The 144,179-nt window shown below is 45.2% G+C and overlaps 2 protein-coding genes and 1 long non-coding RNA gene across 3 annotated transcripts; all 3 read right to left on the bottom strand.

Annotated features, from left to right (window-relative positions):
* Positions 1 to 45,082: 45,082 nt before the first annotated feature.
* Positions 45,083 to 45,967, bottom strand: LOC121048210. The gene is made up of 3 exons (XR_005798855.2): positions 45,906 to 45,967; positions 45,458 to 45,541; positions 45,083 to 45,109 (listed from the first exon to the last, which is right to left on the bottom strand). It is a non-coding gene; the product is annotated as an uncharacterized LOC121048210 (long non-coding RNA).
* Positions 45,968 to 65,004: 19,037 nt separating this feature from the next.
* LOC121048213 lies at positions 65,005 to 85,954 on the bottom strand. Its single transcript, XM_040504275.2, has 4 exons — positions 85,855 to 85,954; positions 69,414 to 69,457; positions 66,243 to 66,428; positions 65,005 to 65,247 (listed from the first exon to the last, which is right to left on the bottom strand). Exons 1-4 carry the CDS (start codon positions 85,877 to 85,879, stop codon positions 65,005 to 65,007), a joined length of 498 nt encoding a protein of 165 aa, XP_040360209.1. The 5' UTR covers positions 85,880 to 85,954.
* A 46,881-nt stretch (positions 85,955 to 132,835) lies between these two features.
* On the bottom strand, positions 132,836 to 135,930 carry LOC121048209 (neprilysin-1-like). The gene is made up of 2 exons (XM_040504274.1): positions 135,568 to 135,930; positions 132,836 to 134,719 (listed from the first exon to the last, which is right to left on the bottom strand). The coding sequence occupies exons 1-2, from the start codon at positions 135,928 to 135,930 to the stop codon at positions 132,836 to 132,838; spliced, it is 2,247 nt and encodes a 748-aa protein (XP_040360208.1).
* Positions 135,931 to 144,179: the final 8,249 nt, after the last annotated feature.

Here is a 144,179-nt window from a genome sequence, read left to right as displayed (position 1 = left end):
ACCTCAACTAACTATATTTTCTGACTCCCTGGCCTTTACTCTCTCCGGTATGCTATTCAGAATCGCGAAATTCATAATAGTTATTGCGAAATCGGCAAATGAAAATGATGCAAAAACCAACATTCAAATATACGCGCGCTTTTCAGGGCCGTGACGTCAGTGGCAGGCAGGCTTGCCAGTCGAGCAAGCAGCCAAAAAATAGAATATGCCGATCATTTGCTCCGTGCTGGAGCGCGGGTATTGCAGCGAGCTTCCCAAGCATTCATTTGACACAATGAAACTGCTTCGAATCAGTTTAAAACAAAATCTACAGCCCAAAGAGTGAACCCCTGCCTTCCACTGACGTCACTTTTTCACTGTTGCCAGTAGAGACTTCGAGCTTGAAAAACACGGTGAGGACCAAAACTGTAAATTCAATAACTTCGCGAAAAAACAATATTTTGACCTAATATTTGGGATACTATTTTCGCGATGTTTGTTGGTTAGTTTAGCAAAATTTCAAGCAAATCGGAGACAATGAAAAAATCGGTGGAGTAGCCCTTTAAAGAGGCATGATTTGGGCCACACGGTAGGATCAGAAAGCCTTTCGAAGTCTTTTGCAGCCACAGACACGTGGAAGGAGGCGTAGGAGTCGTAGCGCGTCTTCAGTTTCCGGCACTCCACTTCCTCAACTCCGACGGAAGAGAGATGAGAACTGATGTCTTCGCAGCTGGTGTCCGGGTTCAGCTTGGTGACGAACAGGGCTCTTCGTCGAGTTGATGGAGGGGCAACGATCAACTTGCAGGTTTCCGACGCCCCGATAAGCGCCGGGGTCCTAGCTTTTGGTCGTGCAGAGTTGATGCCACTGGGAGGGATGTCGTCTTTCGGCGGAGCATTATTCTGGCCATCCGAAGGGAGGGTTGCCGCCACAATTTTCGTAGGAGAAGCTTGGGGGAGAGAGCTGTGTAGAGCGGCAGCGTAAGAGTCTTTTCCCAAAGACCCCCCCGCAGCCCCATCTACGGGCTGCCGCCGGCGATCGGGCGCGTCCGGCTTTCGTCGCTGGCCGAGTGCGTCACGCAGACCCCGGACCTCAGTCCGTAGTAAGGCCATGGCACCCGCCTGTAGCTCGGCGTCGCGCTTTTGCTCGTGTCGGAGGCGTGCGTTTTCGTCCCTGAGGGCGGCGACCTCGTCAGTCAGGAACGAAATTCCCTCCATAGCATCGAGGAGCAGGCTCCGCAGGGACTCGACGCCGGCTCCAAGGTCAACGGGAGGAGAGGAGGCGGGTGGCCCCGCGGGAAGTTGTCGAGCCGGAGAGAGGGCCGGAAGGGTACGGGAAAAGTCCGCAGCGTCGCTGTCGTGATTGCCGACGACGCCATCGCTGTTAAGCCTCGCAGCACCGCCGACAATCGCACAGCTCTCACAGAGAAAGGAGCTTACCCCAGACTGAAGAAAGGTGTCGACGTTGTCCGGCCAGCATACACACTTTGTGTGCGCACGAAGTTTGCAATCTGAACATCGAAGAAACTTTTGTCTTCCGTAGAAGACACGGGAGCAGATAGTGCATGCGTCCGTACTAGGCGGCATCTCCGCAGCGAATAATAATAATAATAATAATAATAATAATAATAATAATAATAATAATAATATTTTTGTTTCAAAAGACTAGCATATTCACGTCACAAGTCATGTTCGTCAAAGCCATCCAGGCCTTGTGTGACAACCTAATGTTCAGTGGCGTCATGAAAATAACTATGCCAAGTAATGAAAAGATTTGAGTCACTTTTAATGACATTTGTGACACTTAAAAAAAAGTCAAATGAAAACACGTAGACATACACCTGCACATATGCACAAACACGCAAACCGGTCATTGTCACGGCTGAAGAAGGTCTTGATAGGTGTTGTATTCCTGGTGTTGTTAATTTTGGTGCAGGAAAGCTGGGTGGTGTAAATCGGGGTGATTTATCCGAACAAAAACAAAACCAAATCAAAGTAATAACATCTGGTGTTGAACATTCTTTAAAAAATACGAAGAATTGTGAAATAAAACTTTGAAGGATTACAGGGCCTCGTCGATAAATGAAAGGTGATGAAGCGCTTTTTTAAGTTTCTTTTTGGATGTCAAGATAGAAGTTGGAAGGTAAGGAACTGAATATTTGAGGGACATAAATAAACCGCAGGTTGTTGCCATAGCGGGTGTTACATATTGAAAAAAAAAAAGCGTGAAACCGTTTTCAGTTCTCTTGAATTCCGTCGAAGTGTTTTCATTTCATTTCATTTGTTTATTTTCCGTGCTCATGAATGGCGAGTAGCCTAAATAATGATGTACAGAGTAAAAAAAAGCAGATTCAAGAGATGTGCGGCACGTGCAACAGCGAATATCTATTATGGGGCAACGGGAAATAGGTAAAAGTTAGCTATCAGCCATTGAACGCCTAAGCGCTTGAACACTTGACTTGAAAATGTCGATGCTGGTTGTACTGAACGTGTTATAAAAATGTTGGATGCGGTTCATGGAACTGGAAAGTTTGATAATATAACTGAGGAAGTGGGATTTACTTTCAAAAGCCCTCGCGGTACATAGATATTAATAGCTGATGTGAGGGTTAAACAACCAATGCGACCACAAATTCAGTTATACAAAAAACATTAGATCGCGCCCAAGTCTTTTCGAGCTTAGTGTAGAAAAAACAAGTCGTCGTAAAAGCCTGCTATACTCATAATAAACACTGCGGTCATTGTAGCGATCATAAATATTACGAAAGAAACGTCTCTGCGCATTTTCGATTTTTTCCTGGTTTGCGCTACCAACACAATTCCAAACAACATAACTAAATTGAAGCTTGCTACGTACTAATAAAAATACAAAACGAAAATAAAAGGTGACGAAGGGAATTCACGCGTTATTCTCGAAATAATACCTAGCGTCCAAAAAGCAGCATTTGTGATGTTGGAAACACGTTCATTGAATGACAACGATGAATTAATTTATACTGCTAAATCTCTTATGCATTAAAACCTACTAAAACTAGAAGAAGCGTTGGATTGCTGATAGCTAGTCGAGTGTTTCCAGGCCGCACTGATGATGTCTCGCGCATAGGAGACGAAACGTCTGATAAATTGTTTTTATTGTTATGCAAGTCGGATGTATTTGTTTTTAACCTACTGAGAGGTAGGTTCTCAAGATAAAAGCAAAAACGTATGAGTTCCAATTTCTTGGAAAAAAAACGTAAGTACAGTTTTTTTTTTTAAATTTAGGGTTAACAGATTGCGACAACACCAATGGTGCACAAGATTAACATCCTCGAGTAGCATTTCACAGTCAGATGGATGACACCTGCTTAAACAATTATATGTCGTCAGCATATTGCAAAATATGTGAATTGCGGACACATTTATAAAAACATTGAATAATATTGGCCCTAGAATGGACCCTTGTGGTACACCAGAAAAAGACATATAAGGTCTAGAATGATGTCCCAATATTCGAATGAAATTTTTTCTTTCCATCAGATAGTTTGAAAAGAAATTGCAAATCTGGTTATTTACTTTTGAAATCGTTTGTCTAATAGTGAATTTGACTGTATTTAAAAACAGTGATTAAAAGTTGGGTGTAGACAAGATCTGAAAAAATTCACGTTAGAGGACGTATATTTGTTATTAACATCACGTAGAATGCTCCTTAGGATATTATTTACTTTCTTATGCCATACTCTAGAATCTTGGCCGAAAACTCTAATACCATACCGGTAGTATACTATATCCAAAACCGTAGGCTAGGGGCTTGCGAATGACAAACGGTAAAAACGTCTTAATCTTGTATCGTAAGCATAGGATGCTTCTTAGCTTTGAGCATACTCTTGTCAGATGTGAATTCTAAGAAAGGTTCGAATCAAAATGGATGCCTATGTACTTCACCGTCTCTGAGTAAGGAATCGGACTGCAATGACATCCTACACAGTGTGGAGTGTGGAGAAAAAAGAGATTATTTTGGAACCTCAACTTGTAAAGGATTTTGAAAGCAGACCAGTTTTGTTTTGAAGATATTTATTTTCATAAGATTGACTTCAAACCATTCCATGAGTTTATGTGTACATTCCTGAAGCAGTTGTATTGCTGTATGATAAGATAGATGGCTCGTTAGTAGGAGAGTATCATCAGCATATTGAACGAGGGTACAGTTTGATGCCATGGTAGACCTATAATTCACATGTACATAAAATAGAAGGGCAGAAAAAACGGAACCTTGAGGAACACCCGCTTTTAAGAAAACTTTGGTGCTGTAGACACCTTTGATCGAAACCACTTGGGATCGATCTTGCAAAACATTTTTTTAATAGACACAAGAACGGTCCCCGACACTAGCAGAAGAAAGTCTTTGTATCAAATGAATGGCTCACAATATTGAACGCCTTCGCTACGTCGAGGAAGCATGCAGAAATAAACAGGTGGTGTTTAAAGCCTAAACGTAAGTTGCCAGAGAATGTTTCGAGCAAGGATTGTGTACCTTGTCCTAGAATGAAACCGTATTGAGAAGAAGATATTATGTTGTAATTATCAACAAAAGAAGCCAAGGTTTTATGTATAATTTTTTTTTAAATATTTTAACGATGCATGATAAAGGTATCGGTCGAGAGTTTTAAACTTTTTATCGTTACTCTCCCTTGAAAAGTGCTTTTACGATGGCAGTTTTGATTTCATCCGGAATAGAGACAGTCTCGATCATTCCGTTAAACAAAAGAAGTGTGACTTGTATGTACCTTAAATTTCTGCGAAGATCGATAAGTCATATATTATCCTAACCTGGAGCTTTATTATGTTTGAGCACTGAAATGATTGACTCCAAGTCATTAATAGATATATGAGACAGAAATGCGGAAGCTGAGTTCGAGTTTGAAAAGGAAGACAATGTGGCATTTGAGCATGCTCTCCAAGAATGAGGCGAAGAAGTTGTTGCAGATATTGGTCGTAACATGCGCACTATGTCCAAGAACACAATTGAAATTGTTTGCTTTTAAATCAAGCGATGTAGCTCCGCGCAACTCGTTAATTAGCGAACAAGTTTTAACTGACTTGGTTCGAGATTCAGTCAACTGCTTCTGAAAGTAGAGCCGCTTCGCAGATCAAATAAGAGCGCTTACTCTGTTTCGTAATGTTTTAAAGTCATCACGTAGGCAGGTATTATGAGGCGAGCGGCGACGTATTGAAAATTCCAAGTGGCAGGCTAAAAAGTAAGGGTCCGCTAGTTTGTTTGATATAACTGCTGCATCTGTCGTAGTGCATGAAGATCTTACATTGATATGGTCAATTGCCGAAATCACTAGTTTATAACCTAAAATGTTTTCTCTTGAGGGTGCAAGAATCAGAGGTTCAACGGCGTGATTGTCCAAAAGAGAACGATATTCACAAACCGAAAAATTGGACGATTTCAATAAGTCGATGTAAAAATCACCCGCAGAACAGAACGATGCATGATTGCGCAACGTTTTTAGGCCGTCATGCAGGTCGGAAATACATTCAGAAGCTTTTTCAGTACGTGGTCTATAAAAGGCAAGTAGGTATATTTCAAAGATACGCAGTGCTATTGACGCTGATGAGTTGAACAGTAAATGCACATCGGAAGACAACGCGTTTTTTAAGATACCGCAATTCTACCACCGCGCTTCTTGTCTCGTGTGCAGAATATGCGAATATGCTTTGAAAACCAGGCAAGGGGAATTGGTTTACAAGTTTGCTGTGAATATTAACTTTCGTAAGGACGAAGACGTCAGCCATGGGAAGTACAGACTTAATGCGTCCCAGTGCTTATTGCTTCGGATATAAACATGTAATACATTGAATAAACAACTTGTTGGGGTTGAAGATCTCTAAGCAAGATTGTTGGTCTTTTAGATGAAAAAAGAACTAGTCATCAAAGTCATCATCATTTTTGATTAAGAGCGTAAATTTCGAAAGTGTGTTGAGACTATTGTTTTGTCCTAACATTTCGCTTTTATCCTGTTTAAAAGTTTTCTACTAACTGACTTATTGATATGTGCACCACTAAGGAGGCGTTAAGCTGTTGGTGGGTCACTCAATATAAAAACAAGAAAGAAAAGAAAGAAAGCTTAGTTGAGAAGTTCCAATGCATCTCTGTCAGTGATGCGAAGGACTGTTCAGTTTTGACTTCGTGTTGCATAAATTTTGGCATGCTGAGCCCATGTGTATTTGAAGTCTTCTTGTTTCCTCTTGGGCGTGCCATCCAGAAGAGATAACTACTAGCGTCCGTAAGACTGTCGTTGTAGTATATTCGGGATGGGAATATTCAAGGGGGATAGATCTTAGGTTTCCCTAAGTGGACATCCAAGTTCTTTGTAATGGGACTGAGGAAAAACGAATCAGGAGGGGAGGTTTGCCTCCTGTATTTGTCCGGCAGACGCTGAGCGGCCATGATATGGGCAGGTTTAAAGTCGATCCTCAACTTTCCTGCCGGGTCAGTCCTGATATCTGCAACTTTTTAATTCGAATTGAATGCAATCACATGTATCTCCAAGTTCGGGAGGCGATTGGTTTGATCTGTGTCGTTCTGGTTGGATTTGAGCTGTTGAATTGTCTTTTTTTTGACAGGACAGAACGCAATGTAGTCGTCTCGGTTTAAAGTTCCTTAATGACGTTGTCGTGAGATTTGTAAGACTCAACAAGAGAGTCGTATTCTGAGGAAAATAAATTCAGTGACTTGTGCATCTCACTCAGGCTAACTCTCAAATTATCTAGAGTCTGCGTCAAGAGCAGCAGAGTATCGACCATTGGGAGCAGTTCATGAAGGACACCAATTGAGTCCTTAAGAAAAAGTAAGTCTAATTTATCATTGACTTCTGTGAGCTGTTCTGAGATGGCACTAGATTTGGTTGGAGTGGATGCAATATTAAGGCTTTCCAAGTTAGCCTTTAAATGCTTTCCGCTGCATGCAGGACAGCGCCATTTGTCTTCCTACGAAGCGCTCATTCCCTTAAATGTCCTTTCAGAGATACCTGAGCATTTCTTTTGTAAATGACCTTGGTGCAATCATTGCACTTCAGGTAGCGGCCGTCATTTGGCATGCAGTCGGACCATAAAGCACAGAGCTCAAATGTAGCCATGATAGGCGATTCTAGTCGTGGAAAGAAAGGGAGGTTAATACCACTAAGGTTATGACTAAAAAAAAAAAAAAGCAAAATGTACAGATTTAGGCTTACTTGTGAAAATAAAAGGTGTCAGTTGGAAAATGCTGCGTTAGTTAGGTGAGGCATGGTGGTGATTGATCAAGATTAAATGATGTCGGAGTGAGGCAAGTAAAAGCCACAGAAGGGACCCTCACCTCGGGCTCGCGAAGAAACGCCGCTTAGGGCAGCCCTCATGGGTCAAATTAGGGTTTGTGAGTCGTGGGCTTCTTGTTTAAATTCTCGGAGTGACGCAAAGGAACATCTGAACCCCGCGGTTTATTCTTCTTATATATATGCCAGGAATAATATTAATAACAAAAATAATAATATTAATAAAATAATATTTATTGTCAAAGGAAGTGTGACAGAATAAGAAACAGGCTTGTTGAACTCTAGAATACGTGTAGGACTGTGCCTGGAAAATTCGGTAGAAGCGACAATAATTAGACTATGAATAACATAAATTGATTACCAACACTGAAAGTATCCAAACGTAATGGGATAAACGCAGGGTACATCACAAGGCAACATCAGTACTGCACATATACTTGTCAGTAAAATAAACACAAGCATAAGCACTTGCTATACCTTATTTTCAGTCTTGAAAGCACAACGGTTAGCAATGTATGCAAATGGTCAAAGCAGCCTCACCGTATTGTTTTAATTCCATTTTCGAATGAAGAGAAAATATTTCTTCCGGTAAATTATTAAACATGATCGGGACATAAACTCGGCGTCTCGCCTCACCATATCGGGTTGAAGACCAAGAAACTATAAGGGTAACGCCTTTTTTAAGAACTCTTGGCTCACCATAAGTTTTTTTTTTAATTCTGGATTAAAAAAGTGCGGCATCACTAGTGTCTCCTCAAAGCGAGGGTGAAAAAAAGGAAGACGAAAGATCGTAAAAAATATTTGAACCGCGTACAAAGGAAGAGTTATATGCAACATTTTTTGTATGTCTTCTGGTAAGCTATCTACTCGGGGTTGCCAGCTTATCGAACAATAAGCATATACTGTTATACCATATCTCAGTATGCTGCAGGCGAGAGTGTGAGAAATAGTTTTTGTTTTATCGTAAAAGGGACAATGCCTTTAATATTGCACAGTGAACAGGCGGCACTTCTCAACTTGCTGCAGACATATGCTGAGTGGCTTTTCAAGGACAGGTCACTGTCAAAAGCATGCCAAGGTATTTAATAGAGTTCACATATTCAGCAGGCGAGCAGGTGCAAGATAGAGTCATTGCAGTGCAAAAAAAGAAAGTGGAATTCCATCATTGTGCCTTTAAAGGATTTCTAACGCAAACCAATTTCGTTCTCTCTGAATTTACCGCAACACAATTTGCAGGATATCATTCTATCGTTCCACCACTCCCTTTGCATGGCGTTACGAGTAATAGTGGTGGTGGTGGTTATTTTCCTTCAAAAAGTCTGACAGTAGGGGACCGGGGAAAAAAGCTGCGACATGCAGCATTTTCCCAGGTCTTTACGCGATTTCTGCTCTTGTCGTGTGTCTTCAGTGATTGCATGTTTTGGCGGCTGGCGCGATTGCAGCCGTAGAAAAGCGAGGGAGGTTGCATTGGCTTGGTTGAAAGTAAGGAAGACGGCAGAAAAAAAGACGGTAGCAAGGACAGGGCTACATAAAAAACGATGGCTCACAATTGCCTAAGGAATTCAATGTGCCTTGCATTGCTTCCAATGTTGTGTAGGGCGGACAGTTGTCCAGGTGACTCGGTCGTTACCCTCGTATCAACGTGTTGTCAAGGTCGCTCGAAACACAGCCTACGCAACCGCGTGACCCCAATATTGTGCGTTTATAAAAGTTCATCAGTGTGATAGGACAGAAGGTAGTCCCACCATCACTTCCCCTAAGGTGGCCAAGCCTGTGGAAGCTCGCTTACGCCAGCACACCTCCGCCGGTTTGGAACGTAATAGATAAAAATCGGGTCAAACCATTTTGTGCTGACCCGAACTCGAGCGTTTTACTTTGATCTGGGACATGGCGCAGCGCGTCCTGTTTTCCAGCGCCATATTGGTCGATAGTGGCGACCCCTATAGATTGCTGGTAGAGCCCTGCATATCCACGGATACCCACAGTCAAGTGGCGGATATGCGGATAAAAATAATCAGATTTGGAGAATTGCGGAGCAGATGCCGATAGGGGCTGCGGATGCGGATATTCGCGAGTCCTGATCTACATTTTTGCTGAGGCGGCCCGCAAACGTATGCTACCTCAGAGTGTAGAGTGAGTACATAACCAATACTATAAATTGCGTTATCAAATGTTTCGCGTAAGCATATTACTGTAAGGGAAAAAGAGCCAATCGGGGAGAAAATTGTTTTTTACGCCAAGAAAAACCTGATTGTTACCGAAGATCGCTTTAGATCATGCTAAATCGCCAAAAAGGCTGTCCATAGAAAACGTAATAAATATATAAAGGGGCATAAATAGTTCTAGGAATGCGTGATCTTTTTTGGACAGGAAAAGGAAAGCCGTCATTGCAAAGGAAACCACGTAGAAGAAGCTTCATGGACAAGAAAAAGGTTGTTTGTGTCTTTTTTCTTTTTGCGACAGTTGGCTAGTTGTTGATAAGTATAAGTACGCGATTTTTAACACGCAGTTCGATGTCGTGTTTAGCATTGAAACCGATAGTACTTTTCTGCGGTGAGTGACCGCCTTTAATTTTCCACTTTTTGGTTGTTTGGCTTAAATAAAGTGGTACATTGCAATTAGTGTGTCATTTAATAATTTTTATCTTTAGAAAATATTCGCTTGCTGAATTGCGTGTTCAAAAAATTATGATTTTTTTTTTAGTTTGAGCGCATTTCTTGGGCAGAATGACGCAGACTCCCAGGACGATCTAGCAATTTGATCATCTTTCCAGCGACACGACGTGTCTCTGGAAGGATGATAATTTAGGATGCAAATGCGATAAAATGACTTTCACCGTATTTTGACTAGAAGAGTTATTGTATAAAAATAAGCAAACGGCGTATGAAGTAGCATATGCCAACTTTTTAAACTCACACTTTATGTAGTCATGTAACATGGATGCGCGGATTGCGAGTCGCATGCGGTTTTGAATTTTGCGGATACCATTCCGATGCAGATACATAGTCTGCAGATGCAGATTGAATGCGGGCGATCAAACGGGTATCCGCGAGGGGCTCTAGTCACTGGTATTAAGAATACTTCAGTCCCACTGGTGCCAGTAAGCAGGCAGCCCACCAGTGTTAGCCCAACTTTGACAAAATATTATATTGATCGGATTCCAATATTAGAGCCAATATTGAAGCGCAACCCGCTCCAACGTTGGGCCAATGAACTTTTCGATATTGGGCCCATGACAATCCAGGGTTACTGCCTTTATTATTCGAATAATGATATTTAGATTTACCCATTTGTCCAATATTAAGTCATAATGTCCAATATTAAATACCAAGAACACTCCAAGAGTTTCAATGTTGGTGTATAATGATAGGCCAAGATTTCCGATATTGCTATCGAATGATACACCAGGATTTTCGATATGGGTATCCAACATCATTCTACGACTTTATATAGTCTCATTAAATATTATGCAACAATTTCTGATATTCGCATTCAATTATAGGCTATTTTAGTGCAAGAATGTTTACAAAATATATTCCGGCTTTTTCAATATTCTAATCCAATGACAGATTTCTCCATTGTGGTTATCCAGTTAAAAACCAGTTTTTCCGAAAAATTGGTAACCATTGATAGATCATTTTTTTAAATGTTGTTATTTATTATTAGCCTATATTTTCTAATCTTGTAACTTATAATTAGCCCCGATTTTTTAATTATGATAAGCAGGATAAACTGAAACTGCGCCAATAATGGCCACATTTTTCAGCAGAGTTTTGAAGTCTTTGGCAGAAACTTTCTTTATTGATGGCTAATATGACTAATGACAAACGAACATTTATTGTATCAAATGTATGTGTTTTAAATAGAGTTGATGCCAGATAAAATAAAAGTGAAGTAACCTATGCTCGCGTTACCTTAAAAGACAACAAACACATCAAATGTTTAATGATTCTCATTCATTTCATCATTGACATCCCCAGTAGCAGAACTACTGAACGTCGGCCCCTTTTTACAATTTCAAATCAGCCAAAGTAAAAGGAAAGACATAGTAATGCCCTTTTGAAGCATCAACCTCCAACTGAGCCACAAATTAACACTGTTTTTTAGAAATCTTGCTGCCTTGGATATCTTCATTCTCAAAACGGACGGTTTTTCAGCATGATTCCCAGCTTGATTATGGCTCCCAGAGAGCAAAGTTAAATGAGTTACGAAAAACAATACAAACCTTAGCTTGTGCAATAATTTATCAAAAACATGTTATACGTTCAAAAAAAAAAAATGCGACACGATGAGAGAAGGTGATTACCTGCTAAAACCGCAAAGGCGTTTTCTTTCTAAACATTTCATATCGCGCAGATCGTTGACGCACAGCGAACGTCGTGTCCTGTGAACGCAGAAAACAACAAACAATCAATTGAATGAGATAAAACAGCGCCAAAAGGTACAAAAGGAAGCTTTTTGGCTACCTCGATATTTGATATCAAGGTCTACCTTGATATTTGAGAACCCCTTCATTTGAGATGTGCAGTGCGAAGGACAAGTTGTCGGATTTTGATGAAACCTTTGAGCAAGTCTGAGCCATTTTTGGGGAGCCGAAAATACCACTAGAACAACGTAACTATTTTTCACTCTTTTTAAATTATGCGAAAAAAATGTGCATGCTTGTGACTACCACTGGTCGTTTTTGTTGACTATTGCATCTACTTTTTTGGCTGCCTTTGATCTTAAAGGCCAAAGCTCTTACCACCCATTTAAGATATGCAGTGTAAAGTGAAAGTTGTCTTTACAGGTTCTTATACTTCATGATATTATGTAATTAAGAATTTAATGGGCAAGGAAAGCCATAAGCTAGGATTATAATTGAATTTTATTACTAATTATTGCCATGGCAGCAAATGCTTAAATAGCAGAACTCTTTAGAACTAAAGGTTACAGGAAAGGCAGCTGCACGACGGCATGACTACAAAAGCTGTCGCTCCTGTGGAATCTGGTGCACCCTGATTAATAGATGCAGCACTAAATTCGAAGTGTGGTCTAGTGTTGCGAATATTCACACCAGATCTCGCCACCTGTTCACCTCAATTCGATTGTGAATGTTCTTTTGCTTCTGAGTAGCGTCACGTCGGGGCGCTATAATGCGCTTATAAATCGCGCTCAAATTCAAATTTCCTCTTTTGAATTCCGGATCTGAATGGACATGCTGGTTTCACACCTGTCTTGTTTGTCATCATTGAACAACTTACAAATAGGATGAATGTCACGAAATCAATCTACGGCGGTAATCCTGTACCTCCATGCACAAACGTGTGTGCAATTTGATCAGACTCATCACTGCAACCGGCACTTTTAGTAGCGACGCATCTGTAATGATAGCGAGTGACTCTGCAATATTTATTACCTACGCTACAGTTTCTGTTGTGTCGCATTCTCACCACTAAAACTCTTATTCTTAATAAGTAAAGGCTTGAGACAGACAACCGCCACATATTGTTTATGCTCCAGAGCTATCTATGATGGCCAGATGGGTGCAGATTACCGTCCTATTCCACTGCGGGTCAAAAACATGTAGTCTGGCTTGGATCGAGCGTCAAAAGCGCAAACACCAAGGACACACACAAAAAAAAAGCAAGTGAGGGAAAGAGAACAGTAAAGGAGAGGGACAGTATATTAATACCAGGTTTGAAGTTATGTTCATTATTTGTAGGCGCTAAACATTTCTAAGATCTAAAAAAACAAAAAAACATTCTTGGTATCGGACTAACCCCCCAATCGGCGTCTTCTCTAGCCGACGGGTCCGACTTTACTCGATGTGAGAGCAAGAGCTTTCTCGGCCGCTGATTGTGCGTGGCGCCAAAGATTTTTGCTGGGCGCCCATTACTGAACAATGACAAATGTTCGTCCCGCTCGCAGGTCCACGATCGCGAAATATTGCGGTCAGAACGTCTCACCAACTTACAAATTACGGGGGATGTCTTGTGGCTTTTATTGCGTTTTCCTTGAGCCTTTCTATAGCCACCGGTTAATTTCAGACTCTATGCGGCAGGCGGACAACCTTAGATTTGCGAGGCGCAGGTTGTCGATCGATTGAAACGTGAAAGAGCAGACAATTAGAATTTCATCCCGCGTCGGACCTCATTTCGCTGCGGCACTCTGTTCGTAGAAGACGGTCAACTTTATTTTTTCAACTTGTTAGGAAACAATGCATGATATTTTCTTGTTTTTTTTTGTTTGTTTTTTTGTCTGCGAATGACACTTCGTTTAGAACACGAATCCCGTTCTTCGCGCGCGCTGGCAGACGATTTCTTGCGAACACTATATATTTTCGCCCGCTTCGTGAGAGGAAGTAATTATTTTGCCGAATTACCCAAACATCAAAGAGAATGTCGGGAACGCATGTACACGCACTACTAGTGCTGGCAAATACAGCAGTAACTGTTTGAAAATAAAAAAGTGAAAATAATGGGCCCTCTGCATGTGTGTTTTACAAAAGCCTCGTTCCGGCTCTTTCCTTCGAATCTTTTATATAGGAACGGCAAGCGCGCGCAGGGCCCGTGTAGCCACGTTCCCAGCATTCTCCTCAATGTCCGTGTAATTTAGCGAAAGGTGCATTAGGCCTCGCTCTCTGTCTCGCAGTGAGTGAACTCGATCCCCCAGGAGGCGGCGGCACCCTTGCCCGGTGGGGGGTCACGACGACCGTGACAAAGCTCGCCGGCACTCTGGGGAGGAAGATCTTATCTTCTGAGCGTGCTCGCTCGCGCCGATTACCGCACGATCGAGTTTCCGGAAGCGGGAAGCCCCTGTTCCGCCGCATTGTTCAATAATGTATCGGGGTTTAGGCAATTTATATAGTAAATGGGTGTTGGATACGCAGTGGGTCAAGTACCTTATTATTATTTTTTTTTAGGTTCTACGTTTTATTTGTTGTTCGTTATACAAGCTAAATACAACATCTTTTATTTCAAAGATCAGAATGTTTGGTTTTAAATAAATAAAATCCTGGAGGAGTGGCGAAGGACGGCGGTGTGTTTGTCGATTGTATTTTGTGTCTTCTTTGATTGACGCTCGATCTCAAATTATTAGTGAACGCCCTTCTCCTCTTCCCCGGAATGAATTTGAAATTTTCTGTGCTTGCCAGTCTGCCAGCAAGATCAAGCTTGTATATGTTTTTCTTTTTCTAAACGTGTTTTTTGTTTTTGCTTTTTAGTATTTCTTCGTTATTTTCGGTTTCATTTTTTATTTGTTTGTTAACTAATATTTCGAAATACCTCTTTATAAAACCTCCAGCTACATTTTGATAATTTCACATTTCAAATATTTCGTCTTTTTCAGTTTTAGTTTGTAATCTTTGCATTTTCTTTCTCAATTATTTCGTTGTAACGTCAGTTGAAGGTAGCGCTTGTCCTGTCCAGGGGCATCGTTGGCCGAGTGGGCTAGCGCACGCTAGTTCGGAGCACACTGCCCGCTTCGATCTGGAACAGCACAGTACGGGCGTACGGTCGTGTATCACTACAGCGTGATGCACGTTGAAGATCCCAGGCCAGCAGTCCTGCTGCACTCGCTAAAATTTCTCATCTACAGTGTTTAACGAAGTCTCCATATTTGGCAGACTAAACTGCCACTCTATAAACAACTAAAGACATATTTTTGTCCTGAACAGTCCTCTACAAATCCCTGTTTTACGGGTCAACTCTTTTTTGAGATGCTTCACCAACTAAGCCATCAACTTACATTCCTTAAGTCAATAAGGGAGGGGGGGGGGCTTTGGTGCTGTATGTCTAATTAAATAATGGAAATGAGTGGAGTAGAATTCACAATCCTAGAAAAGTCATTGGAACAATGGATCGTGTTACTTTCTCGATAGTGGGGATTGAACTATAGTAGGCTTTATTTTCGGTTATTTTCAGTGTTTTTACCAAAGTTTGTGTACGTTCAGTAGTACCTCTTTATCTAGACCATAGCCTCGTTTATACTGATAATGCCTGCCCACTAGTTGGCTGCCAGGTATCAACAGGAGAATGCGCCACTTCCCCATACAAGACAGAAAACGTAAACGACGTGAACAAAGTGACTCAGCCTCTCTCCTGCGTTCTTGCATTTTTGCTGGTATTTTGGGCATTTAACTTCATAGATGTGGGTCACATTTAGGTGTTTTTTTCACACTTTTTTTCCGCGTTTTATGTAAACTCGCAAAAGGGGGTGCCGAGACTCTCATGTCCCGAGACCCCAAGCAACATCCGGAACCATAAAAAGTGACTTTAGCCCATTTTGAGAAAAGACTGCGTCCCAAATTCTAAATTTTGCTACTCCAATTGGTTTTGAGCAGTCACCTTTTTGTAACGAACATTAAGAAAGGCCTATATAAACAGGCCTCTCTTGAAGCTCGTTTGAGCTTTTCTCAAAGCCCAGGTCGGTTCGGGCCTTCTTGTCGTCAAAGCTGGATCAGACCTTATACTTGGATAGAACAGCGCGGATGAACAGTCACACTCACATGCACAGAAGAAGCAAACAGACTCGCAACGCTGACTTTCAACTGTTCATCCGCGCTGTTCCATCCAAGCATGAATTACCAACTTGCCCAAGCATCCACATTATGAGACCTTATACCCTTTCACGGCATATTTCGGTAACGTTAGAGTGGCTGACTTCCCCAGGACTCTCTCAGCTCGAGGTAGTGGCGGGTGTCTGACTACAGGCGCAATACGTCATTACGAAACGTGAGCCCTCTCGGAGCCAACACTGTCCACACTGCTTTGGGGACTTTGAAGCGATTGTAACCACAGAGGACCCGGACCGTTCCGCTTGCTCTTCACCTGCTCTTAGCCTGGTCCTTGACCGCAGCAATAAAAACTGTCTGCGTTCGCTGTTTCGACATTGTGAAAGTTCACCCCCTGCTCGTCCGTCGGGTTTTTGATTCGTGTTGGGCAATACGTACTGTCCCTTACGTTTATTCACTTTTGTAAACAACATAATGTTATGGCAGAAGGTAATTTGAAGGCCAGGTTTCGTCAGGTTCCGTCGTCAAGCTCTAATGGCGTCCATTCCTTCACACACCCACTGTTTGCACGGCACTCTTTGCGGCGTGAGCCTTCGTCCTGCACAACAGTCTTTACGGCGCGAGCGTTCATGTTCTACAATATGTTGCTGCTCACCCGCTATAAAATATGCGTTCCTAAGTATTGGAATTACGTACGTTGGCGGTAGTAGCACTGCGTAACAGATAATCATCGTCTTCATTGTATAGGGAGTTTGCGGCCCTGGCGGTGATTATGTAAAGCAGGCCTATGGCGCCAAAGCATGAAGAGGCCAGAAATTGGGCAGGCATTTGTAGTATAAAGGAAGCTATGTCTAGAAGGGTATTCAGTTTATAAATATGAAACAGGTACGTCCACAAGGGGAACGTTGGTGATCGCTGGTCGTTCCTCCGGGGCTTGCTGAGATGTGCCGGGACCTTTGCGTTCGTAGCGGTCGGGCACGGATTGGCCTGCAGGGTCATCATCTGTGCAGCCATCAATTTGGTGTTTGTCGCGGCAGAAATGATCCTCTCGTCCATCGCCAACTGTGCCCAATTCAAGAAGTGTCAGGTAGGGGTGTACTCATACCAAGGTAGCAAATGAGCCAGTTGGTAAACACTGTACATCACAGGAAGAAACAGCCCCGTCAACGCAGTCAAATCCCAAGACACAATCACGGCAGGATACTGCCCCTAAAAAAGAAATATTATTTTTATAAAATATCTTTAGTCCATTAAGCGCATGTGATCAAATACGATCATACAAAAACCGTATAATAACGTATAAAACAATATAAAATTGTATAAAAAGTTATGAGAAACTTCTTATATGCTTCTATTATATGTATAAAAGTGTGCCAAATTAATCTTCAGAAATTCGGTTTAAACCGAAGAAGGCCAGTATTTTAGACAAGTGTGGCGCGCCAAAAGCAGGGGATCTGTCATTGCACGTGACCGAGTAGTCAACTACCTGAAATACGCGACCGCGAAGGGTACTGTTAGCGGAGGGCTTTACGGGACAGCACTGTTTAGGGGGTATTTGGGTTTGCTGTGGATGCTATCTGCGTTCCCCTTCGTGGCTAAGTCTTTGTGTGTCAAGTTCGCTGCTGTCGTCCTCGAAAGGTCGAGTTTGAAGCGTTTTCAATGCTTAACAAGCCGTTTGATTTCACTTTTTTTTTTCGGGGGGGGGGGGGGGGGGGCGCCATTTTGTTTTAATTGCCGGGAAAAGCCCAAAGCTGTTTTAACACCCTCTGTCAAGCTTCTCTCTGGTTAGTTCAAAGAAGCTTTATAATCCTATAAACGTGAAGGACGAAAAATGCCGAGCGTTATGCCTTCGAATTTCTCAATTTAGAATCTCCTGACAGAAGTGGAAACCAAGGTTATGTATGTGACATCTGTAAGGGCTGCAGCGGGACGATTAATAAAGATCTGGGCCGAATGTGCTGCGTTTCGGACAAACCTGATTGAAAAGAGTGCAAATAGTTAGTACATACTCACCGAAAATATAGGCAAGCTTTCGTCTAAAAAAATATACACCGATAAAAATTGAAAATTCAATTTCCAAATGGAAACAAAACAAAAAAGTATACCGAATTTGAAAAAAATAGAAACCGAAAACGTGGAACCTTATAACAATAGGCATGTCACATTTTTGGTGGCACAAATGCAACCTACACTTCTGCCAGCTCCTGCATATTGTTGTGTGATCTGGCCATAAGGAAACTTCGTTGTTTCTTCTTAGAAAAGCAGCATCGACATTCGTCCCAGACTTCACACAATACAAGTTGATCGACTTGGAAGTGGAGAAGCTACATTTATTGCCTGCGTCTCATTTGAAGGACATCCTTGCATATGTTCCCTACGGGTTCCTGAACTACTTTGTCAACAGGTTACTGACTTCGCACTTGTCCGAGAATTTTCAAGGTACGATACTGATGGTTTATGTAAAAATTAACCTGAATCTCACGTCCAAGCAAACTTCCAAACAAACCTTTCATATTCAAGCACCTCAAACTATAAATGACGAATCAAAAAAACGTATGTAAACCTTTTTGGCCTTTTCAGGAATGTGTTTTTATGTAGTGCCTTCTTTTATACCTTTATGGCCCAAAGTGATTGACTTTGCATGTACCCTAAACAACTAGCGCCGGGAACCAGGCAAGAATTATTTTCACAGCAACACCAACAAATGTACCCATCTTCAGGTATTTTTGTTCCGTGCCTGAACATTTTGCTTATACTAAGAATAATAGGAATAAGCATGAAATTATTATTATAATACATAAGTCACAAAGCACTTGAAGACAGGAACGTTCGGAGATTAACGTGGACACTACCGTCTTCACATTCCAGCTCTTTCTGTCGGGTAGTCTGTGGCTGTGCCCTTATTCTTTTTTTTCAGTTGCAGTTATTAATTTGTGTGCCTATGCCCTCTGTAATTCTGATGATTGTCAAGATACGGAACTGTGACAGGAAGATCAAGAAGCTTGCGGCGGTTATAAACTTTGATGCTTCTAAAAAGAAGGCAGTGGAGTTTGGTGTGTGCCGCAGAGGAGACATAAAGGTATGTAAATTAAACCTTAATTGACATAAACACTTTTATGCACTGAATTGAAATTTTAATATAAGCAGCGCGCGTACAGGTGGATGCCATTCTTAATCTGAAAGGCAATGCAAATGATGCTGTTAATTCCCGGAATTTCGGTAATGCCTAGCTGAGCAGCAACCGCTTTGAATACTAAGCCTTGAAGTCCTCTTCCCCATGCCACAATATTCTCTCCTGAGTTTGGTTACCTTGTGGTGACGTCGATGAAAACAAAGAACAGTCTGCTGTTTGGCGTGTGGTCGGAATTCAGTGAAGGTTCATTTACCCGACTCTTGGCACGTTGGCCATTTTTTGTGTTGCTTGTAATGTGTGTCTTGCTACCATAAAGGTTGTAATAAAAAAAAATTGACCGTTCTTCCGGGAAGAAGTTAACAGGCACGTAGCGGTACCGAAGATATATATATATATTTTTTTTTTGGGGGGGGGGGGGGGGAGAGAACAGAGGGTGAGAAGGAGCGGTTTTGTACCCAGGCGACGACGCGAAATATCCTGCGAAAGGAGGGTAAAGGAAGAGGGTTTGTAGCCAGACGGCGACACGAAAGATCCAGGCGTGGTTTGCATTTACCGCTTCGCGCTAAAAAATAAGAATTCCGGGCACACTTAATTATCATGAAGGGTTGACAATGCGTTAGGATTAGATCTTCCATATACTGGTCATTAAGCAGGTGGGAGAGGGAGGCGAGCGGTGGGGGAGAGGAAGTGGAGGAGAGGAGGGGACTAATGTGATTCCTCGCCGTCCAACAGGCAGCGCCACCGCCTCGGTGTAGCGTCATGACCTGGAGTTACCAGGTGTACCTGCTAGATGGAACAGAGGTGGATGAAGAAGCATTCGTTGGTCTGGCCAAGTCGCCCGAAGGCGCTACCCATCCATCCATTGTGACAACAGATTCTTGGGTGTCAGGCAAGTCCAAACATCGCAGTTATGTAATGTATGTTCATGCTTGGCAGCTTCCATAGTTGGTGACAGGTTAATAGTGTAGTGCAAGCTACGTCTCCAGTGTGGGCTTTCTAGCCTTGATGGCAGAAGTGCGCAGTGGCGTCGGAAATGTACGGCAGGTGGAGGGGTGGCAAAATGTACTGAGCTAACCCCCCCCCCCCCCCCTCTTTCCTGCATTGTCTGAGAGTGCCGAAGCCCCCATGCCGCACTCTTCTGACACCACTGCTAGTGGCACATGTGGACACTGATTCCTGAGCGTTATCACTATTGTGACGACCTGGCCTCCGGCCCGTCGAAAACAGGACAGGCATCTGGTAAAAACTCAACAACTGCCAGATCTATAACGGGACATTTGTTTGTATACAGTGCAATGGGTGATAAACCATGTGTAAATAAAATAATAACCATGATAAATGATGTAACAATACGCGAGAAACAACGACCTGACATTGCAGAAATTTCAAGCTCTGAAATAGTTTTAAAATATGGTCGAATATAGTATAATTTAAGGTATCATTATGACATTATTAGTTAGAAAATGAAATAGAGTATGATTCGCGGTACACACATAGCCTGTGATGTTTAACCGATTAAGACTTCAATTTATTTTGCTATGGTTTCATTATCTTCAATATTTAAGCTTTGAATATTCATATTCAAAGGGCAGGGGCAGGGTAGCACGGCAATGAGACGGACGTGCCTGAACCCGCTTCTTTTCCTGCTTCAGGTGCTTGCCTGCGGCTTCGCCCCAGAGTCGGATCGTGGCTCTTGGTACGTGCCAGCGCGTGTGAACTACACTGACTACGAGGAAAGATTTCTTGTGCCTGGCTCTGTCTACAGCGCTACCGGATTCGTCAGCGACCAGTGGTTTGCGGCGACGATGACTGCTCCTCGGGCTTTGCCAGCCGCCTTATCGTCATCGACATCACCTGAGATACGAACCCACGCCCCCCGCCGGCTTTTCGTCAGTGGGCAGGGTAGCACGGCAATGAGACGGACGTGCCTGAACCCGCTTCTTTTCCTGCTTTAGGTTGGTGAGCCTTATTGCACTCCCACATTCAAGAGCAATCGTCTATGTCTTGTTGTGCTGCCCTGCCCAAAAGTGTTGTGTGCGAGTGTTACGGGTTGCTTTGACACATTCTGTCTCTTAGTCTTACTCCTAAGTGGTGATGTCGAACTAAACCCCGGTCCCTCAATGCAAGAACAGCTCGCTGCAATTCTGGAGAACCAAAAAGGCATTTCCGATGATATAAGCTCAATGCAAGCAAAGCTTGAGACGCACATGGCCGATTCCAACAGGCAATTCGAGGTGATTGAATCCAGATTGAACGCGTTAACGGCGACTTCCCAAAAGGCAGAGCAGTGTGATAAGAACGTAAGGCAACTCCAGGATATTGTAGCGGCATTAACGGAAAAAGTTGACGACCTGGAAAACAGAGGAAGGCGAAATAATATAATCATCCACGGAATTGAAGAGTCTCAAGATGAAAATACAGAATCGCTGAAAGGACTGGTGCTTACCGAAATTTTTGACAACAAGCTAGGACCTAAGGTTACCAGCGTCGAGCGTATTCACAGGATTGGGAGAGCTGATGATCGCAGGCCACGACCTGTGATCTTGCGACTCTATGACTTTAATGAAAAACTAAACCTGCTCCGCAATTCACGTAGGCTGAAGGGTACGAGAATATTCCTATCCGAGGATTTTTCCCGTAGGGTTCAGCTTGTGCGTAGGCAACTCTGGGACAGTATAAAGGGCACACGTACATCAGATGATAAAGTCTTCTTACGGTACGACAAGTTATTTATAAATGGTGAAGCATTTACGTGGGATGAAACAACACAACGCCGAATTAAATTACAAAACTCTGCACCCGCACTACAGGGAAGCGCATAACTAGTTCCGCGGAAAAGGCTAAAGTTAAGAGCTAACCAGTCGAACCTCGATGTACTTCTAATCAACTGTCGGAGCATAAAAAACAAAATCGATGAGTTTGCAGAACTTGTATCAACAGCAGAACCGTCCATTGTAATAGGTACCGAATCTTGGTTATCAGAGGCTATAAGTGACGCTGAGATCTTCCCTGAGCAGTATGTTGCCTATCGCAAAGATAGAAATACGCATGGAGGCGGCGTCTTTGTTCTGGTCTCCAGTGCCCTTCAGAGCTCGGAATTAAATGTATCCCGCCCAACTTGTGAATCTGTCTGGTGTAAAATTTATCTGTCCTCTGGAGAGACTCTAGCTGTTGGTTCATATTACCGGCCATCTGGATCAAACAATGAGTCACTAATGTACTTATCTGAAATACTATCCTCTATTGCAAGTTATTACCTAGTATTGGGGGGCGATTTTAACCTCCCTGATGTTACCTGGCGTGATGGCCAAGTTAGTAACTGCAACTCTTCAGTATTGTACTCCACATTTTCCCATCTTGTTTCAAGTTTTGGACTGATTCAACACGTTACGGAACCGACCCGAGCTGACTCGAGGCGCTCGAGCACGCTTGACCTTCTTTTTTGTAATTCCCAGACAGCTATATCCTCAGTCACCCACCTTCCAGGAATCAGTGATCATGACATAGTAACTGCAAGAGTGAGGTGCAAGCGTGTTATGGCGGTACGACCATGCCCACGGAAAGTACATTTTTATAACCAGGGAAACTATGCTGATCTTGCAGATGAATTGTTCGACTTTTTTGCCGAATTTGAAATGAGCTCCTACGAGATGGATGTTGACAATTTGTGGAAACTCTTTAGGTTTAAGCTCATAGCTCTAATGGACACTTATATTCCGAACAAAGTAATTAGACCCAAGAAGCGAAACCACAAACCATGGATAGATAAAAATCTGCGCCGTTTATTACGTAAGAAGCAACGTGCATATCTAACACATCGCAGAACGTCTAATGCAGCATCACTGGCAAGGTTACGTAACCTAGGGAAACTATTTAAAGTCAAACTAAAAATCGCTAAGAGGATTTTTCATAGCACTCTAAGTGACCGCCTAAAGAGAAGTCCCAAGGAATTCTGGAAGTTGGTAAAGAGCAACAAGAAGGACCAAGTTGGTATCCCGCCGATTGATGTATCTGGTCAGACCCTGCACGATGGCCAGGAGAAGGCAACTTGTTTCAGTAGTTACTTCCAGTCGGTATTTTCTCCATCTCCTGGCTCAAATGATTGTCCCGCTATGACCCCTACCGCCATCCCGTTACACAATATGAAGGAACTTGTGCTTAACTCTGATGGTCTAGTTAAACTTCTACAATCACTTAACCCCAATAAATCAACTGGTCCTGATGGCATACCAAATAGGGTTCTCAGAGAATGTTCAGGTGTGATTGCAATGTTTTTATATGTCTTGTTCACTAAATCACTCTCTGATTGTACTTTGCCTAGCGCTTGGAAAGATGCATATGTAGTGCCCGTACATAAAAATAGTCCCAGAAACAAAGTAGAAAATTATAGGCCTATCTCGCTCCTTAGCACGTCCTCCAAACTGATAGAGCACGTCATTTACACCAGCATTGTACAGCATTTAAACGCTAACAATTTCTTCAGCCCTTTCCAACATGGATTTCGCCCGGGATTGTCTTGCACAACCCAGATGGTAGAATTTTTTCACGAATTGGCACAAGCATATGACAAGGGCCTTCAGACAGACTGTATTTTTCTTGACTTTCGGAAGGCCTTTGATCTTGTACCACACAAATTTATTCTCCATGACTCAAGCAGTGGTAATTAACGGGAAATTGTCCGATTCTACCCCAGTTACCTCTGGTGTGCCCCAGGGCTCCGTGTTGGGACCGCTTCTATTTTTGATATTTATTAATGACATTGTTGAAAACGTTTCATCTTCTATACGGTTGTATGCAGATGACTGTGTTATTTATCGCGCGGTAAGAGATTCCGATGAATGTGCTGCCCTCCAGGGGGACATCGATCGTATAGCGAGCTGGTGCTTCACTTGGGGAATGGAATTGAATGTAGCGAAATGTCACTTTGTGAGGTTCACGAAGAAACAAAAACCTGTAATTACCACGTACAATATAAACAGCATTGTAATCAACTTGTCACTCAAAGTAAAATACTTGGGCGTCTACTTCTCTCATAATCTTTCGTGGAATCACCACATAGAATATATGACAGCTAAGGCAAACCGGATGTTAGGTTTCATCAGGCGTAACTTCAAAGATTGCCCACGCGAAGTAAAAAATACCCTTTACCTCACGAACATCAGGCCGATTCTTGAATATGCCTCCGAGCTATGGGACCCTTACCAACAGTACCTCATAAACGACATAGAAAGTATTCAGAATAGGTCTGCCAGTTTCGTTCTTAACTCCTATAATTGGCGTCAAAGCGTGACCGCCTTAATAGAGGAGCTCAAGTGGGAGCTTCTCCAAACTCGCCGTAAATGCCTTCGATTAAAACTACTACACGCGATCCATTACGAACTCTCTGGAATTGATAAAGGAACATACTTACTTGAACCACATTTTATTTCCCAAAGACGTGATCACTCGAGGAAAATTAGACCTTTCTCATCCAAAACTGACATTTTTAAACATTCTTTCTTCCCGAGCACTATTCAGAGCTGGAATGAATTACCGGAGGAATTAGTGTTAGAGAAAAACAACTCAAACATTTTTCAAGCTCTGCTTTGACTTTAGCACTCAATGTATGCTGTCTTCGTTATGTGTTATTCCTTGTTACGTGTATATTGGTGCAACAATGAGCGCGTTTCTCTGCGTTACATTTTCGCAGGGCTGGTTTCATGTTGTTCTATGCCTTGCTGCAGGCTGCGAGTGCTTTTACTTAATGTTCTGTGACGCCCTTTGTTTTTCTTCTTTTTGCCCCTCCCTCACTATAATGCCTTCACGGGCGCTGTGGGGTACATGTAATAAATAAATAAATAAAATAATCCTGCACACAACTACGAACATGCTTAAGAGTGAATAGTGTTACCTACCTGTCAGGCATGCATCCAGGATCTTGTTTCACAGGGGGGAGCAGGGCAGGGCAGGGCAATGCAGGGAAGGGGCACCTATGACAAATTACCGCATATGGGGAGGGAGAGAGAAGGTCCTAGCAGAACCGCTGATTTTGGTGGATACGTGCTTGCAACCTCTGATTATGTGCCTGATGCCGGGTACTGCACTCATTTCAGTGAGCAAGACAGCGTTTGTCCTGCTCACAGAAATCGTGCCCGTGACCCGTGACCCGCCAAACTTATAACTTATACGTCAGCGGGCTCAGCCACATTACGATCGCGAAAACATCACGTCCACCGCCGTAAAAGAAGAACACTTGCTCCTCGCGCACACAGTCGCCCCTGAAGAAGAAACCAAGCAGGTTTCGAAACGTTGGGCTCCTTTTTATTTTTGGTTGGCGTTCCTCCCTCCTCTTCTAACTTATAACAGGTATGTTGCCCCCCCCCCCCCCCCCCTCTTCTATTTTGTCGGTGTGACATATTTTAGCGCAAGGCGGTTAATGCTGACACCCCTCCTCCTCCTTCCCCTCATTCCCAAAGTCTTTTATATGTAGCACTACTTTCTTGTTATCTAGGCCGCTCGTGCTGGTGATGAGCACTGGAAAGCTGTATGCACCAAGTCAAGGTCATGACATCACGCCGAGTCGGTGGCGCTGCCTGTTGATCGGCGCAGAATTACATAGGCCCCTCCTCTCCTCCACTTCCTCTCTCCCGCTGCTCTCCTCTCCTCTTTTGCTTGCTTAATTGCCAGTATATAGAAGATCTAATGCTAACGCACTGTCAAGCCTTCATGATCATTAATTGTGCCCAGAATTTGTATTTTGAGCGCGAAGCGATTAATACAATTGCAAACCACCCCTGGATCTTTCATGACGTCGTTTGGCTACAAACCCTTCTCCTCCTCCTCCTCTCGTAGGATATTTCGTGTCGTCGTCTGGATACAGAACCCCTCCTCCTCACCTCCTCTTCTCTCCCCCCCCCCCCGCCCCCCTTCGACACATCTTCGTGCCTGTTCACTTCGTCCCGGAAGAATGGCCACATTTGTTCTATTCCAACCTGTATAGTAGCGAAAACGTAACACAAAAAATGGCCAACGTGCTTAGAGTTGGGCAAATAAACCTTCACTGATTTCCTACCATATGCCAAGCAGCAAACTGTTCTTTGTTTTCATCGACGTCACCACAAGAAAATATAAATTCAGGAGAGAATATTGTGGCATGAGGAAAGAGGACTCTTAAGGCTTAGTATTCGTAGCGGGGTTTGCTCAGCTAGGCATAACCGAAATTCCGGGAAGTAATGTTCGAGCGTTTTGGGAATGTTGTGGAATTTTGTGGACGTTAGGTTGTGATTAGCATTTGATCCTAACAGTTTCTGCTGGAACTTGTACCTCAGGCGCTAGTCATGACGAACATCCAGTTTTTCTCCCGCAATGAAATCGCCAGGAAGCAACATCGTGCTAAATATTCCTTTTATCCACTCGTTTTTGCTCTCTTGGCTCTTGGAAAACAGTCTCGAAGTGTATGTAGGGAGTTTCAGAGCCGAGAAATTCCTAACTCAAGGACATCCTTTTCTGCCTGCTCCTTTAACTTCCCGAGCCGCTTCGCAAGCCCCTCCACAATTTGTCGCGACCCCCCGGGGTTCAAACTCACAGTTTAGGAAACACTGTTCTAAGTAATTTTTCCAACATAAAATGAACATCGTTCAACGCTAATCTGTTGCGCGTCACTCACAACTTATTTGTGCATATGTTTTGATGAAAAAAATATTTGTTCACTATTTTATTATGCACTCTACACTTTTTAAAAATGAATCAGTGCAGATTGCTGGGCGAGTTGGTACTGGGTATTCGAAAGCATTTTAATACATCACCCGCTCTTTGTCGTGTGTCTGCAGTCATTATTCGCAGAAATATGCAAATTCCTCGGCCGTAACTCGAGATTCTTTTTTAATTTGCTGCAGGTGCCACAGCATTTCCTCACTCTTTTAAGTGATATAAGATATTAAAATTTGTCAGCAGTTTATCTTCCACTTTTAAATACAGATATAATGAGGCCATACTTCAAAAAAGAAAAAAAAAAGCTTCTTGAGCTGGCACATGCTATGTTGGGCAATAGCGGGCTGCCATTGACGTACACCCCGTGCTCAAAAATTGTTAATTAGAGGCAGCCCGGGGGAAAAGAAGGTCGTCGCGATCGAAGGGATGAGTTTGTGAAACGTCTCCGTGTGTAAGTGTTTATTTTCACTGTTAGGCTGGAAACAAGAACATCGCATGAATTCAACTGCTTAATCAGACAAGCTCGAGTCTCAGCAATCTATGTACCCTCGACAGTAATTGCGTGATAACGCACTTGCATAGTCCACCCTGCAGAAATCGGAATTCATTCTATGTAGCATTTAGCTTCACTTGCAGTTTCCGAAGTCTAAGCCAGTTCTTGGGATGCCTTGAAAAGACTTCTTTTTTTGTTGATGCAGAATGGTGATTGCATATCAGTTTTGATAACCAAATCGATGCTGCTCATGTGAAACATATGTGCCGCACTGGGGGTACAAGCTTTCTCGCCCTCAGAGTCATCAAATTTTATATCTGCGGAGTCAGGCCGCCGCTGGTGTCTTCTGGCGATTGTCCCGGTCCGCGTAGCCATGATAGTCCTGCACACTGTCGGGAAGCCGAACTTCAATACATGTCGGGCGTCGAAGCCGAACTCCTGGGAACTGTCGCCGTCAGCTTGCCCAACCATAACAGCATTCAATTCGCCTTATTCTTGGTATAGGTTGTGGAACTTAAAGCTTTCCGAAATATTGTATTGTTTTGGCTTGTATTGTATTCGTAAAGTGATTTAAGCACTTTGGCATACTGTAGGGAGCTTGGCATCTTGGGAGCCACTCTCCCGTAAAGAACTTGTCCCCATGTTGCCACCCGCGGATTCCATTTCTTATCATCTGCAACATTGTTTTCTTCAAAATATGCTTTGAATATTATGAGAAACCGTTCCACTTATTTTGTTTGTCATTAAAGGGGGGTAAATGATGGCTGGTGCTTGATCTGTCGCCACATATCCTTGATTGCCCTTGCACAGTCATCTTGTCAGTCCGCAGCTTGTCTTTGTTCACATCCTGGTTCATGTGGATGTTTGCTACGGTTACAACTTTTCCTCAAGACCGTTGAAAGCAAGGCTGGGCGTTTGGTGTTGGTGAAACGACTTCACGCTTCATTGCAGGGCGATGGTTTATACACAGTGCAATAGGTGATAACGCACTTGCCAATACAATAATAACCCAGAAATAACAAAGTATGGCGATAAACAATGGTCTGGCACTGCTAAAGCTATTTTGCATTATCTGTTGGCCACTTTTATAAGCAATATGAATTAAATACTTTCATTTTCTTTTCGGATTCGCGGCAGGATATCCCATCATTACGTCATGATTTTGCGTCACGACTAAAGATTCCTTGGGACTGCCTTAGCCAAGATGTTATGGATGCCTTGCAACAAGGGGTACCGCTGTCTCCAGGACACCCGCAGGAGGTTTTGCCTATGGCTGCAATGGCGTGTCAAAAAGTCAAGGGCAGGCTGTGCGCACGCAACATGCGGAGCGTCGAAACCCACCTTGTAGAGAAATACCGAGGACCTCTTGATGACCCCGGTTTTAGCTCATCTGCTTCACTTCCTTCAGTTGCCGTAGCTTAGAAGCTCGAGACAGTAATTGAAAACAACCGGCGAGGGCACAAGCGTCTCACGGACGCACTTGTCGGAGGCATTGTGGAACTAATGAAGCAAACGTCCTATTCCGCTTAGGATTGCGTCGACTTGCAGCCAGTCTAGCTGTTCTGCACCTGACGAAGTGGAAGAGTCGAAGAAGTTCTTAATGGACCTGGGGTTAAAAGCCCCATGTGAGCAGGACATTTCTCGCCAAAGAGAGGCCATGCAACAGCAGAGCCGTGTATTGGGAGAGTTTGGCCAATAGGCGGAGCAAAGGCCGCCGCCAGCGCCGAATATCCTCCCCGCGCTTAGAGCGTAAACTAAATTTGTGACAACACGTTGACCAATCGGCGAACCGCGACGTCACAATATTGAAAACGACATTCAAATCGGGAAGTAGAAACGTTCAATCTCGCCGTCCCGTTGACAATGGCGTCAATCGCAAGTCAGCAGCAATGATCTTTGGGTGACCAAGGCGTGGACGCCTTGACTGAGGCTACCGAGAAACTATTCAAATCGAGCTAATAATCGAGACAGTAGTCCCGCTTCCGAGCTTCTTTCTGGATAAAAATACGACCGGTGATTGAGCGCGAACCTAATCGAAGAGAAGACTTCGGGATCTTCGCTGACACCGGGTTTCGCAGAGCGCAGTGAAAAGAAACATGCAACTCACTGGTGTCATGCTATCCTGCGAGTGCGAGCACCCCGCTTCTGTTCCCTGCTCCGCCGATGAAGTGTTCGTACTGGGGAAGAATCTTTCGAAGCTACCAGCTCGCACTTGTAGCCTCTGCGGTTAGTCCATGTTTGGTCGAAGTTAAATGCCATTTTCCCGTGTTGCGTGTTTCTCTTGCTTGCCGAAGCGGCAAGTGAAGGAACAACGAGCTAGGAACCGTGCGAACTGTTTGGCTTGTGTTTGCTGCGCATGAGGAGAGTCTATCGAAACTTGTTTACGCACGGATGAGTGGTACGAGAAATGGAGTCGCACAAGCTTGTTGTTTGGTCCCGTCTAATTTACGCAGTTTCCACTGGGCCAGGGGTCATCCGGCTGCTCTCGTTTCGTTTAAATATAATGGGTGTGCCAGCAGAGAATTTGCTGTTTACAGACTTCTATTTCTGACGCATTGACCGACTTGACATACTTCCTATGGAGCTGTTTCAGGCTTTTTACACTTGAAATGAGAGCCGTTTTCGCATGCTACGATGACACTGCTTTCATTATGTTCGGCAGACTATTTGCGTGAACAAACCTGGGGCAAAGAAGCTGGGATTAGTTATAGTTCCCTAAAGATTAACTTTTGCATAAATGTTTCACCAATTAGGCACTCCACCGTTTAGGATAAAAAAAAAAAAAAAAAAAAAAAAAAAACCTCTTACCTTTGAGCCAGTGTAGAGTTCGAACTGCTATCTCAACGCCTGGGTGACAGCAGTTATTTTGAAATTTACACAAGGTTGGTTAGTTCATCATAGCAGCATAAATAGTATAGGTTACGAGATTGTGGCGCTAATGGCAATATATGTAATAACTGAAGAATGTATCTATTTGCTATTGCAATAAAACATTTTAACTATCAGCAGTCAACATATTAAAACATGTTGACTGCTGATAAAACATTTTAACTATCAGCGCCCGTCCTGTCGTCTTCGTGTCTTTATTGTCCTTGTTGTGTTGCGCTTTTTAACCTTTTAAACCAGTATGAACCAACTCGCCCAAACACAAGTTTTAATTCAACATATTTAGCTGGTGTATTATTTGGATGTGCTTGCACAAACTGAACATGAACAGAGCACATATATTTGCATATCAGACTGAAAATTAAATCTGTTTAGGCCAATAAGAGGCTCGTGTTAGATGTCTTATTTCTTTTTTCTTATAGTGCTTTACCTTACTCTCATGTGATGGAAGTTGCGCAGTTCATTTCCTAATTACCTTTTACGTTTGCCTTCTGTCCAAAAGGCGGGATGGGCTGGTAACTTTCCACTAACACATGCCTAGTGGCAGACATTTTTTGTAGCACCTCCATGAAAAATGTGCTCCTGGCTCTTGAAAAAACGGTACATACCTAGAGGGGTGCCTGCTATATTAAGAATCAACTTCTAATTGCCTTGCCCTGAGTGTTAGGACGTTGCCAGTCTAGAATGCAGTGTGGCAGTATGAAGCAGTGCCACACAAATAAAAACACAGTAGTACCAGTACACACGTTTATTTTGAGTCATTCACAAAAGGTACACAACATATTTTGAGAGGAAGAGAATTACTACATAGCTCAGACAGTATCAAACGAGTACCAGTCTAATATAGGCTACTGAATGGGCTAATATACTCATCTCGAGTGCTACCATCGGCATCCTTAAGTGTCCCATAGCTTTCATGTGCCTTGTTTTCCGTTTCCTTTTTCACTAGACTCCAAGTATGCCGTTGTCCTATAGACACCTCATAGAACTAAAAGGCCGGGATGAAGATAGGCATATCCTCCAAAGCGCTGCAAACATACAGTCTATATATGTAACGTGCCCAACCAAAATCAGATCTAGTAGAAATAGTAAACCTGTCCACAGTATTTAGTGTTTCCTGTGGTTTACTTTCGAGGGCTCTTCTGCTAAAAGAAATAATTCTAGGGGTGTGCAAATAGAGATATTTCATACTGAATCAAATACAAATTGAATAATTTTTAAATAGCTTTCGAATAGTTGATACATTGTTTATTTACTAAGTTCATTCTTTACTAAAAAGAATAAAATATAATATGGTTTTCTAGAAGCTGTTGTAAGAACACAAGACTAGGTGAAAATGAGTAATTAAAGGGTGTTATTAAATATAAAACTTTCACAATGTGGATGTTTTCCAGCCACAGCAGGATCTTGGGATCACATAAATTGCCAAAGGAGTACATGAAGACAGCTGCTTGAGAACAGTGAACAGAAACTAGAACTCGGAGATCCTGGGTTCAATGCTCGCCCCTGCCCGTTTCGATCTAGATGAGCATCACACCGGCGTGCACTCGTGTACTGCTACTGCGTGGTGCACGTTAAAGACCCCAGGCTAGCGGTTGTGCTGCACTGGCTAAATTGCTCATCTAGAGCGAGGTACCCCACAACCCTAATTATTATTATTATGAATAGAAACTATGCGAGTGAGACAGGAAAACCAATAGCTTTAAAATGCAGATTGTGAGATCAAGTTCTATATCAGTTCTCAAAAAGCATTGCAACAAAAAAAATTAGTGCTACTTTTAATCATCTCCCTGCCCACAGACCAGATGGGGACACAAGCAGTTAAAGATTATGATCCAAAACGTACAGGAGGCGTTTTGTGAAAAGTGGGCAGCTACAAATGAAACAACACTGGTTTTGCGGTTCCGGCTATTCAGAAACTTTTAGCAACTATTCGATTCAGACACCGAATCTAATTGGTCGATATTGAATTCGTTATTAAAAATCGAAAATATAAGCACACCTCTAAATAATAATTTATCAAACAAAATAGGGGTGAACGGTTCCGACATTTTCTTCTTGATTGGAGTACCTTACCTTTGTCGGCTTGACAATTCAGACGTCCCTTTAGAGTAGCAGATAGCATTAAGACATATATCACATCACAGCACAAAGACCCTGGTCACTAGCTGCCCTGAAGGTTATTATATAAATACACCAAAATTATGTGCCATGCACCACAGAAAGTTAAAAACATGAATACTTAGCAGTCATTACTGCTTTAATTAGGTAAATCATAGTAAAGGTTATGAAAGACATTTCAGAATACACAATATGCTTTCTATAATTCATACATTTTGATTGGGGCTTATATACAGGTCCAAAACATTTCAAACACTATTGCATGTCAATGTAAGGTGCTATGAAGCCTCTTTCTTTAATCATGATGTAGCAGATAGTGATTACTCCAGTCACTTTGACAAAGTAAGATGCATTATAAGATGCAAAAGAAGAGTAAGGGTACATGCGAGATGGTAGATTCTAAGCATTACTAAACCTGAGAAGCGCGAAGAGAGGAGACACAAAATAAAGTGACAACACTTTCTAAGATGGTGTATGTTGTCCCCCTTATTCTGTGTCTCCTCTGTCTTCCTGCGCCTCAAGTTTAGTAATGGTATGAAATGTTCGGATCAATGCATTTATTCTTAGTAATCTACAAACTGAAAAATACAACATGTAAAAGCACGCTGCAAGGCTTACTTGTCAGTGTTCTAAGAAACTATGGTGCACACAGGGGCCAAAACAGCAAGCTTAGGTCTTACTCCTTCAAATCTTTTAGAAATCGAGGTAGAATGAAACTTGTGTAAAGTGCAGAACCAGCCAAAGCCTGGATTGAGTGTTTCAGCTCAAATTGTCCGAGGAAGTACCCATTTAACTTTTCAGGCTATCCTTTACCCACTTAACTCCCAACTTTTCAGGCTATCCTGTACTATCAAGGCCAATATTAGCTGAAATGCCACAAGCATGCTCAAAAGAACTATCTGCAAACATTGATGCATACTGAGGCCGAGACAAATCTTTCCTATCCCCATCTGCTCTTGTCATGCCACTCTACATCGCCAGGTCTTCTACTAAAGAACATTGGTCGGTGAAACCGTTTTGCATGAGTACACTTTGCAGCTCTATGCTTGCAAGGAAAAATATTCGAGGTTACATCCTCAGATCCTTTGCTTTGCACGCGTCTTGCAAGAGCAACGGATGTTAAAATGCGTTCTTACATGCCATACTTTCCCGCGCAATTGCACATAGTGCAGATAAACATATTTTAACCGCAAAACCTCTCTTATTCTGTGATTGTAGCATGATTACACAAGCATCTGCATGATTAGCCCCATTTTGGACCTCTGAAACTATTTTTTCACGTGTTGCGGTCTGGTTAATTTGGTAGATTTGACAAAGCCCAGGTTTCTTGTATTTGATAACCAGAAGGAATTGACTCAAAAAGAGTTGGCTCTTTACCCTCGTAACCCGTAATTATTTATTTCGGTGTAAGAAAGGAAACTTCCCTTTAAAAGATGCTGTCATCATGCGTTGTCTTTTGCAGTTTGACTGAATTTTTCATGATTTATTAAGATTTATTATGTTATCACCATGCAAAAATGCTACTGATATCTCCAAACTTTGTCCTTCAGAAACATCAGTTATCTAATAAAGTCTTCGGCATTATATATTGCTTTGAACGGGGCTTGCACATTACCGTGGTCTATAAGGCACAGCCTTGGTTACCCAAGCCACTGCACAAACAGCTTGTTATTGTTTGTTTATTTAAAAGGCTCCTGTATTTTCTAGTTTTTCCAGAAGGTTTTGGGACTCCAGCCGAGGTAATCATCCCCACCCTCAAAAAATACAAGGACATGAATGCATGATCCATCATTCAGAAATGCTACTAACTACTCTTGAAGGTTTCTTGCTACGACTGTGAATGTAGGCCAACTTATGCTTTCTAGTTCCCAATCAATTATGCTAACACGAGATGTGTCAACAGGATAGTGTAAACAAACCTTTGTTTGCTAGGTCGATATCTCGGCACATATCAAAATGACTTCCGTCTGGATGATCAACATAGTACAGGTGAAAGTGCCAGGGTTTGAGATGTGCGGGCGATTCCTTTTTTTAAAAATGTTTTTTAGATATGAGCGACATTAAATATTTTTCATCTTATTTCGTATTAAAGAAGCGCTTGTGAGACTATTTTTGAAGTTTATCATCCAGGAGCTAGGAAACATCACTGTCACACCGCGGTGCCACCATCGTTGAAACTTGCTAATCCTGGCCTACCATCATGTTATAGGCAGTTCTGCAATTGTTCATATAAGATATTGCCACCCACGTTGCCGAGCAAGCGCGTGTGTGGTCAATTGGTTACCGTGTTTGGCTTTTGTGTGGAGGCCCCAGGTTCGATTCTTGGGAGTGGTACGTATTTTATTTAGCCTTTCAATTTAGCGTTCCCGTAAGTTCGAGAACCTTGTTGTCTGATCGAGGTACGAATGCCCTATGCACCGAACGTTCTACGCCGAATATTCTAGAAACCTATGCGGGTACATAAGGGACTCTGCATGACGAGCCGGAGCCAGTCTTGCCCCAGCGTTCAACCCTGCTCTTTTGCCGCCGTCGATGCTAGCCTTTTTTTAATTTGCTTTAGGCACAAGTTGACCCAATTAAACATTTAGTTTCTTCAGTTAATTCACTGCCTCATCATTTGTCATTCGTGACATTTTGGTGGAGGTGCAGGGATAGCATTCTATGCCCGTAAAGCGTATCCCTCTGAAGACAGCCCAGCCAAGTGAGGTGCTCAGCCCCGGAAGGCTACCCTTCACCGAAGACTCGGAAGCCCCAACAAGCAAACGTTCCAAAGGGCAACCCCCGAAATTCGGAATCCTACCGCAAAGGCTAAAGAAGAAGACCGCGACGATGACCACTCCACCTGTTGTTGTCCTACGCATTGCTGCCCGTACTCCCACATCCCTGCATGGAGAGCCTCATGAAGATGACGAGGACTGGCTACAGAAGTACGAACGAGTGGCCCAGCACAACCGATGGACGGACGAACAGCGCCTGCAGAGTTTTCACTTCGCGCTCAAGGAACGGCCAGGAACTGGTTCGAGAATCGCGAAACTTCCCTGACCTTGTTGACTGCCTGCAAGGATGCGCTGAGACGGACATTCACCAACCAATATCGACGGGAAAGGGCCGAGGACCTTCTTTGAATGAGGACCCAGGGCGCAAACGAGACTCTCACCAGTTTCATCGAGAATGTTCTGTGCCTGATCGCTCGTGTCGAACCTCAAGCCACCGATGAAAAGAAGCTGCGGATCCTGATGCGAGGTGTAAAGGATGACATCTTCGGTGGTCTTGTTCGCAACCCCCATCCACTGTCAAAGATTTCGTCACGGAAGCCACAAACATGGAACGTGCCTTTGCAAGAGCCAGCGACTACCATCGGCACTCGAGCATCGCTGCTTCTTCCGCATTGGGCTACGACATCAGTCCTAGCATCCCCAGCATTCGCGACATCATCCGTGAGGTCGTCCGGAAGGGTTCCACAAGATGCTCCCCGCCGTGGATAAGCCCGTCCTTACTATCGCTCACCGAGGTTGTCCGAGAGGAGGTTCACTGAGCCGTCCAGCTTACCGAGCCATCCAGCCTGAAGTTCCCATCAACACGACGACGCCAGAGGAACTGACGTTGAGCTACACTGCCATGGCGCGACTATCACGGCAAGCTAGCCACCAGGCCACGGCTACACCCTGATGAGACCCTCCGATGCCGCAGTATCCTCGACGCCAGGAAGGACGGGTCCAGAACGTCCACCCGGAGCTGAGGAAGACCGACGTATGGAGGACAGCCGATCGACGTCCGTTGTGCTACCACTGCGGGGAAGCCGACTATATCTACCACTGTTGCCCCTACCAGCAAAAAGGGCTGCATGGCTTCCACCCAAACAACCCATGCCCATGCTACGGTGAGCCACTACAGGAGATTGAAGGGCACCTTCGACAACTTCAGTTTCCTCCGCCTGCACCTTGCCGCTGGTCTCAGTCACCGCCACCACAACATCCAGCTTCGCCGATGCACTGACCCCGTCGTGAGAGCTTGTTGCCCTTGTTTCGCCGGGAAAACTATGCGCGGCAACTCATGGAGGTAAAGGTGCCGTGGACGGACGACGTAACGAGCCTCCACAAACGCCTGAGCGCTCCCACTCTCCTGACGCCACGCATCACGACACTCTGGCAACATATCCAACAACTTAAACATTGTTATCGACGGCCACAGTGCATCGGCAGTCGTGGACACTGCAGCAGACAACTCAGTCTTGAGTGGGAGGCGCTCTCGCAGTCTTCAAAAAGTGACGACACCTTGGGATGGGCCACAGATACGAACCGCCGGAGGACACCTCATCACGCCTGTCAAAAGGTGCACTGCTCGCGTCAAAATTCACGTCGAGACCTGTCCTGTGGAATTCGTCGTTCTACAAGACTGTGCCAGAGATGTAATTCTCGGCATGGACTTTCTGTGTGAATACGGCGCCGTCATCGACCTTGGAGCAAACCAGTCGACACTGGGGACACCTGTTCCACCTTCAGAGAAACCCCAAACAGCGTCAGCGAGTCGCTGCTTCCCACGTGAACCTGCTGCCGCGATCAAGTGTTGTCGTAACCGTTATGACCGATGCAGCTACCAGCGGTGAAGTTGTTCTGGAAGGAAATCTTTAATTACTCCTGGGAAGAGGAATAGGTGTCACAATAGGAGTAGCTGAACTTCAGGATGGGCGCACTGTGGTCCTCGTGACAAACTTCCGAGAAGAAACGCAACACCTTACTGAAGGTGCAGCTGTGGGCCACGTCGAGGAATTCCGAAACTCTGCCGAAATCGCCACAATTATTGAAGAATCCTCGCTGCCTCAGCAAGACGTTACGTCGCCAGCGCAGCTCGACATTGACCCTCAGCGTCCAGGCCCAAAACAACGGCAGCTGAGTGACTTCCTCACCGAATACAGCGACTGCTTCATGATGTCGTCGAAGGTGTGCCAAACTACTGTTGCGAAGCATCGCATCGTTGCCGAGGACGACGTGCTCCCTGTGCATCGATAGCCATACCGAGTCTCCGTAAAAGAAAGGGAGGTCATCCAGGAGCAAGTGCAAGAAATGCTGAACGACGACATCATCCAGCCTTTAAGCAGTCCGTGGGCCTCTCCAGTCGTATTGGTTAAGAAGGACGGAACGCTAAGGTTCAGCGTGGACTACCGGCAACTGAACGGGGTGACGAAGAAAGACGTCTACCCATTCCCCCGCATAGACGACACGCTAGACCGGTTGCGCCACTCTCAATATTTTTCGTCGATGGACCTGAAAAGTGGCTACTGGCAGATCGAAGTCGACGAACAGGACCGAGGGAAGACAGCCTTCGTCACGCCGGATGGACTGTACAAGTTGAAGGTGATGCCCTTTGGACTATGCATGGCACCAGAAACTTTACAGCGTGCCGTGGACACCGTACTCACTGGACTGAAATGGCAAAGCTATCTCGCCAACATTGACAATGTCGTAGTATTTTCAAGCGACTTCGACGAGCACTTGCGACGACTCCGAGCTGTTCTCCAAGTTATACAGACCGCTGGCCTCACCCTCAAGCCATCCAAATGTCCAAATGTCGGTTCACCTATGACGAACTGAAGTTCCTAGGCCACCCCATTATCTAATGTCCGTTGAACTCCACAAACACAGTGAATTGGTAGCTCCTTAACTCTCGCACCCTTTTATTTAAAATTCTGTTGAAATTAAAAAGGTTTGGCCTGTAAATTGCTGAATATTTCCCAGTCGGTGCCAGATCTCCACAACCTCATGATGCGCCCACCTGAACAGTACTGCCACCTCGCTAGCAGACGACACAGAAATGTAGAGTGGTGCAATGAGCAAAGGGTCCGATTTGTCTCAGTCTGATCCAACGGGGTAGAAAAACTTAAAGGGATAAACTGGTATCCCGTTCATCAGGCAGAAAAGCGTCCCACGCCAGCAACCACCATGTTGCACATTTTCTTGAGTACTTGTCATGTGACCTGACAAAATATGTGATGATGGCCACACAAATATTTTGGCACCCAGCAAGTTTGCTTTTGATATACTGGGCCCCGCCATCTTTTCGCTGTTATTGTCACAAAATTGGTTGTATGGTCACGTGATGAGTAGACAAATGTATATGGCAGTGGCCAGGAGGGGTCGCATCCAGCTGCGAGTTTAACACTTTAAGTCCCCCCCCCCCCCCCCCCCCCACCTCGTCGGCATCGGCGTGCATCAAAGTTAGCAAAACAATACGACACAGGTGACTCCGATATTATGGCACAGTATACATCCTGGCGTTCCAGATCATATTGGTCATGATAGCACATATAATAGTGCAGGATCCAAAAAAGAGCCTTTTCGTTCAGCATTTCATCTAAGGATCTGGTAATGTTTGAATCTAGCTTGCTAGATTCATCGCTATTACCCCAAGAAATAGCTGTTAAGAACAGGTAGATAACATGAATGCCGTGGAATGACGAAAAGCTTTGAGATTCATCCACCTGAACAATCTACAAAGCTTTCACCTCATTACAAAAAATAAATGCAGTCTCACTAATGGATTTGGCCATCAGGGTGCCAGTGTTACAGAATACTTTCCTGCCCAATGGCTGCGGGCTTTGTCCCTTTCAGCCTGCCGCCTTGTGACCATGTAACAACGAACAGCATTGTATGACACGATCATGTTGGTTACTCCATAATAAACCAATCCGTACGTTTCCAGCATTTCAGACAAGTTTGAGTTTGGGCGTCAACAGGTTGTTTACCTGAATCACCAGATAGATAAACTTCGTCAGTCAGAACAAAAACGGGAAGCCATCATTCAAACACCACGGAATGAACAGGCTTCGTTCCTTCCTCGTGTTCACCAGCTACAACTGAAGCTTCCTGCCTCAAATGTCCCAGCTGCTGGCTCCACCTTAAAACCTGCTCCGGCAAAATGTGAAATGGAGCTGGGGTTCAGAGGGGGATGAAGCCTTTAACAAGACAGACCAACACTGCTGTGGTCAAGTCGTCAGGTGCACTACAACCCCACTCAGGAACTGATCCTGGGATGAACACATCTCCAGATGGAGGTGGAGCAGCGTTGTCATATATACCATCAATGTAGCCAACAAGCGAGTGATTCAGGTCCACAACATTCATCAGTGCAGAGAAAACAAATCCCTACTTGAGAAAGAGGTCCAAGTATTAATTTTCAGAGGAACCAAGACTCATGACTGAATAGTAGGCAGAACTTTTATGCTCAAAACTGATCATGAGCCCTTGATGGGAGTTTTCGAAGAGTGCATGCAGACCAAATCCAACCCTGCAGCTGCCAAAATACAGTGCTGTGCACTCATGGTTGTGAAGTACTGCTAAACATTTAGTATAAGCCTGGACAAGCAAACAAAGATGCAGATCCACTAATTCAGCTGCAACAGGAGAAAACAGCAGATTGCATGGAGTGCAGACCTCGGATATTTTAATCCAGTTTCCCAAAAGCAGCTCGAAGATCTAACTACAAAAAATCCTCCTCTAGTAGCACTTCGAGAGACAATCAAGAAAGGTTGGCCAAGAAAGATTCGAACATTCAGTCCTGCAACCCTTCTGCCAACGGAGGGACATATTTACCTCAGATGGTCTTCACATTCGTACAGAGGAGAGTGATCATGCCCGAGAAAGTGTGGGACACCTTCCTCAAAGAACCCACTGATACACAGGCAATACTCTAATGGCCAGGTATTGCTAAGGCGACTGAAGACGTTTTACAAGCTTGCACAGTATGCCAACAGCCTCGGCCAGAAAGCATGGCTCCGTGAACTTGAATTATTCTGGACCGTGCTGCCCTATATAAGGGAGAATGGTGCTAACTGGGGTGGATAGTTAACTATCTGAAAAAGCCCTTTGTTCAATAAGACCTCCTGTTTGCCTGGTGCATGATAAGAGAAATGAACTGTTTACACTGTTCATTTCTCAGAATGAAATCCGCCATCTAAGACACCTAAGGACTGCACCCCGCGTCCACTGTCGGACGAAGTCGCTGAGAGGGCAGTTAGTATCGTGGTACACTGTCTGCCACAGGAGGACAATCTGCAGCAGAGCTGATGATCAACTTTTCTCTCAAGTTTGTTGCATGGATTTCATCACTCAGAAAAGCAAGGGTAGACCTGTAGAGATCCAGCAACCTCAAGCAAAGCAAACTTCTCTTTGCAAGAAACTTCGGAGCTGTAGAACATTGGGTGCCAGGACGATCTCCCAGATTCTGAGAAAGCGCAAAACTTTGGTACAAATCCATCACGGCACAATGAGGCGTCGCCTGGAGCATGGATCAGTTGTGCCCAAGACATACTAACTTAACTCATTGCGAGTTGTGTTATGAATGACCCCACTGGACACTTTCTTGTTTGGCAGTGAACCAGCAAAAGAACTAGGCTATGGACCAGGAAACAATCAATACAAGCGGTGCAAGGATGCCCCGCTCGGGCATGGAGAGCACCTACCCAGATGAACCTTTAGCTCGCATGGGGGAGTGTTGGATCCCGCCATCAGGAGGCCAGTGTTTCTGGAGACTTTCCCACGCAACAGCTGTAGCTTTGTCTCTTCTTAAAAGCCTGCTTGTGACCATGTAACGGACATGTATGATGCAGTCATGTAAGTTCTTCCATAACAAACCAATATGCATGTTCCTTGCACTACACAGATTTAACAACCACCAATATTTGAACCGTGGTGTTGATAAAGGCAAAACAATAAAGAAAAAGAGCTTCTGGCTCACAATTGCACTTGATGCATGCACATGATTAGCCACCAGCCTCCTTGCAACATCCTGGAGCACTGGAGCATAAGAACATTAACACAGCTCTCGCACTTGCTGGACTGAGTACAAGCGTCCAGACGAAAACTAACTACCAGAAACGAAATGGCTGCAGTTAAGTCTACTGCAAACAAACTAACCCACCAATGCTCGACAATTAGTAAGTCGGCAACCACAATGAAAAGAAACGAGACAGACCTAAAAGCTTCAAGCGATGACCATGGAGCTGACGTGGGTCTCGTGCCACTGCAAGAGAAAACACCAAAACTGGAAAATCCAAATAGGTAGGTGGATAAAAGAAAGGGTCGGAGGCGAAGTGCAGGTGCCGAAGTGTAAGGGTCTTGCACGGTGAAGGCTCACATGCAAAGCTTGCGAAGCAACAGAACGGCCTGCAAAAGTTTTGAGCGGGTGCAAAAGAAATGAGAAACATGTGAATACAGAAAGAGTGTGCTAATTACAAGAAGAAAGCAAACTGAAGAACAGGGGAAAAGACAGGCTCACATGGCCAAGTCTCTGCATCGACTTCCATGCAAGGAAGCAGGAACAAAAATCAAAGTCAAGCAAAAGGAGCATGTAAAACATGAACAGCATTCAGAATAAAAGAAAAATAGACAAAGCACAAAAAACGAGACACGAAGGATATTCGCATGACAGCAGAGGCTTACATAAGCTCACATGCAAAGCACACAAACATTCAAAGCCATAGAAAAACAAAAGTTCAGCCAAGAGCTTAGAACAAAAGCAATGCGCAAACCAAATAGCAGAAGCTGCACTATACAGAAAGAAAGCAAAGCAAAAAACAATAATGAAAGCAGGGACAGCAGTCACCTCACTTGAGGGGAGCGAAACACTAATCCCTCCTACGCGGTACAGCCATGGACTTGCTGGCAAAGTCCCTGTGTTCAGCTGCCCTAGCTGCCAACCTGCGACTCTTTTCTCGCAGGAACAGTTGCAGCCGTGCTGAGACAGAACCGCCTAATAAGCTTAGTTTTTATCTCATGGCACTCGGGCAGCTGAATACGTTGGCTCTCTGTGGCCATCCTTGCAGACAGGCTGTTCAAGATCCCCTGCGCACTCATCAAATCTTGGATGGGGCTGCGAAACACTCTTTCACAAATTGTGAAGGGGGCGCGTGCAGCCTCAGACGGACAAGTCAGTGCGTCTGGGACATAATTTTTGAGCCTGATGAGGCTGTTTGCAGGTGCTGTGCATTCTTGAACAACTGCAGCACAGGTGTCACACACAGCATTATTTTTAATGACTGTCCTCACCACGTACCCACAGTAATAGTCAAAGCTATTCTCTTCAGGATGTGACAAAGTTAATTCCACTTCCTCCAGCAAAGTGTCAGTGGGCACAGTGGGCAGTACATTTAGGTCTGCGAGGTCTGTAATGAAGCATCGTCCAGTTCGTAGGACCCTGCCTTACAAACCTTAAGGTACTCTCACAGGGTAATAATCTTAAGGGCCATCTTAAACTCCAAGGCAGTTGGCAAAGGATTTCCCTCTCGTACCACTGAAAACAGGTTTTCCAGGCAATCCTGCGTGAACCGGGATGTCAAAATAAATGAAAAGGAGTTCCTCTCAATGAGATTCTGCTGCAGGTCCAAAATGGACTTAGTTGACAGCATTACGCCCGCTCGTACAGTTTTAAACACTCCATCCCCGATTGTCACACGGAGCAGCAGGTCCTTAAAATTGCTCAAAAAGTCCAGTGTGTCTTTGTAGCGGGCCTCATTCTGTCTACTAATCGCAAGGACCGGGTGCCTGCTGCTCATGAGGTCAAACCACTTATTAACCTGTTCGAAGAACCAGGCCGTGGTGAGGAAGTCCTTGCTCCATCCATGGTTCTCCACCAGGAAGCGAAGGGCGGTGGCTGTCGAGTGGCTCAGCACCCGCAGAGCAGTGCTCACCTACAAACAAAGAAATGCAGAGTTTTAGATTTTCAAGCCAATGCAATGTGTGGTAAACTCAGCTGAAGGAACGAAGTCTGACGACACCTAAGCACTTCTTATGAGTTGTGAATGCGAAAGTATGAATGTCGCTCTGCTCCCTTAGTTCGTCTGTGGTGTAGTGGCCTAGATGGCCGAGTGCGTGCTCTCGTGAAGTGGCCGCGCCGCGCTGAGCTCGGCCGTGCAGCCTCTCCAGGGTTTGCCTGAGCAGGCTGCGCAGCCAGGCCCGCACCGCCGCACCTCTTACCAGCAGCCGGGCCGCTGTGTGTGCTGCACCGCCATAGAAAGGGCTTCTCTGGTGGCAGCCCTTGGAACTACGCCGCGCCAGGGCAAATGGGAGCCTCGTTCATTGATGATGCGCAACAGCCAATGGCAGCCTATCCATCAGATTTCTGTTACAGACGACAGGCTTTGCTCCATTGGGACAGGGGAAGGTGCCACTTGGCGTGGCTTCAAAGCTGATGACGTCGGTTCGTCTATGGAACAGTTAATGCTTTTGCATTAAAACCTAAAATCTGGAAACTGCACCCTCAGCCAGTCAAAGAACTGCAGGGGGACATATGGAGGTAAAGGTAGACAACTTACGCTTGTATTGTCCACACAAATCGTTTTTTTTTGCACTTATTACGAGTTCTTAAGACGCTCTTAAAGTTGTTGTCACTTGATGAGGACAACGCTTTTGCATTTAAATTTACAGTGTTTCTCTGTGATCAATGCCCACACTGCAGTAAAGCACACACTCCATTGTCACTTAGGTGGTTGTAGTGCTACAAATGTCACTTACCTCGATTTCAAAACCACTGTTTGATTTTGTTGAAATCATTTTAAAGGGATACTACAACGAAATTTCGGCGCTTACTTTTTGGTCTATACTTGTTCAAAGGAGCAGTATCACATTGGACACGCTATTATCTTGTTAAAAAAGATATGAAAAGAAATTTTAAGACAAATTAAATGATTAGCAAAGAGCACCTGGTGGATGTTACTAAAGCCTTGTTTGTAATTCCCGTCTAGGAACCTTGACAGGTAGTGACGATAACTGTCTCGCCTAGAGCTATACATGCTTTGAACCTGACATCATCCCAAAAGCCCTACGACCGGCTCAAGAGAAGAGGGGAGGGAGGAACTCCCCACTCAACCGGGCTCTCTTTTGTTTGTCCCAGACGTCGCTATTCTCTCTCTACAAGATTATAGAAGATTAACCCGTCACTCGAAATTCGTAGGAAAATAGCTTTGCGGTTAGTTGCGGTGACCCGATCGTGGCGTGCTTCGACCACTTCGGTGGCTGGAACGGCTAGGGAATCCTGACGTCAGCCTCGCCGCAGCTTTGCTCATTTCGAGACAAACTATGTCACGATTGCACCGGATGTGATGTGCTCTTTGCTGGCTGCTCTCCGAGCGCTTGCCAGATCGGGCCGTTTAAAACGATAAATACAGACATCAGGCTCAAAATACAAACGAGCAATTGTCATTTACGGATAACGTGGATCATATTCAGCCAATTTCTGAACACGACGGGTATATTTTCAATTTCGTTGTAGTATCCCTTTTAAGGGTAGCCCAGCTATTTTAAATGTGATAGCATTTCCAGCCCCCTGATTTCTTGGCCTTGAGCGTGTCAGTACAGTCGCCATCACCAATACCGGCGGGGACATGTAAAGCCATGTTGCTAGATGGCTCCGCACCGGTCTGGAGATGCTGCATGGCCCCTGCTGCCTGCTGTAAAGAGTGCGGTGGTGTTGCCTCGGGGCTACGCAGATCCCTTGAAGACACTTACGTAGCACATCCCGCTGGTTGCCGTAAAGGGCGTCGTCCCAAGACAGGTTTGCAGGGTTCCCGAGGTCCCGGCTGCTGCTCCCTGCAATCATGGCATGGGAACAGAATGATGCTCTGCGTCACAAGATCAATCCGAACCGTGCAGGAACCATGAGACATACCCCGCTGGTGAAGGCTCCGTCGCTAAATGCCTTCACACCGGTCTGAAGGCGCTGCATGGCCCCTGCTGCCTGCTGTAAAGAGTGCGGTGGTGTTGCCTCGGGGCTACGCAGGTCCCTTGAAGACACTTACGTAGCACATCCCGCTGGTTGCCGTAAAGGGCGTTGTCCCAAGACAGGTCTGCAGGGTTCCCGAGGTCCCGGCTGCTGCTTCCTGCAATCATGGCATGGGAACAGAATGATGCTTCGCATTACATGATCTATTCAAGCTGTGCAGGAACCATGGGACATACCCCGCTGCTCGAGGCTCTGCCGTGGAATGTTTCCGCACCAGTTTGGAGCTGCTGCATGGCCCCTGCTGCCTGCTGTAAAGAGTGCGGTGTTGCTACTTCAGGGCTAGACAGGTCTCTTGAAGACACTTACGTAGCACCACCCGCTGGTTGCTGTAAAGGGCATTGTCCCAAAACAGGCCTGCAGGGTTCCCGAGGTCTCGGCTGCTGCTTCCTGCAATCAAGGCATGGGAACAAAATGATGCTTCGCATCACAAGATCCATCCAAGCTGTGCAGGAACCATGGGACATACCCCGCGGCTGGATGCTCCGCCGAGGAATGTTTCCGCACCAGTTTGGAGCTGCTGCATGGCTCCTGCTGCCTGCTGTGAGGAGTGCGGTGGAGTTGCCTCAGGGCTACACAGGTCCCTTGAAGACACTTACGTAGCATATCCCGCTGGTTGTGGTGAAGGGCGCTGTCCGAAGACAGGCCTGCAGGGTTCCCCTTGAGGTCCCGGCCGCTGCTTCCTGCAATCATGGCATGGGAACAGAATGATGCTTCGCATCACAAGATCCATCCAAGCTGTGCAGGAACCATGGGACATACCCCGCTGTTGGAGGCTCTGCCGTGGAATGTCTCTGCAGCAGTCTGGAGCTGCTGCATCGCCCCTGCTGCCTGCTGTAAAGAGTGCGGTGGTGCTACCTCAGGGCTACACAGGTCCCTACGTAGCATATCCCGCTGGTTGTGGTGAAGGGCGCTGTCCGAAGACAGGCCTGCAGGGTCCCCCTTGAGGTCCCGGCCGCTGCTTCCTGGAATCACGGCATGGGAACCAAATGATTCTCCACGTCACAAAATCAATTCAAGCTGTGTAGGCACCTTGGGAGTACATACCTTGTTGGTGGAGGCTCCATCGCTAGATGGCTCTGCACCGGTCTGGAGATGCTGCATGGCCCCTGCTGCCTGCTGTAAAGAGTGCAGTGGTGTTACCTCAGGGCTACGCAGGTGTCTTGAAAACATTTGCGTAGCACAACCCGCTGGATGCCATAAAGGGCGTCGTCCCAACACAGGCCTGCAGGGTTCCCGAGGTCCTGGCTGCTGCTTCCTGCAATCATGGGATGGGAACAGAGTGATGCTTTGCATCACAAGATCCATCCAAGCTGTGCAGGAACCATGGGACATACCACGCTGCTGGAGGCTCTGCCGTGGAATGTTTCTGCACCAGTCTGGTGCTGCTGCATGGCCCGTGCTGCCTGCTGTAAAGAGTGCGGCGGTGTTACCTCAGGGCTACACAGGTCCCTTGAAGACACTTGCGTAGCATATCCCACTGGTTGCGGTGGAAGGCGCTGTCCGAAGACAGGCCTGCAGGGTTCCCATCGAGGCCCCGGCTGCTGGTTCCTGCAATTCCAGCATGGGAAAAGAATGATGCTCCACGTCACAAGATCACTCCAAGCTGTGCAAGAGCCATGGAACATAACCTGGTAGTGGGGGTGGTTCTCATTTTAACCTATTCACATTTTTTGTTCTTGTATGTGCCTTCACATTTTAACCTTCTCAAAATAACTTTTGTATTTCTCCTTTTCTCATTTCGACTCTTCTGAAAACAAACTTTCTCATTTTATCCCCTCTCAATCTCAGTTTTACAGATCTCAGAAAAATTATTTAATTTTGATCCTTCTTGAAACAACTATCATTTTATCCCTTCTCAATGAAACTCATTTTTACAGTCCTCAAAAAAACTTTTGCAGTCGGACCCTTCTCAAAACAACCTTTCACTGTTTATCCACTCTCGGAGCAACTTTTTTATTTCAGCGTACTAATTAATTTATCTTTGTGAATGGGAACTTTTGATACTGCTATTAACCTGGATTTCACTATTCAGGCGAACAGGAACGGCACGCATTTGTCAGCAGGGTAGTTTGTTCTGGCGGGAAGACTGACTGAGGATATCGTACATGCAAACTGACATATCACATACCGGTAAAGAGCATGTTCTTTAATCAACTGAGAGTTCCCATCGACAGCCTAGTGAGAGTGCCACTTTCATTTTATTATGTGGACTGCTGTACAGAGAACTTGTAGAAAACTCGTAGCAATGGCATTCATGTCTCTGAGCAATTAGCGTGCTTGGGCATACTTACACCAAAATGGGGGCTCCCTTGCTGTCCACATTATTATATCTCTACTTGTCTTCCTTGAAGCCACGGTTACGAGTAGGAAAGTGCTTCAAAATTGGAATCCCGGAAAAAGGGGTGCTCCGACAAACAAACGGGGAAAATCACGACACAACAATAGTGTCATGCCCGAGAGGGTAAATATTAGGTTATTTCCTTAATTGTACTTACCAGAAAAAGTGAGGCCCTAGCCGTGATCTATATAGGGTGTCCCAGTTATCTCGAACCAAGATTTTTAATAAAATGACTAAGTGCTCTATGCAAACAGAACTAATGTTCTTAGTAGGCCTCTTGGCGAAGAGTCACAATATTTTTATTTTGCCTAATTAATTCATTAAAACAAATTAGAAGACCTTTAAATGTTCATTCAAGGAAAGGTGTAAATTTGCAAGTTGTAGAGAGCACGCGCTCGACGTGTTTTAACATATGGTATGCTTTGCCTGCTTTTTATTCCAACCTTCAAAGAATGCCTATTCGCGGCCCACCTTTGCGCCATAATTGGGTGTTCAAAAATAGCATGTTGTCTCGTGGTACCATATTTGATGGTCATTTCGTAAGGGCTGGACAAAAGACACACACAAGGTGCACTACGATACAAACACCTCACTTCCAACTGACATTTGTGCCCTTTTATCAATATTTTAAAGTTAGGTCAATTTCTCATTAATTCTTTAATTAGAATCAATGAAAATTACTGTTTTATAGAAAAGGTGACTACTAACAACGGACAGTTGGTTTTAAAGCACTCCTTTTTTGAAAGCTTGGTTCGACATAGCTGGGACACCCTGAATATGCGCATTTATAACAAGTGGAAGTTCCAGGTGTGGCAGAGGCCAGAAGTGGGCTAAGAAGAACAGAAATGTCTCGGACATACTGTGCCACTTGGCGACGCAAATTTCTTTGCGTGATTTTCTAAAACAAGACTAGGGCGAACTCTCTGCTCCAACTCACCATAAGTGGGCGAACAACAAAGGTTACGGCCCACGTGAGCCAATCAGTGCGACGGTGTGAAGCATGGGCACTGTTTCACACAGGGGTAATGCTCACTGACGGCGCAATGTCAGTGGCTCGCCTCAACGATCAAATAGGCTCGTCTGGGAAGCAGCCTTCATTCTTTGTCAAGTTACACTGAAACAGAGTATAGTAGCCTGTTTATTTGTCTTTTTGAAGCCGTTTCTAACCTCCTTTGTGTTCATTCTATCTAAAAGTTGTGAGGGGAAATGAAACTTTAAAATAAAGGCTGACCGAGCATGCCGCAGCATTGGACAAAAGCACATCATGATGCTGCAGTGCTCTGCAAAACTGTTGGGATACAGCTGATTGATAACAAAGCTTTCTGTAAACAGATCTGAAATTTAAGAAGCATTTGCGGAGAGATTAAAACAGGACCGGTTCAAATGCAAAAATGTTTTTACGAATAAGTTGAAACGGTAACGGTCAAAACGAAAAATTTGAGTTTAAATGAGAAAGATTGTAACACAAAGGGAGTCCCTCGAGAATGTGTTGAAACAAGAAAGCTTGAAATGTGAAGGGCGTCTTGAGATGGAGTATAGATGAGAATGGTCAAAATAAGAAGGGTAGAATTGAGACGGAGTTAAAATAAAAGTTCAAATGCAAAGGGTTTTGTTTTTTATCGACATACACCTGCTGGCGGTGCCTGTCGCTGCATCACAAGGCAGCCGAGTGTGATGAGAACGTTTTGTGTGCCACTAACAAAAACAACAGAATAAAACTTTTCATTTGCATTGAACCACTGGTCGTCTCCAAAAAGCCGTAGTTTAAGTTACATCAGGCTGCAAAACTGATTGGTGTTGTATCATGCACTCCTCCACGACCATCACTCAGAATTCAAAAAGGGTCTCTATTAGATTGCAATGTCAATCAATGCCACAGTATTCATTCCCAGTAGTTGGTCACCTGTGTCTTTAAAACCACATCAGTAGAAGATGAATTATTTATTTTCAAAGTTACTCTTATAATTACTTGCTTTAAGTTACTCTCATTATCCAATACCTAATCACCATTTACACTAATGAACCACACCTGATGAAGGTGCAGATTAACTGGAATAAAAGTTGGGTTCTTGCCACAGGCACTCACTTGGCTTCTTGACTCTGAAAAGATGGTTGAAACAGCTGTTGCCTTCAGCTTCCTCCAGCCGGCAAAACGCCTTGTCTGGTATTGCGAGGGCTCGAAGTGGTCCTGTAGCGGATAACGTTTTGGGCGACGTCAAACATGGGCATGCGGAAGCTACAGTCGAAGACGAGGCTCGCGCACTCAAAACACGTAATGGTCACACGGGCGTATTCGATGAGCGAGTCGCTTGTCGAAAACATTTGCTCCGAACGCCGATTGCCTAGGCCGTTCCGCGACTAGATCGGACCGCAAAAAGCGGTCAGCTAGCAACTGCTCAAACCGCGTCGCCTTTTTTTTTTTCTCTTTCTATTTTTGCGATGGTCGCTTTTGCAATGAAAATTATCGCGTGACTCGATCGCATCGCCGGTGTGAACGCGCCTTTACAATTCCACCGTAGCGCCCGATAAGTACGACGCCACAGGTGGACCGCTCGTCTTTCTGTGGTGCCGCGAAAGCCCACAGACGCTTCAAACGCACCAGACAATGTAATGCAAAACAAATACTTCACGGTCTATGTCGGAGCAATTATTTCGCTGCTCTCGCGTGACAATATTAGCAATACCTTACCTGGCAAACGTACGTCCAGGCAGAGGGATTCCATCCTGCGCCACGTCCTATTCTATCCAGCCACAGCTTCCTCCTCCTGGGTGATTTCGGGAGCTTAAACAGCCGAACTCTCGCAGAACTTCTGTTCGGGCACTCCAGCGCACAGCAACCGCCCATTTTTTCAAATGAGCGCGGGAGCGCCAGGCCCGCTATCAACTTTTTTTTTTTTTTTCTTCGTCACTCGGGCTCCAGTCGATCTCGCCGATCTCGCCGCACCACGCAGTTCGCTTTGCCTGGTTTGAAACGCATGTTCGTTTATTCTACCGTTGAATATGGACGTGACGACAAACTCACATGCGCCACGTTTTCAGTCACTGAGAGTCACACCTTTTCACTCCAGCGACGCTAAAACGGCTTAAATTAGTCGTGTCACAAATTTAGAGCACACGACCACCGCTAGGGGCAGTTTCGCGGCCTGTGGTTGGCTCCGAGATGATCGCCTATTCAAACCAATGTATGGCCAAACTCTCCCAATAAACGGCTCTGTGCAACAGTGCTACGCCCATATCAGAGCCTTCATAAACTTATGTGAGCCCCAGCACTCAGCTTTGGACATTAAAGCTGGCCTTGCTGTTCGTAAAAGAGCACCTTCTTAACGACTTCAACAAGTATACTTTTCTGTGAAAGATTTTTCATGAGTTAAGTGTATAGCATCTTACGCTGTTTACGTAACAAAATTGTTATATAAGCCTGTAAACTTATTGGGCGCATTACGAAGGAGGTATGTAATTTTATTTTGAAGAACAATACATTATATTTCTGAACACATTGAACACTATGAAATTTAGGCTAAAAATGTATGTTATAGCAACATTTTCTGTTATACGAGTAAGTATACTTGAAACGGCATATTGATACTTCAGACCGATGTTGTTGTAAAAAAAGAAAGAAAAAAAAAGCTATTACCGAACCCCGTTTTAGAAACATGCTTTTCATATAATGCTTGTCAATTTATGAGGCGCTGGAGAAAACCAGACTTCTGCGTCAAGTCCTTATTTTGATCTCTTTACGAGTTCAAAATAAGGACTTGATACGAGGGCCTCAGCACGCACCTCGTATCGCCGTGCAGCAGTGCTCTTCCATAGCCTAAAGGCCGTCTGCTTTCATTGCCGTCACCATGGGAACGAACGCCGGGTTTCCCGAACGCCGTCTGCTAGCCTAATCTTTTTAGTTTTGTAATAAGCAGGCGCAGACTGTCGCCGCGAAGTGTCGTGAACACAGAGGGGGGGGGGGGGGGGGGGAGGGGGGAGGGGAAGGGGAGGGGAGGGGGGTTTAACACGCTCTCCGGGGATACATGCGCTGTCCGAAAAGATAATTCGGCGTTCGTTGCCATGGTGACGGCGATGAAAGCAGACGGCAAAGAAAGCATGCGGGAAGGGCTCCAGCACGCACCTCGTATTGCTGCGCCGCAGTGTTCTTCCGCAGCATAAAGGCCATCTGTTTTCATCGCCGTCACTATGGCAACGAACGCCGATTTCCCGAACGCCGTCTGCTAGCCAAAGTTTAATAGTTTTGTAATGAGCAGCCGCACGCTGTCGCCGCGAAGCAGCTTGAACAAAGGTAGGGAGGCGGGGGGGGGGAAGGGGGATTAACGCTTTCCCCAATGATACATGCGCCGTCCGAAAAGATAATTCGGCGTTCGTTGCCACGGTGACGGCGATGAAAGCAGACGGCCTTAATGCTGCGGAAGAACACTGCGGCACAGCGGTACGATGTGCGTGCTGAGGCGTTTCCCGCATGCTTTTCAATGGGCAGAACGCGAACGAAAAGGAGTTCGAAATAAGGACTTAACGCAGAAGGCTGTTTTTTTCCAGCGTCTCATAATTTGGCGAGCCTGACACGAAAAGCATGTTCTTTAAGCCATCCGCGCTCTGTTCTTTTTTTTTTAAATTTGTAACATGGGTTTGAAGTATCAAATTGCCCTTGAAAGAAGGTACGGATGTACCGTCCAGAGAGCTCTGGTTTGTTTCCACATCTTTTTTAATACATTTGAATCTTGTCTATACGTTTTCAGTGCCAAAAAGGAGATGCCCCCCCCCCCCCCCCCCCCCCCCCCCTGCCCTTGCACTTTGAGGAGCTATGGATGAAACAGGGAACCAACTTTCGAAAAATATATTGCACTGCTGTGGAGATTTGCTATGTTAACTCAGTAGGTTGTGATTAATTTTCAACTCATTTTCTTTTAAATCAGCAATCAACACATAGCTGAAATGAAAGAATGTGAGCCTTACAGGTATATGAGCAAAATGTTCAGAGTCCATCGAATAAAGTTAGCCCGGATACTTCCCCGCGTCAGCTGCTGCTCCTGAAACGCCAGTGCAAAGTAGTGAAGCTCGCCTTGTGCATTAATAGGAAGCAGTGAAGTATAAGTGTTCTGAACGCAACAACCGCGAAAACCTATCAGCGGGAAAACATCTACGAGGTCCCACTATATACATGATTATGAATCATTTACAATTTAGCGTAGCGAATAATATTATTAAATCAAACTCAAATTGTGAGTTTCATCTTGCTCGAAACTAAAAACTAGTCGGGTAGTAGTTTGTTCACCCCTAGAAAAATCAGCATCAATATTGAAATGGACTAGTAAGCAGGACATGCCTCGTTCCAGTCCCAAAAGTAAATAACAATGGAAGAGAGTAAATCACATGAATATTCTCTGTCTTTTAGATTTCTACACCTCACTTAGTGTGACCAGATGGTATTACTATGTTGTATGATAGGAGTGTCACTACGTGCAAAAAAATAAAAGCTGAATTTTTGCGTGTGTAAAGGGAGCCTTTTTCGTCCTTAAATCAAAATTATTCTTGAATTTTCTGGCAATTACGGCACTAAACAGTGGTCAAGTTAAGTTGGCAAGCCACGGGAGACCCCTACGGTCACTAAAACTTTTATTAGGCGCTTTGTCGAAAAATTCAATCTTTTTGGCAATCAAGCTAATAATAAGTGTACATCTCTCCTAGCCATTAGTAGGGCATAAGCGCAGTACATAACGTGCGCAGCCAGCTGCAAATATATGCGGGACATGGGAGCGCCAGCCGAAAGGCATCACTGCGCCATCTGACAGCGCTGCATGCTGTCGAGACCAGTGCTCTGCACTGTCAGACAATTCATCGTTGCCTTTCGGTTGGCGCTCCTTCCTCCAGCAAAGTTGCAGACGATTGTACCATCGTGTTCAAATGAATTGGGAACAGTGATGGAACTTGGAGTGCACTACCGGCGTAGCTTCCAAGCTTGGGTTGTGTTTGGCGTGGTTCAAACACATTGGAGTAGAGCGCTGCGAGTTTGTGCTTCCCACTCCGATGTGTTTGAACCTCGCCAAGCACAACCTAAGCTTGGAAGCTGCGCCGGTAGTGCACTCCAAGTTCCATCACTGTTCGCAATTCATTTGAATCCGATGGTACATGCATGCCATTTATAATCATATTTCTGAAGGAATTTTGAAAAAAAAGATGTGGAAATAATAGTAAGAACATATTCTACGCCATGATATTTATGCCATATTACTAACAGTAAAGGTACAAAAAAAGTGGCTGTTTATGGGCTTCGTGGAACTTCATTCAAGGACTGATAATCTAGTACAACAATATTTTGAAAACTTGTAGAAGTTTCCGAAGCCTTTTCTGGGATGCATGCTTCGAAAACAATTTCCAGAAATGTATCCCTGCAGAAAAAGGAGGCCGATTTCTAGTTGTTTACAAAAATGACTTCCCTCAAGTAAACTGGGCAATACTGAGCTCATAAATAAGTACCTGAAAATTGAGACAATGTTGGTCACTGCTTCTACTCAGTGGTCCCAGCCTCTTCTTTTTCATGGAAGAAGCTGGGACCCACAGCTCCTTCCCTTGGAGCAGCAATTTAAGGCTTGCAGGTGTGCGCTTGGATGAATAACTGAGCACGCTAGAAGAAGATATGCTCCTGCTGATAACATTTCTCCAGCCGAGCCCCAAGAACGATGCTGTCTTGGGGTGGAGCCTAGAGATGAACCAGGCTGAGGTCAAGGTCAAAGAACAAAACGCAGCAGCCATCTTTCTTCTTCTGTTGCTTGCATCCCACCTTAGGGAGGAGCTTGAAGAGCTCGTCCGGTTGCATGGGGTAAGGTGTTCTCTGTAGAAGAAACCTTTTATTACAACTGCACATCTTTATGATTCCTGTGAAAATAACCTCCTCGAAGTCGCACAAAAACAGACAATCTTTTTGAAATCCAAATAGGATTATTTTTCTTATTTCTATCTTATTTTCTTATTATTAGGATTATTAAATAGGATTATTTTTCTTATTTCACTGTTACAACCGCAGACTGCGGTTGTAACAGTGAAGCCTGGTAGCACGTCTCGATAGATACATTACTGCTTGATTCTCGTGGTTCATTAGGTCCTTACTGAGAATTAAGAGAGCTAATGTTAATTATGTTAGCTATTATACATCTGCTGGAATAAATATATACTAACAGCTGTATGGTTTCTGACTAACATGTCGTGAATTCATCATGTAAATACAGCTATGTTTTATATCTTAGGCGACAATACAGATGACGGAGAAGTTTCGTAATGGCCTGGCCGCCTGCCCCATCATTGTCGCATTGGGTGATTTTAAGAGGCTTTTTGCTTGCTAGACTTTTGGTTCTTACAGATATTTTGTATTTCATAATTTGTACGATACTACTATAAAATGACACTCCAGAATTTACAACTTGATACGCAAGCTTTAATTGTTCTCAGATTTATAAATTGGGGTACATAATAACTGAAAAATGTGCTTCAAGCATATTCGTAGGGGTGCGCGAATATTCGTAAGTTTCGAGTAACGAGTCGGATATTGGTGTATTGGACTCGTCATCCTAATCGAATTGTCTTTTTTTAATGTTTCAAATATTTTTAATAATATCCTAATTACCTTGTTTCACCTTTTTTCTAGAGGCCGCCATGACCACCAGCACTGCCCCAGGTCTCAAACGACCCTCTTTCACGTTGCCTTTTCTTTTTTTTAAATTTAGCGTAGCTAAAAAAACAAAACAAAAAACTTTATATTGTGTACCTATGATATTACTAGAGAGTTTTAGTACTCTGTTCTTGTATCCCTGACCCTGAAAACGGGACTTAGTACTACTTCGGCACCTTTGCTTGTGTGGTATTATTATCAGGCATTGTTCAAGAGCAGAAAATTGTCTACTGAAACCCACTGCTGTATTGCCCTTGCTTTTAATACCTGAGATTGGCTTTTCAAACTAATTATGTCTTATTTCGTAATATTTTGCTTTTGATCTGTTGGTCAGTTAGTCTTTCAGTGCTCCTGGCAGTTGTATGTGGGTCACAAGCTCATGATCGAAAATGTGAGCTTCGTGCAGGCTATGTAGCTTCCTTTTGCGCTATACTATTGACTCAACATTAAGTATTCCAATGGCACAGGGACGACAGTGGAGTTTATTCCAAGGAATGCTTCATTTCGTCCATTTTTTTTTCTTTATTTGTTTTGCGGATTTCATTTATCCGCAGAGGGGGCAGAGATAAAGGCATGATGTCTGACAGCGCCTCTGCCCCCTGCAGTTCATGCAGCGGAAATATTATTTAAAACAAGTCACGGTGATAATAAATAACAAGACAGCCATTGTCATAAAAACAAATAGAAACAATTATTATAGAAATATCTGAAAACACATGAAATACAATGACCCAACTCAAACAACTACACAAGCGGCGCAGCTTGAACAATGTGCGGCGATATGCTTTTCTTAACCCAGAAGTAAAATGAAATAAAAAGAAAAAGAAAAATAGCTCGCACAGAAGACACTGAACTTCCCGAAACGCCCACATCCTCAGGTTTTAGAAGCACGTCATAATGCTGCAAATCGAGGGGTGGGGAGAGCTTCCAGAGCCCGCCCTGCCTGCTCTGAAAGATTATTTGAAGAAAACTTGTTTGTGAACTGAATAACGCATGGCATTTCTGCCCGACTTGCGTCTTGTGTAAATTGTGGATTTTTTTAAATATTTTTTTTTAGTTTGGCTTCTTATTTGGGTTTAAACAGGTCACAAATATTACAAGACAAACATGTTTCAAGTTCTGCCATTATATACATATCAAACAATATATTTGTTTTATGGGCTACCAAATTACAAAGATGATGGCAACTCCCGAATTCTTATATATATATACGTATTGTTTGATTATAGTGTGAAGGCACTGCTAAACATTTTTTTTTGCTTTAGTGTTCATATTTGTTGAAAAAAATAGAAATTGTGATGCGGCCCAGAAAATCTAGCTGTGAAAAAAAAAGAAGAACTGGGGTTTCTGAACTCTGGTAGTGCCTGGGAATCCCTAAGATTGTTTCTCCCATGGTGGTTATCGTTTTAATTCTCAGATGTGCCGAAGGTGGCTTCTTTCCTTTCATTTACGCCGAAGTGCTCAGCCTGCTATATCCTGCTACAGTTCAGCAAAATTAGGAGACTGCATCAACATTGCGCCAAAAGTTCATTTCACTTTCTCAATGCCGAAACTATACAGGCCTCACCACCAAGCCTATCACTACGGTAGGCTTGAGTGGATGTTCGAAACTTTTGATTATGGCTTTGAATGTCGCACTGTTTGATTAGATTTTCGCATTGAATTCTGACAGTACTCAGACATTTTATGGTATTCCCCATTGCCCCTTCTAAGAAAATGAGTGTGCTTCACACCGCGCTTCGGTGCACAGCGGTGAGGCAACATTTGTGGCGTAGACACTAAGATTGCACGCTCCTCGCTTCCTCTTAGTGCAGCTGCGTGCTTAGCGGAAAACTACTCCTCCATAGCGGGTATGGCGCGTGCGCTTTCCCTGGTATTTATTTTTACAGAAAAAGAAACCTTTTCGTTTTTCGTACAAATGTTCAATCTTGAATGGAAGTATAGGTGATATACCGTGGTTATGGTTCCTGAATGAGGCTCCGACTGGTGTGTTGACATCGACACTAATGAGTGGTAGGAGCGAAAAAAGAAAGCCCAGTTTTAAGTAAGAGGCAGGCCTACCTTAGAATCTCATCGTGCCATTTGCTGAGCAATGAATGAGAATAAGGTGCCTGCTCCCAATGTTCTTGCTGCTCCAAGATAGGCTTTTCGCTTCTCCAGAGGCTGACCCAAAATGATACGAACCAGTCAGATCACTGTGTAATATCACAGCCCCGTCTCATTATTGCACATGACTGAGGGAAAGAAAGCGAGGAATTATTTTAGCGGCCCATTTTTCACCTTTGGTTTTATGGCGCAATAGGTGGAATGTGAGATAAACATATTTTGTTTTATGGTTGTTGCCCTTTATGATTTGTGCTTTGGTGTAGTTCGGAGGTTACCTTATAAACATTTATGCTCATAAATGTGTATGAGACGCAGCTCGTAGAATTCACCCACGAGTTATACACTAATTTCGAACCGAACCACCAAACAGATGCCCTATTTTTGGACTTTTCGAAGGCTTTCGACCATGTTGGCCACTGTCGCCGGCTTCCCAAAGTTTCATGCCTCGGAATCGACCCTCTCATTCTCTCCTAGATCCAGGATTTCCTCTCCTCTCGCACTCAATTCACCACAATTAATAGTTCCTCATCCACCCGGGCTGAGGTTACCTCGGGAGTTCCCCAGGGCTCGGTTCTTGGTCCCCTACTTTTTCTGATCTTTATTAATGACATTCCAGGCAAAATTTCCTCTGACATCCGCCTCTTCGCCGACGACTGCGTCCTATATCGAAGGATGGTTTCTTTTGAAAACCATCTTCTTCTTCAAAGTGACCTGAACGAAATTCAAGCATGGCGCACCAGGTGGTTAATGAGACTAAACAAATCAAAATGTAAGTTAGTTCAGTTTTCACGAAAACGACAAGAATCTCAGTTCTCGTACAAATTAGAAAATAACTTAGTCGAAGACGTCCTGTCCTATAAATACCTCGGTGTGACACTAATTAACGATCTCACCTGGAACGCTCACACCGAGCTTATATGCGCTGAGGCGTCTCGCTGCCTCGGTTACATAAGACGAAATCTAAAATCGGCCCCCCCATTCGTGCGAAAATTGGCTTATGGGACATACATTCGACCCAAATTGAAATATGCTGCGGCCATTTGGAGCACTCACCAAATATACTTATTAAATCATCTCGAGGTAGTCCAGAACAGCGCTGTCAGGTTTATTTTGAAGAAATATTATTAGTCAGTTTGCGCATCCGCCCTCAAGAGCGAACTCGAACTTCCTTTACTAAAATTTACTACTACCTCTCTGCGCTACGAGACCCTCTCCTCCTACTCCCCTGTCGATCTTCATCATGGCTAAATCACTCGTGTCACATTTCCCGCATCCCAGGCAGTACAACCTATTTTAACTCGTCCTCCTTCCCTCGTACTTTTGTGGACTGGAACGATCTCCCCTCACTTAGTGTAACCCGGACGGATCCCACCGCATTTCGCACCACTCTTTGTTCTCATTTCGGTTAATCCCCACTGTGCCGTTCTATTTGTTTATCTTGTGCTTAGTGGCTGCCATGCATCAATGTTTTCGTCACCTCATGCTCCCCATGTACCCAGACTAATTTGTGTATTGCCGTTGCTTCTGGCGATGCCACGTTGTTTTGCAGCACCCCATGCATTCGCATATTTCGTTGTTACTGTTTTATGCTGTCGTGTCATGCACCTTATGTAATTCCCTCAAGGCCTTTAAGGGAACTTGAATAAATAAATAGATAAATAAATATGTACAGGTGAGCTGTGTACATATGGGATTTTACACTTGTGCTATAAAGCTTGGTATTCAAAACTAGCCTGGGGAGTAAAATATAAGCAGGCACTGATTTAAGGGGATACTAAACCGAAGTTTGGATTTCACTGAACAAGTCCACAGAAGCATCCAACAAGACTCCACACACGCAAAACCATCGCTCACACGGCAATATCTCGAATAGTGGCCATATTTTTGGAAATGAAGGGCCTCTCGCATAAGAATCGAGGAAGATAGGAAGCCGCTCCCCTGGTGCGGCGGCGAGACGACGAGGAGTACGACATGGCGCATTTCGTGCCCAACCGCGCCTTTTCTTTCCAGAAACCCGGTTATCCATTTGGAATATTGCTGAATGAGTGACGTCTCTGAGCTTATAGTGCCGCGCCTATCACTTTTGCCCTGTTTTGTGAGATCCTAGTTTTAGTTCAAACCTATTTTAAAGATGGTTCACAGAAAATGCCGTTTCACTTCCTCAATTACTTTCTCAGATCGGACCTGTTGCATATATACCTCATGTATTTTCAGACACCAAGCTGGTATCCCAGGACGATTGGATGAGACAGGATGCCTTAAGTTCAAAAGGAGCAAGAACAAGAGCCCTACAGGTTGTGGGGTACCTTGGAACTTTCAAGAAGAAATAGTGTTATGTGAGTATATATCTTGTTTTGTGTGTTACTGCTTGTTACGTCTTCCCCATAAAGTAGGCTAAACTATGTTTTTGTTTTGAAGTCATCTGATGGTTATAGATCGAGCAGCTTTATATTTCTAGTAATTTCTTTCACGTTCACCAATATATTATCTTAGAACCTGTCTTTGTTTGCTCCTTTTTGCACACATACGCTACACTCAGCTTCTATGATGTTTCGGGAAAATCATACAATTTGTGCTTCGACAGATTGCACACCAAATAATTTGGCGACATCATCACTGGAACCATTGTTTACTCCACAGCTCAGTTACCGGAGACTTATGTCAGGGTTTTGTTCCACGAGGATGCAGAACTGACTGGAAAGTGTTTTATGACGTTGCGGAATCGTACTAGGCTAACTCTTGATGCCAGATGTTTTCTGTAACCTTCAGCTATACTACAGAATCTGTAGGTGACTGATTACATTCCTCTTACCGTACACCAAGCATACGGAATCGTACTACGCTAACTTTTGATGCAGAGGTTTTTCCGTAACTTTCGGGTATACTACTGAAGTTGTAGTTCACTACCTACATTACTCTTACCGTACATCAGGCATAGGCTATCATACTATGCGAACTCTTGATGTCAAATTTCCGTAACCTTCCGTTATACCACTGAAGCCGCAGATTCCTATTTACATTACTGTTAGCGTACACAAATGCACATGGTAGCGGTAAAATCAACTGTGAGCTGCGGCTTTGGTGGTATTATAGAAGGTTACAGAAAACATCTGGCACCAAGAGTTAGCGAAGGTCGATTCTGTACTATGACGGGACTTTTTTTAACAGTGCAAGACAAGCGAAATGTCAGCTGTCTTCCTGGGGAGCATTCTGTTTGCCTTCGGGGACTAAAACAAACAGATGCACCAGGAGGACTTATGACTGCTTTTGCTTGCGCACGCCTCTCGGTTAGTTCCATCCAAGCGCAGTTAGTCCCCAGCCTTTCTGCACAGTACCTAGCTTGAACAGGAAGGTCTTTTTGGGGAGCAACTGGGAGTTCAGAAGATCAGATGCTGCCTTTAGAGCTTTAAGACCATCTATTTTTCTTAGAGTGATACTTCAAGAGTTCCGAGGTGACGTGCTGATCATGAATGCCTTAGGCGCGAGGTCCATATTTCAAAGCAAGGCCTTACTTTTGAAGTAAATTGAGTCTAAAACGATATGGTCAGCTAGCATTAAGAGTAATCGAGTATAAGACTGGACCTTTTACCCATAAACACTGATCACAAACATATTCTGTCGTCGTACGTTATACTGCAACGCCGTTGGGATGGTAATCGTAAAGCCAGTAATTAAAATACAGAAATAAAATACTGTGTTCTCTAAGGCACGAGCGATATCCTTCAGCCTTTTATTGGAAGCAAGCCTTATTAAATTTTGAACTAACAGTTCTCTATTATAGTATTTGTACAACAATATTTTAATGCAGTTTCATACTCAATATCAATTAGCTTTTCTTTATGTTGTGGAACTACAATAAACCTGACAGTTTCTTTTAAATACATTTCTAAATTAAGAGTGTTAAGCGGACCGTTTCCTATTTTGCTTAAATGACGCTATTTTGCTGTAAGAAGGACCATCAAATGAGACTAAAAGTAATACCGTACTATTTTGGAAATTAACTTGCCGTTTCGGAATGCGGTAAGTTCTAAAGTTTATACTTACTTTCATTTTCACTTGAGGTCGTTGGCGCACGTATTAGCACTAGCTACAGGAAGTTCTGCTTCTAATTATTGTTTGATGTTCTAGATATATCCTAAATGGCAAGGACAGTGTCTGATTTTTTTCTCATACTTAATACAAAAGGAAGTGGGTCATATAGTTTAAATTTATACACACTCCTCAGTTTAAAACAAAAACAAAAAAAATGTGTGTCTAAGTAGACAGCGCGACACTGTGGGCATGACCAAATCATCGCAAGGTTTTATCTTTTTTTTGTCATGCGAATCATTAACTGTCCCATGAAGCAAGCTGACGTCATCAGTCTTGAAGCCGCGCCAAACGACTCCTAAACTTCTTTCTCCGAGTGAAGCCGGCTCCCAGCTTTGAAACCACGCAAAAAGCCTAGCCAAACAGCACTTAGTTTCCCCGATCCCAAAGAAGCGGAGTGAAGCTTATGGATTTCGGCTTCCGTCCCATTGGATGGCGCGCGTCATAGTTTCAAGAAACGAGGCTCCCATTGGCCGCTGCGTGTCATTTTCAACGACCGCCACCCCATGGCGCTGCGTGTCCGCAAGGCAGCGGCGCCATCGCTCCACGCCCAATGTAATTGCGCCGAAGGGAGCGCGCGCCCTTGACCGTCGACGCAAGTACGTTGCAGACGAAATAGGGGAGTGGAAGAGCAACGTGCAAGCTTTCGCATTTATAACTCATAAGAAGTTCTTGGGTGTACCTCGAGTATTTTATTTGTGACGACGACAGCGTAGCCATTAACACTAGTTGCGTGCTGGAACAGGCACGTCCGTGGCACCAACATCGGGCTATAAAAATTGGGGTTCCTCAGTATTATAATATCTAAATGATAAGAAGAAACGTCGACGTTTACGCTTTACTGTGTGGCGCGGTGTACTTTCCTTTCATATGGGACATAATATGTTCCAAAAATACCAAGTTACACAAAGGTACGGTTTAAAGGGCGCACAAAAAGACAGGGACAGAGTAGAGAAAGATGTAGACGAGAAACATGCGCGTTTACGTGTTTCCCTTCTTTGTCCCTCTTTACATCTTTCTCTCATCTGCCCTTGTGCTTGTGCGCTACTTAGATCATGTTTAATCAGTACCAACTCGCCCAAATGACCACTTAATACAAACGCACCCTTACTACTTGGTTTTGGACTGCTAGGCGGCAGCAAAAATTATGAGTTAGGCTAGTTGGTTAATTACGTGCTGAAAGCGCCTACAGACAGGGAGAGCCTTAAGATTGACGGCAACAAAATATGCGAGACTTGTGTTGTCGTCAATGTTAACTTTGCCTGTTTCTTTTGGCACTTTTATTAAAATAGGTGGCAGCTTTCATTTTACATTGCACATTGTCACATATAAATCGCGCCCACGTTTGCGACTGAAGATAAGCGCACAGATTTTTTTCTCGTTTGACGTTTGTCGAAGGAATAACCTCCCTTCGGATATACATTTTGCTTAAGATAAACGAACTTTCTCGAAACATTCATATTTGAGCGTGCTCATTAATTGTGATCGGAATATCTATCAAAGTCAGTGACGTCATACAATACTGCCCTTAGTTGTTGCTGTAAAGGGGACAGCGGTGGAGACGATGCAAAAGCACTTCGGTCCTGGCATGTCCTTCATCACTGTGCCTACGAACTAGATAAAATATGTATATGTAAAATAAAATATGTATGTATTAAGTAAGACTTGATTTGATTTGAGTAGTTCTTAAATAGACTGCCTAAGGACCGGCCGCGGCCGAAACATGTCGGCACTAACTCAGTCACTTTCTCCTTCTCCTCAGCAACTATGAGCTATATTGTTCGATAATATTACCTCCGAGGGCAGGTTTTTTTTATTCCAATTAGGAATTCACAGACATGTTCAAATAGCACCTGCCATCGACAACTCTTGTTGATGAATGCTTGCGCATAGACTTGACTTGATAAGAAAAATACACCATGGTTAGATTGTATTCTTCATTATTTTATTGCAGTTCAACTTTTATACATACTTAAAAAAATGAAACGTTGAAACAGGAAACGTAACAACTGGGCAACAAAAAGCATCACAACAAAACGAAAGATCGCACGTAACAAGAAACAACATACACACATGCACTAGAAAACTGCTTTCAAGCATTGACATTTGGCCGTTTATCTAGTCAAGTAACAATGCGGAGAAAGCTTCGATAACATTAAATCAAATACGCAGAAAAAAAAACGCTATAGAGGACAATTATTAGCCAGAATTACAAAAGAAGAGCCTAAAATTTATTACCTGTTGCTCGACGAGAACCTTAAAAATCCCAAAGTGTACGTCAAAATCCCACAAAGACACCGAACGCTGCTTGAACGATTATTTTAAAGACAAGAAACAAAGACACAAGGAGTTTGAAACAAACTTTCTCAGCCAGCGAGATGTTGTTAGTTGAGGTGAACATCGTTATGAAGACGAGTAATGCCACTAGAGACACTGGACAGTGAAAATCACGACCATCGGAGTCCGACACCACCGCAGGATGGGTTATTGCAACGCGCACTGAAGTTTGTACAAGACCCCATAAAGACTTCCATGAAATAAGTTACGTTCAAAGATGTGAGAAATAAAGAGCGGAGAAGGAAACGTAGTTAGCGTTAAACATAGATGACAGGGATCAGCCAATCAGCTGTCTGAGTGGTAGACTCACGTGACTGCAGGTGTCTTTCTGTTTGGCGTATGAAAGAAATCAAAGACTTCTCACGTTTCTGCGTTTCCGTAGCATGAGTAGTCACATGGGTTTTAGTACATTTAAAATGATAAAATAGAAATATCTAAGAAATAGGCAAAACCCTTGCTTATGCACTGCTCAACTGGAATTGTCACTCACTTGCAGCAGCGCACAAGTTACAAGGGTAAAAGCAGAAATTAATAAACCGTTTCAAAATCTTCCACAGATCCTGAGCCTGCGAACTTCGCAGTTGGACTACTTACAATGCAGCTAGCTGAGAGGCTTAACAAACATACAAATATTTACCACGTAACCTGCAGTTTAAAATTGAAAAAAAAAAAAACAAGTACCACAGTCGTGCCCTGACAAGTGTTTTGGGGTTATACAGTGCAACAAAAATTTCGTCCTCGTTTTTTTTTTTTCTAAACATTGCCTTTTGTTGTACTGTCACATATGCCTACCTTCCGAGAAAGAAAGAGACCTTTAGCCATGCCTCCAGATACCTGTGAATGCAGTTTAAAACGTGCATCTAATACAACTTTCTTGTGAATGTTATGTCTTTAGGTAGCACGTAACTTTGTCAATCGTACAGGCTACAAGACAATAAACTATTCACCGAACCATAGCGAACATCGAAGCAAGATCTCAATAGCTCTTACTTCTTCAGAGCGGTATCACCTTCTTACCAGGACATAGGACGACCTCGTCGCTAATTGTTTGCTGAGTAATATTTTTAAGCTCCCCTAGCATGGGCTTCAGTGCATAGGCAGAACAGGCATAGACGACGTAAGTTCCGCTCCAAAGCGTAATGAAAGTAAACAGGGACACCACAACTCTGACGGTCCAGTTGGGCGCGGTGTTTGGCGTCAAGTGAACAGAGCTTCGTTCATTCGGTGTGATTTCTGGTTTGTGATGGTGGTTGGTGGTCATCTCGTTGGTCATTGATTCTGATCGGTCGCAGCCATGTTGAAAGAAGAGAGAGGTGTCTGAACAAAGCCAGTCCAAGCGGCAAAAGTTCGCTCGGGCTTCATGAATCTCCCGGCAGGGGCACGACGGTTTAGGGGCCTTTGCATTGTCGCGGCCTTGTAAACGTGCGCACTAGTAAGGACGGTTCCTTGATATTTGATGCTCCTTAAGATGCCCCGAGAGATGTTGCGACATCTCAAGGCGTTTGCCAGAAATGCGAGCGGACCTTCGCCACCTTTGCTCCATGGCAAGGCGGCATCGTTCAGAAACATTTCTCTTTTTCCACCGTGGTGGCAGCTATCTTCTATTACTTCTTGCTGGCGGCGGCCGCACGACCGCTGAGACGCGCTCCGTAGCCGGAATAGAGGGCCTGGCCACGGGCGACGTCGTCGTCGGTGAGGAAAGGCGCGTCTTCGACGCCGATGTTGTCGTTCACGTAGTAGAAGTCCCTGGCGTTGCTGCAGGGCACGGCCTCCTCCGGAAAGGCACACGTGAGCGTGAGCTGGTTGAACACCGTCTGGTTGCCACAGAAGAAGCTCCAGTGGTTTTGCTGCGTCATTGAGGAGAAGAAACGAAATGGGAGACTAAGTTGGTGCTTGATCAGAACGACGAAACTAGATTCGGCACTCAACATGCATGACGTTCGACAAGCCGCTGGGCCCAATTTTACCAATATTACGGGTATAATATTGCTTTTACTTGAGAACCCACGTAAGTCAGTGTTTGTCGGGACAACACCAAAACATCAGTGTAGTGAGCGTTAAGGCCTTTGCTGTGGGACTAAAACAAAACGATGTCGGCGAAGATTTCATGATAGCCTATATTAAGGGAAAGCGTCCAACCTGCTGTCCAATTAGTATCTCGTATTTGTTCAAGGCATCCTGGCCTGGGTTTCTTGCACAAAACGGCCGGGCGGAACATGAATCATTAGCGCCTAGAGAACAAGCCCTCGGCATTTTCTTGTTTTACCTAATCACTTATGGATCCACGCAAAAACGCCTTGCTCGCGGTGACGTCGCCGCAAGTACATCCCGCAGCGCCACCAAGTGGCACTTCAAATAAAAGTTATATCTCTCTACCACAGCGACGGCATTGCCAGCGCACGATGACGGTGAGACGCTCAACTCTGCCGCTTGGCGGCGTACTCTAGTTGAGCTTTAACTTGTCTGCCTTTTGGGAGAGGTCGGTAAGCCGGGTGTCTGTCACAGTCTGTGGGAGGTCAAGAACCCAGTTGACGCTCTGCCTCCAGTACATGCCCGTTGCCTCCCGCCGGGCTTTGGCTAAGCGTGCGACAAAATGTTACTAAAGGCAAAAAAGCTCAAGCTGGAAACGTGGCATACCACAGGGCTCTTAACTTCTCATAAATGCACGACCCTGACGTCTCCCCTCTGCGGTGGCGCTGTTGTCGGTTCGGTGCGAGTCTGGTTTCTGCTCACGCGAATTGCCTACACCTGGTGTGGGCGAACGCTGACCAGTCCGTAAACAGTGTCCTAGGTGGTATCACGTCAATGCAGTTGTGTTGTGCGACGTCGCGTGCTCGCTTACCTGCTTAGTTCCGTCGGCGAGCACCTGTTCGTGGCAGATGTGGAAGATCTTGCACTCGTTGTCCGTGTCAGCGTAGTAGCCGTACCTCAGGCCGTCGCAGCTGAACGTTGTCTGGTAGCTGCCCACGATGAGCTCTGCGTCGGCCGGGAGCTCGTACGCTGCCCGCTTGGCACGGCGGTTGTCCTTCTGCGTAGGGAACAGTTCAAAGAATGTTTGACGCCGGGCGTCATTTTAACGCAGACGCCACGCACGCTCCGCGAGCTCCAAGGGAAAGCATTGGCCTGTCACATTTTCGCAACTACTCCGTTTCGCGTTACGCTAGTGTAAGGCTATTAACCGATGGTTTGGAGCAGGGGATTATAAGACCTAACCTATTTACAGCACGTAAGTAGAATTCGCACTGTGGAAGCGTGAAACGAGAGCGTTGCTTTTTTATTCGAACTTTTGTTGCCCCCTGAGGTGTGTAAAAAAACAAAACAAAAAACGTTTACTTCGCGAAAGTTACTATACTTTGTTCTCCGCCAAGCTGACAGGGCGACGAAAGCTGCGTGTTCGTCCGTCGAACCTATCGCTTACTTTTCATTCTTTGAGTCTGCTCTTCGCTCGAGAGTATGGGTAAAGAGCGTAATCACGTGGTGCAAGACCGACAATTGACTAGTCGAACCAGCACGTAGCTTTCACCGCCCTGTCAGCATAACGATGAACGGTGTACTTAAAGCTATCGCATATGGGAAAAAGAAGATCCAACATGCAATATTAGAAGAAAAAAAAAAACACTCAAGATTAGCACCGCTTAGCACATTCTGCGTTTCAGTTCGGTATTCATGAGAAAGCGAAAGTTACGCTTTTGACATAACCTTTGTACCAAAAAGCGAAAATTGACTTTGGTGCAGAACATGGCTGCTCTGCAATGAAGCCAACGTTTTGCAGTGTTGGCGCTTGTTGTATCAGTATTTAAGTTGAAACGTACTTAATTTTTTAATATATGTGCCAGTTGTATACTCATAATGTCAGTTATGTAAAACTAATTTTTTTTTTAACACTGATCGGTATTTTCGCAGACAAAACGAAGTTAGTGTGCACACACAACATCGGAGGTTTTATTTGTGAAGCATAGCGTAACAGAGCACCGGCTGCTTTCGTTAACACTGTAGGCGATAGTGAACCACGCTGTAAGTTTACATCAACCTAATAGACTATCCTACCTATTATTTGGAGTTAACGCGCTCAGAGAGCGATGAGTAAATCTATGATCCCGGTAGGAGGTTTAAAGGCAGCGGTTTACAGTTCCTTAGATATGTGCTCAATAACTCTAACATTGCTTTCCAAATCATATTAAGTGCTAAAGGCGTAAGCCGTTAACTAAACGCAAATGACTATTTAATGGTACGGTAAAACCAAGCGCCTTTTCCCACATGACCAAAACAGGCGTTAATATCGCTAAATTGACTGCGCTAATCTTGGCGCAATCTCGCCTAACTACTTGTAAGAGGATTGCATACCAACCAAATGGCTTCTCCTTCTCTTCGAGTAAGGATTTACGTTTTGTTTGTTTTGTCAAATATCATACGTTTTACTTGGCGGAAACCCAAACGAAACATCTAAAAGCGAGCCCCGATCCTCAAGGTCATCAGATTTCCAGTTTTGCTTCTTCGTTTTTTCATTGTTGACCTCATTGAGGAAGGGAATGCTCCGTCGCCTAGGGATTGCGTAAAGCGAGTTGCAAACGACGAGATTCACAGCGGTGTTTCAATGCCTTCTACACACTCGCCGAATCAAGAGACTGTAAAGAAATCATTTATTCTTGCATGGATCGCTAAACATCTGTTTTGAGCGTGTCCATGTAAGTCGACCATTTGCGGAGAACGTTTACTATTACGTTGTGAAGCCTGGTGCAAAGGGAAAAGAACAACGAAACAACGAAGAAGACATACACGCAGGCGCCACCCACAGCATATTTGAAAAATGAAGAAAGGAAGGAGATACGCATCTCGTCACATTCATCACGTCCACACATGCGCTTGGCCGGGGGATACACGGCCCCGGCAGAGCGCAGACATGAAAGCGATGATGAAGGAGGCGAGATAAGAATTTCTTTCTTTTCTGCACTTTTCCAATATAGTGAGCGGAGCCTGTGTAGGTGTCTTCTTCTTTGTGTCCGTTGTTAGATGCGCCTTGTAGCATGCTTCATGGCGTTCACCAACTAGCACAATTACAATTTCTTCTACTCTTTCGAATCGAAATTGCAAAGACGGCACCAAATTCTGGTTAATTTGGTTAATTTGGTGCCGTCTTGAAACAAGAAATATGAGCGCTAGCTCGGAAAATGACCGAACGCAAACTCATAAAAAATGTAATGTTTACGGTAAACGACCTATATTTCGCGAGGAGTTGATTGGCGCCCATTTCGCCAATTGAATGATACTGACGACTTCGACACATGATTATATTCATAATATATCGAAACCATTAACCGATTGATTCCTTAACGCGAAACCTTTCTCCTGCGAAGTGTTAGGAAAAGATACTCGTTGGTCACTCGGGTGGACAACAAATCCTTGAATATAACGTCGTTTACACTGGGGGAAGATCTTGAAATCCTTGTTAATTATTAATGCAGACGACACTGTCAGACGTGTGAGCCGGAAAATTTTAACGATTAGCACGAAACCAAGGTAACTAGGTCCAACTACTTCTACACACTGCATGGTGCCGGCTGTGGCTTAATTTTAAGCTGTTCGAAATTAGTAAAAAATATAACGTGACTTCAAAAAATGGGTAGTATTTAAATCTGTTTATATCAGAGAGGTTATGGTCGGATAGCTTCTTGCAAGGCGCCACGAAAACACAGTACAATGCAGATCAGCATGTGACGAGACAGCACGAATCAAAGCAGCACGGCATCAAAATAAACCAGCGCCATGCTCTTTTGACGCCTCTTGTCACGTGTTGTTTTTACGAGTGCTGTTTTTTTATCGCGATTTTTCGTCGTGTGCCGTCCAGTCGCGCTACCAGCCAGCACGTCTAGAAAGCTGGCAGTGTGCCGTAACTTACAGGAAATGCGCCTGGCGGCAAATGTGTGTCATGAATATCCTCTGGGTGAGCGACACCGCAAGACTTTGCTCGTAATTCGCGTGTTTTTTTTACATTATATTGTGAGAAGACACTTACGCTTACTGTTGGGACGGCAATAGCCAGGGCTAGGCACGTCAGACCTGCAGAAAAAAAAAAGTACACGGTGTTGGTTAGGATGCTACAACAACGCTCCTTGAGGGTTTAAAAAAAGTCCCAACTATAGGGAGTATTCACTGGTGGCCATATCTGTGTGCGTGGTTGCCGAGCACGTGCTGACGGCGAGCTTCCGCAGTTCTTTTGGAGCGTGCATTTATCACCATCAAGATTGTCGGTCTTAGCAGGCTATTAATGTAAGCTCGTTCTGAGCATGCGGCCTTAACATCGCCCTCAAATATGGCGTCCAGTGAATGCGCCCTATACTTGGTTTCGGCTTAAGTCGAGACGCAACCAATGGTACTAGCACGAGCTCCGGGCTTTCGCTTTCATCGTCCCTGCCAAGCACGCGCGCCCGCGCGCGCTACGAGCACTGTTGAGGACAACATTCTCGCACTTGCAGCATCGGCTGCTTCTGGACTTCAGCTGAAACGAAGTGTGGTAAAGCGCCTCGATGTGTTTGCGATTGTCTTGCAAGTATAGACGCTTTACAGCAGTTGTGCATGGCCGCCGCCATAACTGACCTTCAGTTTTTGTTTCCGCCTATTTTATTTTCTTCACTTCGTCATTACCATAGCAGTCAAGGTTTTTGCCATCTTAGATTCCATTGTGTCCTTCTTCCCGGCATTGGCCTTTCTGGAGGCTCGTCAACACCCGTTCCAGCGGCTCGGTATCTCCGTCAAGCGCAGGTCAGCAATGGCGGCTGCATTCTGGCGCGTGTGTAAAGCCTCAATAGCTTCAAATGCGCCAGTGCACGAGACCGGTGTCTCGAGCGGCCCTTGGAAGAAAATGGCGGCGCAGCACTGAGATTAGTGGCTCCTGGAAGCGAATGGCGGCGGAGCGCTCACTCGTAGCACGTGTCTCGCGCGTTTCTACAACGATGGTTGACGATGCTTGAAAGCGTAAATTTTATCAAGGGACTTTATGTAGTGGATCCTCGCAGCGGATCCACTACATTCGGTCTTATTGGCTGAATGAAAGAAAAAAAAAATAGTTTGTAGACCTTGAGGCATTTAGTTGAGGTCTACCCATTATCCTTCCAATCAATGCCAATCAGAACTCGGCATCATTCTGACGTCGCCGCAAGCCCTGCGCAAGAAGCAGACTTGCTCTACGCACAGCATGCGGCGACGCCAAAACTGGCGCGTCTTCAGGTTTGCGCCGACTCTCGTAGAGCTTCAGGGTGCGAGCCCCTTAGGGCTGGTCCACCAACGATGACGTCATCCGACAGCCTTGTCTTTTAGGTGGCATTGGCGGGACGACGTTCTACTTGCAACGGCTAAGGCGGCTGCCTCACGCCTACATACTATGCAGTCACCATACGCCGGTACGTTCAGACGGGGCCAGTTTTCACTTTATGTTAAAGCACTGTATTCATTAGCGAAACAAATAAAGTCTTAAAATATGCCACATTACCGTCTTGCACTTCCTCATATAAAGGTGCGCACGTAACTTTCGATTCGGTTTTATTACGCGTCGTTCGACGCTCACTGCTGCCCTGCCGTGAAAAGTCATTCCGTATTCAAAGGAGCCGGCCACCACTCTGAGGTAACGGACGAATATAGCCCTCGACGAACGATAAGAGATACCCTACGCCATCTGCGATTGCGACATCCAAGGCGAGTAGCGAACGCGCGTTTTTACGAGGAACGTAAGGATCGACATTCCACGACGCTTAGTTCAAAGTGTCGTTGTTTTTGTTCTGATCTTTACCGCATTACCTGTGTTATATCCCTGTTTAAAAGCTGGTTCGGACACTTGCGACTGCTTACGACTAGGTGTCTCAAAACCTCTTAAAATCTGGTACGACGAGAGAACAATCTGGCGCTATCTGCGTGGTAAACTTGGCATTTCCGTGTTTTTTCTATTTTTTGTCGCATCAATCTTTTTTCCTTGGTTCAAAAAGCTTCTGACGATGTTAACAAAGATTATTTCTCATCGATGGTAAATACATTTGATCTCGCAAATACCGCAAAACATTCCCTCTAGCGAAATGCAGCTCCGGGGTCACCTCATAAGTGGCGCCAGCGTGCCAGTGTGTTCCCTAGAGAGCCCGGATTGAACAGAGGGCTCATCACAATATCATGGAAAGCGTTTGCAAGTTAATGGCGGACGCCTCCCGCGCCGAGTGCTCTCAAGCGCGCATCCGCTGCGTTGTCGCGTGGCGCGGAGGGGAGCAGGCGGAAAAGCGGAAGCGTTCGCAGACGATCAACGCGTTCGTCGCCTCCTCGGAGCTCGTATTGCAAATGCGGCACATAAACCACGTGACTCCGATCGTGCAGTTGGACACTCTCTGCAATATAGGCTCTCTGATTGTTCTCTCCTCGTAAAAGACCGCAAGAGCTCGGTCGTACGTAAACACAAGTGTGCCAACGGGTCTTTATGTGTTCAACTGCACCAAAGGGGTACGAAACAAACCAACGTTACCCGCCATCACGTCACCAGGTAGCTCGCTGCATTTCCCGAAGTGATCGTGCGACCTTGATGTTCAGCGGTTTCTCAGTTACTGGCTTGATCACACATTTGCGTTTGAGTGTGACCGACTGATTTGTGACCGCTTGTGACTGGTTATAACGAGATGGTTGCTATGTCAACCGAAGTCCGCGCAACGCTTCCGCTTTGAACTTTCCACTTTTGCACACCTCCCCCTTCTCTATATCCTCTCCACTTTTTACCTTGTCCCCACTTGGCTCTCCTCGCAGCTTAGATGGGGGGAGCGCTAAGATTATCTTCCCTGCAGAAAACCGAGGTTGTACGTCTGCCTTTAAAGTCAAGCTGATGGGGTTCTTGAAAAAGAAAACCAGTTAGAGGCGAATTCTAGAGTAATTTTATCTTGCGAATCTGAATATCCTGTTCGTTTTCCCCGCAGCTGTAACTAAACTCGAGAAAGCACGAAAAAGTTCCTACCAGTCCTTACGTCGTAAAAGGACCTTTCGGCCGTCAAGCACGTGTGGCTCGTGTGGGCAGCGCCTGCCCTAACACCAGTCGTGACGTATCCTTCTGACCTTTTTGCAGATAGCAAGAGTGTGCGTGCATAGCTTTCATCGGCGCTGAAGATGCGAGAGAGCGAAGCCAAAACTCCTTTTATGAAGTACCGCTGTTGGAAGGAGGGACTTCAGCGCTAGTTTGAAAATAATTTTCTGCAGCCTCCGTGCACCAAATCGAAAAATAATCTCGATATCCGTGATCCTGGAGGTCAAATGAATGCGATATAAGTGTTCTTACTCAAGTACAGGATCGCTTCTGCTTGCCTTTAAATGTCTTTGTTTAGCCTCAAAATTTGTTCAACACACTGTGAGACACCATCGATCTGAGCCAGTTACCGAAATTTCAAGTAACAATAATAATTTTTTTTCGCGATATCACCGAAAATTTAAATAAAAACCTCGAAGAATAAAACCTGGATAATCCGAAAACGCGTTTGGTTTGGGGAGCTCAAGAAAGCTCCTTGCACTCAATCCGTCACGTTGAAAGGCGAATCCCCGAACCAGCCTGAGGGTCCCTCGCGTGGTCTACAAGGGGAGCGACCCTTTCTACTGGAAATTACGTTTCCTGTTTTCTCACGGGAGGTTGACCAACTCTCGGTATCTCTAGAGCAGGTCGGTAATGAATTCGGAGCCATCACCGCCATGATAAGATATGCGCCGAGAATGTTCGAATGCGAGAGCCAAGCGCCAGGTGCTTGCTTTCCGCGTTCTAACGCTTCCGACGACTGCATTGGAGACAAAGGCTGCTATAGCTTTCGCTCTACCCACTAATCGTTCCAACCAGAGCTCGGCGCTTCGACGTCGCCGGTCGCTCCCACCTCGTTCTCTCCCTCAATTTCTCGGCGCATAGCCTACAGTTTGTCGAACGCTGTTCGTACCATAATCGTATAAATCTTGTTTACGTCTTTTTTTAGTCTAACAGAATCGCGTTGGCAAGTTGTTGAATATACGTATATCTAGCAACTTGTGAGCACCAGTTATCTCACCTATGTCCTTTCGTACCCCAGTTTTATTATTTCGTCGCGTTTCGGTAATTCTTCCAACGAGGCGCAATAGCTTAATGTAACGCTAAACCATCTTAGAACGCGTTCCAAATTTCCAACCAAAAAAGGAAACACAAAATTAAAGAAAAAAAGAAACCCTACAGAAATCACTTTTATCAACGCCCTTGTTAAAGCAGATTTTGACCAGTTTACTTCTATGTTTATCTTCTGAAAATTTTTCTCACTCGTTATGTTAATACTGGTCCACTTTAAATCTCTCAAGACTTACGCGTCAGTAACTTGAATCCAATAATACGAATTCATCACTAGCGCGGAATCGCCGCAACATAATTACGAGCTTCGTAATAAAACGCGCGCGCACACACACGCACGCAAGACTCAAGAATACCCGAAGGCGGGTGTTCTATTTCCCCGTAAATACCGAGGTGTACGAGCTGACCCGGAAGTACTTTGGATATACGCGCTGACGCTCTAATGCGTCCCGCCAAAAAAAGCCCCCTGGGCGAAGCCATTGTTTCGCGTGAGCCTTCGGCGGCGATGCCGGCCCGACCGACGAGCACGTGCTTGGCTGGGAGTAAAGGGCATGCAAACAGCGATGGCGTTTCTGTTCGCGCTGAGCAGTGTCGTGAAGACGTATGACGTGCTCGGCATGTAGATAGAAGGAGGCAGCGAGTCGCCGGAGATTTGTTCCGCCATTTTTGTGAACCGGCCATCCGAGGTCTCTCAGGGGTCAGCGTTACCGACGCGGGCATTTAGTCGGTGAATTTTAGGCTAATCTCATTTCGTAAGGTCTGACAGCGATCGCCTTACTTTTTTTTCTGGCGGAGTGCTTGTTTTTTTTTTTATATATTATGACCTTCTTGAGAAACTGTGGGAATAAGCAAATATACGACTCGCTTTTACAGTTGGTAGAAGTGAAAGAGTACAGGCGAGCTGGTTAGGTAACTAAAAATTAAAAAAAAGAAAGGCGAACAGCAGAAGAATGAAAGAAAGGAACGCGTACGCCAAAGACATACGCCAGTCCTTCTTCTTATGGCAAACACCACCAGGTGGTGCTCCAGTATTTGACCTCCCATAGAACTTCCGGTTTATAAAAAGAATGCTTGAAATGTCGATGAAACGTTTAACCATAAATTCTCCAGGTGAACGCCCAAAGGGCGAAGGAGTGCGAGATCTGTTAAAATGTTTCGAGTATTCTTGAAACCAACTTGCCTCCTCCAAGATGTAATATTGTACAGCCGGAGGCCCTCGTTAAATCTTCAACTTTGTTGTCCGTGTAGCATTTATGCTTTCTAGTACGCAAGCTCGACAGGCTCGCAAAGACAGTGCGACCGGAAGTCGCTTGGGACGCAAGCGGCAGTGCAAGTTTGTAAAAGTGAAAGGATCTATGTTTGTACCTTTTTCAGTCGTTGTCGTTCGCAGTATTCATATTGTTTTTAGTATGAACTAACACGCCGAACGAAGAGTCATGATCCCTAAGAAACACCCTAAAATACCTGAGACAAGGAGAAATAGGATAACGGACAACACAATGTTCGTTATTTTATTTCTCCATGTCTCAGTGTTTAGATAATGCAAGTTTCATGATGTTTTCGCCTCTAGGACATCCGAGTCAAGTTTCGGTCGTACTACGTACGAGATTAGTTGACGTTCGCAGTCTTCGGGGACAAAATATCTCCTTAAGTCGCTTTTTCCTCTCACAAATATTAGACGATCTTTCCGGTCTCGCATTGTAGCCCGATGTATTTTGGAGCGTAGGCAAGTTTACGAATAGTTCTCACGTCGTATCGTACGGAACCGCCACCAGCGATTTCGGCTGAACAAGGAGAATCAATTCAGTTTCAAAGCAGAATACGAGAGCGCGGCATGAGGCGCCGGATTCATGCGACATATCCTCTCAGATTACAAGGCCGTTATGTTGCCATTTCTGCGTCACCCACTGGAGGCCAGCGCTGGGACTCGCGCGTAGCCTGTGTCCCTCCCACCCTGGTTATACAGTACATGGCGTAGAGAACCCGGCCCGGCGGACTTGGTGTCTAGGAGGGGTTGATTCGGTGTGTTAAATATTGAGGAGCTCGCCTGGCTGCTCCACGTTGCCCGTCTCGCTCATACTAAATAGTCTCCGTTATTTAGGCCGCCGTTGCAGCCGTTACCAAATACCAAACGAAAAATCATCTACTTACGATACTCTTTACTTCCAAATAAATAGAACGCGTTACCAACCTTCGTTATTTTAAATAGGAGGAACGCGTTACCTTTACTGTTGCTGATAAAGAAAAGTAACGCACGTTGCTTTTGTTCTACTTTCTTTTCTTATGAATTATTACGTTATACTGTTTTGACGTTACACGTATGCATGTTGGGGTTTCTTTCAAAAAAAAGGGGAAAGGTGGGGATGTTTACGTGGGGAGAAAAGGGGCAAACTTTTTACGATATTAGTGATCAGTGCAACAATTAGTACGACTTGGCGCCTCATAACACAAAAAAAAAGTGAAATGTAATTTTTATTTTTTACTTTGGGACGATGTAATTAGTAACGTAACTAGGTTACATGTTTCTCAAAATAGGTAACGTAAGTACTACGTTATCCGCTACTGTTTTGTAAAATGTAACGAGTACGTTACCACGTTACCGAAAAAATTTACGCGTTACCGCCAACGCCGGTTTTTGCACTTTCGAACATGTCTACTCTCTTTCTAGTCTCAGAAGGCGCTTGGGTGGAGCAGTGGTTACGAAAACCTGAAAGTTCGTACAGGCACTTTGCATCCCCATAACAAGACGATAAGTTTTTTTTTTTTTTTTTTTTAATTTCTATTTATACATTTAGTTTTCTTTTTTTATTTGATGTTCTGTGTCGTATTAGTAGGACATTGAATAGAGACGTGAGCCGTAACTAGAGGCCGATCGTGGCCGTGATTTCGAGATGCGCGCGAACCGGTCAAAGGAGGAAGAAACGTGACGTAAACACGTCGGGTCAAGTGCGCACTTTCCGAATGTGACGTGATACGCCTTCCGCCTTTATCGTCTTATCTGTCTCGGTAGATCTCGATTGAGCGTGACGAAAAGTTAAATGACCAACTGTGCGGAAGTGGCCGCGCTAAAGAAAAATACGAAGTTTGCTGACTCGCCCGGGAACTCGTATTTGACCAAGATGTAGTGTCTCCCATTTGCTCAAAATTTTAATCCGAGATTTACCGTGCGTATGCGCCGTAAAACGGCTTTGCTTAGTTTTACGGTCATTTTTGTTTTCCTTTGGAGGGTTCTAACCAGATGTAAGCGTAAAATCAGTAGTGGGAACTTGGACGAAAATGTTTACATTCTCTTTTCGAGTATTGCGAATGCAAAACTTCGCTGTCCAGGCATTACGTGTGGAGGTTCTAGCCGCGCTAACCCCAAAACAACCACGACCATATAAGTGTAAATGTTAAGGGTCTATTATTAAATATGTATGGAACTATACACTCCGTGCGACGCGACTAGCGCGCCGCCGCGCGGCCGGTACCGAAGGTAGGCAGTGAGCACCTCAGAGAAAACGAAACCGAAACCACGCCGCTTACGTTGGTACGCGTTGAAGTCGGAGTGGTCCTGTTGCGCTGGGTTCACAGCATGAAGTGCTGCCTGTGCTGCGTCATTAAGTGCTTCAATAGTTATGCGTCGTATCTCGTGGAGACAAAGTTTCACAGTTTTTCACCTCGCCGATGTTTTGTGGGACAGCGACAACGATGGAGCCGTGCCGTACGACGCGAGAAATTTGGTGTCCCGATCATGTCTGCCACTGTGTCGGCACGGCTGACATATTCTACATTGCCGCTTTGCGCTCTGCGTTTGCTTTCGTACCAGTTACGCCTACATGTGTCAGCGCCGATTGGACGAACTGAAATGCCATCCCACACTCGCGGGTATGCAGTGCCAATTTCGTTGGAGGAATGCCCTCCAAAGAAGTTTCGTCCCCATCGTACGTGTCGATGATATTTCCGGACAAATATGACACGAAATCTGTACTTCATGAAGAAAGATTTGAACGGTAAAAAAAGTGACAAATATAAATCTAAAGAAAACAACCATAAAACTCGGAATCACTGGAGAATCGGCGTTTGAGTATGGAAGTTTATGTGGTGTGCTTTCTTTCTTGATCAGCCTCCTTTTGGATGTGGAAACACTGACACCCCGAGTTCTGTAGACAACAATTTTTTTTTCTTGGCTTTAAAGCCACCTATCGCAAAATGGTTCAAACTGGAAGTACCGTTCCACTGGTCCCTTCCTACCTGTAAACTGTGCACCTCCCACGATGAGTGGCATTTTCTGACAGCCCTTGACGGTCAAAGCCAGTTCCCATTTAGTTACGCCGCCCAAACTAAATTTCCACCTGGTTTCGCTGTGCCAACTATTTTTGTTTTAATAAGTGTTGTGCCAAGTGACGGTCATGTCAAAGTACCTGTGGGCCGAAAATCAGCACCTCGCACAACAGGTTATTACACAACAGCTGACCGCAAAAGCCCTTGGCGGCCAAACCGTGTGTTGGCCGACAACTTTGTTTTCTCGGCTTTAGAACCACCTTTCGTAAAGTTGTTTCAATTGGAAGTACAGTCCACTGGTCCCTTCCTACCTCTGAAGTCTCCACCTCCCCCGACCAGTGGTATTCTCGTGACAGCCTTTTCATAGTCAAAACCGGTTCCCATTGAGTTACGCCGCCCAAACCAAATTTTCACCTGGTTTCCCTATGCCACCTTTTTTATTTTGTATAATAAGTGCTGTGCCATGTTACTGTCAAGTCCAAGCACCTGTGTGCCCAAATCTGCACTTTGCACAGCCCGCTTTAACACAACATTTTGGGTCCAATATTGGATATACCGTACAGCTTTATTTCTTCATTCATTAGAAACAACTTTCACACCTGCTCTCTTAATGAAACTTGGCCCACTTCGTGCAGAAAAATAGTGGACATCTCACTCGCCTCCAAATATCATCGTTCCAGCAGTCCTACGTTTACAGCGACGAGCGAAATAAATTTCCCACTCAAAGCAATTAAGGTGGCGGCCGTCTTGCTTTTCGGAAAATTGCTCCAACTCCTTTTTCGGCCGCAACTAGAGAAATTCCCCCGAATAACGACTAAAACTCAATATATAAGAAGAGGAGAACAGCTAAATGCCCTTCTTAGGTCTGCCCCAGCATTCATGCAACGTCACCCTCAACGTATCGGCTCAAAAAGCAAAAGTTTCGTCCGTGCGCGCTTTCGCCGCCACAGCTTGGCATGCGAAAAGGCGCCGCCGGCTGCTGAACGCGCCTCACGGTCGAACGCCAGCTCCTCCGCTAGCGGCGCTGCGCGCGTTTTTCAAAGCGCCCCCTATAGTTCCCGCACGGAGTGTATAGCGACAACAGGGACTGGACTAATGTTTCTCGGTCGTTGTTGCTTTTCCGTCGTAGGAATCGTCGACGAAATATGAAGATGAAGCGTCGAGAAAAGAGAATCGGCCATTTGTGTCGTCGGTCGGCTTGTTTCTGTTTAATACTCAGCCTCTTGTTCTAAGTAATTTTCATTAGAAGCGCATGAACGCCACAAAGGTTTGTCGATAAAATAAAATATCTACAGCAAATGTAACCAAAATGACTTCATGTTTATTTATATTCCCGAAATGTATTACTATATAATTACACAGCCCTTGGCAGTATTTTTTTTTTTTTTTTGAGTTAAGTGGAAGTTTTGTGTTCGCGGGACATCGAATGCTGCACGTTAAGTGCAGTCACTATCAAGATCGGCACAATCGCGTTGTATTAAAGAAGCGTGTCACGTGAAGCAGCAGCCTTCTTTTGGCAGTGGCACAAACACTCAAGAATTTTCGAGTACCCTGTCTCACTCTTTGTTAACATTTCCTTTCGCTTAGTTCCCTTGCGTCGCCCACTACTCCCATAAAAGGGCCCTATGAGCTATTCTTATGTGCAGAATTATCACCTTTTATTCGATGTTAAAGTCGATTAATTATCGAAGTAGCTAGTTGAAAAAAAAAGCAATATTTGTAATGACACGAATGATAATTTGGAGAGTTTTTGTGATCGTGCTGTAAGACAACAAGTAGCCATGAAACGATAATGTCTTTTTAATTTTAATAGTATATTTTGATTTAAAATTAGTCAATATAGTTTTACAGGGTTCATGTCTTACGAAAAACGGCCACGCCGGCAATGACGCTCCAAAAGCAAGGAATTATCCAGCTTCGTGTTTATAAGCGTTGAGCGAGTTGGAATGCGAACCCAACGCTCATTATAAGCAATTAAAGGGCCCAGTGACTCTTATTGAACAACGAACTCTCGTTTGACTTTTCCTTGTCGGGTGCTAACGGGAAAAAGAGGGTGGTAATTACGGACTGTTTCTCGGACGGATGCCAGCGGATCCGAAGCATCGATGACGGCGACCTCAACCTAAGTCAGCGCTTTGCAGTCAAGGCCGCCTAATCGACCAATTAACGGTCACGCCTCGAACGCCTACCGAAAGCAAACTATGAACAAGCAACATAAGCGAACAATCGTATATTGAAGCTCATCGGGTGGACTGCTGCAGGAGTCAAGAGATGATGACACCACGAGCAGATTGCCTGCCCCCGATGAGACTCAGAAGTTGGACGGAAGACAAAAGGTGGACTCTCCCATTGTCACCTTCTTCTACATCACGTGACTGTTTAACCGCGCTCTGATTGGTCGACGGCCTCGTTTAGAAAGGGAGAGGGCGAAGGTCCGCCGGCCGCTCGCAACAATTACAATTGACCGAATGTTTGGCACTTAAGCGTGTCGTGAGAACCTCCGAGTTGCGCCAGGGTACGCTGGACGAACAATGACAAAAGTGCCGGTGCTAAGATTTCAGCGGCCGCTGCGTGGCGCTCGCCCTTTTTAGGTCTGCTTTTGTTTTTCTGGCAATGTCGTCCGTATTAAATTAGTTTGCTTTATTTTACCGCTTCCTCGGAGCGTTACGATAATCGTCCTACGGTGACCACAAAACATCATGACGGTTTTTATTGCGCTGAACAACTCGGGTACTCGCGGAATAATTGCGGTTCCAAAAGTTCAGGTGCACACTATTTGGTTGGAATCAATCTTCGTGTATGCAAACGAGTGTGCTTCTGAGTTTCTGCACCCTGTGATTTTTTTGTATTTTGTGTTGGGGGATGTGTATTCGCGTTCCTGAATATTATTTAATGATTGAGTATTGAAAGAACCGTTCGCCAAATAAGCAAATCACCAAGAAGAATGAATGCTGGGTACATAGGTATACGTGGTTCAAGTGCTGACATCTTGAGTATAAAAGTTCTGAAATAAATAGTCAAAATTAGGCTTTGTCAAATGCGCTTCCAAAGTGCCCTTTGTTTTAGGTTTTCCCTCTCGTAGACTTAAGGCCGGTTCAGACACTTGCGTTTGAGTGCGTTTGACTGCGTTGCGTCGAGAACCGAAAGGGAGTCACCGGCACATCTGTGCTTCGTATGAAGCGTGGAATCCAATTCAAGGAATCATCTTGGCACGCGAAATAAGCAGCAGGGATGTCCTGGTTCCTCGCAACCGCAACACAGTCAAACGCAACTGTCTGAACCAGGCTTTAGGCTATTAGACGCCATCACGTGCAGCGCTTGTAACCAAACTTGCAGCGTACTACTTGGTGCTGAGGTAATTTCGCGAAAGGCCAATCGGGGCGTGTGTGTGTGGAACGAAATACGGACGTATTTTTGTTGCGACATCGAGGCAACCTAGATCTTCCCAATCTTTCGCTCAATCTAGTAGTCATTTCGCCACCTTTCAATTGATGCACTTGTTCCATTCACTCAACCACAAACACCGCATAAGTTCGGGATTGTTTTTTTTTTTTGTTTTGTTTTTTTGTTTCTCCCAAGCTGTCAATGACAGGGAAGCTAACTCATCACGAAGAAGCGTGGGAAATGCGGGCTGAGTGACGTTATGTAATCTAAAGGTAGAACCGTCACATTTGAAGTCAGTGTCAACATGTCGATCGATTTTAACATTAAAAAAAAAAAAAAAAAATGACAGCTGAAGAGAAAATAGCGAGACTGAGAGGAAGGAAAGAAGAAACAAACAAAGACACTCGCAGGGCTAAGATCAGAGGCTTGGAGAGTGGTGATGGTAACTTCGTGCATTGCTGGCACTATTTGATTGCATTTTTTTGTGCTTTCTCGTGTATATGAGCTGCCATGCTCATTTACGTGAATGAACTTCCGCACAAAAAAAAACGATATTGGTCGTCAAAGCTTGCTTTTGTGAACGCGCGTTCAGTGCTGAGAGCTTCTATTTACGACAGCTGTCAGCCCAGTAAATACAGATATTTGCCCGTACAGTATAATCGCTTTGAAGTAGAACGATGGCTGCCGTAGGCATCACTAAGTGTCGTCGGGGACATAAACGGACGAACTTTAGGATTGTTTCGTGACGGACCTACTAGAACCGCACAATGCGCTCGACAAACGCTTCAGTCACGTAGACAAAGTGCTCGTGTTAACAATTTTAGGGTAGGAGTGTGAATTAGTGGAACGAGTCGACTAGCTCTTTGTGAATCATAGTCTTCATAAAGGCGGCAGTTTTATTTGCACTGTCGACGCTATGTATGACACTACGCTGCTCGATTTGAAGCATTATCGAAACAGCCGTTTTTTATGTGACGCAACAAAGAAGGGCTTCTTTTGCCATAGCAACCGTTAAGAAAAACCGGGTGGGGCGGGTCCCTTGCACTTGATTATCGCTCCGCAGCAAATAATATTGCGACATTCGAAAATAAAGAATGAATTGCGTAGCGTAAGGCGTCAACATAATAACCCGCCGCGTTCCACCAGCTGTCAGCGACGATGTTCTAATAAGGTCCACAATCTTATGCGCGTGGTTTGATACATAGCGGTCAAATCAAGTCGCCTCAAGTACCGTGGCCGACGCTTGTTCGCGATGCACTAGTCAACATTGTGTCGAGTCGCTCCTCTTATAATTGACTCTCGAGTTTGCCATATGCGCTTTCCGTTCTCGTGTCCAGGGCGCTTCGCAGCTCCAGCGAGGACAACGCGTCTATAGAGACACATTCGGGACGTTCTTGACAGCGGACAATGTTGCCAGGCGTAAATTTCGAGAAAGAGCCTCCATTGTTTCGTCGTCGTTGTGTACGGAACGGAGACAGCTCTAATTAGCGGCCGGGGGATCCATTCTTCTTCCGCGACAGGATCTCGCCGCGCGTACCCCGGTCATCGCGTGACGCTGCACTACTTGCAGCAGCGCCCTTATTATCTCCACGCCGCGCTATCTCCGCGCTGGGAATTAGTTCCTCACTTTCTGCCCAGTGCGCGGCTTCCCTGTTTTCCGTCGTGCCACCGGGGGTGCGCGAATGACAAAATGACGTGAGATAAAACGTCTCCCAACGCGGACATGAGTCGCTCTGCCGCATGCCTATACAAACATGAAACGTTTCTTAATTCCGAAGGTGCACACTGCTTATTCATCACGCAGAAGATTCTGTGTTCGCTGTAGACGTGAGGACAGAATAGACCCCTTTCGAAAGTCACGTGCCGACTGATAAAACATTGCATGCACTGCAAAATGGTGGAAAAACTGACACCACTGAACGTGCATGTAGCGCGAGCGGGTAGCTTCAACTTGTGGTCCCGCTGCACGAGGGCTCGTGAGCTAGGACGCATTAGAACTGAAGAAGCTCGCACTTATGTCCGCAATTGTGCGGGGATTCTACTGCTTCCAATAGAGGGAACTCTTTCGAAAGGGGTCTATTATCCAGTACAATTAATTGCACGCGCATTTGATGTGATCAAATGCGCGTGCAATTCTACTGGATCTTTATACAACCGCGTTCGCAACGGCTTTGCGAAAGCGGATCCAAACGCCGACTGAGGAACTTTATAAAATAACGCGAAACGGTAGCGTTTACGGGACGCCTTATCGCCGAGGCTTTCTCAGTTCCTCGCTGTTAAACCTAGTTTTTATTTCGAGGCTTGGCTTCCACTGCCTGTCGATATTTTAAGTTCATCCCCGTTTTCGCACGCGTAAGAACGAATCTCACGCACAAAAATGAGCTCGAATTGCACATTGGTTGCCTTCCGCTAGACACAGGTCTTCCAGAGCAGCAGCGAGGGATCCCGTATATGAATAATTCGTTACGCATAATTGGGATAAGTGCTGTATGCGGAATGCAAGTTCGTCTGTTTCTTTTGCAGGGATTGTGGTGACGTCAGAAATACGCCAAGCTGTGACTGGCTCTGATTGAAGGACAGTGGATAGACCTCGAAGCAAGCTGCCTTGAGCTCTACCCACTATTTCTCCACCAAAGCCAATCAGAGCTTGCCGTCGTTTTGACGTCAAAAGAAGCAGACGAACTTTCGCTTCGCATAGCATCGTAAGATTCAACCCCTAGTCACCTACTTGCAGTAAATAATAATAATATTATATTATTATTATTATTATTATTATTATTATTATTATTATTATTATTATATAAGAAAGACCTCTGTTTGCGGAGGCCAGAAACGTCTTTGTGATGCCTCAATTTTCTGCCCAAGTCACCGACAAGGTGAGGGTAGGAAGGGACAGATTCGGTAGTATCGCCGGCAGCGCAAGCTTCCTCTCTTTGACGACGTTTCAGCGTTTAGTGCAACTCTAGCGCGTTCGCGCGCAGCCAAAGCACAGCGGAAGCCAGGAAGCGCGTTGGAGGGCGGGCGTTCGAAAGACGCGCCCTGACGTTCTCATTCTGTCAGTGACTATGCGCCGAGAAGGTTAGGAAAACGAGGAGACGAGAGCGCGTGGGCACGTTGGAACGGCGAGCTCTGGTTGGAACGACTAGTGGTTAGATGTAAAGCTATTGCTGCTGCCTTTGTCCGCACTGCACTCGTCGAACGCGTTCGAAATGGAAAGCCAGACGCCGGATGCCGGCGTTCTACGTTCTCAGGCGTTCAACGAGTGTAGGGGAGACAAAGGCAGTTAGCTTGAGGTCTGCCCACGAATCCTTCCAACCAATGCTCGACGTTCTGGCGTCTCCTCCGCTCTCGAGTCTTCTCCTCTCTCTCACTTTTTCTGAGCATACTGTCCCCTTTAAATTCGATCTTTAGTCTTAGGGAACACTGACGAATGAATGTTGTGAGCATTCCATGTGCGGTTGACCAAACTGTTTGTCTCGAGTCACCCGTGATAGATATTGTTCTCCCGTTAACGGAAGTTTCGCTCATGAGAGCTCACATATTAGGGCTGTCTCTCTTATCCCGCGTCCTACCGAAACATTTAGTATAAACTGGATTATGGAACAGAAAATGTAACTGAATTTCTTGCTGAAATCCAGTTTGCAGACAATGTCTGGAAACTGGATTTCAGGTTTCCAGCAAGAAATCCAGTTAGATTGCCTGCTCCATAATCCAGTTTATACTAATTCTTTTGGTAGGGGTGGCCCGTTTTTCTTTCCCTGTAAGTGGCAATGAGACTTAAGCGGGAGTGTAGAAAGTCTCAAAGTATTTCCCGGAGGACACGCGTAGCCCCTCGGATACCATAAACTCCAGCTGAAGGGAGATCCACGGGCTGTACCCGTTTCACAATATTTTCTTGCCCCCGATATGGTGTACTATACTCCACTACTATCAGCAAATAGGTTACCATTATATTAGCTACCATAAATAAGTCTCAGCCTCAGGTCTCCCGATGAATTCTAGATCTTATTGAGCTGTTAACTGTTATTTTGTGAACTGCTTACAAGTTCTAATTACCTACAAGGTGACGGTAGTAACACGTACTTCCCGAACGCTGTCGCAGCCACCGAGTCGTGTGGTGAGAACCAGTACCAATTTCGAGTTCAAGGTAGCGTTCATTACTCGGTCTCCTGACGAGCTTAGTATCAGTTACTGTATTCCTGAGCTAGTAACCGTTCCTAGCTCAACTCTTACTACTCGAGGTTACTAACGTTACTAAGGGGTATATGTGACAAGGAGCTACTATTGTTTGATAACTAAACATCACGAGCTTTCTTCTGAAGCAGCTGTCCCAGTCCTCATCCACCATACAATACGAAAAGCTGTCCGCCGCGACATGATGACAACATTATGTGCTGTGACGCCTCAAGCTTATTCGAAGCAAGTTTCCTTCATGCATATGCATGCTTCGACCACTTCTGCAGATAGTTTTGCATAACCAACGTTACAGAACTCAGACAGTGACTGTAGGCTGTCTTTTGTGACATTATCCAGGCAGTGCAACCGCAGCTTAAAGGTGCAGGCTGCTTGAATCTCTCGTAAGCTTTATGTCCCGCCCCAGGTAGCGGCGCGTCGACCGTCTTACATCGATCCTAAACATGGCTCGCTCAAACGCCTACCATTTTAGCTGACAATGATCGAGCAGCTCGCGCAGATTGTAGATGAGGCTGCTTACCGAAGGCGAACACGACGGAGTTCATCTTGCTCGTGGAGGCGTCGAAGGATTATTCCTCGTAATCTCTGCGGATAGGCTCCTGTTTCCCGAGTGATCGAGGAGGCTGTGGAGGAAAAGAAAGGCGCGTTGGCTCGCGGGCGCTTCATCGGCGTACGGCTCTTTTGACCTTTTTGCCATCAGCGCGCGCCTCCCGTATACCCACTTTTCTTTCTTTCGGGCAAAGAAAGACGAAGCTTCATGGCGCATTCCCACTGGAAGCGGATCTGCGTTCACAGAGCGGTTGCGAACGCGGTTGTATAAAGATCCAATACAATTGCACGCGCTTTTGATGTCGTCAAATGCGCGTGCTATTGTGCTGGATTTTTAAACTACCGCGTTCGCAACCGCTTTGTGAACGCGGATCCGCTTCCACTGTGAATGTGCCGTAAGATTAAAACTACCGCTTAAAGTGGATGTCATCACGACAACTTTGCATGCTTGCATTTCAAAGATTGCCTTTAAATATTACTTCTTTTTTTTTTTTTTTTTTTAAAGAAAGGAATTTCATAATCGAGCAACTGCCACAAGAAATTACCAGCATGTTTCGCCATGGCACCCTACCCCATTATACCTGAAAATGCCTGAGCTAGGGTGATGCGGATGCCTACTTATTCGGGAATAATTCCAGAGTGGCAGACTTCCCCAGTCTCAAATTTGGAAAACTAATGAACCTCCCTATGATTTGACACGTCCTTAGCATCTTGCGAGTTACAGATGCAAGTCACGTTCCGCTAATCGCAGTATTTAAGTTGAGATGTAGCGCACCATTTACTCAATTTTCTTATACACTTCTGATGTTTTCGTTGTTACTTCAATCTTAAGGCCCAGTGTCCTAATAGCTTTATGGTGAAAATCAGCGGAGCAAGTTTTAGATGTGACTTACATGGTCCCTATTTGTATCGGTGTTTGCGTGTGCTCACAATGGATTGACAGACCAAGGTAAGAGAGAAAATAAATTGTCTGGATTTTTTTTTCTGGAATAGTATACATACAGTATCACCTTTATAAATTAGCCGGCAGCTCGGAAGAAAACATCGCGTTGTAACCGATCCCTAAACATACGGAGAGACGCACGTAGTGGTGGTACTATCTGAAGATTCGGAGGCATGATACTGGGCCTTTCTTTTTGGAGAGACACCCATAAGGTGGTAGGAATTGATTTAAATTTTCTCCTAAAAAATAGGACAGTCCCATTTCAAAACAAGGGTGGGGTAAAGACAGAGTGAAAGGTTTTGGCACAATATATTCACCGGTCATACACCGCCTCGGGATCGGGCTTTGAAATGGCAACATGAATATCCTATATCAACAATGTGTCGGAAAAACACAGCATTAAACCTTTATAATATTAAAATAGCTAAGCAGAAAAAAAAAAAAAAACTGCGACCTGAAAAAAGTATTCTGGGTCTGAAACAGGTGACACAAATGGGCTAATCCTTGATAAGATGTCAGAATTCTGGTTAGGCTCTATGCTACGCTCTCTGAGCACAATAATTAATCGCGAGCTAAACATCGGACAAGGAATCCAGCCGAACAATGCTACATCCTGACGGTAAACGAGTGAGCACTTAAGGGAGGTTCGGACACGTAGGTTTGAGTGCGGCCAACTGCATTACGTTCGCTTGGGACTACTTACGACAAGGTGGTTGCTATATCGACCGAAGTCCGCGTAACGCGTTGGAGTGGAACGCAAGTAGTCGCTAACGCTCAAACGCATGTCTGTAACCAGCCTTTAAGCTGATTGTTGGATGAACTTCAGCTATCACCGACCCCCTGTAATGTTCTTTAAGGTATTTCAGGAAATAAATAAGAGACACCCGTACGAACGAAATCAAGTATCCACAGCTTCCGAAACAAGCAAGCATTCCCATGCACGCCGGCGGGGCGACGTTGATCCCATAGCCACTGACGACGAAGGTTCGAACCTTTTGAGAGATGCTCCGGTCGGGGTGCTGTGTTCGCGTTCTGCTGTCGAAGGCAGCTGGCCGATGCGGAACTCTGATGTGGACGGAGCACACAAACGACGGACTTTCACACTGGACATCCCCGGAGAGACCGGCGGGCTCTTTTTATACCGCATCTGCCTTCCCTCCTTTCCGGGGCACGTCCTAGACCGAGAGAGAGGAAGACGACGCATCACTCGAGGAGCATCTTCCTTCCTGCGTCTTGCCGACTTTCACCTTCGTCCGCCGCCGTCTTTCCTGCCCTTCTCCCTTCGCTTCTCTCTCGGCCATTTTCGTTTTCGTCGTCCGTTCCTCTCCACTGTCTCCGGCCGCCCGGTCGGCTCACTTCGTTGAGGTTTGGGTGAGGGGCGATTGCAAATGGGTGATCGTCTCCTCTCGCTGCGTCGCTCACGACCAGTTCGATAGCACGCGGCGGGCGGGTGGGCGTCCACCGTTCGGCCTTGCGTGCGTTCGTCTCGTGTGTGTGTGCGCCGTCCTGCCGCGTTTTCGGTGTGTGAAGCCACGGTTGTCTGCCGCCGCCCATCAATGGTTTCACTTGTCTGCCCGCTCGCGACGCTCAGATTAGAAGGGCAGTAGTTTAGCCGGTCGACGGTGGCGGTGCTCTATGCCCGTAAACGTCCCATTTACGAGAGACTAAAGTAAGCCACACTTAAAAGTAACGACGCACTTCAGCCGTCCCTTTGCGTTTGAAACCATTGTTGCCAGTTGTCCGTTGCTTTGTTTGAAATCCCAGGAAGCGCCTTTCCTTCGTTCAGAATTATTTATACAGTCCGATTCAGAATAAATTGATTTCTGCCGTGCCTCCTTACACCCCATCTGAAGCTCGGGAAATTATAGCATTTTCAAATCGTTTAACGTCGTTAATAGACCGATATCAGCAGCCTATCTTGTTACGCCGCCGCTGCAGGCATGGATCCTGGCAACTGTGGTCTTTCTGCACGCGCGACTACACGGGACGGCACGAGCCATCTGGTGCACTGGCGCCTGTCCCCGGTGAACTACAGCCAGGGCGGCGTCACGCTTGCGTGGAACGCTTAGTAAGATCGCTCTATTACGCCCGCTGTGCACTCGTAACCAAAATGGCGGTGCCCATAAGACAACAAAGACATGGAGTGTCAATAGGGGCTATTCGCTGGACGTCATATTTGAGGGCGAGGTATAGAGCGCGTGCTCAGAACGAGCTCACTTTAATAGCCTGCTAAGACCGGCAGTCTCGATGGTGCGGAAGGCACGTTGCAAAAGAACTGCCGAAGCTCGCCGTCAGCTCGGGCTCAGCAGTCGCGAACACAGCTATGGCCGCCAGTGAATACTCCACATGGAGCCTCTAAGTAAGCTACGCTTTAACGTAGCGACACTCCATCCAGCTTGTTTCTTGAAATCGTTGCTGACTGTTATCTGTATCCTTTGCTAAAATCGGAGGAAACGCGTTTCACTTTTCCAGAAATGTTAAAACGGTCTCCGACATATTATAACGGCATAGGCGTCCTGCACTGAAGCTCTGAAGAAACTGTGGCGCACTCATTTTGGGTAGTGCAAGCACACCTGACTGGGCTTTGGAGTACTTATGGCATATTCGCTAAGCTTTTGTCTTTCTGCGTAGTGTTGGAGAACGGAAAAACAACTTTCAACGTCCGAAATTGGCTAGATTTAACACCGAAAGACATGTGAAAGTGCTAGATTTATGCTACCACCGCTTGGGTACGCGACTCTTATCACCGCGTTGTGAGGTGAGTACATCTAACGTCACAACGCTTTTAACATTTTTTTTTGGATTGCATACGGGCGTGTCTTCTTCGCTCAGGCTCTCAGCGTCTTTGCCTTAACCTGTGCTTCGAAGGCGTTCGAATTTTCGTTGTGTCTTTCTATTTTCCTCGTGACTTCGCGTTCCGCACCAGAGCAGGCACGCTTCTACATGGGCGGCAGTATGAGGCGCTCAAGTTTGTACTATCCGAAACTAGAGTCATTGTATGTTGCCAGAGTATCGCATTCAATAGCATCCGATTTTACTGTTTAATTGTAGCTTTAATAGCCAATATGGCGCCGAAACATATACGGTTTCGGGGCTGCCAACCAGCGTCTGCCAAGCGGACGCGCCGCTGATTACCACCGAAGTTAGGACGCGCCCAGGTTGGACGCCCTGCCTGAAATTACCGGCGAGCCATGGTTGTATTAAACATAACATTAATTGTGCCGCAAAACCTTGTAAACTTACATTTTACGTAAACATCCCGCTCCTGTCATTCTGTACTAATCTCTAACAAAGCTTCCTTCAAAAAGGTTTTTTCCCGCTTTTTTTTAGGCAAAAACCTGCTTTCTAAACGCTCATGGTGACCACAGCAAAGGAAAACGATTGAGCCGCCATCTTAGCGCCTCGAGCCTGGGAGTTTCGATACTCTCGAAACGTTCAGTGGCTCTATCCCAGACAAGCCCTAACAAGTTCATTTCCGCAGCACACCCTGGGTAACGCAGAAGGGCTATTTGCCCTAAGTCTTGGACACCATATACCTAAACCTCGGGAAGCCACATGTTCAAATCGTATAACTACCGTCATCTGCGCCCGATCTGTGCGAATCAACAAAATGGCGGCCCCCACATCACCAACTTGGAATGGAGTGTCAATACTCCCGAGCGTTGCTTATTTAGTGGCTCTATACACGCTTGCAAGTCCGGCTTGAGGGCGGCGCCATCTTGCTCGGTTGGATTGCGCTTGGACGCGTCATAAATCGATAACAAGGCCTCGCTAAGGCGTCGTAATCGGATTATGGCCTCGCTTGAGCGCACACCAATCAACAAGACGGCGGCGCCTTAGACTGGACTTGCAAACGCGTATAGACCGAGGCAACTCTCTGACGTCAGTGTACTGCGGCGGCGCTGCTGTCGGAACTGCGCATGCGCAGACGCTTAACTTTACCCGAATCATCAGGTTTCTGCGCACGAGCAATGCCCATACTCCGATGGAGCCAATCGAGCGGCGCCAAAAGTGCACCGTCACGGCACTCCTCGAGTTTGTGCGTTCGCCATGGCCGGCTGCATTAATCGCGCGCAGCGACTGCGCCGTGATCCCGCGCGTTCTTTCGTGAGCGATTGCCCAGTGTTAGTGATAGCAAACGCAGAATGCAACGCTTGATTGTCTCCACCGGATTGCAGAGGCGGCTGCGCTTGGACCTATGCGGAACGCAAGTTCGTCTGCTTGTCGCACAGAGGTTGCGATGATCTCAGAGCGCCGAATTCTTATTGGCTGATTGCAAAAAAAGAAAAAAAAGAAAAAAAAAGTGGTTAGGTCTTAAGGCATTTAGCAATGAGATCTGCCCACTATCTTTTCAATCAAAGCCAATCAAAGCTCGGCGTCGTTCTGACGTCACAGCCACTCGTGCGCATGAAGCAGACGACTTGCTTTCCGCATACAGTGAAATGAAGCATAGCCACGGTTCTTAGTCAAACGGACTGCTTTCGAAACTTGGGTTGTTCACGCCCTAGTAAATTTCGTCACCACAAGAGGCACTGTTAATAGCAGAAAAAAAGTTAAAAATCTGAGTCCCTTATAAGAATACAAAAAAAAAAAAAAAATTCTGGAAACGTTTGGATATAGTTTTATGCGGATGTATGCGCCCTTTACGTGGCGTTTCAATTATTCCAAAATATCGTGAACCCTAGGTCCTAAGTATAAATAACGTATCCAAACAGCGATAGTTTGTCCCCTTTCTTCCGTCCCGTCTGTTTCGCTGCACGTTTTAAATAATCGTTTCCAGTCGTCCGCATTTTTTTGCTCGTCCGCGCGGGGTTTTCCTAAAGCGTATAAAGGTATCCCGTCACTTTTTACAAGGTGGCTCTCGGAACCGACGTTTATCTATTAGGTTTTTTTCAACGTCTGATTGGTTGGCTATCCAAGTAAGTAGCGCGCGTCTGGTGCCTCAGTCTATGCTTATAGACGCTTTACACACGCGCCAGATTACAGCCGCCATTGCTGACCTCCTTTGTCCTATGGAGATACCGAGCCACTGAAACGGGTGTTGACGAGCCTCCAGAAAAGCCAATGCTGGGTAGAAGGACGCAATAGAATTCAAGATGGCCATAACCTGGCCTGCTATGGTAATGATGAAGTGAAGAAAATTCAACAAGAGGAAACAAAAACTGAAGGTCAGTTATGGCGGCGCCCATGCGCAGCTGCTGCAAAGCGTCTATACTCTGTTTGCTGAGAGCGGCTAGGTCAATCATGCTCGTTCATAGCAAACACACAAAGACGACGATTGTCATGAAGGCGCGCTTTTTCGCGCCGCTTGATCGCTGCCATCGGATCGTAGCATTTTCCGCGGTTAGGCTTAAGGTGAAACGGAGTACAGGCAGAGATTCCCCACGGCGCAAAGAAAAGATTCCAGACCAGGTAATCCAAGGACCGCGCACTGTCCTTCCCGATAAAATAAGTATTTTTCCTTTCAGCCGGCAAGACTGCGCCGGCTATTCGCGAACTTGTAGGTGTGTGTTTGTTTCTGCGAGTTTGTAGGCGCCGGGCAGCGGAGTGGGAGGGGGGGGGGGGGGGGGGTTATTGATTGATCGGCATTTAAGTTTACTGCTTCGTTCTTTCCGAAGATGGCACGGAGTTGGCGAGTCAGGCGATGCTTCGACGTCCTTGCCCCTTTGTAACGACGGCCATTGTTGTTTGGTGCTGTTGCTATTATCGCGTTATTTAGCGCGCCCTCGCACGCACATGGTACTCGCTTCCGGTGGCGGCACAAGAGTATAGCGTTGCCGCCTTTTTTATGGAGGTTATCGGTCATTATTATTCCCCAGCTCCCAGCGTTCTGCAGCCGCCGGTTCAAATGTCAGCTCTTCTCTGGAGGTCACTCGGCGCCTGTTGAGCGATTGGCCTTTCATTGGCCACGGTAACTTCGTGATCTTTCTCCTATACGGTAACGTCGGGTCATCTGGGAGTAACAGATTGAGAAAGATGTACAAAAAAGTGGAAACTGCAAACACTTTTTTTCTTCTGGAAACGCCGTTTTTCAAATTGCTCTACCTAGTGCGCCGCCCCAGATGATAGAATCTTCTCATGAAATTCTCAGCATTTCTAAATAAATACATCCTTTAAACCTTGTACCGTACAGAGCCCATCTTAACTGCTTTAAATATTCTTTTGTTTTGCCTCGAATGATAGAAAACTGGAACAACATAAATGGATCAGTTTGTTATCTCGATTTCAACAGATTTGTATTAGAAATACAGTAGGTTCCCTGGTATTGTACCTGTGAATGTACTAGTGAAGTGAATGTGATTGTTTTTGGACTTTTCTCAACTATATAGCATCTTTCACGGCTTTCTTAGTTCTATTTCATAGGGTTTGTACATGTTTAATTGTTTGCCTTTTTGAATGTATATGTATGTTTTCTTTCCACTCCTGCAATGACCTCATCGAAATTGCAGTATCTTGAAATGTATGAATAAATAAAATTAACCCAAAAAGAGAGAAGCCCCTTCAACAATGCATTACCTCGTTCATGATTTGTGCTCTCCTCTCCACTCGCCTCCTCTCAAGCGTTCTCTGCTGAAGTGGAAACAGTGCAGAACTTTGTGGTAGGAGGTGGCCCTGCTATTGCTAGCAAGCAGACTATGATCCACCTTTCTGCCGTTTACGTTTTGCCTTCGAGGAATGGTCATGAATATGCGCTATATTCGTTTTTGGCCCCCATAAAAAAATGCTTAAAAAAACAAACAAATTAAAATGAAAAAAATCGTTGTTACATCAGGCAATTCCACCATATTTCTAAATGGCATATAATACTATACTCGCAATCAGTTTAATAAACCCTGTAGTGGTATGTTTATTCACGCTTTTCGTGATAAATTATTTGTCCTGTTTATTGGGTAAGTGCACAAAAGCACCGCCTGCGAATCAATAATAAGACGCTGAGAACATTTTACCCCATGTGTTTCCTAGGCTGCCGATGACCACAGTGGACCCACACCCGTGTCCAAAACGTAACAAAACGTGAATATATAGTTTTTATAAAACTTTAATTAGATTTTTAATTCTGAGTCAGCCTTTTCCTAACCAGACAAGTCCCTTCCGATGGTGTTTATTTTTAAATAGTCCAGTAATCGTCGCAATTTTATTTCGCAAAATATTTGTACGTGCTAACCTGGCTAACAAATAGAACATAAAGAAATCTGCGTGTCCGTGTGACGCAGCAGGGGTGAGCAATACAAGCTAACATCCTGTCGCACGACGCACTCTTGCAAGCGGTTACAAGACACCTGCTAGAAACAATAGTATTGGCAGTGCAAAGGGCAGTTCAGCGTTGGCTCACGAACAGCCGGAGCGCATTGACACACCTTAAGCGCCATGTTTCGTGCGCCACGAAACTGAGGCCAGCGTGGAGGTAAAGGGTTATCCACTTAGAGGAAAAGCTGCTTCAGACTTTCGCATCGGTTCTCTTTGTCAAAAGCAATGCAAAAAGAAGTATCCGAGTCTTGTACTTCATTGAAACATCTCGCAAAGTGCCTTTAAAGCTAGCAATTTGTTTTCCATGTTTTTGTGGAAAAAATTTTTTCCAAGTGCAATCAAGCAACAAGTGTGTGGAGACGATAACCTTGCTTGGCTTTTTCTTTTATTTTGTACGCATTTTCTTTTTTTAATTCATATTTAATTCAAACATTATTATTATTATTATTATTATTATATAATGTACCACTTTTTAGGCTTAGTGCTGTTTGTGGACATTTTATAATGATAATTAATATTGTTTAACTATATTTTTTGTTTACTGATATAAACATATAGATGATGTTCAAAGCTAAGTTTTATACATTAAAAAAAAATAGTCTCGGACTTTTCGCTTTTGCTTTTGCTTTTCGCTTTTGCACCTAGGTTAAGCTGCCAGGCGGACACTGTGTCTTTTAATCGCTATATTTGGCTATGTGCTAATGTAGGAAATTTCAAAACGGCCGCATTTCAAGTATGATTGACTTTTTTAGAACCCTCGTAAGCAGCACGTGTTTCGAGGTTTAAGTCTGGAAATCCGCGAAGATTTGCGCGAATGTCTTCCACACTGCGATTGTCGGGTGTGAGATTACATACCACAATGGGCGGAGCTGATAACAGTGTTTTCGCCAGCCAAGAGCGCGAGTGGAACTGTCATCAGCTCCGCCCCGTTGTCATACGGGGAATGTTATCCTCTTCATCACCCCGTGGAGGGCTTCTGCGCCGATCTTAGCGGGTTCGAATGCGGAAGAAAGTTGTGGTGCGATATCGTAGGAACCAGGAGAGATACACTGGTGCAGTGCTATAGGCACTGCTTGAAAGGATCAATGTGGCAGCTCGATGACGCTTTTTCTGGCCACACTGAGGCACCCATAGGCTGAACACTAATGCAGATATCTATAGTCACTGACATTTTAAGAAAGGCAAGTCGTGGCACAATATGTTTACGCCTCTTGCTTGGTGATTTCTTTTTTGGCGTCTTTATCGGCTAACGTCGCAATTTCAATGACTGCGGAGCCATGTCAAGATTATCGAGACACTCCCGGCGTTTATTACGCTATTGGTGAAGTTAGTTCAATACACTTACATCGCAACGTGCAGCAATGACAGCTCTACTCTCAGCTGCATATCTGGGTCGCTAATATACACAAACGAAACGTCACAAAGGCGGTCTACTTAAAGCCAAAAGCATTCGTGGCTTCCACATTCATCGTGTCTTTCTTTGGTTCTTCGAACAGTGGTATCATGCACAGCACTATATTACGAATAAACTGCGAACAGATTTGAAAGAAAAAAATGGGCCTCATTTAATATTGATACAACTTCCGTACTTCCGTCCTGCCTAAATCTGAAAAAAAAAAAGTTCGCCTTTTCAAAGTGTCGGTGTTAAAACTCTTGATTTTGAATTACATTATCGTTCTTTCTTAAAGCAAATTAATTTTGTTTAATCTCAGCTTCCGTGGCGATTGGTTTTAAGAGAACGGACAAACATGTGACGCGGACGAGTTCCAGCTTGGGACCACCCAAACGCCAGACTTGAGTACCAAGTAAGCAATTCGAGTACGAAGAGCGCAGAGGCGCCTCCAGTCGATAAACACTTTTTTGTTTCCTTCACGGCGAGCATGTAGGTCGAAAGCGTACGAGGTGAGTGGGAGAACCTTTAATGGCAGGCCGATAGCCAGAACGTTTGCTTTACGCTGTTCAGTGCCTACGGGAAATCGAAAATGTCACGATTCCCGGAATTGCGTTCTGGGAGAACTTCCGTTTGGCCGTCCCCGTCGTCAAAGTTTACTCTCGCCAGACAAGTGTCTGGTCAACAATCGCAACCAAGAGAAGCTTCCGTGTTGTCGTTTTGTTGAATAAAATCGCTTGTCGGAGTTTCCGCGAACAAAAGAACAAGTTCGTTCTCAGGCGTGCGATGTTCTTTTTGTTCGTTCTCCCGGTGTTTACCTATCAGCACTTCTAAGTTATGCTTGAAATCCATCGGCAATGCTTTTCAGAATAGCATTGACCGTGCCGGCTCGTGTTTCTAGATGTTTATCCATATTTTATCCGTCGATTGAAGCAAAATTGCTTCTATTAGTGAGAAAGCGGAATTGTTTGAATAACCTGTCTCCGCATGTTGATGTTTTTTGTTTCGTTTTTTAAAGGGGAGCTTGGAGTTGCATTTTTTCGACTCTTAATTTGCATGTAACTTCTCGACGGATGTGATTATTAGCCTGGACTGCAGTCTAGTTTTGATTTGTGTGCCACCATATTGTGCCGGCTGGTTCTTCTGGCGCACCGAAGAAATAAAGTAGTATTAATAATATTATTACTATCATTATTATTATTATTATTGTGAATGATGTTAATTTTTGTTAATTTTGTTAATGTTGTTTCGACTGTGATTTATCACTCTTCATTTCTTCAGTACGCAGACTATTAAGTCAAAAGTCAAATTGGACGTTTTAGTGATTTATACAGCGTAAGGTTGGTCTGCCAGTAGGGGCGACACTGGTTTACACTGTAGATGAGCAATTTTGCCAGTGCAGTACGACTGCTAACCTGGGGTCTTTAACGTGCACCACGCAGTAGTGATACACGACCGCACGCCGGTACGATGCTCATCCAGATCGAAACGGGCAGGGGTGGGGCTGCAACCCAGGATCCCTGGGTTCCGCAGCGCGAGCTTTCGCTCCACGTGCTCCGAGCTGGGTGTGCGCTTCAGCCCACGCGACCACCGATCCCCCTATTAAGATGTTTATGGATGTACGACAAGACCGGGATTGTGTTCTGCTACAGAGTTGTTCATGCTTTTGAAAAATGGTGCCGTGAGAATGACCGGAAGACAAATAGCTCTAAAACAAAAGTCTAGTCGTACACTCGTAAGACACATAACATTTTATTTCCGTATGTTATTCGGACATACCTTTTGGAAAGTATAAACAAAATCAGAGATCTTGGCGTGGTGTTCGAGCACCTTACACTTCTCCAGTGATGTTGATCATATCGCGAACGCATCTCTACACACTCTCGGGAGTGCCTGCCGCATCACTAAACAGTTTATTAACCACTGCACATTTCTTATACTCTACAGTGCGTTGTGTCGGCCATAGCTTGAATACGCGTCTGCTGTATGGAATGACATTTGTGCCACAAATTCCTCGAAAATCGAACAGGTTCAGAACAAGTTTCTTTCTATTTATAAACATCGTTACTCAGCGTGCATTGTGTCCACCACTACTGATGTCATTGTCCCAGTTCAGCGTAGCGTGGCACTACCCACCCTGCGTCGTAGGAGAAAACTTGCTGATATCGTATTTTTTATACAAACATGTCTACGCCGTCACTGATTGCACGGTATTGACGACTAGATTGCTCTTAAAAATTCCTCTAAAAATCACAAGGCAAAATGCGTCCTTCTGCAATGAGTGTCTACTTAACCTCCACGATCCTATGTCCAGGCTTAGACATACTTATAAGTCCCATTTTTCTCAAAGACTCGATATATTTAACAATATTACGCTGCAGTATGTAAAAACGTCAAAGGAAATCACTTAAGTTTGAACTGTATGCACTAACTTACGGTGTTCACACCCGAATCCCATACTTTGGATTCTTTTTTTTTCTATCTAACGATTCGTGGTGGCGGTAGTACCATCAAGCTTATTCTGTGTTGTGAATTTGTGTTTATTTTTTGTAAATTTTAGTGCATTTTTCTTTTTATGCCTTGTCCGTTGTGTGTGTCGTCTGGACTATTGATTTATGCCGTGTTATACCTGACATGTTTACTCAGCGGACGTGTTCCAAGACCACAAGGTTGTTCCTGGGCACTTAAATAAAAACATTGATTGCGTGATTGATTATTATTATCATAGAGTCGGCAGGTAAATATAACGTTTGGAGCCAAAACGGTGACCGAATAATATATATAGCTTATTTACGGCGCATTGCACTCACGTAATAAAACTTCCAGCTCGGATCACAATATTGGCGTTTAAATGTGTTCTTTGTACGCCCTGCCGTCCTTTCAAAATTTACGGAAATAACTTAAACTCAATCTTCGGTACAGAGAGAGAAAAACAAATACTTCTGCATTCTTATTCAGGCATGACTTGAAATGCTGCGAAAAGATTCTGTTGCCCTCTGCTTTCTAAATCTCCTCCAATTTTGTAAACATAGAAGAGCGCCGACACCTATTACTAGAGGTAGTTTAGCGAGACTCGTTGTCGGGTTAGTTGGTTCGTGGTACTGAGGAAACTTGTATTGGGCCCGCCCTTGTCCACTGCTTCATGTTCGTCCTCTGTGTTCTTGAATACAACTTAGCTCACTACTCGAGACAGCCACACATCTTCTATAGTGACTGACAGTCAGCTTAGCAAATGTAGGCCGTGTTAAGCGAGAAGCATCTGATAATCGTTCCACAGTCCATCAGATTGCGGCATCGGCCGATAGGAAGGCTGCAGAACAAAATTACAAAGTAAGAAACCCGAACTGCATAGGCCACGTCTCTCATACGGGACGTCGTTGTCCTAGGCTTTACAAATTTGTATAAAAGAAGAAAAAAGAAAGGTCACGAGGTTTGTGCAAGTGAGTCGTACGCCCTGCGGGGACGCGATGCAGAGGCTAAACGTTACGATCATTCTGCTAATTAACTATATTTTGGCAATCAACCGTTTGTTTAGCGCAAACAAAACGTACGGTTGCAATTAGAAACTTGCTGAGCGTCATCGAAAACTACTAAAACAATATTTTTTCTTAAAAATACATCGAACACGTGGGAATTGCAGTATTGTGCGTAAAAGCTTAGCCTCTTCTATATTCACAAAGCCTGGCAGTTCGATGACGGAGCCATAGAGTGCCCGGCCGCAGGTTTGGAGCGCGAGGATCTGGTAGCACAGAGCATTTCTCGGGGAGCCTAGTATTCAGCGCACGGCTTCTGCAGCGGCGAGGACCCGAAACATGTTCTTCAAACCCGACGAGAAAAGAAGCGGCAGCCCCAGGAACGCTAGGAGCACGGGCGAACATTCCATCGCTCGGGAGAAGTGTGTTTCGGCGTCTTGCCGCAGCGGGGCGCCCGTTACATGATTCTTGTCTGCCGCTCTACCTCTTCACTTTCGGCTCCCGCGTCTCTCGCGGCGATCTGCCAGGCTTCGTCAGTATAGAGGAGGCTACGGTAAAAGTTACGACTCGTGCAACAGGCGCAACAGGGTCTGGCGGTGAGCGTGAGAAACCGCATGGGCGCGTTATCGCAACCGTAGCGTCGCTCCTGCTGCACGAGAGGTAACTTTAGAGCTTCACCGCGCTTCCCTCGTGCTTCGAGTCTCTCTCAAAATGGCATCGGTGGTTTGCGATAACGCTCAGCAAGCTTGTTATATTATGTTTCTCTTGGCCGTATAACTCACCTGCACAAACAGCATTAATCTAACTTTTAATGCCAGCTAACAAAAAGAACTGTAAAGTTAAAAAAAAAAAATTAATACACTGCATGTTTTTTTTTCTGATTGTGTTTACAGGCATATTTTAATGCAAAAAGATTATATGCCCCATTACGCGAAAATCCGCCGTCGTCGGCGGCGTGACCGAGCGATGGCACCAAAAATGTCCGATAGCGCAGGGAGTGACTGACACGTCAAAAATGCTCGGATTGACGCAAATTCCTCGGGGAGGTTTCTGTAAACAAAATACATTAATGACTTTAAAAAGAAAATTCGATACATTTTGTTTGGTCTTGGTGGGAATCGAACCTGGGGTCCGGGGTGCGAGACCAGCAGGCTTCCCCGACGCCACAGCGGCTCCACGGTTCTGGCTGACGAACCGCTCCTTCACGCTGGAAGCGGATCCGCGTTCGCAAAGCGGTTGCCAATGCGGCTGTATAAAGATCCAGTACAACTGCACCCGTTCTCGATGACATCAAGTGCGCGTGCAATTGTACTGGGTCTTTATACAACCGCGTTCGCAACCGCTTTGCGAATGCGGATCCGCTTCCAGTGTGAATGAGCGGTAAAGGTGTGCCTAGTTTGTGCGTACTTGCACACGCACCGAATGAGCAGGAAAAACAAAAACAAAAAAAAACAAACAAAACAAAACGTTAATGCATGTTGGAAACATCAATCGAAAGCATTTCACCAAAGGGACTATAATGCTTTCGCATTCCACACCTAAGCAGTCTTAAGTGACTCTGCCGAATTGTTTTTTATGACCAATGTCTCAAGACCGTCCATACGAGGAACAAACACGTCTCACACAGTTTGCTGATCGTCGTTTGTATAATGTCCTAGCACTGTGAGCCCAGCTTTAGAGAGATTAATTCGCCGAGAAAGTCAGATCTAGCGAAAACAAATGTTCTCGTGGCACAGAGCGACTTGCCAGAAGAGGACGGGATACCATACACGACGCCCAGTTCACTGAGAATAAAGGAGTGTGCGGGCTCGTTCCCGCAGGAAAACTCACCTTGTCTACGACCGGGAAAAATAATTTTTTACGCTACTTTTCTAATTTTTCTCGAAGCCGAAGTAACCGCTCTTGTATTCAGTTATGCTTCCCGAATTATAAAAAGCTAGCCTTGCTCAATGGTGTGAGATATATATTTTACACCGTGCCCAGCTCTCAGTTGTGTCGCCCAAAACGGGACGGCAGATGTTCTCTGTCTTCTGTAGAACATAGAATTCAAGGGGCGTGTTTCATTACTTATTTCGTGCACCTTCTGTCGTAGAAAAAGGCCGTGCGTCTACTGTTATGCAGAGCACTCGGGGGTCTAATCATGACTATATTACCGGCGAAATACAATGTCAGAGCAACGTTTACACCGAGAAGCGACGACTGCGACGTCACTGTCTGGGTGACGTGAACAAAAGGCATGTCACACCCCTAGCTAGGATTTAAATTTAAACAAATGTCACTCTGTCATTCTCTCACATTTGTACGTGTGTCAGTAGACGTGAGGCCTCTTGAAGGAGTTGTTTATACACTTCGTTTCAACCCAAGCCAGACCGCTGTCAAAGACACAATTGCTACCTTTCTTTGTCCCAACTTTACATTTTTATATCGTGTCGAACATTCATAGTACTAGCTGACATTGATAAGTTCACCACGAAGGAGGAGTCAAGCTGTTCGGGGGTCACTGAAAATAAATAAATAAATAAAATATACACATGCAGGCGAAAGCATGTATGTGTATATATATATAAGCAGAGTGCAAACAATGAAAGAATCAACCTTGTCTTAACTTCGTCCGTTTCCCAATGCGCTGTGTTACCCCGAAATGTTCATCAAGCAAATAGTCCGAACAAACCTTTAATGTGCAAATAGCTCTTTGAATCAAGTAGTGCAGCGTCTTTCCCTTTAACACCTCGAAACAAAAGTCCGTATGCCTTTTTTTTTTGCACTATGAAGGATATTGTTACGATTAAGGAGAGTAAAAAAAAATGCTATAGTCTGAAAGGCAAAGTTTAATAAGGCGAAATTCTGCCATAAACGCAAACCGAAAAAGCACCGCACATTTCGTAACGGCGACAAAAGAGCGACTGATTCGAAGCAGGGAGCTGCGGCTGCTCTTTTGCATGCGCTACGCTTACGGAAGTTCTAATGCAGAACACGCGATAATTGCCGAGAATTAACTCGAACCTGTCAAAAAAGCAAAAGTCTGACAAAAAATAAAATAAAATGAAACTACATATATATTCCTACCGGGCTTTCCCCCCAAAAAATCGGCAGAGATGCTTAAGATTCTTTACGTGTAGGAACGCGAAAGCCTTCCCACACGCAGCACATTCCTACAAGCAGCGCGCCACGTGTTCTTTTTTCAGACGGCGCTCCGGCGGCAGCACCACGCACCCGCACTATAGGGAAGCGAGGCGCCCCCGCCGGCTCCGCGGGTTCCTTGACGACGCATCTCCGTTGCTGCGCTTTTCTTTGGGTTTTATTTCTGAGGCGCGTCCGCTTTGGCCTCGAGCGGCCTCGCCGGCTTCCGTGACGAAGCATATGATATGACGGGCGTCGCAGCCATTGGGATTTAAAATGCCGTTTCCCTCAGCCAATGGGCATTTAGGTGCCGTTTTTCGCTGCTACAGGCAACGGCCACAGACGCTGCCGACTTCGCTCCATGGGAGAGTTAATGCTTTCACATTAAAATGATGTCCCAGCAAACGGGCGCTTCAAGCATTCAAAAAATGTCTAACCAACCTCCGATGTGTGAGATCTCCCCGACAGGATCACAAGTACGGCAGAAGCAGGCGTAGAGTCGGTGACAGGTTAACGGGGAAGCTGAACCCACCTCTTTCCCTTCCTGCAAAGCGAACGCTAGAGAGAAGGAGACCTATTCTACAGTGTTTGCTCTGGTGAAGTGTAAAGAGGCGGGAGGAGCTTCCTAATCAATCTTAGCCTGTCACCGACTATTATAGATGCGCCCTCGTATTTATTTGCAGCCACCGGGATTAGAACTGCTTCCAATTTATTCCAGACAACACCGCCATTTTACCACTGGCTTAGGTGGAAAGTCAATAAGCTGGGGTTCCTCCATTACCATGGGATGTTTTAATAGCAGCGACAACGACAACCGATGGTCTGACAGTTTTCAATGCCTGGATTTAGACACCCAGAGACAGGTGGACACTGGATTGTATAATTGCTTTGACCTCTCCCCCTTCTTCCCCCTCCCCTAACAGGTGCACACAGAAAGCAATACGATTCAAGAGCCACTTAGTAGGTGAGAAAAGGCCAAGTCTTTGATATTTGCCGAAGGTCAGACACAACCTTGACTTCAATCATGGAAGCGAAATGTGCACGAGAAACGCGATTGTAGTACACGTGCGACGAGCGCAACGTCAAGGATACTCACGGTATCTGCCCGTTAAATCTCAAACCACATTAAACAAATCGCAGTTCAGGGAAGGGGGACAGCCGAACTACAGGGGCATTAAGAAACACACGAACGTTTACATCTTATGAACAAATTATTACAAAAGCTAGTATTCCGCAATTCAAATATCGCCAGAACTTCTAAATTTCATCACAGTCACACGCAATGCTGGGACGCTTGCAACGTTGTATTGTGTGCATGTTACTACGGAATGCGCCGCTCTGGGTCTCAGGGTTTAGATTATGATATTTCCTTACCAACTCGCTTGCATAATTTTGCTTCTTTGGATTATTTATTTGTTTTTTAATACGAAATAAAGATATTTTTTAAAAAGGTGAATACCTGATTTTAATTACTTTTGGACTGGGCATCATGCGCAAGGATACTGACTTGGTCTTAGTTTGCAGAACGTACGTTACAACACCTGTCCCGCGTTCACCTTGACCGAAGGCGCGATTGCTTCACGATGAAACCGCTGCCGGAGGTCAAACCAGCCGCGTCTCGCTGCGGGTGTGTGGTTATGGGTGTGTTTATCGCTTAACACACACATTTGCATGAACCTTAGACGAAGAGACACAGTGTGGTCTTGAGGCGTGAATTGCTGCCCACGTAACCAAATATGGCAACGCAACGAGGAAAGTGTGATATGAGCGCCGAGAAAAAAGAAGTCTGAGTCACTCTTTAGATACAATAGCGACTGGTACATTTGTTTGCTGTATAAGAGGAGGGACTATGCCGTATATTCTCACGCATACAGCCCATCTTAATACGAAGTTGGCTTATGGGACTCCGTGACACTTTATCTTAAAGATTCATGATTTCACACTGGGAAATCGGGAAATACAGATACCATTCGAATTCTGGATTCTTAACAGAAAACCTCTCAATGTTATTGCCCAGTGAGCGAGCCTGATCGAAATTAAAGTGTTGCTTATGGTTTTGGCCTCATGTTTAACTTGTGGACCCTGATTTCTGGGTCTACATAAGTGAATGAACGATCCCGTAGTTTATACGGAAAAGCGGGTGCTCAAGTTTTACTTGCGGAAAGTTTGCGGTACGCCCGATGAAATACTATACACGCTATGCTTCCTTTAAAATTGCGATGGGTTGAAGCCAAAGCTACGGGCTGCCACGTTCAACCAGAAGCCTACGAAACTTGGCATTTTGATCAGACTTGCGTTTCAGCGCTCCGTGGTGCACGGCCGCGACCTTTCATTATTACCTTCTTGCTGGCTGGCTCATGACTAGACTTGGCGGCCTTCTTTTTATGGGCAGTCATTTACGAGTTAAAATTGAAAAGTAACTAGAATGCATCACTCGTTACTAGCTTAAAAGGTTACAATGTACGTCACTCATTACCAAGAGACGAAATGAACCCGTTACTGTAGGTCAAAAGAGTGACGCGCTACTTCATCGGTGCTCCAAACCGTCGTTGTTTTGAAAGAATGGTTGCCAATCGAAGTGTATCATTGCGAATGTTTCCTTGTAAAAGAACAGTCACATATCCCACACATAGCATTGACATATGGAACATTTATTTGTCTAAAACGAGTTATGGGGAGGACAGGGCCGGCCTTAGAGCCGCAAGCGCCCTGGGCAAACTGCCCCCCCCCCCCCCCTCCCGCCCCTATTTTCGCAACCAACATCACGTTGTTAGTAAACATGCCAGAGTGACCCAATGCGAATGGTCGCGATTTTGTCGTTGTCAGTCGACAACCACGTCCTAAAAACGAACGACGCTACTCTGTCTTCGCAGGCTCTTGACTGACTATGGCGTCCCCGATTTCTGGTGTCAACCTGCCACCATGCGGGATCCGACAGTTGGTCGCTGGCGGCCTTTATCTCATTCAATGTGTCATCGCCATCTTGTTTAGTGTCACAGACTACTCTGGCAGTGGAGCACTCGGCGTCATCGGGATATTGCTGCGGTGTCTCACTTTCCTTTGTATGGGAAAAATCTTCGCTTTTCGAGGTCGTTTCGCGCAATGTTTCTCCCTCTGCTGGTTCACCGGAACTTGAAGGGCCCTCGTGTACTTTCACATACTTTTTCAGGGCATCTGCGCTCTTCCTGGATTCGGCATCTTGTTAAAATCTTCGTTATCTGTACTGCGCTCCTGGTGGTTTTTCTCGAGAAAGTGGTATATCACTGAAATTTTTACCACCAGACTAAATATAAATTTTACACCAGCCATCCTGACCCGTAATGCATATCATAATAATACTTAAAAATCAAGCTGCCTGGTGGTGATTGATAGTAATAAAAACCCGAGACTCGGGAATAGAATATTGATAGTCTACTAGCCGTGACCTCGGTAGATCCCACAATATTTTTGAGCAGCTCGTGGCACCTGTGTATGCTGTACCGTAGGCATAGCACCAGATTACGTGATACGGACCCCGAGGGTCAAAGTAAACGCAAAGGACAGTGGTCAGACCGATGAAAATTCGCCTAGTTTACATTCAGCAACACGTGCACTCTGAGCATTAACAATTAAAACTCTAGAAAGTCGTTACGTAATCATATGTTCGTGTCACGACAATTGAGTTTAAGGTACTCAGGTGTGCACGCACAGTGATAGGGGTTACGCAGTGATCAGTCCACTGGAATTGGAACAAATGCACTTCAAGATTTCCGTGCCAATATAACGCGAATGGAATTATGCAATGTCTTATCTTGACAAATGAAATGGCCAGTCTTTCACCAACTGGAAACAGCAATGAAAGAGATCGGCATCAGTGCTGCCAGTTTCGCAGTTTTCCCGCAGTTTTCCCGCTGACATCTTTTTTTTTTTTTTATACCACCTGTTGCCACCAGCTTTTGGTCAAACATGTAAAAGAAGAGTACCTTTTACAATATTTTCTATATTTATGCGTATTCTAAAATAACCAAAGATATAAAATGCGTTAAAAGTCATTCTGGCGCAACATTATAAATTTAGCGGTTTTCGGGATTCTTGCGGCGGGTTTCTGAGTTTTGAGATGGCAGTACTGATCGGAATTGCGAGTCCGGAGTCGTCGCTGGTCGCTCACACACACAAAGAAAGAAAGAGCTGCGGATCCAAAGTTCTTTACACATATTATTTTCAGTCGGCGGCCCTATCGGCGCCCCCCTATGAATGGCGGCCTGTGCGGTTGCACAGGTCGCCCATCCCAAAGGCCTGCCCTGGAGGAGGAAATGATGAAACGCAAACTTCCAGAATAGTTTAATCTCTGTAATGATTGCAATATACAACTAGAATCTACATCAAAACAGATTCGAAGTTTTTCCTTTTCTAACACAAGTATGAGGTCATGAGTCTCGAAGTATTAACTTATGATTGTAGAGTGTTTATAGACCTTTTCCGCTTACGCTCGCCCCCGACCGCCAAGTAGGCCTATCCGGCATGGGCGACGAAAAAATATTAAAACGTTTCAACCTGCGAATAGTAAAAAAATAGAAGGAAGAGAAAACTAGAATGGGTGACGGTTACGCCTTTTCTCCTAAATACATTCTGTTGGCGTGGCGACGGCAAAACAATGTTTTCGCCCATACTGGAAGTGACGACAATTCAAGATGGCGGCGCCCTTGAAGAAAAAGTCTATAGTCATTCTCACGAAAAAAAAAAAATTAAAAGCTCGTTGGTATGTTTGATACGGAATGTCTGCGCGATGTGGTGTGCTGTCTGCCTTTTTGTTTTTGTTTTCTACATTGTATAATTGCTGGGGAGGAGGGAGCTCGTTAAGCTGATTTATTTAGCTGTTTTTTTACCCAGCCTCCCTTACCGCTCAGATGGAAAAGAAAGGCATTATTATTATCATTTTTTTACACGGATCCACAAAGCAGCTGTATTCGCATACCGGTGTCAAGTTGACTGGAAGAAGTGTGGCCGAGAGTGTAAGCTTTTATCACACGTGCAAATAAAAACACAGAGGTTGCAAGCATTTTTACGCACTCATGATGTACAGTGCTCCCCAAACTTAACACGAGCAGAAAAATATACGTTTTTGATAAGTTTTGCGATCTTCCTGGTTCTACGCTACGGGAAGGTTTGACTCCTCGATCACAACCCACCCTCGGGAACACACTCCAACGTTCCAGCTGCTGCAGTGATCCATTTAGTTTTAAGGAGCGCGCAAAATATCACCATTCGGTCACCTGAGTGGCGTCGTTAAGTTAGTTTATGAAGGAAGAAGTTAAAAGAGCCGTTCAACGAAATATGGGTAGAAATGTTTCACACTTTACACGTGCTTACAGGCCTTACAGGCACCTGTCGGACCCATGTATACCCGCACGCAACACCACTGGCCAAGAAGCTTCTTTTCCGCCGCGTAATTCCAAGGGTATAAGTGCATTTTTCTATTTCTATTTCTCAAAACTTGATGATTAAATCGTGGGAATCGCATTGTTGGCGTTGTCAACAATGCGATACCCAAGATCTTGTCGGCATGCTTTGCGATCCTCGTGGTGACGATATTCAAACGTGGCCTATACAGCAGACACGAGCGCAGCCAGAGCAGTCGACCTGGGACTCTGTGCTATAGGGGACCACCCTTCCCGCGACTCGCGGGACTGTCCCGCATTGAAGGCTCGTGTCCCGCGTCCCGCGAGAAATTCCCAAATCTCCAAAATGTCCCGCATTTCACACTATAGTAAAATTTACTCTGCAACTCATGGTGCTGCCAAACAACGGGGAAGCGCGGAGGTCACTGGTAATCGTGTGAATCACAATGGTACGCCATTTTCTATCTAAGCATTGCGGGAAGCGATCGTCGTTCTGCAGGAGGCCCGACGAGCATGCGCCGTGGTGCCTCTCCCTTTAGTGGCAAAATATTCTAAAAGAAAATTGCTCCGTTACTGCCATTATTTTTATATCGCTGTTTTAATGGAAAAGGATTGCTCTGGATACCTTTTTTTAGTGAAGACAGCCCCACAAGGCAAGAACAAAAAGAACATATTGTTAACAATTTGCGTATGACCATTTTCATAAAAGTAAGCGTTGACAAGAAACAATAACCCGAAAAAGATTTACTGTTTCCTAATTTTATTTGATGCCTTGAGTGCTGCTGGGGTAGATTTTTGTGCTTTCAAATTCGACACAATTAGTAACCCCCAATATTTGGCATAAAAAGATATATCACTGGGAGTGAAAACTATTTTAGCTTAATTCCTGCAAAACAATTTGCAAGTGTATGAACAGCAAAGGATATGAAATGTGTTAACAGGGTTTTGGTTTGTGATGTGCGTGTTCATAAATTTCCTCTATAAGGCTATAACCCCCCCCCCCCCCCCCCCCCCCCCCTTTGCACTGCGTGTCCCGCATTTCGCTAGCAGGAAGGTGGTCACCCTACTCAGTGCCTCGACATGCATTGGAATGTTGGGCTCGGGTCCAATAGCTGTCGAAACTTAGCAACAGCGCGTGCCCTGTGCTTTGCCAACCCCAGATCATGGCTATCATAAGCACTGGTGCATATAATCGGCTCCAGCCCACGTGACCGCTTGTTCCGCCCTTCAAGTTGAAGAATTAACCAAAGCTCGTTTTATTGTTTTGTTTTTTTGCACAATTTCTATTGCGTGTAGGAAAAAGTCTAAAGCGTGTTTTATTGGTTGTAAATGCAAGGAATAATTCTAAGGGGTATTTACTGAAAGTACAAACATCGTTGCATTGCCCATTTAATGACTGATGTAATGATCCCACGTTTTGAGAACAACACTGAACAGTGATGCTCGGCGTGCCATCTTGGTTTATGTTTGTTCGTTTAAGAGCGTAAATGGTCTTTTATTGATGGGATCGCGTTGAACCCGGATACTGCAAGCTTGGTTCTTTCGTTCTGGATGCGCAGGTCGGGGGCAAGGGTGTTGGGAGGAAACACGACCCAAATATTAATATACAGAAGCCAAAGGCAACGCCAGGGTGTAGCACGATAAAGGGAGGGCGACCTTCGAACCCATTGCGTGGTTTGTAGGACGTGCGTTTGTGAGTTAGTGTTTTCATAAAGGGATCCATCAGCGTGAGACAATTTACGCGTTCTGAATATGCCCGGCACTCCGTATAGTGAGAATTGAAAACTACATTGTTTAAAAGGTTATAAAATATCACAGACTCAGACAACTTCCCTGGTTACACTAGACAGAAAATGTTTGAACAAAACCATGGAAAGAGCACAAAAGCTTCAATGATGAATTTTTTAGCTGAAAGCGTAGAAATGAAAGCCATTCGACACAAAGCGGAGTCGATAATTTAAGTAATAAGTTTGCCTATACTTCGTTTATTTTATTGACAGCCTATCTGATGTTCTAGAGACTGAAAAAGTTGAGGCAAACACATGGCATGCAACCGACAAACACGTTCTGAAAAAAAAAGTATTTTTGCTTGTTACTTGGGCAGAAAGTAATGAAACTACGTTACTCGCTCTTTTTTCGGAAAGTAAATAAATATTTACTTTTTTACCAAAAGATATGCTTGATTTACCTTCTTGATCCAACTGATAAATTTGGCGTACATTAAATGTGTTTCTGCTATATTTTTGGGGCTTGTGGTATACGTTAATTTTTTTTAGAGCATGTTATTTTATTCCAAACTTCGTCCTATTTTAATTAAGTGGGCACGTCTTAGATTTCTTGCTTCCTCCCATAAACGGTTCGAACACGAACGTCGAACGTCGAGTGCGACGAACCAATACCCCCTAGAAGACAAGGCCTGTGTGTGACGTCATCGTTAGTGTTCCAAGCGTCCTGCCCCAAGCGGCAAACGCCACGAAGCATGACGAGAGTATGGGCCACGTTGTAACTACGTCACGGCGATCAAAATGAAACTACACAAAGCTTGGTCTGGTCTTCGTTTTGGGCTTGGTTTTTCTTTGCACTCCACAGTCGCTGCGGTATGTATTGTGGGCTGCTCATTTAGTGGTAAAACGTCTGACTGATTTCTCGATCATATCTAGGACACATTCTGAAAGCTACCGATTCGATTTGAAGCTTGCGGCACCCGTAGTGCGGCCGACGGACACGCCATGACCAGTTCTACAAAACGGTGTGCACCGTTTTATTTTCGTTTGTTTTTGAGCCGATATGGCTTGGGGGTATGCCATCCTTAACACAGCATACCAGGACTAGGTGCTGCACATCCAGAGATATCTAGGAACGCGACTTAGCCCGTTCGGAAATGGGCAGAAACATGACCGGCTGTACATAGCAATAGTTGGTTGTCCCTTCGTGTTTTTATCGGGTGATTTGGCGGCGTTTCCTCTCCTAGTTGTTTCGTTTTATGCAGCTTGTGCGTCGCTGCACTCACAAGGTTTCAAGCGCCAGCGTAAGGCCATATGCTGCAGCTTGCGGCGCAAGAAGTGGCTGGTTCAGACATTTGCGCCGTTTGCTTCTACAGCAACCAAAATGACCACGACATATTCACCGGTACAACCGTCACTCATGATTGCTTCTCGAAGCTACTACTTGCATCGCTTGCCACGCTGCGTACGACAAACTGTTTTCTTGGTGCAGGCAAAAGCTTCTGTAACAACGTGCTTCAAAAGTCTTGGTCTGTTGAGAGGGGCATAGAGACTCTTCCAGTTTTGGTGTCAGTGTACTCTGTTGATGTGACGATGAATCTTTCTTGAAAGCCTACTGCACACCAAATAAAGATAGCAGATTTAACTGTTTCATGCGATTGTTAGTTTAGTTACCCGGGTAACTTTTAAAATAAGCATTTGAACTTATCAATGAGCAGAACTAAATAAGCAGTTGCTGGTCAGGCGTTACAGTGCTAGTTCTGCTCAAGAGATATAGGTGTAGGAAGGATATCTGCAAAACAAAAGAATCAAATAATTATAACTGATACTGTCATATCTTCAATAGTGAGGTTGCAAAGCTGTTCATGTTTCTGCTGGTCCTCATTGTATTGCATATAAGTGCAATGTAAAAAAATCACATGTGTTTCAAGCGTCGCAAAAAGCTAAGATTTAGTACGAATTAACTTTTTCAGATCTGAGAGAGAAAATATATATATGTGTGACGATCAACACGATACATCTATTGGCAACTACACTTCAATTTGTTAAAACAATTTCGGAATCCTCAATTCCGTTGCAGCTGTAGTTGCCGCGTGTTCTGCCAGCTCTGTTGAATAAAAACATATGAAAAACTTCGTTTAACTGTGTCGTTTCACTGGTATGTGTACTTTTATTTATTTGTTTTGAAGTTAAAATGTGAAATCACCAGTTTGGCTCTAGGCAAATGTCTTCCAGATGCTCCAGAGAGGAAGTGGGGATGATTATTTTATCAGTCGCGTTTGAACACGTTATGTAAAATGTGCCGGCGAGCAACTGTATCCTTTCCTAGATCACTGTTCCTTTTTTCTTACGATTGAGACGGCATATTTGTTTTTCGTGTGCGCGTGCCAAGGTGCTTATCTAACTGGTTGTAACGCTTCGTACGAAACGCGGATGTCATGTGATTTGCGGTCATATCTCGACTCCTTGACGTGGTCCCTATACATCACATAAAGCACGATTGTCCGTGTAACTCACTACTGCACCTGTACGTAAGCTCTCGTAACGTAGGGCAATGCAGTTATCAAAACTATGGCGGAATATATGTATTCGCGGCGAGAAGTTTAGGTATCGCCGCCTGGTGGAATTTTTTCACAACCTAGAGTGAAGATACTTCAACTTCCTCTGCTCTTGCAGGCACGTGCAATGTCAAGCTCCTATGCACAATGAAACTGAAAACATAATTTCGTGGGTAGCACGTGCAGTACCCCTTAGGGAGAAAAACAGAAGCGCCCCTAACGAGCTTTTCATCGCGAATAACCATCACGATATTCACGCGTGTCTTTGACTGTCGGGACACAGACTCTCCTTCGGGATGGCTTGCAACTACTGCTGCCTTCATGGTTCTTCCAACGGAAAGGCACAACCTGGTATAGCGCCATGAGACCTGTGTCCATTTGCTTTGCAGTCCTTCGCACAGTATAAGGCATTTTCATTTATGCATTCGACGCTTCACGTGAACGTCTAACATTATCGTCTGCTACTGACACTCGGCCTGAGTGTGTGTTTCATTATCTGCTTGAAAAAGCAATAAAGCAGGCGATGGAGCAGACGATGGCTCTCATCCGAGCTATCTAGGGTGCTCTGAGTGAATCTACTAGTTATGACATTTGGGGGATAAAACGTGCCGGCCTTTTGTTCTAGAAGGTATTTGCCAAATTCGTTAAAACGCCAAACCCACGAACGCCGGCGTCCGGCGATCGCAGTTCGTGTTCGAACAGTTTGTAAAGACCACAATGGTACAGCAGATAAAACCAGCTAGCTTTGCGTCTGCCGACTAATTGGCGAGTTAAAAAACAAATCCCCACTAAGCATTTGACTAAAAACCCTGAGACTTGGTCGAGAAGGAACGGACAAACACAAAGTCTCAAACACAGCTCAAATTTATTTGACAACGAAAGGGCTTAGAAGGCATTGAATCGTACACAAAACACTAGAAACGAAAGAGAAAGAGATTGAGAGAGAGAGAGAGAGAGAGATAAAAAAGGGGAATCCCGTGGCACAAGCAGTACAACAAAGCAACCTTTACAGTAGAACTGAGGAGCAGTGTTTGTTTATTTGTTTGTTTATTGGAACTTTTGACAATACAGAATTGTCATGGTGCTGAGGCAGAAGGTGTCAGTAAGTCGCCTGACCAGGCCCCTAGCACCAGACTACACTTGCAGCAGATGCAGCAGGCAGACTAGTGGTAGAGTGTTACAGTTAACCATAAACAAAAAAGAAAAATACACAGTAGCTAGATCACTACACTACATATGCTCTTGCAATGAAAAATAAGTCGCAATATACGAAAAACATATATGAACTAGTTTACTACAATTACATCTGTACACATCATTTAGAATACAACAGTATTATGCGGAAAGTAAAAAAATATGTTTTTGATTGTTTTCTGAAAGTTAAGAGGTTTGAATTATGATCGATTATATCGATCAAGCCAGGATGGAGGCTGAGAAGATTGGGAATCTGCCAAGATAGTAATTGCGTACCGTAATTTGTTCTGGTTCTGATTTTTATAAAGTTTGTATTTCTAAAATTGTAGTGTGTATCAGTATTAGTACAGGGTGTCACAAAAGAAAATTTACGCTGTCTTTTTTACCGCAAACATAAACTAGGCATCGCCGAACGCTAATTCTCCGCCCAAAGGTAGAGCTAGAGGTCACAACCAGATGCCAAAGTTTCACCCCGATCCGATAACTCAATCAAAAGTTATAAGTGATTTTCTGAAAATTTCAATGGGAAAATGGAGCCCATTTTTGCCCGTTTTCGGTTTCTAGTGCCATAGAGCCCCGTGTGTTTGAAAAGTCCGTCGGCCGCCATTTTCCCATTGAAATTTTCAGAAAATCACTTATAACTTTTGATTAAGTTATCGGATCGGGCTGAAACTTTGGCATCTGATTGTGACCTCTAGCTCTACCTTTGGGCGGAGAATTAGCGTTCGGCGATGCCTAGTTTATTTTTGCGGTTAAAAAGACCGTGTAAATTTTTATTTGTGACACCCTGTATATGTAGAAAGGAATAATTCACGGTCAGTTTTAACTTGGGAGAATATATCCTCAGACAATCGTTGATTATACAGTGCCTCAATATTCAGGACACGATGTTTTCCAAAGTATTGGGATGTATGATTGTGGCTTGATAGGTTTTCAATAAACCGTATACGTTTTTTCTGCATTAAGTACAAGCTAGTCATATTACATTTAGATGTAACCCCCCAGACAAGTAAACAATAGTGCAGTCGAGAATGAACAGTGGTGAAGTAGAGCTGACGTTTTAGCTACATTGGTAATAAGGCGCGAAATCTATTCAGCATGCCAATAGATTGTGCAATGTCACGCTTCACAAAATTTACATGACATGTCCAGCGAAGGTTTTCATGAAAATGTATGCCTAAGAATTTGTATTCGTTAACCCTTTCTAGTGACCGTGACTGAAATACTATTTCGGTAGTAAGGTTTACTGGTCTGTTAATTGAAGAAAAAACAATATATTTTGTTTTGTTAACATTTAGAAGCCGCTGATTCGCATCAACCCACTCCGATAAGTTTTTGAGCCATGCGTTTGTGACAGGAATAAGAGATGATAGGTCCCTGGATGAAAAAAAAAACAAAACACTCGTGTCATCGGCGTAAAGTACTGTGTCTGGCGTATGGGGGATAGTAAAAATGTCATTGATATAAAGAAGGAATAGTATAGGTCCTAATATTGATCCTTGCGGAACACCGAATTTTATATATTCAGTGTCCGATGCTATACTATTAGCTATCACAAACTGAATACGATTTGACCAATAACTGCGCAACAGTTTAAGTGAAATGCCTCTAATTCCGTAGTGTGGCAGTTTATCAAATATAATATTATGCTTGATAGAGTCAAAAGCTTTGTTGAAATCTACGAAGATGCCTATAGTGTAGGATTGATTTTCTATATTGCTGATAAGTTTTCCTCGAATGTTAAGTAAAGCTGACTCAGTCAATTTACCTCTCTGAAATCCACATTGGTTTGCAGAAATTAGTTGGTATTTATGAAGATGATTAATTATTCTAGATTTTATTACTTTTTCTACTATTTTTGAAAAAGTGGGAGTATTGATATTGGCCTGTAATTGCTGATACTATCAGCGGCACCGCCTTTGTGCAAAACGGAAATTCTAGCAATTTTAATTTTTTCGGGAAAGATTCCAGTAGATAAGACCAAGTTGGTTATGTGGCAGACTACGCCAGATATTAAATTTGAAACAGCTTTAATTGGCACCGCTTTTATTTCATCATAACCGCTGGAACAACTATTTTTAAGATCACTTATTAGACTGACAATCTCTGTGGGGGTAGTAGGGTAAACAAAAATAGTATGCGTGAGATTGTGCTTTATGTACTTTTCAAAATTTTCAGTGGTCGTTTGATCGGAGGCTTCAAAGGTTAAAAAATGTCGATTAAAGTCGTTAGCAAGAGCCTTTCCGCTTAAAGTTTCATTGCCTATTTTTATTTTGGTTGGTACACTGTTCCGTGTCCTCTGCAATAAACCTTTGATAGTACGCCAAGTTTTCTGAAGATCATAGCAAATGTCTGCAAACTTATCAGTATAGTAGCGAATGCGAGACTTCTTAATATCAGCACCTAATTTGTTTCTAACTTTTTTAAACTGTTGCAAAATTGATAAGTCTCTACTTAATATAAATGCATGATATAGTTTGCTTCGTGCCTTAATTCTTTGCAATAGGTCTGACGTTATCCACGGCTTTCTCGCTTTTTTACGTTTTTATTATTACAACAGGGAATGCATAATCATAGAAACTGATAATTTTGTTTAGGAACAAATCGCACGCATCATTGGGATTTACCATCTGAAATATTTCACTCCAGTCCACTGAAGCTACAAGTTGACGAAAGTGGTCAATATTTTTCTCAGTAATGATTCGCGCGGAAGTGTTTGTATTCATATGTCTGGCAGTATGTGACAAACTTTTTGGAATAAAACAAAACAGTGATAAATGATCACTTATATCACTTGTGAGTACACCTGCCTCAGTATCGTTTTTATAACAGCTCGTTAAACATGCGTCGATTAGCGTTTCACTAGAATCTGTAATGCGAGTGGGTATGTCAATTACATTTGAGAAACCGTTTGAGTATATAATATCAACAAAATCATTAGCTACGTTAGATTTTTGCAAAATGTTAATATTAAAGTCGCCCATAACTACGACAGGCATTTTGAACGTCGAAAAGAATTCTAGCATAGGCTCAACAAAACGAAAGAACTCCTCTAATGACCCAGAGGGAGGCCGGTAGATAACGCCAAACACAAACGCGTCTGATTTCACAAAAAGCGATTCAAAGTTTTGATTAATAATGGTGTACTCAAGGATGACCTCGTAAACAAAATTGTTCTTTATATAAAGGGCAACACCACCGCCTTTTTTATTTGATCTATATACGACTTTTGTTTGTCCGTCCCTTCTCAGTCCCTTCTCGTCCCAGTCTCGGGGTTTTTAGTCAAATGTTTAACCACCACCAGCTCGTATGCGGCCTAGCCTTTTGTTTACTAATCCTCACTAATTGGCGTAGTTAGATAAGGTCGAACTCTCAATGAATTCCCATCCGCTGAGAGCCCACCAATCGAACTCATCGATCGCCCCGACGGGTTCGATTCCCATCGGGGGGCGCTTAAAATTTCGTCGTTTCTTCTCAATTTAGCATACTCTTGTACAAATTGTCATATGAACTACAAGGTACGTAGTTTGCGATGGTATCCGTAACGTTCCGTCATACTTTCCTCGCAGATCTCCACCATTAAACAGATTCAGTTGTATTCACCAGTAGCAAATGGCGCTGCTTCAAGGTTAGCAGCGGTCTAAGTAGACGCGACCTAAGTGAAGAATAAGCGACCATGGAGCCACTAGACCTTGTAAGCGGGTGACTATCTAGTCAGCAGTAATAAGCGAAAGTGACTTAAAGATATAGCGCACGCATGCGAGTTCTTAAGCGCCACCACATGAATGGGGATTTTTATCATGTAAAGTTAATATTTAAATAACTCTAGCAAAAATACAATGTTACAGTGAGGGCCTGCTTGTCCAAAACAATGTTAGGCAAAGAAAAACAAAAAAAACGCCGTGGACAAAACACGTAAGCAGCATTCCCAGCAACATAAACAAATATAGAAGCTCCCGTAAATGCGGACTATATATGTCGTTGCCCAGGTATGGCTAAACCAACCGTATCCTTTGACTAAGATTTTTTTGTCGCCTTGAAGGCTGTCCGGAATGACGAAGCTCTAACCATGGTCGGCGGATACTGAGTGCTTATTTAGCTGTGATTCCCACCTGCCACGTGATCATTCTATTCAATGACGTGTATAGTTAGCCATTAAATAGGCGCGCTAGTCTCGACTGGTGACGACGGCTGAATCTGTGTAAAGGTAGCGGAATGCATATTGTCACGGGTGGTGACCAAAAATAACAAATAAACAGAAAGAAATAAACGTTTAATGTGGCGAACTTGTGCCAAAAATAAAAGAGTACAAACGATAATAATAGAGCGTCGCGGGCGTCGAAGTCGGCGTGGCAGCAGAGTCGAACGCTGGGCGAGACTGACTCCGGCTTGACACGCGGAGCCGCTTTTGTACACGCGTTGGCTTCTGGAGCATTCGACGTAGAAGGGTCGACGCGTAGAACATTCTAAACTCGAATCAGCTAGACGGTTCTCGAATTCACCAGAACATCTCATTACAGTGTCAACACAATGCGTAGCCGCGGCCAGGAATCGAACCCTGGCCCTTCGCGTGGGAGGCAAGCGCGATAACGGCTATGCTACGGCCGCGCTGCCTACTTGGCGCGCGGCAATATAACGCGACACTTCCGATGCATTTTTATCTGTGGCCGCTACGTGTGTGGTCGCCAAGACCACCTTTTTTGTAATGTTCTTATTTGCTTCTCTAACTCTCATTGAGAATGTATTCTAAGTCGTATCTGCCGAAGGTACGAAAATTGTTGCGCAACTCCTTCAATTCACACTCCGTGGAGGACCCCGCGCTAACCGCTCATTCCCACTGGAAGCGGATCCGCGTTCGCAAAGCGGTTGCGAACGCGGTTGTATAAAGGTCCAGTACAATGGCACGCGCACTCGATGACATCCAGTGCGCGTGCAATTGTACTGGATCTTTATACAACCCCGCTCGCAACCGCTTCGCGAACGCGGATCCGCGTCCAGTGGGAATGAGCGCTAAGTCCCACAGTCCACACGTGTCCAAGTTGAGGAGGTTTCGCGCCCTTCACCCTTCTAAATTAAAGTGTGCAGAATTCAGTATGTGAAACTACTATGTCTAACTTTTCAGGCGGTCACTGTCTCGAAATGCTTCCTAAAAGACTGAATGCTCAGGAGGCAGCTTGAGCGCGGAAACATTGCAAGCTGCCGTCGACGACACTTGGCGCATGTGCTATCCGCGACGTGGACTATGCCTTCCGCTCGGCTTCTCTTCTGCAACCGGGGTCACAGCGCTCATATATCAGTCAAAACACAGTCTGCAAACGCAAGTCACCGCAATATCCGTGGTTCGAATGCCGTGTGCCAAGTTTCTCCTTGAGCGCATTGCCTTGCGGCATTCGAAACAGGAATCTCACGGTGGCTCTTGTTCGAATCGGTATGCAGATTGACTTTTCTATGATATAAAAGCAGTGTAACCCCGGCTTAAGGCTTGGAACCAGAAATTATGCGAAATTCCTTCTGACACGACTGGCCTTTTATACACCTACAGTTATCGAATTCAGAGACCATAGCTGATGCCATCGGCTGATACCTTGTGGAAAACGAATCCCAGAGAAAAGCTCTCTGGAGATGAGCTCACCCACTCTTGTGCAGGTTTGGAGAAAACCTAACCAGTCTTTTGACAGACTCGAAGAAAAAACTCACCTCGAGTTAAATTTGTGCGTAGGTTGGTCTATATAATTTTATAGCAGTAGTGCAACCGAAGTTATAGGCGTGTATCAGGCAGGCGGTAGACTGTGCGACACAGTTAGCACAAAGACTACTTTCTCGTTTTTTGTTTTTCGAAATTTTACTTAGTCAATGTTGTTACCAGCATCAAATGTTTATCGCTTAAGTCTAAATGAGCACTTTCTACCGGTTTGGTATTTTTTTCGGCAGCCTCTCAATTCTAAGACACAAGTAGCCAATCGCTTGCTTGTGTTGACAGTGTGACGCATGCACACATTTCAAAAGGACGTTCTGCTGCAGCCCTCGTCCCTCTTCTATGCCGACCCTTTTCGCGGGGTGAGTTTCGACATACTCGTATTTCATTCTGACCTAGCCGGGATGTAAGAAATACGGCCTTTGTTTGTTTTCTAATCAAAAGCGTTGACAATTGATAGCATTGCTTCTTAAATAATGAAGAACTACGCAATCTGGAGTCTCTACATTATATATATGTATATATGTCTCCCGGCTATTTTCTTATTTAGCGTTCTATTAAATTATTCATTTCATTTTCGTCGTGCAACGTTCTTGGCGTGTTGCATGGCGTTGGTACATTTTAAAAGTAAAGTCCGCTAGTGAAGTGCAGAATGACCTCATGCACAAAAGGCATTCAAGCACACTTTACTGGAGTGAACCACTTGAACTTGAGCAAAGGAACGATTCTTAGAATTGCAGGTGTTTCTTTTTTTCCGGCGAGCTTTTCTCCATTGCCCGGAGATAACAACGTGACTGTCCCACTTCTTGCACAGCAAAGTAGTCCGCTCAAATACTGTCATTACAGGGTGCTATAATCAAGTCTGGCGTATTCATACCCTGTTTTGATTATTTTTAAGTTTATTTAAATAAGGTACCCATAATATAAACAGAAGTTTCGGGGAATGAACTTTCCTCTTCCACAACACATGCATTTTTGTCTCGTTAGTATGGGCGATTCATCGGCGAAATGCATGGTGTCTTTATTGACGAGACATCACTCATTGGCACTTCCCTATTGAAAGCCCCATATGGTTAATGTGAGCCATATTACATGGCGGGATATAAACGAAACAATACATACTATATGCATTTTTCTAAATAGAAAACGACCAGGTCCGCGTGATGTTTGTCCATACCGTAATTCCTCCGTAAGATAGACCATGCAATACTTTGTTTCCTTCAACTTGTTTCTAATAATTTGGGAAAAAAAATTACGTTTTATTTAAATACATTTGGCGAAAATCAGTCGACAATATCTTGCGCGTTTTACGTGTTTGATACGCGTAGGAGCTATGAAACATTACCTCGAACCACTTAAAATTGTAATGTCTACTGATAAAGCTACTTTATTTCTCATATTTTCGCTCAAAGGGGTCTTCCGTGATATTATTGGATACCGGTCATATAGAGCTATATGTTTTTTTTCTGCAATAGGTTTCCCTTTAAAAACGCCGTATAAGCATCATTCATACGTTGGAATGCGGTTGTGGACGGTGGAAGTACCTTGTCGTTATGACTCTCGGCTCTCGAGCAATGCCAAGTAACAAAACAGGAAATAGAGAAATAAATGGAAAGACGTTGTAGAGAAGGAGTTAAGGGTCAGAAATCGTAAAAAAAAAATCAGAAAATGACTAAGAAAGAAAAGGAAACACAGACAAAGGGGTGAAAGAGTGATTTCACGAGCTGAATTCCCTCGGCCATCTCAACCGCCCCGAGGGACGGCGCGGCGTCCTTTAGAGCTGTCCGTCTCACGTGAGGGGCTGGGAAAGTCCCGTGGGATTCCTTGCCACTCGCGTCTACTCGCGCCGGGGTTGCATTAGCCTGCCGGCGGCGTCCTTGTGACTTACACCTTATTGTGAGCGGAATCGAGAGAGGACGCAGCGAGAAATTAAAGGCGAGCGTCAAACGAGGAGGCAGCAAAGAGGGAAGCGATGACGATCCATGGGTGGGACAGTGTTTTTCTTTTTTTTTTCTTACGCAAGGTGTTGAGAGCTTGATGTAGGCGTTCTGTGGCGGATAGATCTCGTGACCAATTAATGGGATGTCATGGCAGAGATAGCGCACGCGCGCTGGCTCCGTTTTATGCGAGGGGGTAGCAATTTGGAAAGTGCCCCGCTGGCGTTTGATCGCCCACCGTGCGTTTCTACTCGTATTGTTAGTCGGGCGAGGGCTCGCAGCAGTCGACCTTGCAGATGGCACGTGTCCTGTAAAAACCAAATCGGCAAAAAAAAAAAAAAAAAAAAACTTGTGGTCTGTTTAGTTGCGGTCACACTGCTATCGCTGTTGGCGGTAAATGGTTAGAAATAACGGCGTTACGTTAACGCGTAAGTTTTCTTGCTAACGTAGTAATGCAGTCGTTGCAATAGGGACTTTTAGAAAATTGTTACGATATTCCGCGTATTGAACTACTGGAGCCTTTGAAGCATGTGTAGCGGCACAGTACACATGTTTCATTGGTCAACATTGGTCTCGGATGTGTCGACAGGACAACCAAGACCATATGTTCCCAAAACGTTCCGGAAACGTATCTTTGAAGCAATTCACGCCCTTGCACACCTGGGAATTCCAGCCACAGAACATCCGATAACTGCTCGATTCATGTGGCCTAAGATCGACGCCGATATCTGCAACTGGACACGCGCGTGCGTGCAATGCCAGCGCGCGAAAGTTTGGCGGCACACGGCCACACCGCTTGGCAAGTTTTCACCTCCCGAAGGGCGCCTCAGCAACATCCACCTCGACATAGTGGGACCACTCCGCCAGCCGATGATTTCCGGTGCGTTTTGACCTGCGTCGACCGCTTCACGAGGTGGCCTGAAGCGACACCGATCAAGTTGATGACAGCAGAAGCCGTAGCACGGGCCTTCGTCAGCATGTGGGTGAGCCGCTTTAGAATCCCAACCACCATCACGACAGACCGAGGAATACAATTCGATTCCACACTCTTGCAGAACCTCTCACGGGTCCTAGGCCTAGGTACAAAGCATATCCACACTACATCCTGTCACCCCATCTCCAAAGGAATGGTGGATCGGTTTCACAAAGAGTTAAAGGCCAGTTTGAAGACGAAAGGTACAGACGCGCCTTGGACGGAATTTCTACCACTCCTCATGCTCGGAATACGCAACTCACTTAAAAGTGACCGGGGATGCAGTACAGATGAAATGGTGTACGGCACGCCTCCACGCATTCTGGGTGAGTTTCTAGCATCTTCCACCACCACCAAAACCACCACAGCAGAAGACTACGCTGGCCGTCTACGTTCCTCATTCGTGAAACTACGGCCTACGCCCACACGACTGCGGAACTCTCGCAGGGTGTTCCTGAGCCCAGAACTGTCATGCTGCACCACCATGTTCACTAACGCAGAGACGCCTCGAAGCGACCGCGGCAGAATTCATGTGAAGGACCATTTAATGATTTAAAACACGGCGGCAAGTAGTTCACCGTGCTCGTCAAGGGACGTGAAGGAACAATTTCACTCGACAAGATAAAACCAGCACCATCTCGAGAAACCCCAAGCACACACAACTCCAACTATAGTACGACGAGTACACTTAAAAGGAACACCTGGTCGTTCGTCTCCTGCACGTCCTCGTTACGGAATGCAGTACCTGTAGCGGCACGCCACAGCGAGTAAAGAAGACGAAGGCCATCAGCACGAGAAAACACCATCACTTGCACGCCGGGATCGAGATGGCTATGCGAAGGGCGACGCAGTCCACATTCCACGACTTTTAGATTTTGACTCTTTTTGTTAATAATGTAAAGATATAATTGGTTAGCAAACGAAAATATCTTTCTTGCTGCACATGCTTCTAAGTGCTCGCCCCGCGATCACGGTATCACTCAGGGAGCGCGCTTAAAAGCATGGTTGAAAGGCTCCAGTAGTGCCGTACGCGGAATACGGTGTAATGCTTTGGTAAAAGTCCCTGCTTTCAAAACAGTAACAGATTGCGTATTAGCGTTCCAATTTTCGAGCAGCAGGTAACGTAATTGCGTTTTAACAAAACTTGCAAAACTTGCAAGGAGCAAGGTTTGGGCCTGAAGTTCACTTTTGAAACCCCAAAAGACCAAACAATCCAATTGTTGGATTTCAGCGTAGATGTGATCCAAAGCCACGTTTGTTGGTGACATCATCCTAGAACCACCAAGAACCTCTTTGATTTTAGATCGGGGCATTCGAAGCTGGTCAAAAGAGGCATTGCTAAATCATGTGTTCTTTCGGCAATTACAAAGTCTTGCTACCACAGAGTGGAACAAAGCCTTGCCGCACAGGTCGGGAGACTAGAAGACGCAGGTTTCCCGGATTCGGTAACCGCCTTGGCCGCGGAAGCAATAGCGAAAATCATTAAGGGTGAGGCGCGGGGAAAAGTAACAAAATAAGTAAAAAAGCAGGTCACAGTTATTCCTCATGGGCACTACATGTCACGCGGCTTTAAAAGAGCCGCCTCGAAGTTCGGGGTAGATGTGGTTTTCTCGGCACGTAACAAGTTAAGCGGTATTTGCTCTGCAGTAGAAGAGCGCGTTAACACGCAAGAAAAACAGGGGGAGGGGCCGTGCGGCATAAAACACCGCATTGAGTTCGTGCCATGCACCTTGGGTGTAGTATACCAGATACCCTTCACGTGCGGGAAGGTATACATCGGACAGACGCCCCGTCTGTCCGATGTATACCTTCCCGCACGTGAAGGTGCTTCAACACTTGCCTGTGGGAACACCTTAGTTCTTTAACAGAAACAGCAAGCTCCCACTTGGCGTTTCACTACGGGGACTGCGCCTGTACACCGTTACTTGAGAAAGCCATTGTTTTGCATGAACACAGAGTCCAAAAAGCTCGAGAGATTGTCGAAGCTCATAGAATAAAAAAGGAGGGGCCAGCCTGCGTGAGTCAGGCTTCCTTGAATTGGCTGGACAGTGAGGTCGAATTTTCAGATCGGGGATGACGCGTATAGAATTGTGCAACAGATAGCACCCGATTTTGTGAGGCGCATGCGCATTTCCATCGGGATTAGAGAGTCGTGTTGTATGTTTTCTTCGTGGTTTCTTGATATTAAACCTTTCGGTTGTTAGTCAGCGCTCGTCCTGTCCAGTTCCTTCCTCTGTCCCTGTAAAATGCGCGCTGTTCCATTATGCCATTAATACATTTTTTTTTTTACTATCAGAAGTAAGCAGCGACTGGGAAAAGAGGAACCCAGCGACCTGGACTTTCCGGAGCTCCTTCTTTTCCGGCGGAAGGCTTCCCCGCACAGCCGTCCCCAGTTCCTGCAGCGTCAGGCCGCCTCACGACTTTCGCTAGGGCAAGGGATCGCTTTAATTGCCGTGATTGGCGTCTTCGCCACTGCCGCGCCGGGCCAGCAGCGCCGGTAACCCGGGGAGGAACCCGTTTCCGTGACCTTTTGTTGCGCCCGGATCGACGGCTGCGACAATGCGAGGTCGGCCCTCCGCCGCGAGTCTCGGCGGCAGCAGCGAGCGTCTCGTCCGAGCGAGCAGCGCGGCCGAGAGTCGCGCCGCACAATGCTCTCAGATCGCCTTCGACTGGTCACAATGCGTCAAGATCGCTCCGCTTCGCTTGCCGCCAATCCCTCGGCCGGAGGGGCGCCTTTCTGCGCCCGGTTTATGTAACCATGCGGCGCTTTTGTTTTCGTGGCGAAACGCTACCCGAGCAACCGCTATGACTACACTCGCCGACTTTTATCGCGGACCCTTCCCAAAAAGGGCCACAGGCTCCCTGTTTGTTTTGTTTCGCTCCTTTTTATTGTTTCTTTAGCCGCGCCCGCGCTGAAGTTGGCGAACTCTCGCGCCCGAAATGGACCCTTCTCAAACTCCAACGGCTCTCCGCCATTGCATTGCTCACATACCCTGAGCGTGGATTGGGCACGAGGGCTACGTCAGCGTTCGGTGTCAGCTCGGCTCCGCTCGTCTTCAAAACGAGCGCTACGTCAAGACTTGGATCCAATCACGCGCTTCGTCTCCAAGAATGGCCGTAGCTTGCGCCACCTAGCCAAACAATGGCGATGGCCAATGTTGCTTGATGAACTTTTAAAAAGGGTGTATTGAGCGAGTCCCGGAGTGCATTTTCTGAGATGAAAGAGGTAGAACGATGGCGAGCTGGTGAAAGATGTTTTTGCTTTCACCCGATACTGGGGGAAAATATAATAAAAATGAAACGGTTAGACATGCACCTTGAACCGTTGAGGACAGGGTGTTTTTTTTTCCAGTTTCTGATTGAAGCACGAATCTTTTGCACCCCTGTTATATGGAGTGCTCCCTTGCAGCCATAGCTGTGTGCGCGACTGCTGAACACGTGCTGACGGCGAGTGTCTACGGTTCATTTGCAACGTGCATAGCACACCACCAAGATTGCCGTTCTTAGCAGAGCTCGTTCTGAGCTTGCGCCTTAAACGGCGGTCTCAAATATGGCGTCCAGTGAATGCCCCACATACGGGCACTTAAAAGCGCAGTGCGTGCAACGATATCAACTACAGTTCCACAGACCACAGTGGTAAGTGGATATCAATAGGGTGACGCTGGACGACGTGATGGGGGTCAGCAATGGACACAGCAAGTTTCAGAATAAGGGGGGGGGGGGGGGGGCAATACACTTTTGAGTCCCCCATATAGCATGGGGTGTCGCACTGCGCATGCGCAATGCGACGCCCCAAGGTGTTTGGTGGCCCGCGAGCTTAAGGACCCCTTGTTCTTAAAGGGATATATCAACGACATTTCATATATACCCGTCGTGTTCAGGAATAGGCTGAATATGATCCACAATATCTATAAATGACAATCGCACGTTTGTGGTTTGAGCCTCATGGCTCCACTTTTCTTTTTGTTAAAAACGGCCCACTCTGGTAAGGGCTCTGAGAGCAGCCAGTGGAGAGCACGTGACATCCGGCGCATTCATGATATCATCGCCTGCCTCGGGACCAGCAAAACTGCGGCGAGGTTGACGTCAACACGACGACTGCAAGCAGGGCATCTGGCCGAGGTCATGTCTCTGGGCGTGCGGCCAAGTGCATGCAATTACAAGCTTTCCAAAGCTACGTCCACACGCACGCTGCACATGCTTGCACGCATGGGGCACCAGTGAGGCTATAGTTCTAGGTGACACAGATATTGTCACTACCTGCTAATGCTCCTAGACAGACATCACAAACGTGGCTTTAGTGACATCCACCAGGTGCCATTTGCTAATAATTTAATTCGTGTTAAAATTCCCTTTTCTGTGTTTTTTCAACAAGAGATTAAGATATCCTATGTTATGCTGCTCCCTTGAGCATGCATAGACCAAGAAATAAGCGCCGAAATGTCGTTGCAGTATCCCCCAAACTCCATATTTAGAGTACGGGCTTGTACGAGCAGGCGAAGACGAGTACCTGTCTTCAGTTCGATGCTAGGGAGATTTTCAACGCTCGCTTATGGAAGGCGGTTTCCATAATACACACTCGATCACCGAGTTAAAGATGCGGGCATAAAAGACGTCGAGTCGTCACCTTTTCTTCAGTTTGAACACGTCTGCTGTCTTGCCAATACTAGAGTCGGTGTCAGGTTAAGAGGTCAGGGATTGCTCTTCCCCTGGACTCTTAACCGGTCACGTGCGTCGAGAGATACGAGCGGGAGTGGAGCCTGAGATATGTATTTGCTCTCGAACTTGTGTACAAGTTGTATTTAGCAAATGCACTTGTGGCTGATGCGTTGTGCTACCCGATTTCGAGCCTGCCGGATTCATCTGCTGCAGAGTGATGGGCAGGGATTTTAGAAATCTGAGATCGGTTGGTCGCTCTCTGTCATCCTTTGATTTTGGATGATCATGCGAATCCCCCCGAAGAAACAGGCCGAGTTTCTAGACGTCGCCTATGGTCACTGCCATTATCAAGTAAGGTAAAGAGCATAGCGATCACCTCGAGCTCTATTTGAGTAACTGTCTAAAGGTAATTTCAGCTCTTCACAAGACATCGGTCACTACCTCTATCCCATAGCTTACGTTTACGGCAATAAAACATCCAGTCTTTTAGAACCGGAAGGCTTCCTTTGAATTCGACAAAACTTGTCGAAACCTTTGAGTCGAGTCTGTAAAATAAACGATCCAGTGAAATAAAATATACAATACAAAATTCGATCTTTAAAAATGGTGTATGACCAGCCCTGTTCGTCAAGCGTAGATCATTCTCCTTTCCTCAGCCTCCTTTTAGAGCACGCGAGGCAACTTTGTGATTCCGTGAACCCTACAGCTTCCTCAATGCTTCTGCAGACGCCTCGCGCAAGTACCGGGAACTGAATTAAAAAGTGTGGCATTGTCTCTCTGCACCACCGCATGCATGCAAAACGTGTGCAGAAAAAAATATTGTTTTATTAATTAATTTTATATTTATTTCTTAAAATGCAGTTCAAATATAATCCCAGATCAGCCAATACTGGCTTGTGCGTGAGATGCGAGAGATGCCTCTGGATTTTTATTCGAGAATACTTTGTGGAACGGCTCATCTTCACCTCACCTTCAATTGCCAGCAACATTTGAAGATGTTAGCAAAGTAAACATGGAGATGGATAGATATAGAGAGCAGTACCTTCTATACTTCGGTTCTGCTTCAGTCCAGACGAAGCCGACGCTAGGAGGTAATGGGGCGAATCAAGAAGCGTTCAAAGCTCAAGTCACTATAGGCCTTTTCCATTTATGTTCGGTTCAACGATAATAGGTCACGTATAGAAACGTGGCGAACACCATGGTAGTGCCCTTTTCACAGTATCTGATTGGTACCGTCAGCCCGTATTGTGGCTGTGTCTGGACTTGAGATGAAGCGAAATATAGATCCTCCTCGACACCACAACTAGTGTATGAGTATTTAAATGCCAGCCTTCAGATTCGAATCGTTTATTTTCAGTCGTATTCATCAGACGTGACTGGGCACCTGTTCATCCGCTGACTTAATGCGTCATCGAATAAACTGATCACGTGGCAAATGGTAATCAGAGCTAATTAAGCACTCGGTATTCACCGGCCATGTTTAGGGCTTAGTCGCCCCGAGCGACCTAGAAGGAGAAGGAAAAATGTCTAGTTTAGCCTGTGTTTACCGGGTGACTACAGAGGCTTAGCGCCATGGCCGACTCGTATCACTGCTTTCCGTCAGCGCTAATGAAGCACTTAAGGCTCATCCACACTGCCCCATTTTCTTACGTTAAGTTACGTTACGTATAAGTGACCGAAACATTCGTGTCTCGAATGTCGCGTGTCATGCTTTCTCCTTGAACTGGAAGCCTCGCTTAATATAGAGCACAGCGGTCGCGGTGACTTCAACGTAGTATTTCGTAACGTAACTTAACGTAAGAAAGAGGGGCAGTGTGAACCAGCCTTTACTGTCTTTGTGTTCTGGGGGACACATACAGAAAGAGTCGGAACAGCAGATATTGTGAGAATAGACATGTTCAGAGGTCATAGATACCACTAAAGCAATCTCAGCAAGGTGCTGGACGACGAAAGAACCCTCATTTACGGGCTCTTGGATAGATGTATATTAATGGCTATTCCTTTTGAAACGGGCGGCAGCTTGTGCCACCTAGCCTGACATTTCGTCATCTCTTAGTTTTTTAAATGTGTATAAATATTGTTCTAACAAGACGTTCCCATTGCTTATTTTTATACGTATTTTCACTCCGCCCTAGATCTTTCCCCCCAATCTTCCATATCTGCGTATGTCGCTGGCGATGCTGCTCCCCAGTTTACTCCGTTTTCTCCGTTTAGCTTTTTTTTTTTAAATTCCTTCGAAAAATTTTGTTTCGGACAATTAGCCTTTCATTATAACATCTTATTATTCGCTAATAAACAATTAAATATAAGTTTTTATACCATCAAATTTCTATTTACGCAGTGGCGTTTAAAGGGGCGGTGCAACGGTATTGAACTGGAATGTTTTTCATTTACACGACGTAACTGGCACTAGTGGGACCCAGGTATACTCGTAGGCAACGCCATTGATTAAGAATCCTCTTTGTTGCGGTGTAATTTCAAGGAAAAAAAGCGGGCGTTTTCTTCCAGTCTTTCCTTCGCAAAACGTAGCGTATAGCACGGGAGTCGCAGTATCCCCAGTGACGATATTTGAATGCGGCTCATAGGTTGGACATTTAATGAACTCTCGACTGGGGCTCGTGATAATCGATAATCAATCCCCACCCCTGCCCGTTTCGATCTGGATGAGCATCGTACCTAGGGTGACCACCTTTCTGCTAGCGAAATGCGGGATGCACGGGACCGGAGGAGGGGGGGGGGGGGGGAGGGGGGGGTTTGGCGGGGCGGAGGGCGGGGGGAGGAATTTACGAACACACACAACAGGAACCGAGGCTCTATTAATACATTTAATATCTTGTTCTGTTTATACACCCGCAAATTGCGTTGCAATAATTAATCTAAAATCATTTTCACTCTCAGGGTGTCAAAGTTGAAAGTATAAAAATCAACTGCAGCAGAGCTCAGTGCATCAAATGAAATTAAGAAGCAGTAAATCTTTTTCGGGTATTCAGCATGGTCCTACACACATTTTTAACATTATTTTTTTTTCGACCGCTGTGAATTGCAAGCTTCTTGCCGTCACAAAAAAAAAAGAAAAAAAAAAAACATTTAGCAACATTTTTGCATTGACACGGCGATATGAAAATAATTAGAGCACTTCATATTAAAAAATTTGGCGAGCAGTTGTCTCTTAAAATATTTTGCCACCAGGGGGAAAGGCACAACGGTGCATGCGCGTCGGGTCTCCTGCAAAAAAAAAAAAACGGTCGCTTCCTGTAATGCTTGGATAGAAAACGGCGTACCATTGCGATTCTCAGTGAATTCCGCGCTTCCCCGGCCGTGCCCCGTTGTTCGGCAGCACCTTGAGTTGCAGAGTGAATTTTACGACAGTGTGAAATGCGGGACATTTTGAAGATTTGGGAATTTCGCGCGTAACGCGGGACACGAGCCCTCAATGCGGGACAGTCCCGCGAGTTGCAGGACGGGTGGTCACCCTACCGGCGTGCGGTCGTGTATCACTACCGCGTGGTGTACGCTAAAGACCCCAGGCTAGCGGTTGTACTGCACTGGCTAAATTGCTCATCCACAGCCAGTGACTTGTCGCAGCTTTGAAATGGCTGACGAACTACACGCTGTTTAAATATACACACAACCCCGATTATAATCGATAGCTCGACAAGCATTCGAATAGTGGTTCGTGTCTAATCGCTGCATTGAGTACAATAACCGAGCCCTAGCAGTGCCTAGAACTCAGCGCGTGTTCTGTGCTTTGCCAACATCTGCGCGTGCTTTGCCAACCTCAACATTGGCGGCCACTAATCTCCACTAGAAGGGGCTGGATGGCGCATTGAGCAAACAGGTATGTAGCCACCGGAAGTAAGCGGCTTGTCCCGGAAGTGAGCGCTTGGCAGGCTTTGTAACCCTTCCGAGTGCTGGTTCGATAGGCGTTCAGGGCGCTGGATTTTCGCTTGTTCCCTCAAGAGAGCCTGCTTGTTGCACAGTAAGAGCGCATGCGAACCCGAGAAGTATCATGGGAAGCCATGCAATGTAAACATTTCGAGATTCTAGTTGATTAAGTTGTGAGTATGTCCCAAGTTCAATTGCCTCATTTTCGGGATTTAATCCAGAACGGGAGTATTAAAACCCAACCAAATACACAAAAAAGCATGGTGCAAAATATTGACTGAATGCACTAGGAAGCCGAGCGCACGCCCGACTTCCGGGACAAGCATCGAACTTCCGGTGACTTCACTAGCGCCAGGCTCGGAGAGCAGCTAAGCATCATCCAGCCCCCTGTACCCCTATACTAGAGATCAGTGTTGGCGACATATAATCGGCTCTAAATCACGTGACCGTCTGTTCCGACTGTGAGTTGAGGGACTGTGAGTTGAGGCTCTAAACAGCGCCCTCAATATGGCGCAACGTACATTCTACACCATAAAGTTCGTCGTTCCTCGCAGACGCTAGTTAGGAGCTTGAACTGAAGATGCGCGGACCTCAGCCAGGCTAAGCCAGGCCAACCATACCACTCCCCCCCCCGCCTCCCAATATGCGCTGTGAATAGCGTGCTCAAATATGGCGCCCATTAAATAGCTTGTAGGTGTCGCCATTGCTGAGTACTGATGGATATTTCTACTTACTGGTTCCATCGAGCTACTAGTTCTGCGCTGTGAAATTAACACGGTGAACCGAACGCTCGTGGAACATGGCCGCGAATGACGTTACGGGCACGCTATTTACATGTCTTATCACGGGGCGTACACTCCTCGGATATCACTACAAGCGAGATTGTCGCGCGTTGACGCCACCGAGGACAAGGCTCGCAAATACAGTACCCTTGACCGTGCATGAACTATTGACGTCACGGGTGTGATACGCTTTGCATTTCTCGCTGGCCGACCTTGGGGCAATAGATAGAGAGATGGCGCTCACGTCGTTTCGTTTGCGTACCCCTTTGAATTCTTTCGTATACAGAGGGTTCATTTTTTTATCGAAGAAGTTTAGAAATAAATTACGTGAAAACTACATAAATGCGGTCTGTGCAAGTGATCTATACGCTCAGGCGGACAGTATGGCAAGAGAGAATGCAACAAGAAAAAAATAATTAAAACTTACTAATTACTTTCTAATTGGACGTTTTAGGGCACGCATTTATATTTGAAAAAAAAATAGAGTAATCAATATTAAAGGCTCAACCCAGTTTTTAAACATTTTGTATCGAGCACGCAGATGGAAATTTTCAATGTCAAGTTTTGCCCTGGAAATCTGTCGATACCGAAACCAAACACGCGATGCCCTCTGAAAGAAGAACCATCGTTTGACGCCGGAGGGTCACGTGTTAAAAGGTACTTTTAGCGAACCGTTACCGCGTTCCGCGTGCCGCACTATCACAGCCTTTGAAGCATGCTTTTAAGCGAGCTCCGGAGTCCTACCGTGACCGTGGGGCGCCCGCTTAAGAGCATGCTTTAAAGGCTGTGGTATACCGCGTACCGCACTACAGTGCCGAACGCAGAGCGTGATAACGGTTTGCCAAACGTCTTTAATTACTAAAGTTGGGTCACTATTTTGCGTTACATCACGTTGGAGTTGATGTACGCAAAACAGTCTGTGCTCCGTGGCTGGCGAATTAAAGCGATAAGCCACTTTATCGGCCACAACAAGTTGCTTTACTTTGCTGCGCTATATCGCTGAAAATCATTTTGACTAAGGGTACGAGTGGTTGATATCGTTAAGAAAGGCAAGGCAACTTTTCGTAGCCGCTAGGTCCACCAGAAGTAAGCGGCTTTTCCCGGAGCGAGCATTAGACAGGCCTTCAAACTTTTCTGAGCGTCCGAGAGTTGGTTAGAACAGTGAACAGGGCGCTAAATTTGCACTTACTTCAAAAGAGCGTGCTCGGCGCGCAATAACAACGGATGCTGAGCAGAGAAGTCTTGTGGAAAACTACTTCGTGTGAAAATTTCTAGATTGTAGTTGATCTAGCGTGCATCTCCAACGTTCAAACATCTTTTTCTTGGTATCTGGAGAGTTGCTGGAAATCGTTAGGATGACTCCGACGCCGCCTTCGCGCATGCAGCGTATCGTTATCGGGGTATCGGAGGTATCAGAAGGATCAACTAAAACTCTCTATTTAGTGCAAAAAGAGACTGTTAAAACCTACTTATAAGTGCAAGAAAGTATGAAAACAAACATCGATAGAGTGCCCTAAGAATCCCAGAAGACGCTAGACTTCCGGGAAAAGCATCGCGCTTTTGATGGCTTTGTTTGTGCCCGGCTCAGAGGACAGCTATTCGTGATTTAGCTCCCTATAGCGACGATCAGTCATTCGGGAACGCGTGACATCCCATTGACCACGTGATCTTGCCTGTGGGCTTTAGTTTCAGCTTGTTGTTCTTTGTCTCGTAAAAAAAAGGACGTGGCTTTCAACTATGTTATTAACTAAGTAGTGCCTTTGCACTCATTAAACCGCTCAGCATTAGAAAAATATATATACACATTGGCGAGTCACTGTCCTTTAACAATGCTTACCGGAACTCTGAACTCTACGTCATTCGTTTTTGCAGATGTTATAGCACAGCAGAATGTAATATGTGTATTATAATTATTTTTATACGCTTAATTATTGTCAGCATTCATAATGAGTCACAGAAAGAAAGAAACAAAATTGTAGTTTGCCGGTTGCCTTCAGCCGCCTGTAAACCACACTGAGCAGCGGCCGGACTCTGGGTACATAACGTCCCCCTTCTGGCAGTTGAACGCGTCGGCAAACACGGGGAAATTCATCAGCGGTATGTTGACTCGCAGCCTAGGAGGCGTGTCCCCGAAGAACGCCAACCTCTGATCATAAAGTGGGTCCGCCGCCCGACTGCAATGTGCTCGGGCAAACTGAGTAAAGAACCATCGCTGGGTCATGACCGATAAACCTGATGGCAGTGATTTCTTCACCTTGCGCATGAAGTAGAGGTAAAGCGGGTAAACAATGGCGTTGTCAGCCATATCGTCTTCGATGGTTTTGATTAGGTCCACGTCGTTTTTGAGGAGATTTTCGAGCGCGGTCTTGTACTGTCTCCAGAAACAGTCGCGGATCCGGCGGTGTTGGCGGATGGTGTCTCGACTCCACCAGCTGCGGACCCGAAGCTTATGGTCCACAAAAGATCCGCGTTCGTCGATGGCCTCAACCAGTCCTCGCAGAATCGGAGCGCCCACGATCGGGATGTCCAACATTCTGATCGATCCCGAGTGTGTCAGGTTGGCGAGCGCAACGTTGGAGTAGGGGCAAAATAGCGCGTTGCGGCCGTGGACGTACTCAACAACTCGCCTGAGGCTGGAGACGTGGAAACGGTTGTCCCAGTCCCGGCTTCGCTTGACAGGATGATAGTAGGAGCGGCGACTGTTGATGAGGATGTTGTAATAGCTTTCGACAAGTCTAGTGCCTCGGAAGGCCGGAACGTCCAAGTTGTAATACTCCGCGATGGGTGTTAAGTTCTGGACGGTGCCAAAGAAACTAAACTTCATGTTCTTGAGCTTCTCGGCTGCGATTGCTCGTTCTACGGGATCGTAGCGAGTGGTGTGTCCAACGACATTTCTTAAAATCTCGTTGAGACCTCTAAACATGCTGGTAACTTCTTGGTCGTACCGGGTGTCGTAGTGCAGGACGCTATTGGGTAGTCCCAGTGACATCCTCAAGAATGTCCTGAGGCCCTGCGGGTATATGAGCTCCAGGAGTCTTGCACAACCCTGAAGCCGCTCCGGGACTCCGCTGACGAAGCCGTCCGAACTCAGCGGCACGAAATATCCCACCTCGTCCGGTAGCAGAGGAGACAGGTGTACCAGGACACGGTACCCGACGTACATCAGTAAATTGGGGACCGTGGTGCGGCCCAAGATCTTTGCAAAGTCTTCAACGTAATCCGGTGCCAACGTTTCAACGCTGACCTGACTCTCATCAAGCATAGGGTAGTTTTTGAATACTAACGACAGATACTGCTTCCACTCCCAGTTCTTATGCTGTGGAAGCTTGTCTACCGTGCGGGTTCTGTACGGTGGAGGTTCGAACCTTTGCATGCTGATCGCATCTTCCAGCTGCACTTCGAGTCTGACAAGCTCCCCAGCCGAACTCTCCGCCATTGGCTTGGCCACACCAAGTGCCCGAAGCACGTTGGCTACTTGAAACACGTGGTCCGTCAGATTGCTCGATGTGTACCATATCTGGCTTCTCTTCAGTATGGTCTTTGGGACGTCAAGATGTATACTATGTTTGTTCTCGTACTCGTTTCTCACGGTCACCTCGATGAAAGGAAAGACGGCAAGCGCGGCGTCTACCTTGGCCACGAGTGGGGAGAGGCTGGCGTTAGCGGGAAAGTCGGTGGGCCAGTTGCTCATTCCGATGTCATCGAGCACCTCCTGGAATGGATCCCAGCCCAGTCCGTTCCGGCTGTAGCCAGCGGTGCAGTTGGGCAGGAAGAATGCTGCCTGATTGATGAACATGCTGGGGAACTCTTTATACGGGTTGGACGCCTTGTAGACGTGGAACATCTCTTCTAGGTCGTTGAGCATCTTAGCAGTTATCTGTAATATGTAATGATTGTAGAATTACTTTCACGGAACAAACTGGATAGCATTGTATGACCCGTTAGTCTACAGATTCATGTAGAAATCAGTACGGGGAGAGAAGAGAAGATTGAAAAAATAAAACCTCACATCTGCCAATTTCGGCGGATTGGTGTCGTAGCTATAGTAATATAGCTAGGGTTCATTTCTTAATTTATTTATTACATGTACCCTCAGGGTCTTCGGCATTGAAGAGGGGAGTGGTTGCGAAAATAAATTGTGAATGAGTAAAAGAAAGCAGTTACTAGAACTAAAAAAAAAAAAAAATGGCGTATATATATACAGTATTAGCTAAGGCGTTCTTGAACAGTTGGAGGACTTTTTTTTTGTAAGCTGTTGGTTCGGGAAGGCAATTCAACTATTCTGATGTGCGTGGGAAAAATGACTGAAAAAAAAAAAAACACAAAACGTTCGTCCTACATGTGGGATACCGACATTGTGAACGTGATCTAATCGAGATGAAACGTACTGGGGAGGTAATATAAGTTCGGCGCGGAGGTCTACCCACTATCCTTTGAATCAAAGCCGATCAGAGCTCGTCATTCTGACGTCACCACAACCCCTGCAAAAGAAGCATATGAACTTGCGCTCCGCATAGCGCCCGCTCTGCCGTGCGCTAAGCAACAAAATGGCGTCGCCCACAACACCATCGGGCAATGAATTGTCGATGCTCTGAAGCGTCGCATTTTTCAGTGGCTCTAGACAGCCCTTGACACGATGATCGCCGCTCTGAACTGGCTCTGATAGCTTTCAGCGTTTTACACAGTTCACTTGAGAAGAGACGGTCCATTGTTCGGACACCCCACCTGCGTCTCGTACGAAATGGAGGGCAGCGCGGCCGCGAGGGACCCCGCGGTCTTCCTTCCGGCACCGGGGGCGCCGCAGACGTGCTCGTAGAAGTCGTCGCAGGGTTCGACGGGGTCATGCGACGCTCCGGCCGGACGACCGGACGTTTCGAGACGGTGGCTGCCGGGCCTCGGAGCGGCGGTGGCGGTGGCGGATGAAGCTTCTTCTAGGTAGGCGTGGTGCTTCCGGGAGGACCCGGCGCCGCGGTGTCGATGGTGCCACCGGCTACCCGGAGCCAACTGGGCCGCCTCGTGGTCGTGGAACTCGTAGTCGATGTTCCGGTGGTAGTCTGCGTTCGAGTAGGTTGGGCTATCACCAGACATGCACACGCTACGGAAACAAAATTACTAACTACCTGTACTCTTTATTTCTTCAAAAGGTAAGAATACGTTACTCCTTCGTTTGATTAAAAATAAACGCTTTACTTCAGCTTGAAGGTTTCATGGTGTTGACTCGTTACTTTGAATATGTCGTTCTTCATAAAACGGTAACCGCTTCCAATACTCATCGTTGATAATAATGCTCTTCCCTTTAACGCGTTAATTCAGGTATAACTGGGGATATACTGACATACCTTGCGCACCTTATTTTTAGGGTAAATCTAGAGTTTTTTAGTCGTGCAGATTACAGGCGCAAGCTGAGTTGAGAACTACACTGGCCACTTGGGTTGTACAGGCTCCTCACCAGTGGTAGAGGTACGACGCAGGACACTGAGCAGAATGTTCTAGGGGGAACGCCAAAGAATTTTAATACGCGTAGTTACACAGGGCCCCGTCATGCAGCAACGTCTTTTGCCCCTGCTTGTCTACCCGGTATTGCCGGTGAGAATCTAAATAAAAAAAAGCAAGATATAGAACGGGGAAAAAAATTAATAATTATTTTTACTATTCCGCGCTTCAGTAGGGCCGAACTCTTCATTTAGTGTTGCTGGTGATGCTGGTGAAAACGATCTCTAACGAATAATGGAGCCAGAGGGCGCACCTTACGATAGGCAGCTTTCTCTCATTTTTTTTTCTCTAGTAAATTCATTTACGCAATTGGCCCGTGTTGCAACGCCGTTTCTTCACTCTCCCGTATTTATTATTATTTTTTTTTTTTGCGCCGAACGGGCCTGTTGGAAACGGGCTGCGGCCCGGACGTCATTGGAAGAACCACGGCCACCTGTGGGTGTCCTTCGCAGAGCCGAATTTGGCCCGCGGGCCCGGGGTTCGGTGAGGCCTGAATTATAGACCTTTTCCAAGTAATCGCCTCGTGCGGGGCGTTATCTTTGCTCACTAGGCTGCGGAAGGCGTTCTACCCATGCGCGGTAGCTCTTTTCCACGAAATATGAGACGGCGCGCATGCGTCCAGAGCCCAATGACTCAGCATTTTTTTTCCTGGGTGATAAGCGCCGCTGGGAAGGACGATAGGGCGTATTAATAAAACGCCCTATTGCTGTTTTCGCTGACGTCTTGAGAGAATCGTGGCGTAGCAAGTACGTGGCACCTTATCGATCCGGAACCAATCAGATTGCAGGATTAGGCAAAAAAGATAACGCCGGAGGACTGATCTGCAGACAAGAAGCGTCAACAGAAAAAGCCACGACCCTGCGCGTCTTCGGCTCTCGATTCATTTCACAGTCGTCGTTTGCAGCACATGCTCGTAAGTGTTGCTTCCATTTATCTTCTGCCAAGAACATATATTTTGATTAGGGGGTAGTGCGCGATTATGCACGTTGAGCGTGCATTTCTCCCCTACAGGTTTATTGTCCTTGGAGGATACGATTAAAAAGAGCTGTTTGTGAGCATGTGCTGGCGAACAATGACCGATTATATGATCATGATGTTTAAACTCCGCGACTGGGAAGGAAACTTGGAGACAAAGAAGACGGGCTAGAAGAAAGTGGACACCATTGATATGGCTTTCAGGCGAAAACTTTCTATACAGCCGTCACATTTGAGATCACTTCCTGTAATCGCCCAGACAGTGCTCGTTCAAAAGGGCCGGGAGAACCGGTTCCTTTGAAGCATGATGCAATATTCGTGTAAACGTTGTTACCAGCCACGAAATATGTTCTTCAGCAGGCTTATGGAATTTGTTCTGGAGTCTCGCTCAAGTTAAAGCCAAGTTGCCCAACCTGATCAGGCGAAGACTTTCCATTTAGTAATTTGATGGAAGACTTCAGCATTTGTGTTAAGCTTCGTCGCTATCTTTAGTGGCATGAAAAATGAAAGCCCTCACTATATTTTCCAGCTTTGAAAGGGGTGCTGGCAAATTCGGGCAAGTGTATTAGAAATTTCATGGAAATTTCTTTTTTTAAAACAAAGAACTACAGTGTTGCTGGAGGGTAGTTAGCGCTAAGCGATACTTGACTATAGTGGATACACACGCACGCGTACTTATTGTAAAGGGAGGCGCATTGCCGTGTTCGCATCTCAAAATTGATTGCAGTCCTGGAAGTATTCGTTCCTACTGCAGAGCTTCCAGGATTGCTGTTGGCCCTGACAAAAACTTTATATCTCCCTGGTTCCTGACTTGCAAGAACCAGGCAGACTAGCGTTCTTGTCAGGTTGCACAGTGATGAGAACATTTCCATGCTCTTTCACGTGGCGAAGCTTTCATCGTCGTACTCATGATGGTGACTCTCTTTGCACAAGATGGCTTGGACATATTCTCGTTCTGCGCAGGTGACTCGTCTGCTACGAGGGTTCTGCTGCTTGAAATGGAAACCACAAATGTTCTTCGAAGTAAATGATGTCGAGGAATAACTACCCACACGGAAAAATGGCGCCAAGCTATATCAAATACTCAGGAGCACAATGGGAAGTACATTGGTGGTGAGGTTTGCGAGCTGTGAATAGGGCACACTTCGTCATTTTCAAAATCAATGCGAATAGTGAGTTTGCATTGCCACGTGACCTAGTTAGTATTGCAGCATATGTCACTGGAACGACGAGAGCCCCTGCACGACATTGAGACCACCAAAGAAGCTAATCCTTCGGAAAAATGTCATTTCTGCGTTATCTTGTTTCTCATAGCCACTAGAGCGGCAGGTATCAGAATCAGCTGGCATACATTTTAAATTTATCTCCTTCAAAGGCTTTTCTGTTTCAATACAACGCGTTTGTGAGCAAGCGGTTCTGAGGGTGACTGATGGGCTCTCTCTGTAGAAGTAGTGCAGTTTAGCTAAGAGTGTGTGTAAAAATTCACCGCGAAGTCTGGGACGCGCTAACTCGTTGAGACACGATTGAAGTGCCGCTCAACTCTTACGTTGGTTTTGCAGTGCTTTCTGAGAATTTTCGAGAAGACGCTGCTCCTAGCAAGATGGGCCAGCTTGCTAGAAGCAGCGCCTTAGCTAATGGTGTCATTAAAAGAATGTTGTAGGCGTTACCATAAAAGAAGTAACGAAATACGTTACTCGATCGTTACTTGCAAATAAAAGGAAGCGGGATCGACCTCCCTTACCTCAATATAAAAAAAATACGTTATCATTACTGATAAAATTAAGGAGCATTACTTTTGCGTTACCTTGAAGCTATGAATTAAAACGTTTTGCTATTTAGACGTTACAAATATCCATAAGCGCAGTATCCCAAATTTATGTTTAGATTTTATATTAAAGAAAAGAAAATATTGAAGAAATTTAAAATATTCCGCTTGTTTGATGAGTGACAAAATTCACATGACTTGGCCTAGCACATCAACAAAAATTGAATTGTAATATGTTTAAGCATTGGGAAGAATATGTAACAAGTAACTTAACTACGTGACCCGTGACTCGAAATAACTAACATAAGTACGTTATTTTGCTGGTTTGAAAATGGAACGAGCACGTTTCTATTGTACCGGTAACGACGTTACTTATAACACACTACTCCCAACACTGCAAGGAAAGCCCGATTTCGATTAGTCTACAGAAAACAACGAGCGCATTTCACGCCGTTTGGGCCAGACCAACACCCCTAGAAGGAAAATACAGTAGTGCTGAATGTCCTCCGTCACCTATTGAGAACCAGAGCGGATCACAGATAGGTCACAAGTGTTCTTTCAGCGTTCTGAAGGGGCCCGTGTTCTGACGTATTGAACGCGAGTTCCAGCAAACCACTAATGCCCAGCACGTGCCACGAACTGGCCCTCATTGGGTGACATACCAAATTCACTAGATCCTGGGAAATTAAAACCATTGCCTTCCCTGCCTGCTACCCGGGCACAAACAAATACTGACATACAGACGAACGGAACCTCGCATGGCGATTGGCTGATCGGTTTCAGTTGACATGGCTATCGCCATTTCGGTCCATTAAAACCTTCGAAAGGATCGGTCTGAACCAGTCGTGCCTAGGTCGCCATGGTACATCATCTTACTGAAAGCGTTCCTCGCCAATATAAGCGTCTTTGGCACTGCGCATTTCATCAACTTATATATTATTCCTATGTCCAGAGATTTTTTTTTTATAGCGATGTTGTCCATCTTCCGTACTTCGGGAAAGGGAAATCATTTTTCAACGCCGCCAAGCATCGTTGCCGCGTGGGGTAGCAGTGCGAAGATGCGTGCTTGTTCGGCCGGTGTGTGAATAACAAAATCTCGGCAATATTTGCCCTCTTTTCTTTGGGAACAAACTCAGTGGCGCCATCCATCGGGTAGCACTGGCACATTTCCGGTCTGCGTATATTTCCTAACTTCTTACGCTTCGTTGTTTCATCGTAGGATTGAATGACGTCTGAGAGTGCTATAAGCGACTGCCTCCCAAAGAAAGCACGTAGATTTGATCCAGGGAATGGTACAACCCCCCCCCCCCCCCGGTCTAGTTCAGAAGGCTAGTACACACTGGCGCCACCGCGTTTCAACCCAGGCAAGAAAAAGCCAATAAAGTTCCCCGTCACCAGCTAATATAGATAGGCTCACCAGTAACAGGGATGTCAATAAGAAACTGTTGATTCCATGAACCGAAATAAGCGACCTTACGGGAATAACTATAAAAAAAAAAAGTGGCCTTATGCCACTTTGTCGCCTAAATACACCCCAATACTTCAGTTCCATGTGCAACGGAATACCATCAAACTGACGGCCCCAACTTTCACAAAGGGCTCGATATCTTTGCGATATAACATATATTAAACAGCTAAAGAACGTATCAAAAACTAAAAAAAAAAAGAAAAAACGGAGGTTTTTCGGTACGGTCATGAAAACCCCGATTATTTTTTTTCCTTCATTCAAACGTACAGCCTGCAGATATTTTGTTTTTAACAATATTGCACGAGCCCCAATCGGTCCGTAGATCAGCGCCTTAGTGCGGTGTGAAGCAGCGAGTCACTGAGATCATAGGCGTGTGCCTCCCGCCACACGCGTGTAACGATAAGGTGCCGATCTACCGGCCGGTCGGTGTTCGCGCGAGTCTGTTTCAAAAAGTCTGGATGCTGTACATTAGCCATTTCAATAAGTCGTACAACTCGGCTGTCGAGCCGCTCGGGAACGTTAATACCGTCGGTTCAACGTCAGTGCGCCGTTCCTCCTAACTGAAGTTCTGGGGCCCTAATCTGGACACTTGGCGAGAAAGACGGCGAGAAATCAGGCGGCTATGATTGACCGGCGCCAAGGTCAAGTGCGGCGTGGGCCAATCCGCCAGATTTCTCGCCGACCTTTTCGCCAAGTGTCCAGGGGCCCTAAGCTGCACGCTTAGCGAAAACGACTGCGAGGAATCTGGCGGCCGCGATTGGCCAACGCCACACTTGACCTTGGCGCCGGCCAATCATAGCCGCCGAATTTCTCGCCGACTTTTCCGCCAAGTGTCCAGATTAGGGCCCCAGGTTAGGGCCCCTCGTGTGCATTATATGTAGGGTTCCGCGTTTTCGGTTTTTATTTTTTCAAAATTCGGCGTACTTTTTTCGGTGTTTATTTTAAAATGCGATTTTCGGTTATTTTCGGTGTATATTTATTCTCAAAAAATTTTACCGGTTTTTTTCGGCGAACATGAAAGAAACACCATCGGACACTGGATCAGATGATCACTCAAAAAATAACGGCCCATATACATACGTGGTCTTCACTACAACTTCCGTCAGGACACACCTCAAAATCGCGGAATTCGCGGGCATAATCTTCAGCACGCTTCTTTTTCCTTCCCATTCTGACGGCGTGGCCGTCTGAGGTGATGAACGTACAGAAACCAGTGAAATGGCAAAACAAAATCTATTGTATTTATGTTTTTAACCACAGGGAAGTTTGAGAGACGGTGATAAGAAGGTATCAACGGCTTTCCTCAATGTCTTCTGAAGTGCATGACACCTGAACTTTTTTTAGGAACAGGAAGTTGACACACTAAGCCCGATCACAGAAAAGACACAGATGTCCCGCGAAGGCCAATCCACGACCTCTTTTGTTGCATGTTGAACCTTGGAAGAGGGCAATCACGAAGACGTCACACAACGTCGAACCTTGCAAAGCCCTCTCTCCCCTCCTCCCTCCCCCACCCTCCTCGACGCAGCCCTAAGAAACTAACCTTTCTTTAGTTATAACCGATTTTTAGAAAACGGATCAGACGTACTTTTATCGGTTTAAACCTAAAACGCCGAACCTACAGCTGACCTTTTTCGGTTAAAACCGAATTTCCAAAAATGAATTCGGCGTACTTTTATCGGTTTTTATCGGTTTAAACCGAAAACTCCGAACCCTAATTATATGCGACAAGAGAGCGTACGCATATACACTTTTTTTTTGTCTTGGAGTGAGCTTTGCGCTACTTTCCCGGGATCGACTGACTGAAGGTCCGACCACGGCCCACGCAACAATCCGATGTAGCCAATCACGCAACGTCAAAAGTACATAATCACGGCGCTCGTTTTCTTTGTGGGTTTGCTACCCCCGGCCGACCCAATCACGAACAGAAAAATGCGCAGGATCACGGAGCCTTCGCTATACGTGATGTGTTGAGTCGGAGGTAGCGAGGACGGTAAGCGCCGTGATCATGCACTTTTGGCACTGCCTGAATGATTGGCCCCTATTGAAAGGCGCCTTCAGATACGGTCGGACTTAAGGTGAAACGGAGTACAAGGTGGTGTTGGTCTGGCCCTATACGGAAATAACGCGTCGCAAAGTGCATTGAGGCCCTTTCACACACACCATGTAACCGAGTGTGACCTAGTGAGACAAGACCCGGCTTTTCAAGTCTTGCGACGGCGTAGGACCAGATGCGCTGCTGCGGAGCGGTTCTTAAGCCGTCACAATAAGTTTAAAAACCCCAGTCTCATCTCACTAGGTCGCACTCGGTTGCGAGTGTGCGGACGAGCCTTTACCTTCGAGGACTAGGAAGGCGAGTACGAAGGCCGCCGCGAACAGCACGGCCAACGCCAGCGACGAGAGGACAGTGAAGCATTGCCGAGCTGCCCTCGCTACGCTGCCCATGACTTGCTGCTTCTCCGTAGAATTTTTCAAATGCTGTCTCTGAAAACGTTCGGCGTCCGCCCGAGGATTCTTTGCTTCGTCGTTCGCTGGAAAGCTGCAGTGCCTCGCGCAATCAGCGAAGCTCGAAACACGCCGAGCACGCGCCAGCTCGTGCAGCGCTAGTAAATACCAAGATATGGTGGCTATTGGCGACGTGCGCGATCAAAGGCGCCGCTGTGGTTGGCTTGCCGCGATTGGCCGAATGCTGACTGTGAAGTCAGCAAAGGATTTCTCATTGACGGAAATAAGAGTAGTGCAAGAACTTTAATTTTGACGGTGTTGGCAGTGTTGCTTTGAGAGCGCAATGATTTCAAGCTTCCACCATCCTAATTTTAAACAGCAAAGAACTTGTTGTTCGCAATGTAATGACGTCACGAGAAGGAACCATAGGATGGCGCCACCAAAACATCTCGCTGCTAATAGGGGTAGGTGTACCTAGTGCCACTAAATAAGCTACGCTTCAGAGTAACGGCACTTGGCTATATTGTGTCTTAAAATCATGGTTGCCAGTTATCTGAAGCTTTATCTGAAATCACAGGAAATGCTTTTCCGCCCTCCACAAATGTTTAAACCGTTCGCGACAGAGCAAAGCAATATTACATGACCTTCCTAACACCGAATCTAATGCTGAGGAAGTCGCACTTTTGAATCATGACGATCGGCCGTTGCGTCGGTTCTGCATACGAGCCAAAATGGCGGCGCCCACAACAATGTCAGGGAACGGAGTGCCGATACTCTAAGCGCAGCTTATTTAGTGGCTCTAGGTGTACCTAAAGCCCCTTCATGTTTCAAAAGTAGCGCAAGGTGCGTTGATGCACGAGACACTTGCAACGTCCAGTCCTTGGGAAGATCATAACGGCCCAGCCCAGCAGTGAGCTAGATTTCAGACGCCATGTTCTTCCCAGAAGTGGCGCATGCCATGTGTGTCGAGCATTTCCACAACAATGAATGGTGCCACTTTTTTCAGGATAGAGGGGCTTTAGGTGTACCTATGGTACCTTGATGAGCGGTTTGCTTAGGTGAAGACATCTGGCGATTTTGTCCCACACTCCTTTTTTTTTTTTTTCGGAAGCGCGTGAAACAGTGTGGTCCCTGCACGCGTTTGTGGCGCTGACCGTGCTATGACGACATTTTGTTTTTGTCAATTTCTTT

This window comes from Ixodes scapularis, unplaced genomic scaffold (genome assembly GCF_016920785.2).
Source record: "Ixodes scapularis isolate PalLabHiFi unplaced genomic scaffold, ASM1692078v2 PGA_scaffold10__122_contigs__length_95168666, whole genome shotgun sequence".
Classification (NCBI taxonomy): domain Eukaryota; kingdom Metazoa; phylum Arthropoda; class Arachnida; order Ixodida; family Ixodidae; genus Ixodes; species Ixodes scapularis.
This window is presented reverse-complemented; position numbering and strand designations above follow the sequence as displayed.

Bases quoted from the DNA above. Each gene is read 5' to 3' on its own strand.
- LOC121048213 (XM_040504275.2), bottom strand. From the start codon at position 85,879: ATGAACTCCGTCGTGTTCGCCTTCG. The intron at 66,429-69,413 runs GTAAGTGTCTTC...TTCCCTACGCAG, and splicing joins TTGCCGTCCCAACAGTAAGC to AAGGACAACCGCCGTGCCAA. The intron at 65,248-66,242 runs GTAAGCGAGCAC...TCAATGACGCAG, and splicing joins TCGCCGACGGAACTAAGCAG to CAAAACCACTGGAGCTTCTT.
- LOC121048209 (XM_040504274.1), bottom strand. From the start codon at position 135,930: ATGTCTGGTGATAGCCCAACCTACTCGAACGCAGACTACCACCGGAAC. The intron at 134,720-135,567 runs GTGGGGTGTCCG...TACATATTACAG, and splicing joins CCATTTCGTACGAGACGCAG to ATAACTGCTAAGATGCTCAA.